The sequence below is a fragment of the Pelodiscus sinensis genome, chromosome 1, assembly GCF_052426305.1.
Source record: "Pelodiscus sinensis isolate ZL-2025 chromosome 1, ASM5242630v1, whole genome shotgun sequence".
Lineage (NCBI taxonomy): Eukaryota > Metazoa > Chordata > Testudines > Trionychidae > Pelodiscus > Pelodiscus sinensis.
In genome coordinates this window covers 95,163,313-95,285,208 of record NC_143052.1, presented here as the reverse complement: position 1 = coordinate 95,285,208, position 121,896 = coordinate 95,163,313, and the positions used below count along the sequence as shown (strand labels likewise).

Genomic DNA, 121,896 nt, shown 5'->3' with positions numbered 1-121,896 from the left:
CAATGGGAATGTCGCTTTCACTGAAGTCTAACCTAGTCAATAAACTGCAAAACCTTCCCTGTAAACGCTCTGAAGCACATTCTACCATCATTCTGAACTTGCTCAGCCTGTAGTTGAATGGTGACTTACTTTGCGGTCCAGGCTGCCTGTGTATGGCTTCATGAGCCATGGAGCAATGAGTAAGCTGGCTCTCCAAGGATCTCTATTGACATTTCAATGCCTGCAATGTTAATTTTCCAGTCTGGGAAGAAAGATCCATCTTGCAGCTTTTTGAAGAGATCAGAGTCCTTTTCCTGACCATCCCATGTTGATGTTAGTGAAATGGCCCATGTGATCAACCAGCACCTGGAACACCATTGGGAAGTACTCCTTGCGGTTTATATACTCTTTGGCAAGGAGGTTGGGTGCCAGGATAGGGACGTGCATACCATCTATTGCCACATCACAATTAGGGAACCCCATTGTGGCAAAGTCTTCCACTGTGTCCTACACATTTCCCAGAGCCACTCTTCGTAGCCTTGGCTACTTGGATCACAGCAGTCCCACTGTAGATTTTCCTACTCTGAATTGATTCCCATCTGACTGGAAGCTGTCTGGTGTTGCTAGTTTCCACAGGGCTATTGCCACTTGCTTCTCCACTGTCCGAGCTTATTCTGGTATTGCTGCACTTCAGGGCCAAGGAAAGCCATTTGCAAACTTCCATGAAAGTGGCTTTATGCATGTGAAGTTTCACTGCTGATCATTCCATGGCTGCATAACTATGCAATCCCACCTGTCTGTGCTTTTCTCTCACAGAACCAGAATCGGTGTTCCACTGTCAAGAGGATTGACTGTTGTCAGCATCTGCCAATTGCTCAACTCAAGTGCTTCACACAAGGGTCTGTTCATGACCTCTTCATAATCTTCCTTGCTCTGGTGGGCCCTGGAGATGCTCTGGACATACCACAGCATAAGTCATGGGAGATGTTTGCTATGATTGCCATAACATTTTGCAGCTGAACGGGGTCCATGCTTGCCCTGTTATGGCATCTGTATAGATAACCAGGAAAAAAAGGGTGCAGAAAGATTGCTTGCCATTGCTTTCAAGCAGAGGGAAGGGAGCAGATTAGTGCATTATGGAATGCTGATGACATGTACCCAGAACTATCCACTGCACTGTTTTGGTCCTGTCAGGCACTGGGAGCTTAACCCAGGATGCAAAGGAGTGGCAGGAATTGTGGGATAGCTACCCACAGTGCATTGCTGCCAAAGTCGGCAGTAGCCACCCCACTGTGGGTATGTTCTATGTCAACACAGTGCACGCAGTGGGGACATGCATCTTTGAAAATTGGGTGCTAAAAATCGACCTTAATAGATTCAGCCTTATCTGATAGTGTAGACAAGGCCTGTGTTTCCTCCTCACACTTCTCATCACTGTTTCATTTCTCTGGCTAGACTCTGCTGCCCCCTGCCCTTTACTGGGTTTCCATTCCAGCCCTGGTATAATCAGGAGCTATATCCCCACTACCTTTTGCTTCCATTCAGCTGTTCTCTAATTGCTTATTGCAGAGATTTCTCCTTCCTGTTCATCTGTGTGCCACCTCATTCCCCTCCAGCCCCTACTCAGTGTCAGGCAAAGCTCCAGAAGGCTTGACGGGTCAGTCACTCAAAGCAGCTCCTACTTTCCTGGTTGTGTCTATGCCAGAGCCCTCTTGTCAGGCCATTTCCCCTCGTCAGAATTTCCTGGGTCCAGCCAGTCCCACATTCTACAGACAACAACCTTTCCTTGCAGGCTTTTAGCACTATTGCTTTTGGCTGGAATCAGGAAGCAATTGCCTGCACTGAGTGAAACTGAAAATAGAATGACAACTAACTAACCCCATTCACACTTTGTGTGTTGGTGAGGGCAGGGAGAGGGAGATGCTGATGATATTGAGGATGCCTTTGAATTTCAGACAAAAGTTGGAGGATCTGGTTTGAGTTCTGGCTGCACATCGGGAAATGGGGATGGCAAGTTTGAGTTTTGGGCAAAGACTTGGTAACTCAGTTCCATTTCTGGTGAGCCACTTTACCCTATCCTTGTTCCTCTGCCTCACTTCCCTCCAATGAGGAGTTTCCTCTATATAGACCGTGACTGCCAAGGGCAGCTGATTCCATCCACACAGGCACATCCCCTCCTTATAAATTGCTTTGGACATGCCAGGATGTAATAGGCCCAGACAATTAATACAAAGTGTCTATGTCTGAGAAGGCTCCTCTTTTGGTCTGGTCCCAGCCCCACTTCCGAATTCTTTGAGCCTGCTTGCAGAAACTTTAACACTGTTGCCTCTCTAATATCATGAATTTTAAGCATTCAAAGATTGAGTCAAGCATCTCAAAACAATGAGTGACTTAAATACATGAGTTTTAATTTAAAAAAAATTGCCTTCTGGATTTGTGGCTGCATTAGATTAATATATGCAGGCTTCCCTCCATTGCTAGAAGGGCTAAACACTTTTTATTTTGAAATGAAAGCTGAGACCTTCAGGTAATCACTGGATTCCTGGAGCTTGGGCTTTAAAATAAATAACAAGCATTGCAAGAGTTAACAACACTGCCAGACAACTGGCATGTCAGCAGGAAAAGCCCATAATGCATCTGGCCTCATGTTTGTTATTCTAGAACACAAACATGCCAACAACCCCAGTTTAATTGCATTTACTTTAAACATAAGGAGGCAAAAAACATTTCTCTTCAGGCCCCCATGTTGTCCTTTCCTCCTGGCTCTCAGACATGTGGGAAGAACAGATGAAGCAGCAACATCAGCCAGAGCTCCTACAATGCTTCCCTTTCAACTACTCTGTGTCACTCTTCCCCTGAGGGACTCCTCTGGCAGGCCAAGAATTCTTTTCTTCAAGACTTCACAATAAATCCACATAAACAAGGACCAAGTTATAAAAAAAACAACCTTTATTTCATGTACCAGGATTTTTTTTTTGTAATTTTCTGTTTTTAAAATTTTTTTAACAGTCTGAAAAAAATTCACAAATTAAAGAAAATGGAGGTTGGTTTCTTGAACTGGTTTGAGCTGGACATGAGCAACATCCTCAGGAAAAGCTTCCCTGCCAGTCCTAGTCCTCCCCCTTCTCTCTCCCTCTCTGGCACATTCATTCTCACACCCAGGCGCTCATTCATTTTCTCCGATACTTCTGGGAATGCTTAAGAACTCTGTGGGCACCAAGTTCTTAAAAGCAGCTTTGGATTTAAACCAAAATACTGTACTCTGTCTACGCCAGAGTTTGAGAAACCAATTTTAACTCAGTGTTTGGAGGGGAAGGGGGAAATTATTTTTCATCTGTTCTTTTACATGTTAAAAGTCCTGGGGACCAGGTGGGGATAGAAAGCTGGGAAGGGCATGGAATTCAGCAGGAATCTCAGACACCCAGTGCAAACTAAGGCATGCACCTAGATGATCAGTTTCATCTAAGCTTTCTCTGTGCTTCTCCATCAGCACTAGACCTTCCCTTTGAGCCCTAGAGAAAATTCGTTTAACCTTGGCCTTAAATTTCCCACATGCTGCTCCCCAACCCTGCCCTGAAAGGGATCCCACTTTCCTGTGCTGAGAGGAAAAGAAGGATAAAGCAGCAATATCTGAGGGCAGGAATTGTTTTCAGAACAGTGTCTACTCTCCAGTGGGAGCTGAACCATGGGACTTAAAGATCCTTAAAACTGGAGCAGCAGGAATGGGAACAGAGTCAAGAGTGGGGATGAGCAGCTGAAAGGGTCACATGACCCACTCAATAAACCCTCAGCCTTGGATCTGCCCCGGGATGCAACAGAAGGGATTCTGTTGTTTGTATGTCCATGGAGAATTCTCTCAATCTGTGCTGGCCCTGGGCTGGTCTGCTACTGAGTGACGCACAGAGGCATACTGATAACACTCTCCCCGTTTGCTTTGCCCACTCTCCTCACTGTCCTTTCCTCACGGAGTCCTGGTAGCAGCATTATAAAGGGAGCTGACTTACAAGTGGATTCTGGGCCCTCTGGCATGTTGATTCTCCCCTTGGTACTAAATGTCAGGCCAAGTCCCCAGTGCATGTGATAGTCCCTGGGATGGGGCAGGCATGGTGAGGAGGTTTGCAGGATTTATGTTCTCGAAGGAAGCAGGGAGGAGTGGGCAGACGTCGGCAAAGGTGTGGTGGGGAGGGTGTGTGCATGAGTGGAAGGGTGTAGGCCCGATTTTTGACTCAAGCTCACCTGTGAATCTCGGGAATGACTGCACTGTGGGCAGTGGGGTCTCTGGGATGCCTCCGGCAGGAGAGGAGAATCAGGCACAATGTGCGTATGAGCAGGAAGAGCAGAGCATGTGTATAGGAGCTCAAGGGCCTCACTGCCTTGCGCCTCTTTTAATCATTGCCCCCCGGGCGGAACAAGTGTAGAACACTACACCTGGGGGCCTGTGCTCTGATGGCCCTTTGCACCTACCCTGCTGGGTGTAAATGACTATGCCAGGGCAAGGCAGTGGGGAATCAGGCCTTGTACAGACAAGGTCTGGCTAAGGTGTGGGGCTTAATCCAATGTCCACTGCTGTCAATGGACACTCTGATTGGTTTCAACGGGGGTGGGGGGTCAGGCTCTTGGTGACTAGGCAAAACTGACATTTGAAGGTATATACAGCAGTAGGCATCCCATGTCTGCCTACCCTGGCGAGCAACCACTGCATGCATGATGGGAGTGCGTGTGTGAGTGCTAGTCTCCTGATTAGCATATAGTCCTTATGCTGTCTGTCACCCGTCCCCACAATAGCAGCATCTTCCTCTCCTCAGGGAGAGATGTGTGTCTAGCACAAAGCTCCTGTGACCAGCGGGAAGCTTCTCCCCTCCTGCCAGCCGAGTGAGCTCCGGCCTCTCAGTGATTTTTGTTTTGCTAAGAGATTCAATTTCTGTTTTCTTTTTACAAGACCCCCCTCCCTTGCTAATGTGTTTTTCCCTCCCTCCCCACTTCTAACGCCCATGTTTTCACAGTTTAAAGCTGGAGAAAACAAAAATAAAAAGAAAAATACTATCCGGTTTTCTTGCAAGTAAATCCACGTATTGTATTTACAGTTATTTATAGTTGGTTTTGTTTTATTAAAAATTGCCACTTGTTTTTTATAAACTTTTTTTTTTTGCAATGTTGCTGTTAAACACAGGATCCCCAGGGACTAGTGAGTCCAGACTGGTCACCATTTAACACCCTGGGAACTCTGGGGACCAAGGACTCAGCATTAACCCCTGGGATTCCCAAGGACAGGAAAGTCAATGTTAACCCTTCAGGGACCCACAAGAGACACGAATCACCTTTGATCCCAGGGTTGTGGCAGGTCTGAGTAGATCACAAGTAACCCCAAGATCTCCAGAGTCATCGTGGACCCCTAGAACTCCCACAGATGCACACATCACTGCTAATCCACCCACCATGCTTCCTGGAGACCCCCCACTCCCGGAGCCTGTGAGTCCACACTGGGTTAAAATTGAACAGAAAACAAACCAAAGAATTAAAGAATGAAACCTGAAAAAATCCAAAGAGCTGCCTCCTCCTCCTCCCACTTAAATTTGTCGTTGTTGTTGTTGTTTTTGTTTCTTGGTTCCCTTTTTAAATTTGTTTTTATTAAATGTTAAAATAATGGTACATGGGAAATCATGCATTTTCTTTTAAATTTATTTTCTATTTTTTTTAAATCTCTCTTGGTTTTTAAAGTTTTTTCTTTTTTTTCCTTTTTCTTATTTTTTTATGCTTTTTTGTTATTGTTGTTTCTTTTGTTTCTTTTCTTGTTGTTCTGTTTTTTGTTGTTTTTTGCTTTTGGAAGGTTTCCCCCATGGTTGCTTTCTCTCCCTCCCCTGCCCTCCCCATTGCCCCTGCTCCTCTTCTTCCGTTTCCTCCCCACCTCCCGCCTGCTCCTTCCCCAATTTCAGCTCCTGGCGGCGGCTTCATACCGGGGTGGTCCGGCGGTTGGCTGTGTTAGTGTGGATAGAGTCCTTGTTCTCTTTCTGGATACAGTTGTGAACTTGGAGGAAACTGTTATCCCTGTCAGAATTGTAGGTGGCGGTGGGGGTGGTGGCAGCCTTCAGGGGGTCCCTGGTCAGGGTATACATCGAGATCTCCGTTGATGGGAGGGTATTGAACCCTTTGATCCCGACGGGCGAGGCATCCCTGGAGTGTGAAGGCTCAGTGGAACGGGAGCTGGAGCGACTGCGTCTCTGATAGCGGTAGCGGTAGCTGGGGATGCGGGTGATGGCGGAGGACTGGAGGTAGTCCGTGGCACGAGCGTTGGCACGCAGCTGTTTGTGACGGTCAATAAACATGTGGACGGCCAGCACTCCCACCATCTCAGCTATAATGAAGGACAGGGCCCCAAAGTAGAAGGACCAACCATAGGAATAACTGTTCTTCTTGGAGTCGCTCTTTGAGGGGTCTCCAGCATTGGCTGATATGTACACAATGATGCCAATTATATTACTCAGACCTGTGGGTGAGGGTAAGAGAGAGAGGAAAACATTGGAGTATCCTAGAAGGAAAGGACAGCAGGAGGTTAAAGCCTAAGATCCCACTGGTCCTCCCAAGAACAGTCCAGTGCTGGTGAAAGCCTGTTTGCTCACAGCTCCCCAAATGAGCCTCTAGCCTTGCCCTGTTTGGAACCCTCTCTAGGGAGTCCCAGGTTAGACAGCAATTCCTCCACATGTTCATTGAACCCAGACCTTCATCCTGCTGCTGGCACCTGAGTCAGCCCCGCTTGTCTCCATGAGACACACGCCCCTAGCTGATGTAGAGAGGAGCTTAGTCTCCATGTACACAGAGCCGGCCCACAACATTTTGTCACCTGAGGCGGGGAGCTCAAATGACGCCCCCATATCCTTTCGCTTGGGCCAAAACTTTGAAAGGTCTCAATTCTGCCTTCTTCCTGTTCTACTCCTCTCATGGTACTGCTCTGCTACCTACATATGCACCAGCAGCAGACACAATTTTCTACACTCTGGCACCTGAGGCGGCCGCCTCAGTTCACCTCATAGTAAGGCCAGCCCTGCATGTACATCCAGTTCTGAGTTCCTGCCTTTCCTTGCCTACGCAATCTAACCCTGCCCTGGGGAAATTTATTTCCCATATTTCTAACACCCTAGGTGGACACACCCTGTTGACATGATTCATGGTTTCATCTGTCTCACGTCAGATTCTGTCCAGTGGTGGAGGTAGCCATGTAACTGAAGGGAGATGGGGCCATTTTGTTTTTTGCCTACTGTCTTAGTACCTGTAGAGGACTCGCTCTCTCTGCAAGGACTAGCTGCCATTTTGTGTTTCAGTTCAGATGCAGAATGTCACAGTGAGTCACTGTGTGCTCTCTCTCTCTCTCTCTCTCTCTCTCCCTCTCTCTCACTCACAGAGACTTTACATTTGCTCTTTCTTGTTGAATGTTATCGTTTATCTGAAATAAAGCTCGCCTGGACTGAAAAATGCATGTTGCCCTTTTTGCCTGTGCAAACATACCACCTCCTTTCCCTTCTGCCCCTACTGCTCCATCACCTGGACAGCCTGCTACTGTCTTTTCCTGATGGTATCTTCCGTGCTATTACTCTTAGTCTTCAATCCCTGCAGCCCATTCGTCCCTTGTCTCTTTACCTGCAGACACGAAAAAGATGCCGGCACTAAGGATGATGTTGTGCCGGGTTTTGTAGAACTCGCTGGCTGCAATGCAGAGTCCTCCCATGAAAAGCAGAATCACACTCAGGATCGGGAAAATACTAGAGGCCCTCACAGCCCCTGTGAAAAAGAGAGGGAGAGGGGGAGAAATAAGAGCATAGGTAGGAGCCAGAAGAAAGGGGGAAGAGAAAACAATATAGGAGACAAAGAGATGGAGCGGAGGTGGGGGAGGGGAGGAGGAGACAAATACAGAGGGAAAACAATAGCATGTATTGTATGGGGGAGAAAGAGGGGAAACAGAAGGAAAAGAAATATGGAGAGGAGTGATTCAGGGAGGAATAAAGACAAGGGGATGGAGAGAGGGAGACAAAAGCAGAGAAGTGGTCACAAATGGATCATCCACGTGTTGGATGGTCATTAAGACTATCAGAAGCCAGTGACAGTCAGGGGGCCTGGTGGCAGAAGTTTACCTGGGACTCTTTCATACCCTGAATCCCTCACAGGCATCTCACTCCTGCACTTGTTCCCACTCAGTGAGGGACTAAGTAGGACCCTTCATCTATTATTCTCACCTATAATGCAGTGCAGTTGGGCTTTTAATGAGCAGTGCCAACACCACAAATGCTTCATCCAAAGAGTCAATCAATGGTTGTTTGGAAAGTGAACTTGCCTCCTAAGGAGAGATTTGCAGCGAGCTGGAAAGCTGCTACGGGTGCAGGGTGACAATCTGTGGCTGTAGGCAGAGGCTGCAGCCATCCCTGGCACTGGGAAATAAAACTCGTAGCCTAGTCCTCCAGAAGCATGGCACTCCCAATGGTGAGCTAATTGCACATCCTCATGCATATTCCATCCAGCAGAGGACAACAGTGCAAACACATGCACCCTCCCCGGAGCAACTCACACTTATTCAGTCATTCTGCCCAGCAGAGAGCACTGGTGTGGACCGACATATGCTGCACAATACATTACAGCAGGTATAGTCGGTATTTTTATGAGAGGCCTCTCCGCTCTCTCCAGTAGAAAGATGAAGACATTACAGCGTGAAATACACACGTGGCTGGAAAAGAACGTGCCTCAATGCAAGAACAGCGCAATGCAAATCTTCTTTCAGTGCCAGAGTGGGAGAACCAACCTGTATAAAGCAAACAAAGGGGGTTTCCCTAGACAGCAGGAACAGCCAGTTCACAGGCCCTGTGGGAGAATCTATCCCTTCTAACAGGTACAGGCACTGAATTCTGGTTGATGCTGAAGCACAACTCCTGCATGGCTATAAATCCAGAGGGTATGAGGAAGCTCTCTCCTGTTCCCCGGTCCTGCCTAGTTCCACCTCAGGGAACAGGATGTTAATAACCATGCTAACGGCTTTGGGGAAGTGGGGGAAGATTTAACAGTGGGGAGCCAGGTGACTGTAAGCAAATGCCAAGGAGATGCCTGCTGTGCGGAGGGGCCTTGTGGAGATTTTTAGCATTCCCAGCTGGGGAGAACACAAGGTCACAGTGTGAAATTGAGAGCAGAGGACACTGCAAGGCGTGAAACTCTGCCCTTATCTAACCCGTTCAGTTGCCTTATTCATTTCCACAGGGTCAAATTACCATGGAAGAAGGGGGTGCTCACCGAACCCACCATCCCATTCCAGAGTCCAGGGCAGACCCTGCAGTCCGAAGGAGAGGGGAGCTGTTCATGTGTTCGGAATGGCTTCTACCCAGCCTCAGTGTCTTAAGGGAAAGAAAGACGCTGCAGCTTCCTCCTGACACAGGCCATTTGATGTCAAGGTACCAGAGCCATCTTATCTGCATGGTCAGCAAAACCAAACTGAGTCCGAATCAGGCGATCTGTCGTCCCAATCTCCTGGCCACTCTGATCCAGGCAACAACCTAATCTAAAGGTCAGAAACAACCTCTAGACCAGTGTTCCCTGTAAGCTTAGCGCTTGGGCGGCCACACACAGGGCCGCCCGGGGGGCCGCAAGTGGGGCAATTTGCCCCAGGTCCTGGGCCCCAGAGGGGCCTCCACGAATATGTCTGAAGTCTGAGGTCTATAGTATTTTTTTTATGGAAGGAGCCCCCGAAATTTGCTTTGCCTCAGGCCCCCTGAATCCTCTGGGAGGCCCTGGCCGCCCAGGAGAGGTTCAGGTGTCACCCACCTAATCAGCAGAGTGCCCACAGCGGGCTGCATGTGTTTCTACTGGTGGTGCACAGCCACACGTGCGTTGGTGCACACAACACAATTTATTCTCCACGTGAATGGGAAGCAATTAGAGGGAACATTGCTCTAGAGACACTCATGCCAACACTACGAAGCCCAGCCCAGGTGAGGCCTCAACATGAACAAGCTCCAATTTGGCAAATGTCCTGGGAAGAACCTGGAAGTCAGGTCCTCTCCAGTCAGGCCTAGCTCAGCATGAGGCTCCTTCTACCAGACATGACACAACAAAGACTTCACGATTAGTCTGACCAAATGCCAAAATCCCTCTTCAGTGAGCTCTTTCCTATGGGATTCTGTCTTGGGGATTTGCTTTAAAGGGGACATTGTCATGGATAACAGGCCTAGCATTTGACCTACACTTGTCTCCTCTTGGAGGAGACAGTGATCTGTGTAGTCTTCTGTGGGCTGTTCCCCCAGAACAAAATGTTCCAAAGCTCTAGTTAGTAAAAAGAGATCAATGCCAGAATGCAATTCGTCACTAGCAAACCTGTCAGAGGTAATCCTACAGCCACAAACCAGCGTGCCCGTGCCCATGCCCCTGCTGAGGCGTATCACCCACTTTTGCAGCCCTGACACTCAAGCCATCTGGCAATCAATGCACCAGAAACACATTTTAAGGAAACAGTCTCCCTGGCATTATTGAAAACCACAACAGGTGGGCAAATATTTTAGAACTGATGAGAAAGTCGTAGCATAGTCTGTCTATTTCATCCACATACATGATCTTGAAAGAATCCCAAATCTTTCAAATGCCATGGTGCTACTGGGCTTCCAGCATGCTCCAAACACACACATATATGTCACAATTGGAGACATCGAGAGATTCCCTGCCCTACCAGATCCCTGGTGCTTAGCCCACACAATTAAAAGCTGCTTCTTTTGGATGCCTTTAGAACAAAACTCTCCTCTTGGGACGTCATCAGGAACTGTGCTCATGGAGGAACAGTTGGACACAGAGGTGGAGATTAGCTCAGGGAACCCGAGACAAGAATATCCCTCTGAAGATGCCTCTGTTGTAAGGGGATGACTGAGCCTCTGCTTTTGCACAAAGCAGAAGTGATCTCTTTTCCTCAGTGATGGTTTTATGGACCACAGAGAACTATACAGCTTTCCAGGCCAGCTCCATCTGCCCATTCATGGGAGTTGTGAACTCTGCCCTCATGTCCCAGGTTGAACTCTGATCTCTGCTGTCTCTGCTTCCCATTTGTGTGATCTTCCAGAGATGCGCCACGCTCTAAGGCTACGTCTATACTACAGGCTTCTTGCACAAGAACTGTTTTGTGCAAGAGTTCTTATGCAAAAGATCTTGTGCAAGAGCGCATCCTCACTGCCATGTGCTTTTGCGCAAGAGTGTCCATGGCAATGTGGACACTCTCTTGCTCAAGAAAGCTCAGATGGCCATTTTAGCCATAGGGGTTTCTTGCACAAGAAACCCCTGTTACCCATCCACACTGCCTTCTTCCGCAAGAGCTTTTGTGCAAGAGGGCTTATTCCTCATGGGGAGAGGAACAACTCTTGTGCAAGAAGCCTTCTGTTCCGATGCATTACTGTAAATTTACTTGTACGAGAACACACGTGCAGTGTAGACGCTCTGCAAATTTTTCCGCAAGAACGGCCATTGTTGCGCAAAAAGCCTTCAGTGTAGACGTAGCCTAAGTGAAGTGTTTCTTGCTGTGGCCCTGGTGCATACTCCTCAGTCTGTTCTGTACGCCAAAGAGCAGTGTTCGCTCCAACAGGCTCTTTGCTTGCCATGCAGTTCCCTGTGTCCCCCACTCTACGGCTCTTATCCACAGCCCACTTATGCAAATGGTCTGTCCGTGAAAGGTGACTGATCAACAGTTCTGGTGACAGAAGAAGGTGCTCCTCAGACCTTTCCCATCTAAGCACTGCCCAGCACAAGCCTACTTTGTTTTAAAATCGGATATGGTCACAGTATAAGAATTCAGTATATGAATCCCTACCAACAAGGACAGCAGCAGAAGAAGTGGTGTTAGCTTTCATGCTCCTCTTCCCCAAGAGCATGCACACACACACACACACACACACTCCTAACCTCCCCACAAGTGTGCCTCCCTCCCTCCATGGAGGGGTTATTACAGCAATGGGCAACCTAGGCTAGTGAGTGGGCCACATGAGTGACCCTCCTTCATCTCAGTGGGCCGCAAGATTGTTGTAACCAAAACATTCTCCCAGGAGAGGGTAGCTTTGCTAACTGCACTCATGCACCTAGAATTTGCGGGGTGTGCTGCTTGAACCGAAGCAGCGATTGGACTGGGTGCAGAGGGAGCACGTGGCTCTCCCAGTCAATGCTGTGTGCAAGCAGCACGCACCTCATGTCACGTGCTCTTGCTTTACATGGGTGTCACGTTAATAATATTGGTAGAAAGAAACAATGCACATTGAAACCAGTGGAATCTGGCAACCCTGCCTATGGGAATGGTAAAGAAAGTGTCTCATGGGCTCCACGCAGAACCCCCACGGGCTGCATGCAGTGCTGGACTGAGCCATACTTGTGTCCCAGGCAGCAGGCGTGCAGCGCATGCGCAGCCCTGCCCCTGGGCACGTGGCGCCTGATTGACATGGTAAGGGGCACCGTGCCCCCACCGTACCCCAACCTGTGGGGGGTGCCTGATTGAACTGGTAAGGAGAGCCGCACACCTGGGCACTTGGCATATGTGTTGCCGCGCCCCTTACCACTTAAATCAGGTGCCCCCCATAGGTTGGCGCCCCGGGCAGCTGCCCGGCTAGCCCCCCCCTTAATCTGGCCCTGGCTGCATGTGGCCCTCGGGCTGCAGGTTGCCCATCACTGTGCTACTACATCGAAGGGAGTTTAGTCTTTATGCCCCCATTCAATTCTCAGTTGCTTTCCTGCGACTGCTGCCGAGGCTGCTAATTAGTGTCTGTCATGGTGATCGTTTCCACGAGGTGACTACTTGCTCCAGAAATAGATAAGACCACTGACTCATTTTATATGCATCAACAATTGGCAGAGGGTAAACAACTCCTGGTCACAAATGACCTGGATGCATTAAATTCAGTGATGCAGAAGAGAAAGGCTTGTGACCCTATACCTAAAGCTTCTAATCTCCTTGCCTGGGGACCGGATGGAAGAAGTGACCTACAGTTTATGTGTAAGGCTCTGTAACCTATCCTCATTGTGCAGGGGTACTCAGTCCCTTCCACCTGAGAAATGACTGCAACGGGGGACAGTCAGTGCTTCTGTCGCTTTCCCTTCTCCTTAGAGCCATTTGCACTGGAAGCCCATTATCTGTGTTGCTTTTCCGACTTAGTGGGATATTTGCTTGCATCTTGGAGGTGCTTCCTTCTCCTTGTCAATGTTTTCCCACGGTATTTAAGCAAGAGGGGAAGTTGAGGGGCTACAGATTCTTATAATAATTGAATACCTTTAATTAAAAAGCCCTTTAATTGCCAGTGCAAGTTTGAATCTGGCAGCATCCAGTAGATTTGGTCTTGTGGAGGTGGGAGTGGGTTCATTAGTGAGAGGCAGGGAACCCTGGGAGACAGATATTCAGAAGGTCTTAAAGACGCCCCTCGTCAATTCTTCCAGATTTTGCCTCATCTGGCATGTTAATCCTCAAGGGAACCAGACTTTGGACAGTGTCAGCTACAGGAAGCAGAGGGCACCAGGCGCTAGCACCTACAATCAGTTCCAAGGAAAAGAGCCTGCAGACTTACGGAGGAAATATTCTGCTGTGTCGGCTTCATAATCTGTATCCTCAGGGAAGTGATCGATTTGCTTACACAGACCTTTAAAATTCCCTGCAAAACAAGAGAAGAAAGAACAAATGAGAACATCAAAAACCAGCCCAGGCAAACAGCTCCCCTTTGGACCATTTTTTTTTGCCCTCTCTGCCTCCTTCCTTATATGCCTGCACATTAAGCTGTCAACCAGTCTCTCCTATACTCCCCCTTCACATTTTCATATGCATATGGAAACATAGGAATTGCCACGCTCCGTCAGACCTAAGATCCAACTAGCCCAGTATCCTGTTGGTGACAGTGGCCAGCACCAGCGACCTCAGAGGAATGGGTCAGAACTCCAAAGTAGGCAGGTGTGAGATAATCTCCCCTCCCCCACCTCCGCACATAAGGTCTCTTCCTAATGCCTAAGCTGAAATCCTGAAGCATGAGGGATTTTTTGTGAGCATTAACTATGATAACGCTAAATATTCTTGATATCATATAGATGTCCACCCCTTTCTAAATCTTGCTAAATCCTTAGCCTCAGTGACTTCCTGTGGCAATGAGTTCCACAGTCTGTTTCCACTGTCTTTTAAATCTCTTTTCATAGGAGATTTTTTTCAGGCCTTTAGTTATTCTTGTCAATCTTGTCTGACCCCTTCTAATTCTTCAATTGCACCCTGATTACACATATATGGTAAGGAATCTGTCAGTGAACTGTCAGTAATAGTAGGGCTCTTACCCTCACCAGACCAGCCACTTGCAGCACAAGTAAGCACTGGCCAAGATACTACAACATGCACACACAGCTATCGACAGACTTCCAACCCGACACTCTATATTTTGGTGGGAAGGGCATAGCAGTTTATGTCCCTGACCCTTGCTGACACCTTTTGGGCTAGACTCGCAGACCTGTGGTTACACAGCTCTGGCATCACTCCGCCCCTACCTTGTGGTATCAGGATACTCACTCTATTGCAAAATGAGACCATGAAGACAATCTTGTTATTTATTTCTGTGGGTTCCCCCTTCCCCCGCATGCAGGGTCCCTCTCTTTTCCTGAGTTTTCTCTTGGCCTTTACAGTGGTATCATCCATATAACACTGAATGCTCTTGATGAGGACAGTGACTGAGGCAATTGGGTTTGCAGGCACCGGTCCCTTAGGCTTCACAGCAGGGGTTCAGCCGGTGCAGAGGTATTTGTGCAGAAGACCTGGGCCCAGATGCCTTAATGTTATGGAGTAGCTGCTCTTGGCATTGGCAGCAGCCTCACCTGGGATGGGTTGAGGGGAAGGGAGCTCTTAGATTGATTGTGGAGCGTGAGGAAACGTTAGGGAACTGCACTGCCTTACAAGGAACCATGCTAACAATGCCCAGGACAGTGACTGGAGGAGTCAGGAACGGAGGAGGTAGGGTCCCAATAGCCACTGTAGTCTAAGCTGTTGCACAGACGGAATAGTATTGGTTGTGAGGTGCACACTCAGGTTACTCCAGTCCCAGTCCTTCCCAGCAGGAGGCCATGGAAGGAACAATACAGGTGTCCTGGTTAGGGGAATGTCCTGGGAAGATTATTTGTGGACAGGACTTTGGGACATTTGAAAAATGTGATCAAGCACAAAGAATTCATCCCAGGGTTTACTCGGAGCCCAGACTCTGCTGCAGCAGGACTTTGGGAGTTTAATGCAAGTCATGACTGTGTCGCTGTCCATGCAGTACTGATAGTTATGCTCCTCAATATCAAATCTCCGTGCTTGGCTCCTGTCTGATCCATTTATCTTTACTGTTTTAAAGGCACTATATGGTATCTAACAACCAAGTCAAGGAGCTCCCATTAAGGAGCTGGGACACAGCAGAGGTGAATCTAAGATACAAGTGTATTAGAAGGTAGGAACAAAATATCTTTGGGAGCCTCAGAAGTTTTTCCTCCTCGTTCCCCATATTCAGAGCAGTTGATTGCATGCCGCCCCACCTCTTCCTGTGGACTGCAGAGGGGAACCACTGTGCCCTTCTCACCGCACCAAGCCCCGCATTCAAGAAGTACCTGCAGTGCAGCCATGGTTCTCCTAGAAAGATTGCCTCACAGCCAAGGAAACCACTGTGTCTCCCTCCCGCGCCATGACCAGCACGCACAACAGCTGCATGCCATGCAGGCAAAGCACAAGGCACTTGAGCTGCCTATGCCCACGTGTGGCACAAACCCTTCCCTCTTGTTTTTATGGTTGTCTGGATGTATTCCGTGAATGGCTGGGTTCCGCTGACTCACCCGTTACCTCTCACCGTATGGTGTGCTCCTGTTTGCCATGGGAGGAGCGTCCTTTCCTTCTCTTGCTCCTGACTGCTTGTGACAGCCAGCAGTCTGGGAAAGAAGAGCCCCTCTGACCTAGAAGCTATCTTCTGCTGGGCCCCTGGCCAGGCCTGACTGCTCTGCAGGCCCCATCTTCTTTGTTTTCCCAAACGCCAAAAAAAGTAACTCTCATCCACCGCATGTGCCATCATTCTGCCCAGAGTTGCAGGGAACAAAGATTACGTTGTCCCCTCTCTATAGTTATGTCTCTACCCCTTTCCCGTGCTTAAATTGCCCACCTTCCACCTCTCATTAGCTTGCCGCTCTAAACCCTTTAATATCGTCATGGTCAGCGGCACCTCAGCTGACTGTCCCCTTTCACTGGTGGCATCAGAAAAGCCTCCAGCCATAGATTTGACTTTTCCAATTGGCAGATAGGAATCATCCTACTTGCATCTGACGAAGTGGGTCTTTGCCCACGAAAGCTTATGGTCCAACACTTCAGTTAGTCTATAAGGTGCCACAGGACTCCTCGCCGCTTTTGCAGATTCAGACTAACACGGCTACCCCTCTGATACTGGGGGGAAGCAGACAGAGTCAGGTGAATAAGGAATAACAGAGGAACACAGCTTTTTGGGAGGAGCCTGAGACTCTGTGTGTGAGAGAGAGTGAGAGTGAGAGCAAGAGAGAAACACTCCTCCCTTGCAGGATCCTAGAGCCTGAGGCCAAACATGTACACCCCAATTAAAGCCCCTTAGCCCAAGCCCCACAAGCAGAATCAGCTGGCTTGGGCCCGCCATACACTTTTAATTGCAGTGTAGATATACCCTCAGACAATGGGGCAAACTTCACAGCTCTGGATGGGGCACAGCTTACTCTTTGAAAATCCACTACCAGTAATAGGTGCCCAGGGCAAGCAGGTGCCCAGCCACTGGGATTTTCACACCGGCCCTGCTGGATGACACTGTGCTACCTCCAAGCACTGCTGTTTGCTTTGTGTCTACACCAGGCTTTAGTCTGAAAAATGCTCTTGACTGCAGCTATCGGTTTAGCTCCACCAGTGGCAGCAAAGCTGGGAGGGCTTGTGCACACAGGGTGTCTGCTGTCACTTTAACCACCGTGTTGTTGTCTCAGAGCATATCTATGTGCCAAGGCGGTGAGAACGCCATTGGCCACCCAAACTTTGCCTCCGCTAGCACCTCAGCTGCTAACACATCCAGAGCCCAGCCAGATGAGAGGAAGGATATTGCAGTAGTCAGGGAACAAACTGGAAATCAAGAGACCTAGGTTCAACGTCCTGCTCCACTACAGACTTCCTGTGTAACTAATACTTAGGGTTTGTCTGTACTCAACATCCCACCTGGAGCTGGCTCAGGCTGAGGTGCTATAAGGGTAGACATTCAGGCCTGCGCTGGAGTCTGGGCCCCTTCTGAAGGACCATATCCCTAAGTACGTCTACAATGCAGTATAAATCCAGGATTCAAACTCGGGCTCAAGCCTTACCCCATTTCTAGCTGCACGCAAATGGTTACTTCTGGGGACTTCTGCATCAAAAAGTTCTGTGCACAATTCTAAAATTCTGCAAAATTTATTTGTCAAAATACCACAACGTGATCACACCAGTTTCAATTATTTTGGTAATTTATTACAAAATTCCTGTCAGCAAGTATGTCTAATAATACAGACACAAGCAATTTCCCATTGGAGTAGAGAGTTAAAGAAACTTCTATGATAACTCAGATTCCTGTTTCTCTAACATCTTCCCCATCAAGAAGCCAGCTGGGAACCCAGAAACCTACAACCTCTCCCCCAAGGACCCAGCCACAGCCCCACAGCCAATACACCTGTACCCCATTTCCCTCCACCCGGGAGACCAGCCATGAGAAAACAGCTGTTTTGTGACATTCCAGCTCTGGGAGGGAGGGGAGGAGCGGGGAGAGAGACCAAAAGTGCTGGGAGGGAAAGGAAAGAGCAGGTAAGTGCGGGGCTTCGGCGCCTCAGTGCACCAGAGGTGCATGGGGGAGAGGAGCACTAGGGGGTCCCCAGGCTGCAGGTGGAGCCCTCCCCATCCCACAGTAATGTCTTCTATGTGTGATCTGTGCTTTGCCAGGTCCAACAGCCCTTAGTGGTGGTCAGCAGCTCTGCAGCCCATTTCTATGGGTAGGAAATTCTGCACACACAATGTTAATTTCTGTAAAATTCTGTATTATGCAGAGGCGCAGAATCTCACCAGGAGTGAAACTGCAAACCTAGAACTTGAACCTGGGTTTCAGGACCCCATAAGGGTGGAGGGGCCAAGCCTAAGTCAACAAACTGGAATCCAGGGTTCAAACTGTATTGCTTTGCAGTGTAGATGCAGCCTCTGTGGCCTTGTGCTCCAGGAGTCTACAAAAATATTCCTCCAATCCCATGGGCTGACTTTCTTAGTTCTGTGGACTGGCATGTTTGGTGGACAGTCAAGTTGTTCCACATTGCACCCCAAACAAAGGGCTGATGCAGTTACATTTTGGGAGGGCACTAGGAAGTGTAGGCTATGGGTGTCTGGACTCAGGCCTGCATAATGCAGTGTGGATGCTAGAGCCCCAGGCTGAGACACAGAGTTCAGTAATGCCTATCATGTGGTTACAAACGAGTTTAGATATTCAAGCCCTAGATAACAAACCTAGGGTTTGCTAACTCGTATTCTACTAACCCTGTGCTCACAATGCAATTCAATGGGCATGCCCTATGGGTATGCCTACACGGCCCTCCAAGCCCAGTTCTGACTCAGATGTGAGCCCACGATCCCCGTCTGTCCCCACACAAATCAGTCTGATGTGGGTCAACAAGCACTCAGGCCTGAATCCTAGGACCCTGCTGTGATTCAGGTCAAAGCCATGCCATTTTACAATATGGACACAGCTCGAGCCAGGGACTTGAGTCAGAGGGTCTGTGTAGCACCATATGGATGTGTTAGCCCAGCAGTGGGAGCTGGGTTGAGCAACTGTAAGCCCAGGTTAGCACTGCAGTGTGGATGCTCAAGCTTGAAAACAGCCATGACACAAGCCCGTGCCCTACAGAGCTGGGCTGACACCACAGTGGGATTCACAAAGACACGTAGGTGCCTAACTCTCATTGGTTTCGCTAGGTGTGAGGTAAAATGGGGCTCAGGGTGCCTCCCTCTCTGACTGGGGCATTGCAAGGATCAACGCATTGCAGACTGTGAGGTGCTCAGGCTCTGGGAATGGGTGCCTAAGATAGGCCAGTAGTGGGAATCCTTTCAGACCTTTCAGAAAAAAAGCCTGGTGCTGAGAAGGCCTACATGTCCCCTCAATGCTGCAAGGTCACTCAGTGATTCTCTAATGGGGCACCTGTGGCCTGCTGAGACAGGAGAATGGTCTCCCCTGCACCTGCATTGATAGCAAAGCCTCCAGTACACGTGGGGTGGGGGAGGGAACTGGTCACCAGTCTTCCTGAGTGTCATGCAAATCGCCTTCCCCATTCTGCACTCAGGTACGTGGGACGCGGAAGGGCCATTTCTCTCCCCTGTGGCCAACACTCTCAGAAGTTGCAAATAGACATTTGGGTGCCCGTCTTGGGGCCCAAGACCCTGTGAGAAGGACAAGGGAAGCTTCTCTGAGCCTGGCATTCCCTTGTCTCCCATCCCTGAGTTGCCATATGAGAAGCAACCCTAAAGTGGCCCTATTCTGTACTGCCTTCTGTCTTCAGAGCTGTCTCCTCCCCCCTGCCCTGCCCCCATGGCCTACCCCTTTGGGAGCTCTGCTGTGTGAACCCCCAACACTTTCCATGACACCCCCACACCTTCGCTATTGGCCTCATCCCAATCCTGCCTCTCCTCTTCCTTTCTAATGTTAACCCTATACACAGTCAATATCCTATATGCTTGTCGGTCTCTCTTCTCCAGCCAGGGACTTGTATCTATGATCGGGCCCCAGGAAATTCATGGTACATTATGGCTAATTTCATGGACATAAGATTTGAAAATTTCTACATTTCACTTTTTCAGCAGTTCAAACCTGGAATTTCATGGTGTTATAACCGTGGGGTCCTATTAATCTAGGGGCAGTCACAAACCTGTTGAAGAGGGATCATTAGATCGAGACCCTCCCTTCTGGACCCTGGACTCTGAAGTCAGCAACCACAGAGCTTCTTGCAGCCCCAGGAAGTTGAAAGAGGTAAAGGGGGGTGTCTGGTCTGGTCCCCCCTCCCACCATCTGCATCTTGGGGTCTTCAAACTATTTGAAGGCTTTAATATCTGAGGGTATGTCTACACTACCCCGCTAGTTCGAACTAGGAGGGTAATGTAGGCATACCGCACTTGCAAATGAAGCGCGGGATTTGAATTTCCCGGGCTTCATTTGCATAAGCGGGGAGCCGCCATTTTTAAATCCCCGCTGCTTCGAACCCCGTGCAGCGCGGCTACACGGGGCTTGAACTAGGTAGTTCGGACTAGGTTCCTATTCCGAACTACCGTTACTCCTCGTGAAATGAGGTGTACCGGTAGTTCGGAATAGGCACCCTAGTCCGAACTACCTAGTTCGAGCCCCGTGTAGCCGCGCTGCACGGGGTTCGAAGCAGCGGGGATTTAAAAATGGCGGCTCCCCGCCTATGCAAATGAAGCCCGGGAAATTCAAATCCCGGGCTTCATTTGCAAGTGCGGTATGCCTACATTACCCTCCTAGTTCAAACTAGCGGGGTAGTGTAGACATACCCACAGATATAGGTAAGAGGATTATTTTAGGAGGGGGTGGGTGAGATTCTGTGGCCTGCATGTGCAGGGGGTCAGACTAGATGATCATAATGGTCCCTTCTGACCTTAAAGTCCATGAGTCTATGAGTTTGCAGAGAAGGGACAGATCCTGTTCTTCCACTGCCCAGTAAGAGGTTGGAAGCCCCCTTTGATGGGGGCACTCTTGGGAACAAGGAGGCATCAGATTTCACAGAGAATGGCTTATTTCATGGTTTCTGATACATTTTTCACAGCCGTGAAATTGGTAAGGCCCTGTCTATGATGTAAGTGTGGGGATTTTATTTTTCTGGTGCCCTTGCGGCAGCCCAGCCAACCAGGGGCTCCTTCAGCACCTAAAGCCACCCATCCTGGGCTAGCCACACTTCTGATTTGACTTACTCTGAAGCCGGCCTTGGTTGTACCTGGGCCCTTTTGGACATGCTCCTTGGTCTAGAGCCCTAGACCATGCCCCCATTCCTGTCCCCACTCTGCCCCCTTAGGGGCTTCAAGCAACTGGGCTCTCAGACAGTTGGGCACCCCCTGGGTTCCCATGCAAAGGCTGCTTTGCATCTGCTCAGGCTTCTGAACATGGTGGTCTGAATGACTAAGACCAGCACCCCAGTGTGCCTACACAGTACACAGACCAATGGCATAGAGTTTGCCAGTTGGGACAGGTAGATTGGAAATAGTAGGTTGGGCTGAAGTTTGCAATAGGTGTTGGATGGCCAATTCATATTAAAATTAGTGGGAACCGGGCAGTGAAACTTCACTCCCCCACCATGGTTTTACATATCCCACCCTTACTACGTGGTTAGCATTCAGTTTGGGCACATATAAGGATCAACCGGTGTAAATCAGCATAGAGCCATTGAAATCAATGGAGCTACACTGGCTTACACAACTGAGAAACTGGCCCTATGTTGTTAGTAACATAATTTACTTCTGAACCATTCCGTCAGGCACTGAGTGTTTAAAAATCCTCCATGCCTACAGGGTGAAATCCATTGAATAACAATGAGTTCCTGAGCAGGAGACACCCCCGTCCTGCAGGAGAAGGAATTTTGAGTGGCTAGGACTGTACATCTGGGCTATGTCTAGACTACATGGCTCCGTTGATGGAGCCATGTAAAATAGTTTATTCGGCATAGGCAAAGAAGCGGGGATTTAAATAACCCCCACTTCATTACAATTAACATGGCTGCCACGCTGTGCTGTTTCACGAGGCATACTGGAGCGGTCGACAAAGGCTTCCCTTGTCAACCGCGCCGCATCTAGACTGCCCCACTGTGCTGGATCAGCTGATTGTCAGCACAGCGTGGTGGCCATGTTTATTTTAATTAAGCGGGGATTATTTAAATCCCTGCTTCTTTGCCTATGCCAAATAAACTATTTTACATGGCTCTGTCGATGGAGCCATGTAGTCTAGACATAGCCCTGGAGACTGAGCCTGAGGTAGAGAGAAAGACTGTGGAGAGCAACAGGCAGATGTGGTGCAAAGGACAAAAAGCCACCTTTCCCAGCATGCTTTTTGATATTTCCTCCTCAGGAGATGTTTTGGGGAAGAGGCTGTGGGGAGATGTACAAGGGGAGCTGAATGAGACTCTGCTTCCTTCATGAGAGAAGAAAGTTGGATCCAGTTGTTAGGATGCCAGCCTGGGACAGGGAAAAACCATAACTCAAGTCCCTGTTCTGCTACAGATGCTCAGTATGATGTTGGGCAAGTAATTTTGCTGTGAGTGGGCTATAACCCACCCACTTTGCATCCAGGCCCATCCATGCAGGCCCCCATGGCTCTCTGTCTGCCCCAGCACTAGCCCTGCTCTGCCAGCCTGCTCTGCGCTCCAGCCAAGGGATGGAATGGGGCATGGAGGCTAACCCTGTTCCACCTGACACTGCAGCTGGGGAGCAAGGTCAGGGTGCCAGGCCTTACCCGCTCTGGCCAAGAAGCAGGGCCAGGGTGCGGGGGCTTAACCCCCACACCCATCATTGCCCACCCATGTTTAGTTGGGGCACACACACGTGGACCCTTCTGGCTATGCCACTGAGCCTCAGTTACTCATCTGTACAATGGAAATTAGAGCACTGTGGTATCTCACAGGAGTGCGGTGAGAACAAACAGCAGAGGACCTAAAAGCAAAATGAATAAACCCCGCCAGGTTTAGACTTCCTGTTTTTATTAGTAATCCCAATCTCGGATGAGACTGGTATTTAATATTTACCCACGCAAAAGCTGCCAGAAACAAAGTGTGAAAGGGGTAGGTAAATCATGTTGTGAGAGAGAGAGACGTACACATTTCTGTCTGTTCCAAGTCCCCATCTCGGAGCTGAGTCTGTGTGGGACCAGCTGGCAAAGCGAGGCTCCGAGCCAAAGTCTGTGCACAGATGAAAAATAGCAGAGAGCACCATGGGAAACTAAGTGGAGTTCACATTTATATGTTGCAGTTGAGACCTTCAAAAATCAGAGGCTTCCGTTAGCCATCATTGTCAGACGGGACGGGTGGCTTCAGGTGTCCCCTTTTTGACTGCCCAGCCTGAGATCCGGGATTGTCAGGAAGTGCTGTGCATCCAGCTTTCTGAAAATCAGAGCCCTTTTAGGCATCTCATATTGGACAGCCCAGAATGAGGCACCCAAAGTCGCTTTTGAAAATGTTGGCTTCTGTTCCTCAATTAATATTCAGTCACCTAAATGAGTGGCTAGATTTTCAAGTGCTGACCTTCTATTAGCTCTCCTTGACCTTTATGGGATCTGTAGGGGTGCTCGGCACTTTTAGAATTAGGCCACTGATTTAGGTGATTTAATATGGATTTAAAAGCCTGTTTTTTAAGGCCTTGGCTATGGTGCTAAAGGGGGCGTTGCTATAAGACATAACCTTGGGGCTTCTGCAGTTGCAGCTCAAACATCTGAGTGGGAACCAATGTCCTGACACGGTGCAAAGGGTTGCTATGCTAGCAGAGGTACCACCTTTTAGATGAAAGATAAGTGAGGTGCTACCCATGTACTCTCCAGCTTTGCTCCTCAGGCACAGTGGAACTTTCTATCTTAAACAGTGGAGTCGACAGCCACAACAGGCCCCGGGGCAAGGTCGGGGGGGGGGGGGGGGAGGGATGACAGGGCCTCAGGTGGAAGGGGCAGGATCTCAGATAGAAGGGGGAGGGCTAGGGCAGCCAGCTCTCAGTGCTGCCTGGGCTGTGACGCTGGGCCCTCCCCAGCCCTCAGAGCCCTGGGGAGCGCCTGGTGGGGTGCTGTGGCACCAATTGAAAGGGACTCAGGGCTCTAGCTGCTGTTGCTGCTACTATGGTAGTGGAGGTGGCTGGAGTCCCAGGCCTCTTTGAATCACAGAGCCCCAGGGCAACTGCCCCCTTTGCCCCTCCCTGTCCGTGGTCATGATCATAAAGGTAAAGCTCATCTGGACAGGAGACAGAGTTTCTGAGGGGGGGGTGTACTCCAAGATTGAGAAACAAGCTCTGACAGGAACCAAGGCCTACCACAAATCTCACCCCCTTCGACTTAAAGTGCAAGGTATACTCCTTCACCCCTTGCGTTCTCTTATATAAACACACAGCAGTATTTACATTAAAACAAACTAAAACTACCAAACCAGGCAATACACTGCACACATAATTCTCCCTCCAGGGAGAGCATGAAAGGACTGAACCAAATGCGACAGATGTTAATCACATCAATAAATGCCATACTGGAAGGGGCTCAGAAACAACAATGGTGAGGATGATATAAAAAACCTATATAGAACAGAAATATTGTGATTATTAATTACCACCTCTCCCCAGTAGGACCATTAGCCTGATTCTCCTTGCCACATTACAGCTGGACTACAATTCATTCATTCGTTGGATATTGTATTCTTCTTTACTTCCTATTCTAAACTCTAGAGTAATGTGACTGTGAGTTGTTAAATAGGCAATTTGTTCTACTTCAGAATTGGCTACAGTATTTCTGTATGTACTAGTACCTGTGAGAGAAAAGCCTATCATTAACATATAATTGGAAATTTACCTATAAAACAACCTCGTTCATAGCATCATAATTTTCTAACCCAAAATTTGGTTGATTGAAATTTCCCATCATTTGTCTCAGACAACAGATGAATTTGTCTAGAAAACTTGAAACAAAATCTGTAGTACATACCTATTTTAACTATAAAACTAATTTAACTTAAAATGTTTCAACTTTGCAATTGCTAGTCTTCAGTGTGATTTAAAACGTTAACAAGTAGCATGACAATAGGACAGAAAAATCCACATTACACATGCATAGGACAAACTTTTTGCTCAATTCAGGGTTGTGACACTATTTTCTGAACTAGAGCATGATACACCAAGGCTGGAGATGAATCTCGTTTGAAAAAGCAGTACAGAACAAAAAGGAGTTCACCAAAAGAAATGTTGGTCTATTGCCCTTCATTCTGTACATGGTGTATTGAAACAACTGTGATGGGCATACTGGAATTAGAAATACATTTCAAAGAAGGAAAGAAGAGATATTAATTAGGTAGGGCTAGTTTTCTGTTGCTATTTCACTATGGAATCCCAAAGTTGTGACTATGCAAATTGTGGAGGTACACAGAGAAAAATCAGCAGAGAACTTTGTTATTATTTCTACAGCATTATAATAGTCTCGACTTTTATAGACATAAAGGGCAGATCCTAGAGTGTTTTGTAAGAAGATGAGAGAAACAGAACATCAAGGAGGTGTGTTTCTAAAATATAGGGTACATAGGAGAAAATATGGGCAACTAGAGAGGAGATATAAACAAGGGCAAAGCTATGCAAGACCTTGAAGATAAGACTGGAACCAAGCCAAATTATTCAAGAAATGGAATGGCATAGCTGGACAGAGTATAACTTAAGGAGAACAATTTTAGCTGTGGTATGTTGAATAGACTTCAGGGACACAATATGAGAGTTGGGGAGACCAGTGAACAAACTACAGTAGTTAAGGCAAAAAACAACCAGGGGCATGGAGAAAAGTTACAGCAGGATCAAGAGTAAATGAAGAATTTCAGAGATATTACAGAGGAAGTACATGCAAGATTTAGCAACAGCCTTCATATGTGTGGGAGGGGAATTAAATGTGACACCAAAACTGTGAGGCTAGTAACTGGAAGGGTGGTGTAATTATCTGTAGTGAGAGAAATGAAGTGGGTAGGGTGTAGGGAGGAGATAAGCAATGCTATTTCCACCATGTGGAATCTGAGCTGGTGGCTGGACTTCCAGGAGGAGATGTCGGGGGAGAGATGCAGATCTCAGATGGGAGGGCAAGAGTTAGTATTTCAAAGTTTTTCCTTCTCTTATTTTTTAATTACAAATAATAATACTATCAAAGAAACCGTATTCAAAACCTGACATGGACATAATAAAGCTACAATATTAAACTCTCAAAAATTAGGAAATGCAAAAATTCTCAGATGATTATTATTCATCCATACTGTGGTAGTTCTCAAAAACCTCAATGAAGAGAGCTGTGCTAGGCTTTGGGCAAATGCTGGTTAGAGACAATCCTTACTCCAAAGAGTTTATATCTTAACTTACGATATTGGACTACATTCTCTCCTCAGATCTATCTGTGCAACTCACCTGGGGTTGTAGATGTATAGTTTGAGAGCAGAATCAGGCCCACTCTATATAACAGGGAGTATTTTGGAGGACTTCATGTTACTAAGAACTTAGGCTTTTGTATTTCCCAACTTTTTAGGGTTAACTTCCTACCTGGTCATTATGTTCTTGTCACTTTACACACAAAACCTCCTTGATTGTTTTTTAAAAATTAGACAGGGAAAAGGAGATCAAAATGCTCATCCCTTCCAACCAGTCCCACATCTCTCTCTCTCTTTTTCTGACGTATCCTTTTGGGTGTAGAGAGCGATTCTAGCCGCAGGCTACGTTTACACTGCAGGGGTTTTGCACAAAGACCCACGGTGCGTCCACACCTCAAGCACGTTTTTGCACAAGAAAATTTACAGTGAATCGACAGAAGAAAGGGGTTTTTGTGGTATAGGTATTTCTCTTTCTATGAGGAATAACTCCTTTTTGCGCAAGAGCTTGTGCACAAAAAGGTGTGTATTGATGGGAAACAGGGTTTTTTTGCACAAAAACAGCCTATCGAAAGAAGCACAGGTGCCCTGGTAGTCATTCTGTTAATGGCAATCAGAGCTTTCTTGCGAGAGAGTGTCCATGCAGGCTGGATGCCCTCTTGCGCAAAAGCACATCGCTTTTCCAATGTGCTTTTGCAGTGTGGAGACTCTCTTACGCAAAAAGTTTTTGCAGAAGATTTCTTCCATAAAAAACTTCTTGCACAAGAAGCCTGCAGTCTAGACGTAGCCTCAGTTATTTCTCTCTCTCTGACATATCCTTTTGGGTGTAGAGAGAGATTCTAGCCGCTGTTATTTTGGCATCATTCTGGCATGACTTCAGTGACTTCTGTGATGTTCCTTAGATTTACATCGGGGTAACCCAAAGCAGAATCGAGTCCATAGTAATTAGTGTATAAATTATGTAAAGTGCTTTGGGGTCCTTTAGGATGGAAGGTGCTATATTAAAGTTATTTTTTATTAATAATTAAAAATATACCCCCGAACCCATGGGAAATAATCCAGAGAACAGAACGGGACAATTATACAAGCATTGTTCAATTCAGTCCTCACATCCTCTTCTGAGTCACCTTACCATTCCTCTATAGCAGCAAGAGATCCTGTGTCTACTGATCTTGGGCACATAATCTGTGATTCTCCTGGGTTTCAGGGAACACAGTACTGTTGGCACAGTGCTGGGGTAGTCACAATTTGGGAGCATTTGAATTCTCTAATTTCCACCCTTGCACACAAAACAATCCTTCCCACTGCAGATGCTGGCCCCTTTCACCTCATTGCCCTCATGTCCCAGGGAGAAGGAGGACAAAGCAGCTAGGGACTTCCTGAATGTTTTGTAGATGGGTGTCGCAGCAGCGGATGCAGGTAAAGAGCAGTATGAGATGAGGTGGCTCTCCTCACAGAAACTCTGAAGCTGGTCTTGCTATTCCATCTAGCACATTTGAGTCGGGATTTTATTTTGGGATGAATAAGTGTTGGGACTTTCATATCTCAGGGAACTCAAAGTCCTTCATGCTACACTAAGAAAGGTCCCCTGGTGCAGCAGCTCCACATATGAACGTAGCAGCCATGATGTGCTCAATGATCACTCATGCACGTACCCTCTGAGAACAGACCCAGGTTTACTGAGACAGGGAATATTGGTTATCCCTCACTCTGTTCAAAAAGCGCTCTGGGAGCTTTAACACCCCCCTTGGCAGCCCATCAGAGATGGCCAGAAGGGAACTCGGTTTAGCACTTCTTTGACAGGATGTTCCGCCAACTGTGCAGCATTGTGAATGAGCACAACTCCTCAGGTTGAAATTGCACTGGCCCAGAGACAAGAGTGTTGTTTGCTAAACCACTCTTTCTTAGTGCCCACTTCACAGCTGAGTTGGACCACATGGAATGGAATACACACAACAGCATTGCTTAAAAAGCAGTGATGCACATTTATGTCTTTAATTTTTAGTTACATCTAGCAGCTCCTGACAATCTGTGTCATGGCCAGTACACAGCAAGAACTCCACACCAAACCACCATTCAAGAGCTCGATTACATTAACGTGCCAAACAAGTCCAGGATGCCAGAAGGTCCCTACAATAATGTGAGCATGCAACACTGGTCCTGAGGAGAGACCCTAAAATAACAAACTGCAGGTACAGACCCACTGTTCAGCAAATGTATGTGTGTAGCCATAGTTTGACTGCAATAAGCTTTTGCTCATGGACCAGGACCAAAGGCCTGAATGCTCCCTGGATGGAACAGTATTGCTAAGGTTACAACTGTTTCAGCTGGGAGCACTGTGATTTGTGGGCAGAGCCTATGAGAAAAACCAGGTCGGGATTAGTGATGGAAGGCTGTTTGAAAGAAATGAGATTTGGAGGAGGGAGTTGAAGATGACATCTGAGGTTTCTTGATGCACAGGACAAGTAAGGATATTACTTGGAATAGAGTGGAGACCGATTATTGCTAGTGGGTAATAATAACCCCTTGGAATTTTGAGTCTAAAATATTTTACCTTTCCAGTATTTTTTCCCATCCGCTGAGCACACTGGTTTGATATTATAGAGTTGGTTCAGAGCCTTGGATTATACATAAAAGGTAATCACAGCCAGGTTATTTGCTGCTCTATGTACTGGTTTGCTCATGGGGCTGAGGCTGCACATATTGGGATGAATTTTACATGAGACACTAGACTAGAGCATAGTTTTCCTCACATGGTTTGATCCATCCTCTTCTAGGCTTGTCAGCACAGCTGTGGCTGCTAAGCACACAGCTGGCCAGCAGCTCCTCAGGGACTTCTTCCCTCAGCTCTCTCAGCTGTTGCTGCTCCTCTGTCTACCTGTCTGTTTCTTTAAAATGGAGCCTATGGAATCACTAAGTCCTTACATCTGGGCCTCAGAGGCCTCTTGGTTAACACAGCCTTGACCACTGCTGGGTTTGATTTTGGAAAGCTAAAACTAGACAGTTTCCAACCGAACCTCCAGGTTCAAACAGCCCTGTCTTTGGGGAGCTTTGAACCCAGCACTAAACTTTTCATCTTGGGTCATTCTCTAGTTAAAACCCCATGTAAATGTTGGCAAAACTAGAACCAAAACCACCCTTGGCTTTGTTCACCACTCCTCCTACTTGCCATAACAGCTACATACATGATGCAAATGACTCTTCGGGGCTGGCTCTTGTCCCTACCAAAGTGCTCCTGTTTCACTGAAAGGCCAACCTAGTCTGTGGCAGCACAGAAGCAGTTAAGCACCCCAGCAAAACAATGAGGCCTGGTCTGTACTAGACCAGGCAGATTGGTTTAAAGTATACAACTCCAGCTACACAATATGGGCACTGGATTCAACTTACCTTAAGTCAAGCCATGGCGGCGTGTGCACACAGGGGGAGGCCAACGGAAGCAAATGCTCCCAGCAGCTTCCCTTACTCCCTGCAGAAGGAGGAGTACTGGACACTGGCAGGGGCTGCCCTCAGCATTCAATTTATGGGTCTACATTAGACCTGCTAAGTCAAATGCTAGAATGGATGATCAACATCGCTAGTGTAGACGTGCCCTGAGAGACTTAGCTTAAACCACAAGGATTCTGTAACAAACCCAGTACTGGAAGATCTCCTGCAGGGGGCAGAAAAGGGAGCATTAGTTGCTGTGCAGGAAGTGCTGTGTGTAGAATATCTGCTGAGACAGGCAGAGAGGGATAGAGAGCAGAGACTGGGTACATTCCAGAGTGTGGAAGGAAAACTGAGCCGCACTGTGGAGGATGCTAAATTTTGACAATGGGAGAGAGGCAGCTACACAAAGGGAGAGTGGGAGGGGAGAGTGGGAGACACTTTCTCAGCTAATGCTCTTTCATCAGAAAGTTAAGCATTATTATGCCTTTCCACAATGGCAGGTGTGCGCATGACACTTTAAAGGCAGCTACAAAGACAGGAGTTTGCTAGAGGGATCTTACAGTATTACGACCCTGAATGTGAGCTGCCCAGTACCTGAAACTCAGTAAGAATTGAGGGTGTTTTGCATTTCACATGAGGCACCCAGCTTTTTGCAGAATCAGGCCCTTAAGTTAGGCATAGAACAGAAAATAATGAGAAACAGAAGTTTGGATCTTGCTATTAAAGTCAGTGGGAAAACACCAATTAACTTTAAAAGAAGAAGAGGGCCTAGGTAAAGAAAAAATAGAGGTTGTGATGGAAAAACATCTTAAGATGAACTATTGTATGTTCACGTCTTGTTTGTTCCTGGTTTGAGTTGTGTATCTTTTCTGGAAAGGTTTCTCATTCTAAAAATATAATATATGACATTCACTGAAGGAGCAAAGTCTGTCAAGAGCAGAGGAGTGGCGGAGGAGCATTAGTAGAGGAAAACTAAGTGAAATACGTGAGTCCTGAAAAGGGGGAGGTGGGTCTGAAAGAAGAGAAGGAATTGCAGGGTGCTCAAGGAGGGCATTCCAGAGACAGAGGGCAGCACAGGAGGTGGTGCAGAGTCCTGGCTGGAGGGAGGAGGAGCTTGGGGAAGTGCAGAGGCATGCTGAGTTAGCCCAGTAAAGGACAGGAGCGGGGAGAGGAGCTAGAGCAGTGCAGGGCCTTGAAGATGAAAATGAGGAGTGGGTCTTTGATGTGGAAGGAGACTGGAAGCCAATTCAGGAATTCAAGAAGAGATGATGACAGAAGTGGAGCAGCAGGCAAGGAAGATAATTTAGCTGCAGCATGTGGGATATATTCACACAAGCATTAAGCACACCCCAGAGTCCTGCTGGGCTTCTCTATTCCTGAGCATTGCTTGTGTGAGCCTGTCTATAAATCAGCAGCACATGAGGTGACTTAGGTGTATACAATATGGCCCTGCCCTAGGGAGCAGCACACCCTGCCAGTCAGTGACAGTCGTACAAGTTCCACTGTCACCCTGAGAGTGTGATGCCTTCTCGCTGTCCCAGGCACAGCTGCCCTGTCACAGATCCTCTCTATAGGAGCGGAAAAAGGGGATGGAACCCCTATGTCCCAGCGCTTCCCCACAAAAGCAGCAAGGAAGGGTTCTCAGTGTCACAGACACAGGCTCGCTCTCACACTCTACAGATTCTTGAGCAGATTATGCTATTTTCTGTAACGCTATTACAGCCATGTCCTTCCAAAGGAATCCTCTGTCATAGTGCTGGCTGCCAAACTGAGAAAGAAACCTAGCTAATTTGGTGATCCTCTTTCCAAAAGGAGCCCCTTCATCCTTCCTCTCCCTCTGCCACTGGGAGAAAACTCTAGACCTTCTGTGTGGATAGGCAGCACTGAACAACTCACAGCTGTTTTCAGCCATGGAAAGAGACAAAATTACAGATCTAATGCCTGAACCAAGAGACAGTCTCTCCCCAGTGCAGAGAAGGTGACAGCCAGCTGCAGGAGTGGCTGCAGGGGGGGCAGGAATGGAGATTATAGTCACATGAGAGCAATGCAGGGGAAGAGCCTGACTTGGACATGTATGCTTGAAATTTATTTCTATGCACAATTATCTCACAGTGCAAGGGAGGCTATTTTCTCAAGATGGCATCAAAACCCTTAGGATATGAAACAAGATGGATCCAAATCCTGGAACTGTGACTCAATCCTCCTTTCAAATTCTCTTTTCTCTCCAATGAGCACATCTGAATCCCTCTTTCTTCACCTCCCCTATTCTGTCCGTCTTTTCCGTTCTGTATTTTCCTGCTTCTCCACTTCAAGTGTGACTCTCCTCTGATTAATTTCTACTCTCTAACTTCATTGTGCACCTTGATGTCCTCTTAACTTTGTCTCCTTTAACTTCCTTGACTCCTCTAATGATGTCTAATGTTCCCCCTTTCTCTTCTATACCCATGGCATAACCACTTGATTCTATAATCCCCTTTCCCTGCTTCCCACTCTTCTCGTGATCTTACCTCCACACCCACCGGGTCTTTGGTTGTCTGAACATTCTCTCCATTGCACCATCTATTACGCTTCTTAGCACTTGAATTCAGCTTGATTTGCTCTCTCAGTCTCTCCTTACTAACCCATACTCTCCCAGCTTGTTGTGAAGATACACCGTGTTCTCCACTCTTAGCCAACTTCCTATATTCTCCCAAATTAAAATTTACACTATTTCAATAATTTCCAGATTTTCTTACATACAGACTAGCTACAGATCCTCAATCACCCAGGTCAGTATTTCAACAGCACTTCAAAAAACAGTGGTGCATGTCCCTTCTCCACGTCCACTGTGAGATCTGGAAAGCTATTCAGACACCCCTACCAGAGATATTCTTATTTTTGATTCCTCCCTCATTTCCAAAGGCCCTAGTAATCTTTGCTCCCTCTTTCCATACTATTAAGACTCTTCCAGCACACCTAGATTGTCTTTGCCTTCTGGACTTTCTCCAGACTCCATTATAGGAGTCAAAGAGAAGCATGAGAAATTTGCTTCCTTTCTTCAGTGTAAAATTAACCCAATATTTGAGGATTGTTTGTGCAAACTCAACACCTCCCGCCACTGTTCCTTTTTCCTATCTCTCCTCCCACTCACTTGAAGACCCTTGAAAGCTTCTGACATAAGTCAGGAAAAATACCTCCTCTCACAACTTACCTCTCTCACACAGGGTAGATTGCTTCAATTTAAATCTATCTAAATAACTAATTTTAATCATAATTTAAATAAACAAACCCAGAAACCTTTGATTTAAATAATTGATCAAGTTTTGGAGGTATAATTTTTATTTATTTTTCTAAAAAGAAGTTGATTATCATTGGTTGGTAATCATTAAAACACATTGATTTGCCACTAAAAGTCTTTACACTTAATGAAATGCTTCTTTGTGCTAACCGAGAAGATACACACTGTCTATAACTAAGGTTAATATATTTTCCTATGCTGAATATGGGACACATGGTAAAATTACTCGTATTCAAGCAAGTTCAATGGCAATCAATCGGAATATGCAGTACAAACATTCAAATTAACATCAAGTTGACTGATCCACTGTTAAAAAGAAATATTCTGTAGTTGGATTCTTTTTATTTGCCCTCTTCTCTTTAAGACTTCAGAGTTCACATGGGAAGAGGTGACACACACACATTCCTATACACCACTCTCACATGGGATGGGGTAACTGACCAACACAAACCTCCCAGCCAGGAGCTCTTCACCCTCAATACCTAGCTGGGTCCCTGGGTCAGACCTGAATCTAGCACTGTGCCTTCCTGAGGCCATACATGGGTGGGGGCATGAAGGGTCATATGTCCCCTCCCTGGATTTCTGCCAGGGTTCACACCAGAATGTGACCAGCAGCAGCCTTTTGGCACGGTGCAGAAGGGAAGGGATGGGCCTGCTTCCAATCACAGGGGAAGATTGGGGAGGGGAAGGGATGACCTGGCCCATGTTTTTCCAGAGCTCTTCCCTCCCCCACTCCAGTGGCTGGACGCAGCTTGTCCCTTCCTGCCCACACAGTGTTGAAAGGCAGCCGCATCTCCAGGCTGCTGCTGGTCACCAGCATAACCCGGCCACCTCCTGTCCCCCAACTATAGCATGGGCAGGAAGGGGTAAGCCCTGAGGATGCATTGTGCACCAGGGCCCAGGGAACCTGACTGCAGGGGTTTCAGAGATGGCTCAGCCGGGGAGGATGCCTAGGGGTGAGAGCAGCCCCATGTTTTCTGGGGGCAAGACATGGAGAGTGTGTGAAGAGAGCAGCTATGGAGCTTGCAGGAGCAGGGCACTTACAGGCTGGAAATCACTTCCTCCCTGCACTCAGAGCTTAGCTGAGAAGTGGAGAGGCTTTCCTGTGCCAATACCATGGAGGATTTTGGCACACATGGGGCTTAGCTCCTCCTTGCCAGTGCATTCAGCCAGAGGATCTTGGTCTTTCCTGGGGTGCCACCCAGCCAGAGTAGTGGAGAAAGGCTGCTATCTGGGCTGCTGGTGAGCTCAGCTCTCTGACCAGGGGCTGGTTCTCTGCACAGTGCTGGGAGCAGGATGTGTCCCAGCAGGGAGTGAGATATGGAGGAGCAGTAGGGCTGGAGGCTGGTGAAAGGACAAAGCAGGAGATGAAAGTGAGAAAGAGAGCACATAAAGGGCTGATGGGTAGACAGCAAAAGCAACACATAACTGACTGATCCCTGGCACCTGCCTGCACTCACCAGCTACTGCAGAGTTCAACCAGTGCCAACCAGAAATGGCACTGGGGTAATGTTCTCTCTAATTTTTTTCCATCCATGTGCAGAATAATGTTATGTGCACCAAGGCATGTATGAATGTGCACCACAAGTTGAAACAAAACCTAGCTGTGGGTGCTCTGCTAATCAGCTGTGTAGCATTTGAATCTCTCCTGAGCAGCCACATAAGCACCCTCCTTACAGTGAACACTGGATAGATGGCCAGGACCAGCTGGCTGAGGGCCAGAATGCAGTAGAGGCTGCGCTGATGAACCCAGCAGGAGTAACAGCTGAGCCTGCATGCTGCAGCTTTGCCCACTGCCAGCATTGCACACCCACTCCCATTTTCAGCCACTGGTCCCTCCCACTCATGGCTGACAGGTGGGCAGTTGGCATGCAGGGACCCGGTCAGTAGTAGGTCCCACCGTTATGGGTGTGGGGGAGACAGAAAATATAGGACAATTTGCCCATTTTTAAGAAAGAGTCATGGCACTTGCAGGAAGGCTTAAATATAGGACTGTCCCTTAAGAAAACCAGAGACATCTGGTCACCCTATCTATACCCAATTATTTAATTATATAGCTTAACTAAAATTTGTTTAGCTTCTTAGTTTTTACATTCTTAAAATATTTTAGAAAATGGTGACTGATACATTTTATTTACTAAATATTTAATTTTTCCCTTGTAATTTCTGTCAAATTCCATTTGAATAGAAAATCAAATTCAATTTAACATGCACAAACCCATCATCTTTTAAATTAAGTAAAATTACCTTAAACGTGTTGGAAAGGGTAAGGGAAAAAAAGTGTATCAAAACATGTTTTGAATCTGAAACTGATTAATTGAACAAAGGAAGTATGATCTGTAGTGAGCGAAATGAGCTGATTGTTCCTGGTCACCATATCCTTCAAGATGAAACTAGTAGATCTCATCCTTTCACACTTGTTTTTCCCTTCCAATCTCTAAATAAAACTAAGCATTCCTGCTTTTTCCATTTCCGGTTGTTTTTTTAAACTTTGAATGAGGTATTGCTTGAACTAGTTGAAAAAACTGAATTGAAAAAAAAAGTTTTTCTCTGCCTGTAGAAGAGGTTGCTGCTATTGAAAGCTGATTTAGCACATCAACCAATTGTGGTTCCAGGTGCTTAGCTCATAACATCCTCTAGTTCCGTTGTCTGACTTGCTTCAAAATCTGGTAGCAAATATGTACTACTAAATTTTTTATTTAAGTGAAATGACGTTAATAGCTTATAAGTCATTTAGACTTTAACATAGGTTGCCAACTTAAAATTTAATTTAAAATGGATTTATATTTTACAATGAACTACAATTTCAATAAAATAATTAAAAAAAAAAGTCATCAATTTTTATCCAGCCCCCTCACAATTGTTATCATTGCCCCTTCTGAGTCTGATTTCACCCTGACCATACCACTGAAATCTCAATCTTCTGTGAAGCCTTTCTAGATTATCCTTGGCTTCATGGCACAGTGGATGTGGACTAGTCCAGCCTTCTGGAATGTATTAATAGTTTTGCAGGTTTCTTAACAACCTTTCACCTATCTAAGAGTTCTTATAGAGGAGATTCCTCCTCTGTAACAAGAGCTAATCTCTGTGGAATAAAGGTCTTTTTGATTTTTTTCTAATAAAAAAATAATCATGCTTAGCACTTAACATGGTACTTGTTGTCCACAGAGCTTAGCACATCTGACAGGAATGGAGAAATATTATTATCCCCATTCTATGGAGGGGGAAACTGAGTCACGGGGACAGTAAGGTCAACATTTTCAAAATGTTCACTAATTTTGTGGGTCTCCTTATTTGGGTGCCGAACTTTAGGGGCTCAGTTTTCAATGTGACTTCAGGAGTCAGTATCCTTGCAAATCAGATGCCAGATGTTTCATGTTGGGTACCCAGCAATGAAGCCACAAACAGCTAAAGTCTGTGTCTACATTACATGCTTCTTGCACAAGAACAACCATTCTTGTGCAAAAACTTGCCAGCTGTCTACACTGCACACGTGTTCTTGTGCAAGTAAATTTACAGTATAGCGTTGTAAAACAGGGCTTCTTCTGGAAGAGTTATTCCTCTCCCCACAAGGAATAAGCCCTCTTGCTCAAGAGCTCTTCCACAAAAGGGCAGTGTAGACAGGCAACATGAATTTCTTGCACAAGAAGCCCCTATGGTTAAAATGGCCATCAGAGCTTTCTTGTGCAAGAGAGCATCCACACTGCCATAGATGCTCTTGCACAAAAGCACATGGCAGTGTGGACACTCTCTTGTGGAAGATTTTTTGCACAAGAACTCTTCCGCAAAAGAGTTCTTGCACAAGAAGCCTGCAGTGTAGATGTAGCCCTCGTGAGCACTTTTGAAAATTTGGCTAAATGTGACTTGTCCAAGGCTGGATACAGTGAGTCAGTATCATAGCTGGGAACAGAATCAAGGCTCTCTCATTCTTACTCCACTAAATCACACGCATCCCCTATTCCACATCTTGCTATCTTAAGCTTTTATGTTGATAATCCCCCTGTGTAAATATTTTGACACTTTTATTAGTTTTCCCATGCACACCTTCTGCCTTGCCCATGTAAATGTGTGGCTTTGTCTCAACTTTACTTGGATGTGTCATGGGGCAGGTACTCATCCCTCCTCCCCCAGGGCAGCTCCAGGTGGGCATTCTGGAAATGAGCTCTTCAGCCCTTTTCAGCTGGTGTCACACCTGCTGGTACCTTCCAAGTTCAGTGTTCCTGCACTCCAGGGTCCACCCCTCCCAGGGAGCCCCCTATCTCCCTATACTTGCCTTGCTTCAGTGACCCACTGCCAGTCTTCATCTAACCCCTTACCTCAGGGGCAAACTGCAGTCTGAAATGGCCACTCAGCATCGGCAAGGGGGTGTGGACCTGCTGCCTTTGCCTATCCTGGCTGTTTCCCTGCAGCCTTAGTACACTCAGGCCTTGCCTCAGGCCCTGCAGCCTGGGAGCGAGGTCAAGCCAGAGCACCCCAGCACTACTCTGTTTCAGGACACCACTAGCTTCCCCCTGGCAACAAGACCCCTCCTGTCCCTATAGAGAGCTAGAATGTGTCTGTTTTCTCCTCCCTCCAGGAGCCTTTATACAGCTCCAGCTGGGCCCTAATTAGCTAGTACCTGCCTCAGCTGTCGGGCATTGCTCTCCACCCTCTCCCAGGCCCAGGGAGCGGGGGTGTTGGAGGCTGTGACCAGCCTGTGGAAGACCAGCCCCATCTCCCCAAACCAGCTGCAGGGTGGGAGGGAAAGCCAGCCCCCAGAACTCCATAATCCTGGACAAGCTGCAGGTTGGGGGGACTGCTGGAGATTGGGGCTGGCCCCTGGAGCCCCAGTCCCATGGATCTGTGGAACACTCCCCCCCCCCCCCCGACCAGCTGCAGCTTGTGTGTGTGTGTGGGGGGGGGGAGCAAGGAAAATGTAGAGAAAAAACTTCAGCTCTAAGGGAGGTTGTGAAATCCCCAGCATGGAAGGTTTTAAAGGACAGGCTGGACAAACACCTACCAGCGATGGCCTAGCTTCACTTGATCCGGCCCACCATAAGGGGCTGAACTCTCAAGGTCTCTTCCAGTGGAAGTTTGATTCCCCGATGCCATTTCTATGCTGCTATGATGAAAGCAGCACTCTTCAAAACTACTCCAGAATTCAACCCTGACGCATTTCACTCCAGAAAAGGTGCAGAAATTCTGCCCTACTTTGATCACAGCCATAGAATGTTCCCCCACTGAAGCAAATCTTTCAGACAAGAAAGTAAGTGTCTGGAGCAGTGTTTCCCAAATGGTGTTCCACGGAACCCCAGGGTTCCACGAAGTGAAAATAGGGGTTCCTCGAGAAAATTCCATTACCACCTGAATTATTGTAATGGAATGGAATTTTCATTCATTTATGAATTTTATTGAAAACAATTTTCATTTGTGTTTGCCACGATAAGTGTCCCCGTGTAATGCCAGCTTAGCCAGAGAGTGGGGACGATGATGTCACTACTCAGTGCTGCGCAAGCAGTCAGTCAGAGGTTCTGTGCAGTCAGTCAAGGGTTCTGCAAAATTCTTTCGAGTTCAAAAGGGTTCCGCGGCCAAATAAAATTGGGAAACACTGGTCTGGAGAATCACTACGTCAGGATAACAGGGTAGAGGAGGGAGGGACACTATCAGGTTTGGCTCTGTCCTTCCTTCAGTTTGTGTGTATGCATTTCCTCTCCTTGCTGATGTAGGCATGCTACACTTTGAGGTATGGGACAGTCTTGTGTGGGGGGGAGCATATCTGAGCATGTTCACCACTATCCTCTATAGAGTAGCATGGACCAAATTCAGATGGCAGTTTAAGTGCATCTCTGATGTGAATTACATGCTGTCAGAGTAGAAAAAGGTGCAAATTACACCTGCTCAGATTGCCTTTGGTTCACTTACACTTACCTCCTAAGGCAGCCTGAAATGTAAGACCCATTGGTATTAACATCAAATATAAAGTTCCCTCTCCCTTGTCAGAACCAATGAAGCTGATCTTTTATCTCCTCAGCTAAAAGCCTGGGTTTCGAAAGGAGAAAATGCTGAAGTTTGATTCCCCGATGACATGTGTGTGATGAACATGTCCCTGTGTAGAGACATGGCCGGGGATTATTGCAATGGTAATGAGGCCTCTCTTGCAGACTTCCGGGCGAACCCTTTAACAGAAAGAGAAATCACAGTCTTTGCCACTAGCTACAGATCAATCAAACTACTGTATGCAATGAAATAATTAGTACACAGATCGGAAACCAGCCATGAAATGGGGAAAACCCTAGGACCAATAATGGGCCCGAAGGATCCTATGCATTTAAAAGCATATTAAAACCATAAATGTTACATAATCTCCCAGATGTAAAAAAGCAACTATGTTCTGCCAGTGGGTATAATAGAAAATATGAGCGCACTGCTTAGCCTGCCTAGCGTGCATTGCACTGAGGCTGATTCAGGCAACTTTGGGGCCATCTGCAAAGCCATTTGACTGGGCTCCAGACTGCAAAGCTGAAGCTTTGGGGTACAGTATTTCCCTCCTTCAGCATGCCAGAAATTCCTATGCCAATCCAGCTGGACTGGATACTCAACTCCATCAGAGTGGAACAAGTTAATAGAGAACCGAGTACGTTTGTTAAAGATGTATAGGGAACAGTGATGTGCCAGGGCAGGGCTACAATAAAGGAGGAGACATTTTGAGTCTACAGAGAGCTCGGTTAGCATGAAGACACTTAGGGTGACCTCATAGCAAGTGTCAAAAATCAGGGTTGGAGGGTAGTAAGCACCTATACAAGACAAAGCCCCAGGTATCAGGCCTGTCCCTATAAAATCAGGACATCTGGCCATCCTAAAGCCATCTGTATTCCACAACACATAGCTCTGAAGCAACAGCTGCAAAGCTCACACCAGAAGCTCAGACTGTCCCTGGAGGAAGGGAGGGAGACCAATGAGCAAGAGACCTCCTGCTTTATGAAATATTGATTGCATATAATTACACTCTTATACTACCCAACACACTGTAATTGGTTGGTATGGGGTCATGTGACCTCAAATCATTCGGCGCTATTGATATGGTCCTCATAGGAGGCCAACAGACTATTGAACCATTGACCCGCATTGGCTGAGACCCTCACAAGTCGCTGTGACTTACAACAAGATACAGGGTAACTCAGATGCCATAGTACACATAGGAATAAAAGACCTTTGTATATGAGATAGCTAAGCATATTGTTAAGCCTTTCTAACTCAGCAACAGTTAGCATCTAAATAGATACCTTTCTATTACTCTCCCCAGCCCTCCCCCTTCCCACACAACCTGAGTATGGGTACTGTTGGGCCTGCACTCTCTTGGTTTGGAAACTGGGTACAGATATGCATTGCATGATGGGACTAACAAATTCCAATTCCCATTGTCCAAAGGAAGAGCCAATCAGATCTGACAACTGAAATCTCTTCCTCTTTCTGAAATCTCCAAGGACCTACATTCTGATGCAGGAATTCCAAGCCGATATCGTCTGAGCTGACTTGAGACCTTGACAGCAGATTCTAACACCCAGAAGGACATTTCCTTTTCCCCTTCAACCGTTCCTAGTTCTTAGCGTATGGGGATCCCTGCAACCTAACCACAAAGAACGTGCCCTACTTGGGGTGTGGGTTTCCTGCATGCTCGCAAGAGGTTACTCACATACTCACCCTCTGTGGAAGCAAGAGACCCCATGTTTGCTAGGCAGCAGGAACCAGAGGCAGGCTGGTTGGAGCGGTCACACCAGTAGCTGAGAGCAGTATGTGAGGGTGGCTCTCACAGGAAAGAGCTTTTGTAAGTACATTGCAGCCTCAAACATCCTGCTGCTTCAACTCCCTCTCCCTTCCCATTTTCCCATCTTCCAATCCCACTGGCTGCTCTCCACCACATGTAATAAGGCTGCTGAGCTGCCTCCCTGACCCCTAATCCTAAAGCCCAAAATGGAGAGGTCACCTCTCCAGTACTGTACACACAACAGGGCTCTTTCTGGACTCAACACCTTCAACTTTCTCTTTGCTTGCTTGTTACATATACAGGTGACCTCCGACTTACGGCCGCCCAACTTACAACCCCCCCGCATTTATGACCATTTTTTTCTTGCAAGATAGCTCCTAACTCCCCCCCCAAGTTATGCCTGCAGCTTGCATTTACAACGGCGTACGACTCAGATGCCACACACCATCCCAAAACAGGAAACGCACAAGGTCAGTCAGACTTGCCAGTCTGTAGCTGCTGCTTGATCTGCATGCATCTCCGCCACATTGGTCTTCACTTTTCAGTTAATTTTGTGCATTATTTGAACTAGTTAGTTTAGTTTTCCTCCATTTCTGTTGTCAATTTTGCTATTTTTAGGGTATGAAATGGGTTTCCAGGAATGGAGCCATCATTTATAACATTGCGCAAATGGGAAATAAGGGTTCGACTTACGATGGCTCGACTTTTGATGGTTCTCCAGGAACCAATTAGGTCATAAATGCAGGGGTCGCCTGTATACAGTCTGGAAGTGTTTGAAAATTGTACTCATCTGAGATTTAGGACTTGTTAGCTTCAGTCTTGGAGCAGTACCTGCAAACACTGCTAATGTGAAGAACCAGAGTAAGTGTTAAAGGTCTGATGCTCAAACCACCAAAACTAAAAAATGAATTTTGGGTAAGCCGTCACTTTTGTAATGTCAGTAGGAAAAAAAACTATCTGGACAAATCCCAGCAAAATCTGGCAACCCTGTGCATGGGCAACAGTAAACACAACATCTCATGGGCCACACATAGGATCTTTGGACCACAGATCGCCCACCACTGGGACAGAACCTTGCATAGAGCAGCTGAGGTTTTCCTGCCGTGCTGGGGCAGCAGTAGTGCTTTATAATGGAGGGGAAGTGGTTTTCTGGAGAGCCAAGCTGGGTGCTCCTGAAGGGAAACCCAAGGGACAGCCAAGCTTGGACTGAGGTTTATGAAGTGTTACAATTTATGAGTAACCGATAGAGCCATATCACAGGAAGGGGGTGAATCTGAGCCCTAACGCAGCATCTGTGTGCTCTGTGGAAGATGGGGCGGGGACTCCTGCTGGCATCAGAAGCCAGATTTTTCCATAACCCTCTGACAACGGAGGAAGATGTAATTCCTGAAACAGCTGGTGGAACTAGCAGAGCAAACTGCCATTCTCCAGCAGCAGCAAGAAGGCAAGGATATAGCCTGCTAGACCTTGCGGCAGTGTGTAAAGAAGACTCAACCCCAGCGTGTAGGTCAACAGGTTTGGCAGCAACCATTCAAAAATCAGCTGATTCAGAAATGTATTCATCTGGGAGCTTTTCCTACGCTGCCAGTAATTCCCAGCCCTTCCCTGTCCAAGCTGAGATCAGAAGCTGTCCCACAGACTTACTCAGTCTTTTTTGAGCAGGTAGCTCCTGCAGCTCAGTGAACCTGGATTATCAATTTAGTACCTTTTCTGATGGCAGAGACCCAAGCTGCATTCCAGTGAGGATACTGCTACAGACCATGAGGCCATGTAAGTAGCTACCCTGGGCCAGATGAGGGTGTTCCAATGGGAGATATTCCAATGGTCTGGAGGTCAGGCCATGTCTCTCAGGAAAGTGGCTGCACGCTTCACCTTGATTTGCAGGTAACTTGTCTCAAATCCAAGACCTTCACAAGAGGGGAACTAGTGGCCTTCATAATATTGGAGCCATACACAGAAAGTCTCCCTGGGAGGGTGCAGACTTGGGTGACCTGACATTGTCCTTCCACCCTGGTGGAGACTGTGCAGCAAAGGGAGGGCTTTCAGAGGATGGAGCCACTGAAGATGTCACCGTTGCCGAAGCTGCATTCTAAATCAGAGGGACACTGTGCTGGACAGGCAGAGCAGTTATCAAAAAATTAACGGACAAGAGAAGAAGTAAAAAAAGACCTTGGTACCAAAATCATAGGGAAATCACCAGTTCCTCCTTTTGTGTGTATCTTGTGTAGGGACACTGAAGGGCAAGAAGAAGTTTTGCCCCAATAATAATTGTGACTAAGGAGAGATATGGATCTAGTTGAAGATTTAAGAGTCCAGGATGACACAAGATGTGTACTGTGCCCAGGCAGCTAGACAGGGGTGGCTGTGTCCGGCTCAGTACCCTTGGAACATAGTCACGTCAGTATAGGGATGTTAAGTTAGAGGTGAGCTGTTACAGATGCCAAAACTTACTCTGCTAACCTGTGTGTGTGAGGATTCCTAGATGTATCCCTGGGCTGCACTCTTCCAATGAGTATGGGGAAATGTACACCAATTCCAATAGTGGTGTCAGGTTCAGTACCTTGTGTGGGAAAAGGCTAAGAGCACTTCCCACCACCCTAGATTCCAGAGGTTCCTCAGGGGATTCATGGACCTACTCCTGTGCTGCAGCCTTGGAAAAAGCTGTAGGCAGCAAGTAGAGCAGGTCTTCTAGGAATTTCCTGATACTTTAGGAGCCGAGGCCCAGACCCACTGAGTCTCAAGTGGGTTATACAGGGACCAATACAGGCAGGTGTTGATTTGTGGGGAAGAAAAGAGATGTAACAGGCTCTCTAGTTGACAGTCTCCCCTGCCCCTGCGAGGGCATGTGAGAATCCTGTCTAAAGCTGTGCAAACACCAATGACGTGTTGTGGCAGGGGCAGCTTGCTAACTGAACCGGATGTATAAGGGAGATGGGAGTGCCCCTCTTGGAAAGGGGCACTAGAGAAGAGACATACAGCAGGTGCTGGAGGGAAGCCCTAGGAAGAGCTAAGATTCTGGAGCAGGCTTAGGCTGAGATTTACACTGGGTGATAGTAAAGCCAACCCCCAGGAACGGGTGGGTCTGAGCACTAGAGAAAGGCCTGTGTGTTCTAGTGAGAATGCAGCAGGGACTCCGCTAATTTACATCACTGCATAGGCTAAATGAAATAAAATGGACTCACTTGGTCCTCCCTGTTTCGGGTCTCTAAAATCATCCACCCTGGAAGCCAGCCTCCCTCATCCATGCAGCCTGTGATGTGTAGAAGCTGTTGCCCTACATAATCATCAGGAAATGTCACAAATGGAGCTGGCAGGGAGAGCACAAAGGAACTGTGGCAGCCTTTCATCCAAGGCAGAGCGGTGAAGAAAGCTAATCCCCATTCAGGACGCAGCGACAGCTTCAGAATGAGGAAGACAGAAGACGACGGGATGGATGGAGTTCCTAGGGCTTCAGTTGCCCACTGCAACTGAAAGGGACTGAGCTTGGGGAATACACCCTCCTGAAACACAATTACAGTCCTTCCTCAGTGCCTGACAGGAAGGGAAAGACCCCCAACGTCCTTGTCAAAATGCCTCAGGATGAATAGATTCCTTCCCAAACTTAAACCTGATGTCAGTTCCACTCCACGCCTGGGATCAAGAACCAACCTGATGCAGTAAAACTGTCGTCAGAAGGTGTGAGAAAAGGCTCAGGCTTTCTCATCAGATCTCTTAGGGAGAAGATCTCAGGGTAAGCCAACTGTATTAATAAAAGGAAAGTAGCTCAGCTCTCTTCAACAGGGAATTATGGAAATACTCTGTCTGCATAAGCTTGGCTAGGGGCATGGGGCTCTCTCCTGTGAGCTGTGACATGCACACATCTTTTGAGTGTTCATGTGTCTCTCAAGACTCAGCTTGCACTTGGCTTCTCAGGTTGCTGAAGGCCATTCTTTGAAGACCAGCAAGCTCCTGTTACTGGAATCTGCTATGTACTAGACAAGAACAAAAGAGCAGTGACACAGATCTTGTCCTCAGGCAGTAAGGGAGCCAGAGAAGTGGAAGGGAAATTCAGGTCACTAGCCCTAATCACATGCACCTATTCCAACCAAGTCACCAGCGAGTTACAGAGAGTGGGGGAGACAGGGGTGGACATGGAAATTCTCACAATGGCATAAAGTGCCTATCCCAGGGGACAGCATTACAAAAGTCCTGGGGAAAAGCCTTCCCAAATCATTAAAACAAGTTGCACTAAATAAACAGCTCCCCAGAGTATAATAATCTCCATTACACACTGCCTACTCCTCTTCCCTGGGGCACAGAAGCTTAACACTTTTATTAATTATACACCGTGTGCCCCTTATTCCATGACAGAGCAGAAAAGAGATGTCTTGTCAGAGCTGTGTAGACATTCTGGAACTGGGATGGGGGCTCTGTCTATCCAACAATTTTTTATCTGAAACTTTTTTTGTCAAAAAATGTAGATTTGGATTGACTGCAGCATTTTATGAATTTTGTGACTATTTGGGCCAATTGTGCTAGTCTAGAAAAATGAAAAAGTGGAAAAAATGTAAACAAGGTTGGTTTTTCTTTACATTTCCAAAATGTCTCCTTTTGCTTTCTTGGGATACAGTCACACTCCAAGGCAAGTAGTAGTAGTAGGAGCTAGCTGTACCCACTCATAACGTTCACCACCATGGTTAGGGTACTCACAAGGGGTGTGGGAGACTCAAGTTTGAATCCCTGCCCACCAAGGATTATTCAGGTATTTCACACAAAGTGGAACCATTTCAATGGAAGAGACACCCCCACCCCCGGAATATTTAATAGCCTGTGGGATAGGGGTACTTATCTTAAAGGGGAAGGAGGGACCTGCATTCAAGGGCCTGCTCTAGTCAGTGGTATGAACTGCTAGGCTCCCCCTCATCAGAGTAGGATGCCCCAACCAAAGGGCAAAAAGACAGATTCTCTTCCTCCTTCATTTTGTGACTCTAGCCCTTCACTCCATTTGCTTTTAATTAAAATGAACTGAAACAAAATGTTTCCAATTTTTCCAGTTGAATGAAAATTCTGAAAAATGCGGGTTTGGGTATTTTAAAAACAAAAAGAGGGCAAAGCTCAGCAGTGGGGGAGGATATCGGAATCAGAAACGAAGCAAATGAGGAAACAGCTGAGGAAAGAGCAGCTATAGCGTGTGGGTGTCCATCTGTTCCTCATTAGCCAGATGTCTCCCACCCACCGCAGGAAGTTCCATTGACTGGGCACTGTCCTGACGAGAAAGAGGGAAAAAATGCCATCACGAAGGAGACATACATCTAGGCACAGAAGTCCTGGCACACAGCCTTCCCTCCATTTTCCTTCCAAACTGAACCATGCCCGCTTCTCCCAAGCAGATTTTAAAAAGTTACAAACTTCATAGAGCCTCTACCTTTATAATCACCATATGCTTAACTTAGCTCTATAAATGACATGTCATTACAGCCTTATATACCACAGGCCAGTGCTTACTTCCTGTTACTGTGCTGTAACTTCCTGCAACAACGACACATTTAACTAGGGGAGCTTCAATTTTTGATTCAGTTATAGTTCACTTGCTAAACTTCATCCCATTCAGACCCAGAGCATTCCTGGATTTACACTGCCAGCCCAAGAGCACAGGGGAGGACTTTACAGAGGATTCACCTCACTCAAAGTTATTCAGAATGATAGGAAAAGTCACACATTCTTTGATCAACCTTGTGAGCCACAAGTTGTTTAAAATAAAACTACACCTGAACTGTCCACCTTCCAAGAGTATATTTCATGTATGTCTTAGTGAGGTGGGGTTTTGTCTGGTAGCTTAAGCTTGACACCAGAACCTCTCCTGTCTCTAGTAGACCCCCAGCACTCTATCACGGCCGGATTAAGGGGTGAGCTAGCCGGGCAGCTGCCCGGGGTGCCAACCTATGGGGGGCATCTGACTGAAGTGTAAGGGGCGCCGTGTGCCCTGGGGCGTGGTAGCGCATGTGCTGCTCGCTCGGGGGCGTGGCGCCCCTTACCATGTCAATCAGGCGATGCTCGCCCGGGGTGCAAAAATGGCTCAGTCCAGCACTGCCCTCTGTTCTCCAGCATTTGAATCAAGCTTTCATAGTGCCTCAGAAGCTGGAGTGAGCAAATGAAACATTGACTATGTGACAATATCTGCTGCCAGTATATTCTTCATATTTCCTGTCTTTAAATTTGTGTGTTACACTGTCCTTCCGGATCCTATACCACACTTGTTCCCTTGCCTCTTTGCCAGAATAGAATCCCATCTGTGTATCCTCCCACCCTCCATCCCTCTCCAGTCCCAACACTATTCTGAAAGAGTTGGAGTTGGTAGAAGAATTCCAGGCTGACCTCTAAAAGTAGCGTAAGTTCCAATCAGCAGTGCCAGCCAAGTAGCCAAGAGCATTGATCAGTGGCAGTAGTGTAGTAGTGGGGCTACAGGTCACTTCCCTGGGTATTATAGCTGTTATACCTACACTTCGATTAGAATAGCGTTGGTATTGGCCTAGTGCCATAGGCCAGTCCTATCTGGTTCATTTCTAGGGCTACATCTACATCGTATCCCTCTTGCACAAAAGCCTATACAAATGAAGCACAGATTAGCATATTGCAGCATTTCATTTGCATAATGAATTAGGGGGCATTTTTGCGTAAGAGGCTTTTGAGCAAAAAGGAGCTATCCATACAGCTCCGTTTTGTGCAAAACCCCCCTCTTGCGCAAGAGCCGTTCTTCCTAATTTTTTCAGGAAGAACAGCTCTTGCACAAGAGGGGGGTTTTGTGCAAAAAGGAGCTGTGTAGATGGCTCCTTTTTGCACAAAAGTTTCTTGTGCAAAAATGCCCCCTAATTAATTATGCAAATGAAGCGTGGCAATATGCTAATCCACACTTCATTTGCATAGGCTTTTCCGCAAGAGGGATGCAATGTAGACGTAGCCTAGGTGTGTAGCTTTTGATCACTTGGCTCTGACCCTGCTCAGTCATAGTCTGCTCAATTATATTCGGTAGGTGCCTTTTGGCTCTACAGCTGACAATGGATAAGGTCTGGGGCATGCTTGGGAACTAAGGGCACCCATGGTGCATGAATGAGTAGACAGAGAAGATGTGTACAAGCAGAGAGAAATTACATAGACAAGGGATCAGGTGGGTTGTTGGCTCAGTGTGTGGAAGAAAATGAACGGAGATCAGGGATGCCAAGTCCTGTATTCACCTAAGCTGCACAAAGCACCTAAAGCCAGACCTTTGTGGCAGGATAATCTGGATGCACTTTTGTGTCTTGCCAGTGCAGCAGAAGATCACAAGTGGCAGCTTCTCTGTGAAATTCACTATTCGTGTGGGAAGAGCGAGGTGGAAAATTGGTTGTAACATTTCATGCAAAGAAATAACTCTGGAAACGGTTCTTACCAGACTCTGCATACTCAAATCAAAGTTAAGCCAAATCCTACAAGCGTACCCTGGTTGGCAGCCTGGCACTGATCCTCATCCACCCTGGAGATACTTGCAAGCCAAATCCTGCTCACCTCACAGAGGCCAAACGAGAGCAACTGGATCAGCTCCTCATCTGGTGTAAACAGGAGTAGCTCCAGCTGAGTCCCCTAGCGTTACACTCATTTATGCCAGTTAAGGATTTGCCCAATTTGGTCAATCGCAGGCCTAACTTTTCTGATAGTGCTAGAAAACCATACTGCCCAAGACTTCAAGAGATTTTCTCTCTCTCTCTCTCTTTTTTTGTGTGTGGCTTCTTCTAATGTGAAGTGTTTGGTGTTTTTATTGCAAGACATAAAATCTTTTTTTATAGCCCCAAATATGTCTGAATTTGCAGCAAAAACAATACCCCAGTGTCCTCTCTTCCCCCTTTGGTTATAGCAACCTCTGAGTATCAAACAGTCTTTCCTTTGGAGAGTGAAAAAGATAATGAATGACTTAAAATAGCTCTGCTGAAGAAAATGTGGGCTTGATTTGAATTGCAGAGGGAATAACTTCTTTCTGGCTGTTTCCTAGAGAAGGCCAGTGCTTTGTGGTGCAGCGCCTACAGAATCCTTCCATGTTCAAAGGATCTAGGCACTTGCAAGAAGTACTGTAAAACCCAAATTAGATCTAATACGCAGATGATTTATAAAGCATCTATATACTGTTCCTATATTGTGTTGATCGTCAGGCAATATACTGCAGTCACGTGATAAACTGCAGAACCAGGTGATATAATGTGGCATAGCATGTAAGGAAGGCTGGAGTGCTGGTCAGAGAAGTGATGTGAGGGTAAATAACGAAAAATGGGGAGGTGCATACTGATACCATGGTAAGGAGGGCCATGTAAAAAGATGGCTTTATGGACATAAGGTGAAGACAGTCGCAGTAGTCACACAGCTAATTAACTAAAACATTGTAAATTGATTTTGTTTATGACAAATGAGCCATTTATTTCAGAAAATTGTATTTCTATCTTTGTTTTTCCTTTTCCTAACCAGGTGTATTAGATGGATCATCCTGCTTAGTGACAGCTTTATATTACCCCTTTGCCATTCTCTATTCTGTAGATGCCACATGTATTCTATAGATGCCTACTCCCGCATTATCAGAATTTTTAAAATGTTATTGAAACTCTTTTTGTATCCCACCAGTGGTAAAACTAGGCATCTTGGTTCCTATGAATCCAACTGTGCAGGCCTCAGAGGAAACCATAAAAACCTCTAAAAGTGATGTAGCCTAGCTTTTATATACATAAACATGTCACAATTTTAAAGTCCATCATCTTAAGTGGGTGCTGGGTCCTATGCGGAAGACGGGGACCTCTAGTCTCCCAGTTCTATCAAGCACCTGGCCCTTACTGTCAGGTCTGGCTGAGCTGTAATCAGAACAGGACTGACGGTGTGGTGTCTTAAAGGTAGCTTTACGCTGTTATTGTGTTTTTCTGAACACTAGGAAACTGGGCTGGTTTAGTCTGTGGTGCAACTTAGGGTAAGTCTACACAGCAACATTATTTTGAACTAACTAGTGTTATTTCACAATAACTTAGTCCGTGTCTACACAGCAGGCAGTTATTTTAAAATACTGTCAAAATACTGTCAAGCTGGAGGACTTCTTACTCCGACTCCAGTAACCCTCATTGTAGGAGGAGTAAGGGAAGTCGGAGGAAGAGTGCTCTATTTCAAAATAAGTGCTGTGTAGACGCTCCCAATTTTGAAATAAGCTATTTTGGAATAAGCTACGCAATTGACGTAGCTCAGTGTGCATAGCTTATTTTAAGTTAAGCCCTGCTTTGTAGACGCACCCTTAGAGTAACCACAGGGCTGCTCTAAATTATGCCAGGTTACTCATGGCCCAAACAAGCTGATGCAGCATCTGGGGACTGCTGTAGAACCAATGAACTCTGACAACATTCTTCTCTTGCCCATTGTCTCCTAATCAAGTGGAAGCCAGGTGGGTGTGATTATGTAGCTCTGTGCCATCCAGGAACTCCCCTAGGTCCTGGTCTACACTGGGGAGTTATTTTGAAAGAATTCTCCTTATTTCTAAATAACAAGTGGAACGCCCACACTACCAAGCCTGTTATTTCGAAATCAGGAGCGGGTTATTTTAAAATATTTACTCCTACTTTCCACAAGGAATAAGGCTTATTTTGAAATAGTTATTTCGAAATAGTGGTACTGTGGACATTCCACTGCTGCTATTTTGAAATAACCACTCCCCAGAGACATTCAAGGTAATTACTCCCCAGTGCTTTCTGGGGATGTAAGTCGAGGTACCATGTCTACATTAAGGGAGCCTGCCTCGCAATAATTTTGAGGCTTCCCTGTAGCATGAACACGCTATTTCAAAATAGTTATTTCAGGAGTTATTATTTCAAAATAAGTTATTTTGAAATAATTTCCTAGTGTGGACATGCCCCTACACCAGGGCAATCTCCAGGTAGCGAGTTAAACCAGCAACATGGAGTAGTCTTAGGAGGGAACTGAAGAAGAATAGGGGGGAGGGATATCTCAGTGGTTTGAGCATTGGCCTGCTTAAACCCAGGGTTGTAAGTTCAATCCTTGCAGAGGCCATTTAGGGATTTGGGGCAAAAATTCATCAGGGTGGTACTTGGTCCTGCTGAGAAGGCAGGGGACTGGACTCAATGACCTTTCAAGGTCCCTTCCAATTCTAGGAGATAGGCAATCTCCATAATTTTTTTTTTTAAAAAAAGGTCACTAGCTCAGGATTGTATCTTACTCATAATGGGCTTTGGATAAATTTAATTGTTTTGAAGGGGAGAGGGGACAAATTTACTCTTTGAAGAGGAAGGAGAAACTATTTTGTTGGCCGGGTGATGTGGTGGCTATTTGAAGTTCCCCAGTGGTTTAAAGTTTTAGAATGAGAGATGTAATGAGCCAGCAAGCAGAGGCCAGATGAAACAGCCAAAGGTGCATGATAATGTCATTTGCCACATTGCGGTTCAGTCAGCACACTGCTACTTAATTTATCACACAGATATTGTCTTCCTACGTGTGATGCACCCACGGTAGATGCCCAAAGAACCACGTTGTTTCCTGTATTTACCATTGTTGATAGCATTGATAGGATTTGCTATATGCACAATGGAGAACTATCACAAAAACTGGAGCAGCTGTTTAAATGATTACATGAGGCAAATGCACATTTTTAAGGGTACACCATAGACACAGAACCATACATCCCTGAAAAGCTACCTCCTATGCGATAGGATGCAGCAACCAGCTTGCGAGAGATGCTATACAGCATGCCATTATCATTTCTCCCTTGAGATAGTCCAACAAAATTCCTGACATTTTCTGTTCAGCCCTGAAAAAGTAGTATCTCAGGAGAAAATGAATAGACAATCTAGGTAACCTAACATGACCAAATGACCTAGCATAAACCATGACATGATACAACAGTACCTGATAGAATCAGTACAAAATTATCAGTATAACCAAGCGTGGCCTATTAGAACGATCCTGTGACAACGATTATTGCCTATGATATAGAGTTAACCATTCTCACCGATGGATGCTGAATGATGCAGCAGTGTTGCTCACTATAACTTTATTGACCTGCAATACTGTGATTGGCTTCTAGAAGACACCCATTAAGTGATTCAGACAATTAGAGAGCAGATAATCCACCAAAGTATAATTGGATAATCTCTATTTTATTATAGTATTTTCTATCAATCCATTTGAATTTTTCCGCTGCACTCATCACCCCGGTGTATGAACACATCATTCTTGGTAGACTGGTTTCTCTTTGATTGGCTGCAACTTTATTAGAAAATAGCTTTTCTCCTAATTCCTTCATTTAAAAAAATCAGAATATACCTTTTCTATCATCTAGTAACTGGACTGGCAGGAGACACTTTTAAGAGAGCTGACTGATGAGACAAAGAGTGTAGCAGCACAGTGTGAGGTGATAGACACCTTCTTTTTAATGTTCTATGGAACATAGGCCATGCACACCTCACTCAAAATATTGTCATGAAACTATTTGGCAACCTCCCCATTAGACTCCCCATTAGAATCCCATAGATATTAATGTAAACCAATTTAGGGCCAAATCCTCGGGTTCACTCCAGCTGCTCTGGGCTACTTAGTGGCACAAAGAATCCATAAAACTAGTTTAACTGGCCACCTGAGGATTCCTTCAGTATGGGCTAATCCCTAAATGGTACAAACCATTGTAGTAGCTCCTGTACCATGCCTCTCATCCCCCTTCTGCCCCCCTCTTCCCCCCCCCCGTGCAGAGGAGGTGGCCCAGGAAAAGGGAAAACAATGATCCCCTGCTGACCAGAATGGCTCGTTGGGCCACGTCTACACTGAAATGCTATTTCGAGGTTCCAGAGTATCCCAAAATAGCTATCCTGCATCTTCACAGGATTTTGGACTCGCTATTCTGACGTCCCTGTAAACCTCATTCTGCAAGAAGTAAGGTACGCTTTGAAATAGCGCTTTTATTTCGAAATTTGGTGCTGTGCAGATAACGCCAAATGACGAAATAAGCTATTTCAAAATAGCATCAAAATAAGATACACAATTTGTGTAGCTCCAGTTGCATGTCTTATTTTGAGTTACGGTGCAGTGTAGTCCATAGGTCAAGTTCAGAATCAGGGGAATGTAAAGCCATGTCTGCTCACCTTCTTGGGTCCTGGATCAAGTGCTACTCTGCTAGACCAGAGTCCATGTGGTGAAGAGAATCAGCAAACTAATGGGATCTGTTATGAACAAACGTATCTCAATAGCCCAATTTCAACCCATACATCTGATTTAATTATTCCTCCTCCAGCCACTCTCGACACAACCTTTCCAAATGTCTCTACATTCCTTTTCACGCCCCATGACCAAATACCCAGTTCCCTGCTCATCCTTCCTCATGCATATTTCCCTTTATCCCCATGGACCTGTCCATTTTCTCTCCTTTCTTCAACCTAGTTCTAATCCCCTATCATTCTTGCTCTTAGGTGCTCTGATCCTAGTTTACCCATTATCCTGTCCTTGCCACACACCTGAACTAATTTCTGCTTCATTCTCATATCCCCACCTTCCCATCTGAGCCAATGCTCTTTTTTATCTCATCCTCTTCCTCTATAGATGCTACCCAGCTCTTAAGACTTTATTTGGCATGGCCTTAGCCACTAGGGGTATGTCTACACTACAGCGCTAATTCGAACTAACTTAGTTCGAATTAGTTAATTCGAACTAAGCTAATTCGAACTAACGCATCCAGACTAAAAAACTAGTTCGAATTAGCGTTTTGCTAATTCGAACTAGCATGTCCACATTAAGTGGACCCTTAGCTGGGGTTAAGGATGGCTGGAAGCAGTGCCAGCAGGGCATCAGATGAGGATTTAGAGAGTGGAGCTGCTGTCTCAGGCTAGCCGAGGGCTGTGCTTAAAGGGACCCGACCCCCACCCCGGACAGACAGTTCTCAGGGGTGCCCCACTTGCAAAGCAGTCCTGGCTTGGATTGCCCGGAGTACCCACACTGGGCACATCACAGCACTCAGCCATCAGACCGGCTGCACTTGCCGCAGGCTGCCATCTGGGGAGAGGGGGCAATTGGGGGCTGCAGGAGAGCTTCCATCCCGAGGAGCCCACAGAGCTACCCCAGTCCTCCCCATCGGGGGCTCGTGCCCCATTCCTCCCTCACCTCCTTCCACTTACCCCTCCCTAGCCCCCCTTCCTGATGTACAAAATAAAGGCCAATTGTGTTCAAAAATAGAATCTCTCTTTATTGAACAAAACTGGGGGAGAGAGGGAAAAGGAGGTGGGAGAGGCGAAGAGAGAGGCTGGGAGAGGGGAGGGCAACTACAATGATCAGAGGTTTGGAACAGGTCCCATATGAAGAGAGGCTAAAGAGACTGGAACTTTTCAGTTTAGAAAAGAGGAGACTGAGGGGGGATAGGATAGAGGTCTATAAAAGCATGAGTGGGGTGGACAGGGTGCATAAAGAAAAGTTCTTCATTAGTTCCCATAATAGAAGGACTAGAGGACACCTAAGGAAAGGAATGGGTAGCAGGCTTCAAACTAGTAACAGAAAGTTGTTCTTCACAGAGCAAAGAGTCAACCTGTGGAACTCCTTGCTGCAGGAGGCTGTGAAGGCTAGAACTAGAACAGAGTTTAAAGAGAAGTGAGATAAAGTGATGGAGGTTGGGTCCATGGAGTGGTATTAGCCAGGGGGTAGGAGTGGTGTCCCTGCCCAAAGTTTGTGGCAGGCTGGAGATGGATGGCACGAGACAAATGGCTTGGTCACTGTCTTTGGTCCATCCCCTCCAGGGTCCCTAGGGTTGGCCGCTGTCGGCAGACAGGCTACTGGGCTAGATGGACCTTTGGTCTGACCCAGGACGGCCATTGTAAGCTCAGGGCTCAGGGTCGGGGGTCTCAGTGGACCACCTTGATTTTCATGCACACCTGCTTCTGGGTGGCCAGGCTGGCAGGTATCCTGCCCTAGACAGCCACTTTCCTGTGCCTAGTGCGGAGGTCGTGGACAAGGTCCACGATGTCCGCACTAGACCAGGCGGGTGTCTGCCTCTTGCGGTCCCGGGCAAGCTCCCGGGAGCCGCCAGCCTGGTCCTGGGAAGAAGGGGACGGCTGGGGGGCATCGGGTGGCTGGCTCGAGCCGTGCCAGGTGCAGGGTCTGCTGGGTGGGTGCTGGCAGGCTTGCACCTGGCACGGGCACCATAGCCAGCCCGTGCCCCTTTAAGGGCTCCGGGGCCAGGAGGGGGGCATATGAGTTTCCCTGGTGTTGGCCAGAGTGGCCACCAGGGAAAGCTGGGGAGGGCTAGCCTCCCACTAGTTCGAATTAAGGGGCTACACACCCCTTAATTCGAACTAGTAAGTTCGAACTAGGCTTAGTCCTCGTAGAATGAGGTTTACCTAGTTCGAACTAAGCGCTCCGCTAGTTCGAATTAAGTTCGAACTAGCGGAGCGCTTGTGTAGCGCCTATCAAAGTTAATTCGAACTAACATCCGTTAGTTCAAATTAACTTTGTAGTGTAGACATACCCTAACTCATTCAAAGTTGATGACTGATCCAGGAACTGGAAATCCGTACTCTGGGAGAAGGAGGTATCACAATATTCTTAAAGTAGGTCCTGAAAAGAACAGGAGGTCCCATCCTGTTAACAAGTGGAAGATCAAGGGTCGTTCCGGGGAGTGCTGGCAAACAGAAAAAGTCACAGCCTTGAAAGCAAAGATCACAGCATTAATCGCCTATCAAGAGTTTCTCATTATCTCAGTGATTACAAACCAAGACATTGCTGCTTTACATTTAGTTCATAAAACACAATCAGCACCGTTCATTCCAAATGGCTGACCTGATGCTCCATTGCAGCCTCTTTTTAATGTTTCTAATGAGTACATTATTTGGGGAAAGCGGCTGCTGGGGACGCCCACTTCCCCACACTGAACCCAGGGGGAGAGTGGGGCTCGGGACTGGAATGCACGGCCTAGTCTCTATGGGTGTGTTGCACTCTCCCTGCTGGAACAATGTGGAGAAAGTTCTGTGAGGGGTTTGCCACGGAGATTTCCTTTTTGAGCCCCTGCCCGTGGATTTATCAGTGCAGTAGGACCAGCTGGCTCTTGAGTCTAATTCCAGCCTTTCCTCAAGGAATCAGTGCTGTCAGTGTGGGGTCATAGAGAGCCACAAAAGAGCAGAATAGGCCCAGACCAGATTTGTGTTTATTTTCATGGAGAAGCACATCTTTACCAGTAAATTCTGCACAGCAAAGTTTCCATAAACTGAATGGCTACGTCTAGACTGGCATGATTTTCCAGAAATGCTTTTAACGGAAAAGTTTTCTGTTAAAAGCATTTTCGGAAAAGAGCGTCTAGATTGGCACGGACGCTTTTCCGCAAAAGCACTTTTTGTGGAAAAGTGTCCGTGCCAATCTAGACGCGCTTTTCCGCAAAAAAGCCCCGATCGCCATTTTCGTGATTGGGGCTTTTTTGTGCAAAAGAAATCTCACCTGTCTACACTGGCCCTTTTGCCCGAACAGGAGCAGAATAGTATTTCCACAAGAAGCACTGATTTCTTACAGTAGGAAGTCAGTGCTTTTGCGGAAATTCAAGTGGCCAGTGTAGACAGCTGGCAAGTTTTTCCAGAAAAGCGGCTGATTTTCCGGAAAAACTGGCCAGTCTAGACACAGCCAATGAGTTTACCTGGGTAAATCATGCTGCACTGACAACCCGAGACTGAACTTCCCTATTTATCCCCAGAGCAGCACCCATCCAGGCAGCAGCACTGCCTCCCAATGAACCTCAGCTCTGACCTGGAGGGCCACTGTCTGGTGGTGGTGTGGGAGCCTGATCTCTATGGCTTGTTCAGCCCTTGGCCTCGCTCAGCTGAGACTGCAAATGAGAGATCCAATTGCAACAGAGATTTAACATCTCAGGGGGCCCACTTTCCCCAGTGCTCAGCATTCACGAGTGGGGGCAGATTTTCAAAAGTGCTCAGCTCCCTTTTAGGCTCCTCACTAAGAGACTGGTCCATTAGGGACTAAAATGAGATCAGCCAATTCATTTCACACAGGGCACCAAACAGCTGGCAAATGGGAACAACTTGAAACACAATCAGTCTTGGGAAAGGGATCAGAGAGTAAGTAGTGACCTGTTATGATTTTCTCGGACTGAAAGTAGGAAAAGACCCTCTGTTCCATTCTCTACAGTCCCACAGGAGGAGTAGGGTAGTCAGTTGTAGTTGAAATACTCTTTTTATTTATGCAGAAAACAGTATATATAAATACGTCTATAGTGTCCATAAGAGCTATAGACACATTGGTTGTATCCTGCTGTGATGCCCTTGGTACTGTGCTTGTCAGCTTAGATTGTAACCTCTCTGGACCAGGTCCATGTCTCCCTGCAAGTTCATACAACACCTAATACAAAGGGCTTCTGACCACGACTGGGGCATAATGGCACTACTGCCATGGAAATAAAAGTAGCAATAAGAATGGTACTATAATCATACTAAGGAGCCCTCTGGTCCTTAGGCAGCAACTCATGATGGGGAGCATCAAACGTTGCTTCCCTTGTTTAACTGACACTGCATGATCAAAGTCCTAAGCAGCTGTCACTGAAGTTACATCCCAGTTTCCCAGCATTAAAAAGTACAGACTCATACTTCAGGGTCAGCCGTGAGGCCAGAATGAGTCAGGAGAGAGCCCAGGCAAGAGGTGGCTATGTTTGCATGAAGTTTGCGTACATGGACACATATGCAGAAGGAATTATTTGGGGGCAGATTTTTGGCCTGTGTTACGTAGGAAGCCAGAATGATCAAAGGGTTCCCTTTTGGCCTTGGAATCTATGAATGCTGCAAATATCCCTGTTCCCTGTTTCCCTTTCTGCACCACGCCTATCTCCTCTCTTTCCTCTCTCTTCATACTCTGCCTCCCCACTTAGCAATTTCTCCTATACAAAAGGGATGAGAAATAAGGAGTTTGCCCCTTTATACTCCAGGACTATGTCTACACTAGCATGATTTTCCGCAAATGCTTTCAACGGAAAAGTTTTCCGTTAAAAACATTTGCGGAAAAGAACGTCTAGATTGGCACGGACGCTTTTCCGCAAAAGCACTTTTTGCAGAAAAGTGTCCGTGGCAATCTAGACGTGCTTTTCTGCAAAAAAGCCCCGATCGCCATTTTTGCGATGGGGCTTTTTTGCGCAAAACAAATCTGAGCTGTCTACACCGGCCCTTTTGCACAAAAGTTTTGCGCAAAAGGACTTTTTCCCGCACGGGAGCAGCATAGTATTTCCGCAAGAAGCACTGATTTCACACAATAGTAAGTCAGTGTTCTTGCGGAAATTCAAGCGGCCAGTGCAGACAGCTGGCAAGTTTTTCCGCAAAAGCAGCTGCTTTTGTGGAAAAACTTGCCAGTCTAGACACAGCCCAGGTTCTGAGGCTGAGGATATGTCTGATAAACATCTTCTAGGGATAAGCTAGGACTTCAGATTTTACCTTCAACTTCTTTGACTTTACTTTTTCTCTCCCCCCACTCTCTCTTCCTTCCTGTTCTTGTATCAGGCACATAGAAATCAATGACACTCCCTCCTCCCGCCCAGCATATGCTCTCCAAGAAAAACCCCTTGCCCACAGCAGACTCCAGGAAAAGGGTAGATCCTGCTTCCTTTGTCATGTTTTGTGAGTCTAAAAGAGGTGCCTCTCCTCCCTCCCACAGTGAGCTGGACCTGTGGCATAGCCCCCCTTTCCTTTGTTTCTCTCTGATCTTGATTTCTTCCAGTCCCATCATGTCATCTGCCTCCCAAAGGGGCCATCACCCTGCCAAGGTTTCCCTCCTGCTGTTTCAGTCAAGCTAGCTCTAGAAAACTCTGCTCTTCTCAGTGTGTGTGTGTGTGGCAAAATCTCTCCATCTCTGGAATTGCTCCTCCATGCACACAGTATTCTCTGAATTTTGGGGTCTCTCCTAACTTTCTCCCTTGTCATGCGCACCTACTTATAATCACACTGCTCAAAGAAACACACCTGTCCTATGATCTCATCCCACCCCCTGAGATTAACTCCTGAAAAACCAGAGCTGTCCTTCCATGATCACATGTTCCTGTTGCTAAAGGAACAAACTGGAAGTTCATACTATAGACCAGAGAGGGTACAATGGTCAGTGCATGAGGCTATGACTTAGAAGCCCTGAGTTTAAGTCCCTACTCCACCACAGACTTCCTGGGTGACCATGCACAAGTTCCTGTGCCTCAGTTCTCAATCTATAAAATGGGGCTAATAGCACTGCCCTATGTCACAGGGGTGTTGTGAGGAGAAATCCATGAAAGACTATGAGGTGGACAAATACTACAGTGGTGGAGGCCACAATACCTCAGGCAGACAGAACAAATGGCCGTTCTTTTGGATTCTCTAATCTCCAAATCCCACATCAGTATATTACATGACCCCTAGCCCTTGCTGTCTCACACATACAGTTGGTGTCTTTGCCTTTCCTCAGTTTAATCAGTCTTTACTCTGAACTCTCATGGATGTGGCTTGTGAGCATGAGGAGGACTTGGGGGACCTGTAAAACCCTTTCAGGTCTGGCAGACATGTGGGCGGCTGGCTCTAGTAGGTTCTTGGGGGGAGAGGTACATCTCTCCATCTCTGACAGTTAGGGACCAACTCTGCAATTGTCCTACGACTGACTCCCTTGTGCTAATTGTGCAGATGCAGAAGGGCCACTGGACAGGCACAGCCCTGGTGCAGGGGGTTCAAAGCCAATCTGTGCTATCTCCCCAGAAGCACTAGGGTCTTCTGCAGCTGACTGGGGTGCACCGAAGATTGGAATAGTCTGGGGTGCATCAAAGACAGGAAGAGACAAGGCTGGGAGGCCCCATGACCAGGGCCCCTTGGTCTCGCCTGAATTTCCCCTTTTCTTAAGGTGTTTCCAGAACAGGTTGGCTTTTTCGGGGGAGGGGAGTTTTTCCCTCAGTCAGCTGCCTCCTGTGTACCTAACCTTGGGTACAGTCCTTGCTCCACTTCCCCTACAGGCACCAAAGACCCTTCCCAAAGGCAAGAGAACTTTCCAGTTCCACCAGTGCATCTGCCTCTTAAGGGAGATGTCACCTAATGGGGCTTTGCCCGGCTGTTTTAGCCAGTTCCCATTACAATACATCCTCTCGCTAAACCACTCTCCTCTCCCCAGCTTCTTCCAATTCTGTCTCCCCTTCTTTCCCCTTTTTCTCTTGCTCTTTTGCTTAGGTGCCCAGACCTCCAGAATCCCCATTCCAACACCTTTGATTGTGCTGTGTTGGCGACACCTTAAGGGACAGAAGCAGCAGCCCACAGAAGACCTCTGCCTCTGTTTTCTCTGCCATCTTTCCATGCAGCTCTGGAGATCTACAGAACCCTGCTGAACATTTATTATGGTTCATTCACTCTCGCACTCAGAAATTGACCTTCACAGAGCCATGCTGATACTTATGCCCAAACTATTTCCCCTTGGACTAAGGGAAAAGGTAATGCTAAGGATCTAAACGAAGCAGCAGTAACTATTTCTGACTGGCTTTGTAGAATCACCCATTCTGGGTGCTGTTCTTGGGGGGTAGCACTAGTAAATGAGTGCAACATTCAGCCTTCAAGCCCCTCCACCTTAATAGCAGGACAGTCAACTCATTTGGAAGAAGACACCCTCAAATTCATGTTGTCACCCACTTGTTCTCATCAGCTGCATTTGGAGGGTGACCCAGGTCCTAGCTCAGTCCCTCACAATAGGATCAAAAGGTTAGAAATGTTGTGTCAAGAGGACCAAAGTGTGTGTGTGTGTGTGTGTGTGTGTGTGTGTGTGTTTGAGAGAGAGCAAAGGAGAGGGAGAGAGAGAGTGGCGCAGAGAGAACAAACAGGTAATTGAAATTCGATGTGGACTGGTGATTGAGATGGTGGGAGTAGAGAAAAATTGATTCAGAAAAAAGTCTTAAGTCTGTCTTCAGTCAGAAATAGCCCTGTTTCAGAACTGCTTCTCAGCGATTGGTTTAGCTGCACTGGGTCTAGCCACAATTTAGCTGTGAGGGTAGGCAACCTATGATCAACAGTGACTCAGCTAGCTGGGTTTTAACCCTGATTTAACCATGGTTAGCTGAAATGATGCTGCCCAGAATGTGTGCTTCTCTCCACTCAGCTAAATGGTGAGCAATCCCAATGTGGCTAAACTGATAGGCTACGTCTATATTGCAGGCTTTTTGCACAAGAACAGCTGTTCTTGCGCAAAAACTTGCAGAGTGTCTACACTGCATGTGCATTCTTGCACAAGTAAATTTACAGTAAAGTGTCGGCACAGAGAGCTTTTTGTGCAAGAGTTATTCCTCTCCTCACAAGGAATAAACCCTCTTGCACAAGTGTTCTTGTGCAAAAAGGCCAATGTAGACAGGAACAGGGGTTTCTTGCACAAGAAATCCCTATGGCTAAAAAGGACATCAGAGCTTTCTTGTGCAATAGAGCATCCACACTGCCATGGACACTCTTGCGCAAAAGTACATCTCTTGCACAAAAGCACATGGCAGTGTGGATGCGCTCTTGTGCAAGACCTTTTGCACAAGAACTCTTGCGCAAAACAGTTCTTGCACAAAAAGCCTGAAGTGTAGACGTAGCCATAGTGTAAACAAGATCTTTGACAGAGAGAAGGACTCAGAGAAAGAACAAGTTTAAGAAGAATGTCAAAGTAGGAAAGAAATAGAAAGAAAATACAGACATTGAAAAACAGACATGTGTATAGAGAAGAAAAAATGAGTAATGGGAAGAGAAAAACGAAAGGGTAAAAAACATCCAGGGGAAGTGTCTGGCTAGTGTTGCTTTTAATTTGACAAAGTGTTTGCTTTATTCAATGTTTTGACTGTTTGATTTATTGGCAGTTTGGCTGCTTCTAGAAAAAAACAGACAGCTAAAAAAATTCCTAGCTTTGGACAGGAGGGGGGTGTCACTGTGGGCCCAAATCTGACCCCTTTTGGGATATTATAGATCACCCTCATTTTGTGTTTTGAAAAGCTGGCTGGTGTCAGTATGCAGTCTCTGGGGCATGAGGCTCACAATAAAGTCCACAAGAGTTCTGCAGGTATTTGCTTACAGATTTGGTGGGGGCCAGGTATGAGCTTCAGACGGTATATTCTACTGACATGGATTCTGCCTCCTGCCTCTCCTATGCTGTGTCCTGAAAATCCAACGTGTGAGATCTGTGTTTGCCTGGGATAGTAAAGGCAGGGACATTGTGCCCTTAAGCCGGGGCTGCACAAGACAGCCTCCATGGGCTGAATCCAGCCCACCAAGCACTTTGATCCAGCCCATAGCTGCTCTGCCACTCCCATGCCCCCAGGCCAGTTGAGACCTGGGGACGGGGAAGCTTTCAAAGTCTCCTACCCCGCACCAGGGACACATGGCACCAGAGGGACCACCAGCTGTTCAAAACAGTTGGCAGTTCTCCCTAGGTGCTGCACTGCCCTGGCAAGGTGGGGGCAGGCTCAAAGACTTCACGCGCTCCTCACCCCAGGCTAATCAGGGTCTGTAGGCGGGGAACATGTGAAGTATCCTGGCCCCGCCCCTTCCACCTGAGGCCCCGCCCCTTCCAGGGCAGCCTGCGACCACTTCCGAAATTGGTGAAGTGGCTCCCTTCAAAAATTATTGCCCACTTCTGCCTTAAGCAAAAGAGCATAACAGGAGATCGGGGCGGGGGAGGGGGGTATATCAGCAAAGACGGGAGAATGGAAGACAGAAGACTCAGGAGGAAGGAAGGAGACAGAGAGAATGGTGGCGTGTTCGTGATCTGAGACTAAAAGCCAGACTGTCCCAGCTGCCATTTTGCATATTTTCAAAATCAAGCTGCTGATGGAGTAAAGGAATCTGTGCCTGGGAAAAGCCAGTTTGTTCTAGTCTTCTTCAGAATTCTATAGACGGGGTGATGCGCATGAAAATAGAAGTCGCTCCCAAAAAGTGGTTCTGGGAGTGCAATTTACTACTGGTGTAAAGGAATGTGTAGCTCAGTTGAATTCATTGGTATGGCAGACACTTATGTCAGCACTGAATTTTGCCCTGGTGGACTGGAAAGGGAAAGGCACAGAACGACAGTGGTGGAGATCCCTGTTTCACTCACTAATCGCACTGTATGGGCTTGATTCTCCTGTCACTTGCATCTGGTGTAAAAAGCAAAACATCTCCACTAACTTCCGCAGAGTTATTCCAAAGTTCCATTTAGGTGCGTGAGAGGAAAATCAGGACCTTTGCAGTTGCGTATGAAAGCAGTACGCTATTGCATGGCATTGAATGCCAGTTCTGTAATCGTTCCCACAGAGGCAAGAGAAAGGAGACAACTTCATTTCTAATTCAGTTATGATGGCATCAAAGAGGACCAAAGCCTTTTGCTTTCCCTTGCAGCCAGGAGTCTGACAGTAATAATTCTTTGCACATATCTAGCATCTTCGCTGCTGACTACTCATTTTATTCAACAGAGCGAAAGAAAAGACTCATTAATTCCATATACTCCCAATTTCCCTCTCCCCCACGACCCTTCCCAGGGAAGAATGATAAAAACGACCTAGTCTCACTGTCAGTTTGTGAAATTAGGGCAATCATTTACACCAGTAGAAACACAGGCTACTTAAAAGCCTACGGGTGCAACTGAGCAGGGCTTGCATTTGGAAATACAGGGTTTTCCAGACTGGAACAGACCTGGGGTCCACCTAGTCTAGTATCCTGTCTCTGACAGTGATTATCACCAATGCTTCAGAGGAGAGTGTAAGAACACTACGTCAGGAACATGTGGCGTATTCTCCCCCTAAAGATCTCATTTCATTTCTAACAGTGAGAGGTTGTCTTAAGACTAGAGAAGCAAGAAGATTTAGATCCTTGTAAAATGTTTATCAACATGAATTCTAACAACTCCAACTATTCCTGCCATCCACATAAATGTCCCTCCATTCATTGAATGTTACTAGGTTCTTGGCCTCAACATCTGTCTGTGGCAGTGAGTTCCGCAGTCTAATTACATGTTGAATAAAAAAGTATTTCCTTTTGCTGCTTTTCAGTTTCATCGCATGGCCCCTTGTTATATCACAAAACATGGAGAAAAGATGCTCCCAACTGATCTTCTCTAGACATATCATTATTTCATGTATTTTAACCACATCCCCTCTCCTTCATCTCATTTCTAAGGCGAGCAATCTCAATCTCAGTCTTCACATGGGAGATTTTTTCATGCCCCTAATCATTTTTGTCGCTATTCTCTCCATCCCTTCTAGTTCTGCAATAACCTTTGTGAGATGAGGTGACCAGCACTGCACAGTGTGCCAGAGAAGGCTGCACCGCTGATTTATAAAAAATCATTATCATTTCCATACTATTCTCCATCCTATACTTTATGCATCATTAACATCTTGTTTGCTTTTTCGCCTGCAACTGTGCATTGAGCCGAGGTTTTCACTGAGCTGCCTACCTTGATTTCCCAGTCCCTTTCCTGAGCTGATGCTGTAAATGTGGAACCCGGTCAGGGTGTACGAGTGGTTTAGTTTTTTCCCTCTGCCCCCAAAACATGTATCACTTTGTCACATAGAACTTCATCTGTCATCATGTTGTCCTTCCATCTAGCTATTCATTTGGGACTCAAGCAGCAGTCTGCAGACTTTTCCCCGGTCCCCAAACCCTTTAAATGTCAGTGCTAAACTCAGCTTTCCTTTCCTCTCTTGCAAAGAAAACCTCCCCAGTAGAAGTAGATTTTTGGGAATTAATGCTTGCCATGGCACTTCTCCCTGAAGGTTGGAGATTATTCACAGCACAACACTCACCTAGGGCTGTGGCCAGGGCACCCCTTATTTTTGGTAGGACCTAATTCATATCTGAGGGCTGCTGTGAACCACTTATAGCCCACTGTCTGGCAGCCTGCAGCTGAGCCTGATCCTCTGCCAAACTGCCAATGAATCACAAAGGGCAGGAGGAAGCATAAGTAGAAAAATTGGCTCAATTGTGGGCAACTACCATGAGGGCATGGAAGAAGAGGGGAACCAGGTCTCCCACTCTCAGAAGTGGCAGCCTTCCCTCTGAAGAAAGAAAAGGAGGCAATGGGGAAAGGAGGGCAGGCAAGTGTTGAATTTGGCTTCTCCTTCACAACAGCAACAGCTGTCAAATTCCTTGTTGGAGGAAGAAAGGAGAGGAGCAGCTGATGATGATGAAAGGAAGAGGGAAGGGCAGGGGAGGGGGGGAAAGAGGCATTTAAAAAAGGGGGGAGTGGGAAAAACTCAGAAGTGGAAAAGGAAGAGCAGATTTCAAAGGGTCAGGCTCCTTCAGTGAGGGAAGATAAAGAAGTGACTGAGATGGGGAAGGACCAGGAATAGATAATGAAATAGAGGAGAGAGGACAGAAAAAGGAGAATGCAGGAGCAAAGGGAGCTCGAAGCCAGGAAAGCAAGAGGACGGGATCATGTAATAAGATAGGGACATGGGGGGGATGAACAACAGAGAACAGGGAGTGAACATGAGAGAAGCATCGAAGGGAAGGGAGAGCTGTTTTTGAATGAAAGAACAGAAAGGAGATACAGATGAAAAAGAAAATAAAAAGGGGAAAACAACGGAGAGAAATGAGAACAAAATAAAATGGAGATGGCTAGAATGAATCAAAGATGGAGGGGAAGGAAACAGCTGGGAATAGAGATGCAGAAGTAAGGTCACACACGCAAGGAAAAACCCTTGACTTTGAGGTGAATTTTATTTCACATCAGTTCTGCATTTCCCCTGAAATGCACCCTAATCGCTGAACATCTGGGGGAAAAGAAACGGGTGGGCTGCAGCTGAATTATCTCGCAAAGCATATTTTCTTGTGTGACCCCTTCGGAGTGGGCAGGACCTTGTGTGATGTGCAGGAGCACAGTCCCTGTCGCCTTGCTCAGTCTAGAGGGCAGAAACAACACAGAATGGAGGATGGTAGCTTCCCCCCAGAGACAATAGGGAATGTTCAGCTGGCAATCTGTTCTTCACACAGGGGCAGTGATAGACGAGTCTGAAAAGATCCCAGGGTTACCATTGCTTTGGGATTTTGCTTTTAAATAGGGTGGTACTCCTGCAAAACCTCATCAACCCTCCTGCCTGCTGTTCCCCCTCCCGTGAAGAACTGTGGATTAGATAATACTAAGATGGAATGGATGAAGGGGAGCACAGAGAAAGGCATGGGTTAAAATGGAAACATCAAACAGGAATAGTTCTCAGTATCTCTGGAAAAGAGAACATTTATCTTATCCCCCATGTAATTTCTTTATGCGTTACTGCTGCCACACTATATCTTTGTGTCCCTCCCACTCCATTTCCCACCCACTCCCTTCAACAAGGCAATTCCTGGTGCATTTCAGGACAATATTAACTCCATGCTCGCTCACTCTCTCTCCATAAGAGGATTCATATTTACTCTTTTAGAGCTATTTAGAAGTCCGTTCCTAGCCCTTCACCATTGTAGATGAGCACTAGCTAGTGAGAACTCACAAATGAACAGGGCCACCGGAACAATTAGTGTAGTGGGGGTGCCGAGAGCCCTGGAACTAAACGGTAAACGGATATGATGGAAGCTGCCTCAAGCCAGGGGGTGCAGCAGCACTCCTAGTTCCAGCCCCTATACAAATGCAATGAGTTTTCTGGTCTCAGCCTGTTGGATATTCACCCACCTCATAAAAGCTCTGCACAACTTGCCATGATCTACAGCCAGCTCTGAATTAAGCCTAGAGGGGAACCAAAACAATCAAAGCTTCAGGGCACCAAAATCAAACTTCTTGCCTGTTGTCCCTTAACCCTAATGAAATGTGATCGTGCTTCCCCCACTTCTAAGGCCTTGATCTTCTTCACAGTGAAGAAGCAGCTGGCTAGTCCAGATCATCCCTCCCCTTAGCAGGTGGAAAGCCAGCAGCAATCAGCTATGCGCTGGGCCATCGCCCGCTGCTCTGACTCACTCAGCACTGTTCTAGGCCTCCTGTGATCCTGAACCTTGAAGGTACAAGAAGCCTGACTTAAGTTGTTGCTGTTTACAGCATATGCTCAGAGGAGGTCCAGGAGTAGAACAGCAAGGGGTACTACTAGTCAGGACTGAGGGGCACTGTCAACGCTGTGTGAGCTAAGGGCTAGAATAACAGGCTGAACTAAGCTGCATTGGCAGAGTGGGGTGTGTGTATGAGGGGGAGGGGAGTGGTATCAGAACCAGGACCAGAGTCTGAGGAGCAGATTAAAGTACAATGACAATGCTACGAGGAGGTCCAGACCTGAAATAATGGGGGCCTATGCAGATTAAGGATGAAGTCTGCTGCCAGAACTGGATGGAGAAAGCTCACCCAATGCCTGTCTGCACTCTGCTTTATGTTGCTGTCAACCTTTCCTTTTCACAAACGCTGAAATGGCACTAAACTCCTATGCACTATTCAGATATATCAAGCTGGAAAGAGAAACAGATCAGCTCATTAATTTTCCTCGGGAAGGGTCTCTAGGCAGGAATTATTTTCTGCACCAACATCTATTCAATTACCTGTCTTCACACTAGTGAGATCTACAGGGATGTCTAACCCTGCGCACATCACTCATGCCTTCTCTCCTTGGACTATTTTCTCCTTCCTCCCCAGTGTAAAAAAGCCTCCAAGAGCTGTCCCTTTTCTAATAATAAAGACATGACAGAGCCAATAACAATAGAGAAATACAAAATACAGCTCATTTCTATTTAAGAACATAAGAGCTGTCATACCGGGTCAGACCATGGTCCATCTTACCCAGCATCTGTATCAGAGCTTCAGGGGGATTGTACAGAACAGGGCAATTATGATCCACCCATCTTCCACTTCTGCTAGTCAGAGGTTTAAAGTCAGTCTGAGCATGGGATTATATTACTGGCCATCTTGGGTAATAGCCATTGATAGACCTATTCTCCCGGCATTTATTCAGTTCTTTTGTAAACCTGGTTATACTGTCAGCTATGACAACACCCCAGCACAATGAGTTCCACAGGTGAGTTGTATATTGTGTGGAAAAGTATTTCCTCGTGTTTGTATTAAACCTGCTACCTTTAATTTTATCAGGTGACCCCTGTTTTTTGTACTGTGTGAAAGGGTAAATAACACTTCTTAATTCACTTTCTCAGGATTGTATAGGCCTGTATCATATCCTCCCAGCCCTTTACTTTTCTTTTCTAAGCTGAACAACACTAATGTTTTACATCTCCCCTGAGATGGAAGCTGTTCTACTCACTATATCATGTTTACAGCCCTTCTGTCAAACTTTTCTTGTTCCACTATATTCTTTTTGAGACGGGGCACCCAGAACTTCAAGGTGTGGGCACAGTCTGGTTTTATACAGTGGCACTGTGATATTTTTGTCTTATTTTCTAGTACTTTCCTAATAGTTCTTAACATACAGTTAGCCTTCATAAGGCCCCAATAAGCTACTGTCTTTCAGTTTGTAAGATTCTATAAAGGGAGGATTAAATTCGTCCTTAGTAAAGGAAATCTACAGTTAGAACAGAAGTATTACTCAGAATAATACAAATACGAAGGGTGTATGCAAAGAGGAAAATGGTTTGGAGGATCAGCAACTTTCTTAAAGGCAGAAAAGGTGTTGAGTAGTGGCAGATACATAGGTGCAGGGAGTTTGCAGATCTCAGCTGTTTGGTAGGTGAGTGAGCAATTTAAAAAGTGTGCGGGGTTTTTATATTGGAAGAGTTGGTCTCTGACCTGTTAAGAAAACCAGCACAAAGATTCTTGAGTGACATGGGAAATTGCTTTGACAGAGAAGCTCTACGAGAAAGAGAGAGAGGTACCTGGAGGAAGATCAAAAAGCATCACTAGTCTGGCACTTTACACACAGGAGCTTATTGGTGGGCTGGCAGAAAAGGGGCAAGGACCCTCTGCCATGAAAGAAGATTGCGAGTGGAATCACTCCAGCATAGAAGGACCTCCAGTATAAGGTTGAAAGTCCATTGCAGGAAACCAAACTACTGTCTTAAAGAAGTGGAACAAAGGGACAAGATTTCCAAAAGGTACTAGTGGTTTTGAGCGCTTGAATATTTTCGTGCCTAACTTCAGACAGCTTAAAGAGACTCGATTTTCCAAAAGTGCCTCTGAAAAGCACGCTCCCGCTTCCCCCAAATAACTAACCACTTTTGGAAATCTTGGCCAGAGATACTAAATTTCCCTCTTACCGCAGGATGAGGATGGGGGAGGTGGATCACTGCAGGGAGCAGAATGAGTGGAGAGAGCCAAAAGCAGAATGAACATGGAGGCTGATACAACAGTCACTGGGCCGTATAAGTACTGGAGAGGTAGATAGGGGCAAGAAAGAGGAGGGAGCTCTAGGTGGTAACTGATTGATGAAACAGAAGGAACCCAGAAGAGATGCATCCATTGGGGTACAAGAAAAAAAACAACCGTAAGATATTACTACATCACTTCTCCACCACTCTCTAGCTCCCACCCAGATTTCACTGAATCCTTGGAAGCCCCAGGCAACTCCCTCCTGCTTGTGGCCTGGCCAGCATCTGTCTGTCAGTAAGCAGAGCACAAACACCGATTGCTTCCTCACGTCTCCAGCCATGTAGCTGCTCACATACCACTGGTCTCTCCTCATCTCACAGGAGGGACCCAAGCCCACTGAAGTTGCTAGAAAAACTCCTACCCTCTGGTGAGTGTGTCTCACTACAGTGTACCAGCACCCTGTAGATGTGGGGGGTTTCCAGGCATGGGGCCATTTTTGCCCTTTCCACTCATCCTGCAGTTCACAGAATGGTGAGGTCAGAAGGGACTGTCAGGATCCTCTATTCTAGGTCCCAGGTGAGATCTTAGCCTTTCCTCTTCCTGGGTGCCATGCTCCCAGTGAACTCTGTGGGGAAGGAGGGGACAGGCCTTCTCCCCCAAACAGCGAGCTCTCAAATATTCTGAGTGAGGGAAGCATTTCTGATTCTCTCTCCAGGAAGGGGAGGGAATCCAACCTCACTAATAAAACCCCCAGAGAGATGAGAAGCAAACACAAAGTTGCTTTTCATTTGCGGCCATTAGGCAGCCGCTTGACAAGGAGATTTCAAAACCTCTTCAGCTAGGGAGGGGGAAGGAAAAGAAATCCAACCCCACACAAAGCCCTGCGGGAAGGCCAGTCCTAGGGAAGCATGAGGCACTGCTGAGTTGTCCCAGCACAGGCCAATTCCTCCTAGTGTTGGGATTGTAAAATACCCCCTTTGCCCATCACAGTGCTGCCAGGATTGGTGGCAGAGCAATACAACAGGGGAGGGGGGGCTGATTCTTGCTAAGGAGCAGGGCTCTCAGCCCTACCAGCACAGGCTGAGGCTGGGGGTCCTGCAGGGGGCCAAGTCATCTGTCTGTCTGTCTGTGTCTCACGCCCCAGGTGCAGGGCTGCACTTTCCAACCCTTGCAGCCCATGCCCAGAGCGAGGGAGGGAGACGGAGAGCATATTAGTGAGGGCGTGCAAGGGGCTGATGGCACCTTTGGGGATGGGGGGAGGGGCGGAGGTGACAGGAGAACAAGTGCGAAAAATGTGAATACTTATTTTTTCCAAGGGGCAGGGTTTAACTGCCAAATAAGACAAAGTCCCTAATATCTGGAGGTCTGGTCACCACAGGAGGGGGGGGGGGGGACAATTACGATCTTTTAACGGCAAATAGCCCACTGCGTGTAATCTACCGGTGGTCCCAGCTCGGGACATGTGGCCCCCGTGCCTTTCGAGGTCCTGTCAAAAGTGGGGGACAAATACAACCTCCTGCTCCCCACCCCATTGTAGCCATAGATACGTGCCTGCGGACACACACACACACACAACTGGAGTGCACAATATTTCCTCCACCCGTGCCCTGCTTTCCCTGTCTCTCGCCTCTATCTCCCTCTTCGCCCGGGCACCTCAGCGGCTCCTTGCCCCTAGAGCTGCCTTCCTGGCTCCGCTTTGCTTAGCTTTCCCCGCGAAGGGCTCTGCTCAGCGCTTCACGGAGCAGCCGTCTCTTGCTCCGGTGGGTATGAAAGCTGCCGGGGAGGCTCTTCATTACGGCGGGGGTTTAGAGTGGGGGAAGGGAGGGGTGTTTCAACCCTCCCCGATTAATTTGCCGCGATTGATTTCCTGGCTGGGAGCTGGCATATAGTATTCAGCATAGAGCTCCTCTGCAGAGTGTGTGAGAAGGCAGCGCTTTGGATTGAGAAAGGGCACCAAATGCAGTATGCGTCAAACAGAGCATCGCTCAATGAAGTCACTTAGCTATTCAAAACATGTCCAGCCATCACTCAACCGTTTGCACCAAGAACTGGGAGGGAGGGGGCGTTCGCGCTTCTTCCCGGACCACAACCCTTTCCAAACAGCCGCGTTAGCCTGGCTTGGTGGGAGACATTAGGACATACACAGTGTATTGCCTCCCCACCCCCAAGCCTCCAGGGCTGGTTTTAGAAAACCAATTCTGCGGAATCCACTGCCCGTTCCTCCTCATCGGAGCGATCCAGGCTAATTCGGTGGACCCGTGGAGACATGTTCATACATGCACATTCGCTGTGTAGGTCCCCACCCCCAATCGACCCCTCCTGCTTAAAGTCTAGCCTTTTTAAACACGGTTTTACGGTCCGCTGAAATGCTGTGTGTCTCCCTCCCTCCACCACACAGTCGCATTAGTGGCCCTCTCCTGCCAGGAGGTAATTTTCAGACCATCCCTCCCCCAATGCACACAGACACCAAGAGCAACCCTAAACAACACAGATTCCAAAGCAAATCGCTGCCTCTTCCTCTCCCCCCTCCTCCGCCCCCCACGTCTGAGTCCAGGAACTGGCTGCAGTGCCGGTTCTCTCGTTGCCATCAGACATGCCCCTGTCTGTGAGCGCCGAGTTACTGTTTAGTTTCCCCACGTTATGCTCAGACTGGTTTTCTGTTCAAAAGACTTATTTATTTTTAGCCTTTGCAGCAACCTTTTCAAGAGAACAAACACACAGGCGGGGGAGAAAAATCCCCGCAAAAACAAAACCCACCCCAGCAGCGTGTGGCTGTTCAGAGACATTACGAAATGCTCTTGAACTCTGCTTGAGCCGAGCGCAATCATTAGGGTTTTCCAAATCAGGCTGCTTAGACATAACAAGATTGGGGGTTAGGTGTGTCCCCCCCTCCAGCAAGGGAACTTGATATTTACCTATGAGGTGTTTTGCATGTTTCTCACTTCCCAGACTTATGATCATCAAAGCAATTTGCAAAGGAGAGCAATTATTTGACTCTGCTATTATAGCCAACAGTGCACCAGTTATGTAGCATTTCGCTTGCTTTCCCAGGCAATAATGATCCGGAAAGAGGCGGATCACACAGTTGATTTTAACAGGATTTCTTGATGTGTGCACATTGCATAGATTACTCCAATTAGGAGAGATTTTTTTTGAAGGGTGGGGGAGAAGGAAAGGATAAAGGAAGAGAGTAGACAGCATGTTTTCCCCCTCGAATAGCCTTTTCTTTCCTCGGCAACTAACCCAACCACCCTGGTTCCACGGTGGAAAGCATGAAGTGAGAAAATGGTGGAACGTGGAGAGATTTATTTGGGGAGGGAGGGGGTCCGGAATCAAATACCTTCCAGGCAGCAGGTTCTCCATAATCCAGAATGGGTCATGACTTCCTCGTTCTTTTTGCTGGTTTCGTTCTCACTGACACTTTTAGTCTTGCAAACCCCTCTGGAGTAAAGCCAGTAGTCGGTCCCCACAGCTATGGTCATCAGGCTGAAGGCAGCGAAAGCACCAACGGTGGTTAAAAGCATCTGAACACCTCTGTCAAAGAGCCCCATAATTCTTCATTATACAAATACCCAACCGCCTTCTGATTCTTGGGGTGTGTGTGTTAATAAAATAATAATTCCACTACTAATATAATGGGTATATATAGAGAGATATCAAAAAGGGAGGTAAGAAAGCCCACGGAAAACAGTGTAAATTATAAAGACCACACGGGAAGAGGCTTGCCTTTTAAATCAGAAACGTTCCGGTTGTCATATAAAAATAAAGGAAAAAAGAAAAAGGAAAAAAAGAAAAGAACAAAAAATAATAAAGAGAGAACCCCCCCAAAATTAGATGCCTTAATCCCTTTTTCTAAAATTCTGGTCTCCAGTTTCCATATGTAATGGCTAATTTGGAGATGGCTTCCACAGTGAACAGGGGAGCAGCAGTAGCAGCAGCAGCATCCTCAACACAATCTCTCATTATCTGGACCTAGACAGTTAGAGATTGTAAGAGCAGAGATGCAACCTTCAGGCTTCTTGCTTAGCTCTGCAGCCTGCGCCATGAAAATCCTTTTTCTTCTCAGTTATCTTCCTTGGATTTTGGTGGCTGGTTCTTTTTTTGGGTTCAGATTCCTTAGTTTTCGTCCTTTCTTTTTTCCTACCACCAAACCAGACTTCTCAGTATACTGTGATCCCTTGATTTCAGCTGTACAGGTGCTAAGGTCTTGCCTTCCATGGCTTTCCCCCACAGCAGCAGCGGTTGTTGTTGGTAAAGTGGGCAAGGGAGGGGGTTTCTCCCAGAGAATCGAGACGGATTTCCCTCCTCCTCTTGGCAAAGCTTCTGAAAATAAGGGAACCAGTGCCTTGCTGCAGGATTTGCTGCCTCTGTCTCTCCTCCCTTGTTAGTTCCTCTCCCACCTACTGCATTAACGTGGTGGTGCTGAACCGGACAGCTCCCCCGCACCGATTTCTCCGCGGTGCTGAAGAACAGCTCCTGTACCTCTTGACCGGGATGATGATGGGAAACTGAGGGGTGGGGGGTGGGCAAGCGCTTCCACTTCCTATATCCTTCCCCCCCCCCCGTGTCTACAAATGTGAGTGGCCCTGCTCTGCTCAGAGGAGCAGGAAGGGAAGAGGCGGGGGTGTTTAGCCTTCCCACTTGTCCTTTCCTGGTTTTACCCCTCTTCTTCCGAACCCTGAAATGGTAACTCCCCTAGGCTTTAGGAGCCGAGAGAAAGGCGTAGCTGGATCTCGCTCGCTCGCTCTCAGCCCAGCCTCCTTCGCATTCCAGCTATACGTGCCCAGCGCTCCAAAGACAACCCTCACATCACAGTTAGACCAGCACCAAACTTCAATCAGCCGTTTCTCTTCCCAGGAGACGGGGGAAATGTAACGTGGAAGGGTAATTAAAATTTATTTTTTAAAACGCGCTTGGTCTCCATTATTCTCGGGCTGGCTACGAGTTACATAGTGGGCTTTCCACACTCCCTCCCTCCTTCTCATTTCTTTGTCTTTACCTAACCAATCGTGTCTGAATCTCTGGGTGTCTTTCTCTCTCTTTGTAGCTTTCCGTGGAATACCAAATGCTGCTCCAACAAACAGACATTTTGAAAAAGATTAGCAATGAAAAGGGCTTTTGGAAAAAGTTGCTGCACATTGAACTCCCTGATCTCAAAACACAATGCCCCTTTCATGTCGACATCTGACAGAAAGGTGCATTGGTTGAAGTCAGAGTAGTTCATTGTACCTACGTTTCCTGGGTCAGACCTAACTCGTTAGTACCGAATTGGAAAACATGTCAGTATTGCACAATGTAACATACATGAAAGCATGCCATCATCCTCTCCCGCCTCCTGAGCAGTATCATTACAAACAGCAGGTTAATTACATTAGTCACCTTCTCATTCTATACCTGTAACTGTTCTTTAGTCTAAGAGTAGTAAAGAGAAAAAAAACACTTCATCTAATTTCCCATGCTTCCGATTTAATTTCTCTCTGACCAGGCTCATAGTTCAGAGAACAAGCGGCCAGGAGGACTGCTTTAAGTTCACTGTTTTTCGGCCATGGGTGCGTGTGCGCAGGGAAGCTGAATCAGTTGGAGGGTTTGAGACACGTTGCAATTTCATAACTCACCCTCTCTCCTCCCGCCCCTCCCCCGCTGAGCTCATGCTTGTAAGACAATCTCTCAGAAGTCTGCTGAACGCTAAAGAGTTTGTTTAAAACAGTGAATTACAAACCAGTTTGCACCAGGTATAAATTAACCTCTAAACGTCACCTCCTGTCATCGAGTTGACTGACCTACAATAAAACACATTTATTTGCGTATCAGCTTTGCAAATAAATGACCGAACTGCTTGGTATTAGCCTAATTTTCTAGACTAACCATTTTTGCCCACACATGCACTGACAGGTTTGCTCTTGTGTGACAATTACACGTTTGCTCTTCCTTTGTATTCGCCCCCCTCCCCCAACAGCGTGGCTCCTTTGACAACGACATCCGATTGTCTCCTTGGTCCCAGTAAACACATTTAAACCAGGAAAGTCTGCAAACGACGTCCAGAGCATCCGAGCAAGGGAAACAAAGTTTATTGACGGGGGCAACCACGTGGCTCCATTGGGGTATGGGTGGGAGAAGGAGACGCTCCCTTTCCCTCCCAAAACTAGTGTCTCACCGCCTAACAAATTCTGGGCAGGGCAAGCTTCCTCGGCGAGGCAGGAGTGCCCAAACCCCAGCTCTTCCCAGCCCTACTCCGAATCTTTCTGATCACTCCCCGCCCCCTCCAGCCTATTTATTCCTTTAAATTGCTAACCCAGCCACATCAGAGCAGCCCCCCCCCGAATTCCCACCTGCCCCCCCCCAGCACAGACATGTAAGTCTAGAAGCAATCAAAGGGCAACCCCCCTTAGGGGGTGTTGTTTGTCAACATATGAATGTTGATGTCTGGCACTGTCGGGAACAGGAGCCAAAGCAGCGGCTGCTCCGTTCCACACCAGCCGCAGTTCCCCCGGGAGAACTAACCCTGGTTTCATGGCTGCGATTTGAACCTTTTCGCCTGACCCAGCGAGACCTCCCCCCGGCCCCTGCAGCGCCCGCCGGGATCTGTCCCGTGCCTGGCACGCGGCATGCTCTGCAGCGCTGACACGCACAGCTGGGGCGCAGCGGGCAGCTGCACCACTGGGCCTGTCGGGAACACACGTGCTTCATTTGGGATGCGTGAACCAGGCCGGGTTGTGAGGCCTTAAAGGGAGCCAGGGTCTGTTCTCTGCTCCTTCCCAGCCACTGTCCTTCGTCTCAGCGCCGAGCTGGGGTGACCCTGGTCTCTTCCTACTGGGGGAGGGGAATCGAGGGGTTCTTTCTGAATAAAAGGGAGTTTCACTCAGCAAGGCGGTTTTGCTGGCTACAGGTAGTTCCACATGGCACCACCCCTCTCTGGCTGCTTTTACCGCTCTGTCTTAAGCAGGGGATGGATGGGACTATTTCTCCCTCCTCCCCACTGTTGGGCTATGTCTACACTGCAGGTTTCTTGCGCAAGAACTGTTTTGTGCAAGAGTTCTTGTGCAAAAGGTCTTCCACAAGAGCATGTCCACACTGCCATGTGCTTTTGCGCAAGAGCATCCATGGCAGTGTGGATGCTCTCTTGTGCAAGAAAGCTCGCATGGCCATTTTAGCCATAGGGCTTTCTTGCGCAAGAAAATCATGTTGCCTGTCTACACTGCCTTCTTGTGGAAAAGCTCTTGCACAAGAGGGCTTATTCCTCATGGGGAGAGGAATAACTCCTCTGGAAGAAACCCTGTTTTCTGACGCTGTACTGTAAGTTTACTTGCGCAAGAACACGTGTGCACCCAGCAAGCTTTTGTGCAAGAACAAAAAAGCCTGCAGTGTAGGCATAGCCTTGGTGTTCTCCTTGTTCTGTTATAAATGGATACTGGAAAGGCCATTACCCTCAGAGATCATAGAATCATAGAATAATAGGACTGGAAGGGACCTCGAGAGGTCATCGAGTCCAGCCCCCCGCCCTCAAGGCAGGATCAAGCTCCGTCTACACCATCCCTGACAGATGTCTATCTAACCTGTTCTTAAATATCTCCAGAGAGGGAGATTCCACCACCTCCCTTGGCAATTTATTCCAATATTTGACCACCCTGACAGTTAGGAATTTTTTCCTAATGTCCAATCTAAACCTCCCCTGCTGCACTTTAAGCCCATTACTCCTTGTCCTGTCCTCAGAAACCAAGAGGAACAAATTTTCTCCTTCCTCCTTGCGACACCCTTTTAGATATTTGAAAACCGCTATCATGTCCCCCCTTAATCTTCTTTTTTCCAAACTAAACAAGCCCAGTTCATGAAGCCTGGCTTCATAGGTCATGTTCTCTAAACCTTTAATCATTCTTGTCGCTCTTCTCTGTACCCTTTCCATTTTCTCCACATCTTTCTTGAAATGTGGCACCCAGAACTGGACACAGTACTCCAGCTGAGGCCTAACTAGTGCAGAGTAGAGCGGCAGAATGACTTCACGAGTTTTGCTTACAACACACCTGTTGATACAACCTAGAATCATATTTGCTTTTTTTGCAACAGCATCACACTGTTGGCTCATATTCAACTTGTGGTCCACTATGACCCCTAGATCCCTTTCCGCCATGCTCCTTCCTAGACAGTCGCTTCCCATCTTGTATGTATGGAACTGATTGTTCCTTCCTAAGTGGAGCACTTTGCATTTCTCTTTATTAAACCTCATCCTGTTTACCTCTGACCATTTCTCTAACTTGCTAAGGTCATTTTGAATTATGTCCCTATCCTCCAAAGAAGTTGCAACCCCACCCAGTTTGGTATCATCTGCAAACTTAATAAGCGTACTCTCTATCCCAATATCTACATCATTGATGAAGATATTGAACAGTACGGGTCCCAAAACAGACCCTTGAGGAACTCCACTTGTTATCCCTTTCCAGCAGGATTTAGAACCATTAACAACAACTCTCTGACTACGGTTATCCAGCCAATTATGCACCCACCTTATCGTGGCCCTATCTAAGTTATATTTGCCTAGTTTATCAATAAGAATATCATGCGAGACCGTATCAAATGCCTTACTAAAGTCTAGGTATATGACATCCACCGCTTCTCCCTTATCCACAAGGTTCGTTATCTTATCAAAGAAAGCTATCAGATTAGTTTGGCATGACTTGTTCTTCACAAACCCATGCTGGCTATTCCCTATCACTTTATCACACCTTCCAAGTGTTTGCATATGATTTCCTTAATTACCTGCTCCATTATCTTCCCTGATCTCTGCCCCCTTAAACCCTGAGGCAAGATAAATGACTAAATTCATATGGGATCCCTCCAGAAAGAGGCGCTGTCTGCCAGAAAGGGATCTATGAAGAGGGGTTGGTCCTGCTTTGTGCAGGGAGCTGGACTCATAACCTCCTGAGGTCTCTTCCAGCCCTGTGATCTATGAGTCTATGATTCTATAAATTGAGGGAATTCATGGGGTCTTGAACTTCGGAGACTAAGGTTATTTAGGAGCTGGCGGGATTATCAAATAGATCCCCCAACCCTCCAAGATGGTTCTATAACTGACAAGGAGGCTATGTCTACACTACAGAGTGTTTGCGGAAAAACTCATGGCGCGTCCACACCTCAAGCACGTTTTTGCGCAAAAAAATCAAAAGAAGAGAGAGGGTTTTGCGCAATAGTTATTCCTCTTTCAACGAGTGTGCGTGGACAGGGAACTGCCTCTTTTTGCACAAAAAAACCCTATAGAAAAAAGCACAGGTGCTCTAGTGGCCATTCTGTGGATAGCTATCAGTGCTTTCTTTCGAGAGAGTGTCCATGCAGTCTGGACGCTCTCTTGAGCAAAAGTGCATCACTTTTTCAATGCGCTTTTGCAGTGTGGACATGCTCTTGCGCAAGATATTTTTGCAGAAGTTCTCTTCCACAAAAAGCTTCTTGTGCAAGAAGCCTGCAATGTAGACATAGCCAGAGAGATTCTAGGAAAGAGGGACCATGGTGGTGATTCTGATCCATTCCCTCTCTGCCTGTGCATTAATTTTTTATTCCTTTCTCCTGGGGGGGGATCTTAGCCCATCATGGAAATGTTCTGTTGCTCCCAGAATCCACAAGGGCTTGATGCAGGAAGTAGGAGAGAACAGAGCAGCTTGCTGTATAAAGGGCGCTGAGCCAGGAGATCTGGTGAAGAAAGATAACTAGAATTAAATGTGTAGCATAACATAGAATCATAGAGCTGGAAAAGACCTCAGAAGGTCATCAAGTCCAGCCCTCTGCTCTAGGCAGGACCAATCCCAACTAAATCAACCCAGCCAGGGCTTTGTAAAGCTGAGACTTAAACACCTCTAGGGATGGAGACTCCACTACTTCCCTAGGTAACCCATTCCAGTGCTTCACCACTCTCCTATAGAAATAGTTTTTTCTAATATCCAACCTGGACCTCTCCCACTGCAACTTGAGACCATTGCTCCTTGTTCTGCCATCTGTCATCACTGAGAACAGCCTTTCTCCATCCTCTTTGGAAGCTCCCTTCAGGAAGTTGAAGGCTGCTATCAAATCCCCCCTCACTCTTCGCTTCTTCAGACTAAACAGACCGAACTCCCTCAGTCTCTCCTCATAGGTCATATGCTCCAGTCCCCTAATCATTTTGGTTGCCCTCCGCTAGACCCTCTCCAATGCGTCCACATCCTTTTTGTAGTGGGGGGCCCAGAACTGGACACAATACTCCAGATGTGGCCTCACCAGAGTCGAATAAAGGGGAATAATGACATCTCTGGATCTGCTGGCAATGCTCCTCTTAATGCAATCTAATATGCCATTAGCCTTCTTGCCTACAAGAGCACACTGTCGGCTCATATCCAGCTTCTCATCCACTGTAACCCCCAGGTCCTTTTCTGCAGAACTAGTACTTAGCTGGTTGGTCCCCAGCCAGTAACAATGCTTGGGATTCTTCCGTCCCAAGTGCAGGACTCTGCACTTGCCCTTGTTGAACCTCATCAGATTTCTTGTGGCCCAATCCTCCAATTTGTCTAAGTCACTCTGGACCCTGTCTCTTCCCTCAAGCGTATCTACCTCTCCTCCTAGCTTAGTGTCATCTGCAAACTTGCTGAGGGTGCAATCTGTCCCCTCATCCAGTTCATTAATAAAGATATTGAACAAAACCAGTCCTAGAACCAAGCCTTGGGGCACTCCGCTAGAAACCGACCACCATCCTGACATTGAGCTGTTGATCACTACCCGCTGGGCCCAGCCTTCTAGCCAGCTTTCTATCCATCTTACCGTCCATTTATCCAATCCATATTCCCTTAACTTGCCGGCAAGAATATTGTGGGAGACAGTATCAAAAGCCTTGCTAAAGTTAAGGTATATCACATCCACTGACTTTCCCATGTCCACAGAGCCAGTTACCTCATCATAGAAGCTAATCAGATTGGTCAGGCACGACTTGCCCTTTATGAATCCATGCTGACTATTCCATGCTAAACATATCCATGGGGCACTCAGATACCACAGAACGTGGTGGAAGGAGAAAGTTCTACACACATAAATCTGCCTTTTCCAAACAAGGACATTCCATCAGAGTCGCCTGCAAAATGGATGATTTGGGAGAACCTGCTTCAATACAAGGAGAAAACCGCCACTGATCTCACCCCAAGGTGTCATCTACCTCTCCACACTGGAACCTACACAGGGTATCATCAAACATTAAAAACCTATCCTTGATTCTCAAAGTAATCTTTCTGGAACCCCCACTTCTGACCTTCAAATACCCCTCCCAGTCTCTCTATGATCATCATCAGAAGAAACCTCTGCACAGATCAGGACACACTCACCCAAAGCAGCACCAGACTCTCTCAGAACAATGGATGCAAACCTTCAGACATATCTCTACTACTACAAACATCAATACCCCCCCACTCCGCACACACGTTTCAAGATCTGTGGATCCTAGACATGCTTATCACAACATGTGGTGTACTTCATCTTATACATCAAATGCCCCAACAACAGTTATGTGGGTGAAATCAGCGACTCAGTATGCTCTCAAATGAAGTAACACAGAACAATGATAAAAGACAAAAACACTCTACCACATGTGAGAGAACAGTTTTCACAGAGCAATCACTCTACATCCTCATCCTCAAAGGAAACCCACATGCCTTCAAAAGATGAGCTGGGAACTTACATTTATAACTCTGCTAGACACTAAAAAATCATGGTTGCAACACAGACACTGGTTTTATGGCTCTTTACAACAATTTGTAACCTACTAAACCTTCTTTGATCCATAACTGCAGAAGTGTCAATTGTCCGCTTCACTGTGGGTTTTTTTGCAACCCTTTATGCTTTACAACCTGTCCCATTTGTATTTAGCTGTGACAATCTAGCTACCGTTTCCAGATCGGAAGAAGGGTTCTGTGAAGCTTGAAAGTGTGTCCCTATCACTAAGAGAAGCTAGTCCAATAAGAGACATTACCTCACCTACATTGTCTCTCTCTTATCCTGGGACCAACAACACTGCAAAGCCATAGGGATGTGATTTTGAAATATTAGCAACTTGGGCTAAAATTTCAAAAGCATCTAAAGTGACTTTGTATCCTAAGTCATAATTTCAAAAATGAGTCGCTTAGGAGCCTTAAATGCCTTTCACTCTCAATGGGTCTTAAGTGCCTATGTCACTTGGTGCTTTTGAAAAAAATATCCCTGCTCTTTAGAAATGTTGAGCATTGGAGGCTCCAGCTGAAGTCTATGGGAACTGCAGATGTCAGCACTTCTGCGAATGAGACTCTCCTTATAGAACAGAGTGATTTAATGAGGGGAGGGAGAGAGAGTCTAGTGCCATGATTGCTCTTCTAGGGCCCAGTTGTAAACTCTTAATTATTTCTATGACTAGCATTAGCAGCCCTACTCATGGAATAGGACCCCATCATGCTGGGCACATTATATAGAACAAAAAGACAGGAGGTTAGGCTTAGATCCTCCAAGATATCTAGGTAACTAACTTATACCGATTTCAATGGGATCTAGGCCCTGTATATACAAGCAAGCATTTGACTCCAATGTGATGATTGGGTAAGTACTAACCATTGTATAAGTTGCACAATTGGGACCACAGTCATAACTAGAGGACCAGAAAAACAACAACACAAAACAAAACAGATCCCTGCAAAACAAATGAATCCAAAACACAGATTTAAACTGAAACTAGAACAATGCAGTTGAAAGAACAGAATTATGTTTCCAATTGTATTGATATTAGTAGAATCACAGAAGTCAGAAACGGAAGAGGCCTACTGGGTCATCTAGGTGATCTCCTACATCAGCAAAGGATTGTTCCTTTCATTGCATTTTCTAGTGCTTTGACCAATGTAGTTTCAAATGACGCAAGCTATTAATAGGAGCTCTTTCCCTTGTTGGGAGCCTATTCCACAGTCTACTAGAACCCAATCCTGCAGGATGAAAAACATCCTAAATTCCCATGGACTAGAATAGGAATTAAGGGTACTTATGACCTAATATAGTTTATCAATTTTTTCCTGATATTCAGACATAATTTTCCTTTCCTGCTATCCTAGTTATGTGCCTTTGAACCATTCTGAATAATTAATTCCCCTACCATCCTCCGTGATATGATAGAAGAAGAGAACCAACTACAGCAAAGAGGCAAAGAAACAAAATCACTATAATCACTCAAAATCTTCAATGTGCACACAGCTGCAGCTGCTGCTCATACTTTGGCAAGATACAGTTCATCTCTCATACCAAGAATCATTTTTATACAAAAATGCATTACAGAATAACAACATAGTGAGAGATTTTTATAACAGAGCTACAATAAGAGATTGCTATATGCTTTAAACAAAACTGTCCAATGCAACTACCGAGTAATGAGAGAGAGAGTAATAGGCTCTCGGAGAAAAAGGAGATTTCAATACTATTTGAAATGAAATGCAGAGTGATAAAATGGAGAGATACTGGAAATCTGTTTCAGATGGCAGAAGCAGAAAAGGGAAAGGTTCTTACACCAAAAGTGATGTGATTTGGGGGAGGAGAGAGACAGGGACCATACTTTATCTGTGAAGGATGTGGAGAAGGTGTAAAAGAAAGAGCAAAGTGCATGCAATGGGATGAAGCAAGGTCACAGGTGAACATTAAAAGCAGAGAGGGCAACTCTGAATTATATTATGAAGGGAATGAGGTGGTGTTTCAGGACTGGGTGATGCAGTGGTGCTTTTTGGTGGGTGTGAGGAGGCAGGCAATGACATTCTGCACATTCTGGGAATCTAAGGAGCTGGGGAGGCCACATGAGGAATTGCCGCAGTCAATTTGAGAGGAAACGTAAACGTGGAGTAGTGATTGTGCTAAGGCAGTTGTATTAATAAGCAACGTGAAAATGGTAGCAGGCTGAAGTATAGATATAGAAGATGTGGGAAAAGGGTACTTTAGAATTATGGATGATGTCAAGGTTATGAACAGTGCAGACGAGAGGGAGATCTGAGTTGCAGAAGGGGATGAGTTCTTAAAAAGGCTCCTTTTATCCAAAAGATGCACTTCAGTCTGAGACATTTAGCTGGAGGTTAGGGAAAAAGTCATAAAAGGATATGGGTGAGACAAGCAGAGAGGGTGAATAGAGCAAAATCATTACTAGTATCAAAAGCTATCTACAGTGCATTAACAACAAGACTTCATTACTGTTTTTCATCTGAAGCTCTCTCAGTGTTTTGCAACCATCAGTCTCAACGCAGCTAAATGAGGTTGGGACTGTTATACACATTTTAAAAATGAGTGAACTGAGGAAAGAAAAGTGAAGTGTGCTTTTGCCACATGGTGAATCATTGATACCACTGGGAGAACACCCAGTGTGCTGACTCCCAGCTTCCTCCTTTAATCATAAGAGTGACAGAAGTGATTTAAGATTTAACATACATATAATAGGCCAAAATTGTTTGCAGTGTAACTCGATGGGCCAATACGATTTAGAGGAAGAAGGTGGATAGGAAAGAGATCAAATATGGAAATGCACGAGACTCCCTAGAGCAGGGGTAGGGAAACTCATGCCCAAGGCCCAGATGTGGCCCCCAGTTTGCCTGGATCCAGGCCCCTGAGACTCATGGCTCCCCTCCTAGCATTGGGGATCCTGCGCCTACTTAGGGACTGGAGCACACAAAAGCTACTATACTAGCCTGGACCCCCTTAGGCTCTGGTGTGTGAGGGGAATTCAGGGAGTGTCTGTCTCTTTCTCAGTCAGGGGCCATGTTAGAAAGAGTTGGGGGGGGGGAGGGGGCTTGGCTTCTCACTTGTGTGCATCTGCCAATTGATTTTTCTGTGGGTCAGCAGCCCCTGACACAAAAAAGGTTCCCATCCTTGCCCTAGAGGAATGATATTGTGCAGAAAAAGAGCCATCTCCAGAAGGGAGAGGAAAAAGTAATTTGTTAGGAGGTAGAGAAAAATAGGTATCAGAGCAAAGGAAAGATGGAGTATATAACACACCCTCTAATTAGGTTTTCATATGGCCTCCATAACCATAGTATTTAAGTATTCTACAAACATTAATGCATTTATACTCATACAACTCTTGTAAAGTATTAGTATCCACCATATGCATAGAGGGGACTGAGGTACAGAAAGATTAGGGGCCTGATGTAAATCTCATTGAAGTCAGTGGGAGTCTTTCCATTGATTTCAGTGGGATTTGGATGAGGTTTTAAATGACTAGCTCAAGGTCATACAGGAAGACTGTGGCAGAGCTAGAATTGAATTAGGAGCATGTCTATACAGGAAATGCCACAGTAGCACAGCTGCTGTGCTGTAGCTGCTCTGTAGAGTAAACACTACAGAGAAATAATTCTTCTGTTGCTAGAGTAAATCTATTTGAATTATTCTGTTGACCTCACAGTGTCTATGCTGGGGCTTAGGTCAACTTAATTACATTGCACACGACGTGACATTTTTCACAGCCCTGAGCAATGTAGGTAAGTTGTCCCAGTTTTGTAGGATAGCCCAACCATCAGCCTCCCGAATCCCAAATTCCATGCTTTAACTACAGGACCATCCTGGCTCGTCAATGTTTAAATGGTGCCTTTTGAAATCCTCACTGATCTGTGATTTTAGGATCTATTCTCTGTTTGTTCTACTAGATCACAGAACAAAATACATGTCCAAGGAAAAGATGAGTACTATGGACTCTCAAAAACCAGCACAAACAGCACCTAGAATGGGATAAGGGCTGTACTGTCTTCCATCCTTTATCTAATCACCTCCTCCCTGTCATCCTTGCTTCATTTCACCTCTCTAGTCTGCTCCTAGTCATTGTCCCTCTTCTCCATGACCATTAAAGCTTGACTTTTTTGCCACCACCTCTTTCCAGTCAACCCCCAACCTGCCCTTTCTTCTCCCAGAGTGAGAGAGGAATTCAGTCTTCAAGTTAAATGAATCCTGATCTCCCCTTCCCCCCACCCACACATACACACATTCATGGAATCTCCACTTTTCCTGGGGTGGCATTTTTTAAATTGGTTTAAATGGTCCCTCGGTCCTAGTATTTCCCATGCTGCTTCCCCAATAGACCTTTCTGTGTTGTATTGATTCTAGTCCCTTTTTAATCCTATGCTGCTCAATGTCATCTCTTGGGCCTTGTGGGTAGATTGCTTCCCACAGGGAAATACTGTTCCTCCTTAGGGTGAGACCGGCAGCAGAGAGGGATGGGGCTTCCATAGAAAATTCTACCCCACACTGGGTTTCTGGGATATGAACTGTTTTACCTCTTTCTCTCTTTCCATGCTATGCTGCGTGTTGTATGTTCAGCAACTGCCTGATCAATAGGAATAGGAAAGAAATCAATGCATGTAACCCATTAGCTCTAACAGAGGGCAGGCTGCTGCTATGTCACTCCAGCCTGAGTTACAGTATTTGGTAAAGTATCCTTAGTGGGGTACACACACAGATGTATTGGGTGGGACTCACCAACAAAACCAGGGAGAACAGTTTCCTCATTCCCACCAGCACATACAACCCTTCCCCCACTGCTATACAAACAGAGCATACACCATCAACGCCGCATCTATTTAATGTTCCTTATAATTCCACCCCAGGGTACCCAGCTTTGCACACCTCCCAGAACAACCCCCATCTATCCACACTGCCTACTCTCTCACATCTGTATAGGTACCTAATCTGTCCACTCACATACAGAACAATACCCCATAGAAATCCACCTGCCATAGCCACTCCCAGCCTCTAGTCCTCTGAGCAAATCCTCCATAAACACCTGCCCTTCCCCACACATCCACCCACAAACACAAAGACACATGCAACCCTGGAAGCATAGTCCAGATCAAGGTGTCACGCAGAAAAGCTTGGGGAGGCTGCAAACAAGGAAGAGCTAATGTCTGAATTGCAGCGCTAGAAACAGTGAAGAAGGAAAACCATATCCACTGTTGGAGCGGGTTTTGAGAATGGGATGTGGAATTATCTAGTGACCAGGAGTTGCTTTGAGTAGAAGACACGAGGATGGGGCTCACAGGGGAAGCAGCATATGTACATGTAAGACTAGAACTGAACATACTTCAGATACAGAAGGCTTAACCTCATATCCATAGAAGCCAGTGCCCAAACTCCCATTGAATACAGTGAGAACATTCCCTAGTCCTGGATGCTTTTCACACTTCTGGAGAAGGGGTTGGTCTCTTCAGATCAGGTTGGGATTCACTGGTGAGCCAATAATTTTACAGGAAAAAGTCTGTGAAACTCCAGTTGGGAAATGCACGCAGGAGTGAACTGACTGTTAAGGAAACATGGTCCCTGTTTACATGCAAATATACCAATAATCAACAGAAAAAGAGAAAAACAGAGAACATGAGGGAGGAGAGGGGAGAGAAATCTAATTGTACCTAAATGGCAGGATTTTGAAAGGCTTTCCAGAAGCATAAGCAAGGAAAAATGAGGCCTACAATGGGGACTATTCACTCTGACGTTGATCAATATTTATTGGCAGCAAACTTTCTTCCTGTGTGAAATGCAGCGAACAGATTAAAGAATATTTAGCTAATTTATATCTATTTAAGATAGAAGGACCTTCTGAAATTCATACTAGGGTACTTAAGGAACAAGTCATGTCCGTTTAAGGTAAGACAAGGAGTAATGGGTTTAATCTGCAGCATGGGAGATTTAGATTTGATACTATGAAAATGTTTCTAGCTATAAGGGTTGCTAAGCCCAGGAACAGGCTTTCAAGGGAGAATGTGGCATCTGCATCATTGGAAATTTTTCAAAACAAGCTGGATAAACTCCTGTCAGAGATGATCTAGGTTTACTTGGTCCTACCACAGGGTGCTGGGCCAGATGCTTTCTCAAGGTCTTTCCAGTCCCACACTTCTATGATTCTATTTTAGTAGTGCAGAAAAAGCCCTCATGCTGCACCTTTTCCCCTTCCATCCACCAAAGCCACTGTCCACTGTTAACGCAAGTACCTTCTATTTGATCCTCTACAGAAGCAACATAGAAACTTCTTCAGCGGAACCTCCTATGGAATGGAACAGATTTACTTTCCCCGGGCAGCCACTGGGAGTCATACAGGTGTCTCTGCCTCAGGTCACCCACATGCTCCTCTGTCCCTGTTAGGCCATTCCCAGCCCTCTTGCCATAAAAGACTGGCTAGTTTAGGGGATTGGCAGTGAGATACAGATCCTCTCACTTCTCTAATGTCCAGCTGTGCAAGCGAGAGCTAATGATGGAGGCAGGGACTTTTCTAAGAAATGTTATGTGCATATCAGAAGTGCAGTCACAGAGCAAGCAACTGACCTTCTGGAATTCATTAGTAAGTGAGCGTCTGACTCTGCAGCGGAGCGCATCTAGAGAAATATATGAGCCGAAAATTATTTAAGAATTTTGAGAGTACAGGAGCTAAGAGGGGTCAAACACATAGGCTATGTCTACACTGGCATGATTTTCTGGAAATGCTTTTAACGGAAAAGTTTTCTGTTAAAAGCATTTTCGGAAAAGAGTGTCTAGATTGGCACAGACGCTTTTCTGCAAAAGCACTTTTTGCGGAAAAGCGTCCGTGGCCAATCTAGACGCGCTTTTCTGCAAAAAAAGCCCCGATCGCCATTTTCGCAATCGGGGCTTTTTTGTGGAAAACAAATCTCTGCTGTCTACACTGGCCCTTTTGTGCAAAAGTTTTTCGGAAAAAGACTTTTGCCCGAACGGGAGCAGCATAGTATTTCCACAAAAGCACTGACAATCTTACATGAGATCATCAGTGCTTTTGCGGAAATTCAAGCGGCCAGTGTAGACAGCTGGCAAGTTTTTCCCGCAAAAGCAGATGATTTTGCGGAAAAACTTGCCAGTCTAGACACAGCCATAGATGCTCAAATCAGAATGGGTCTCCTTTGAAATCAGTGGGAGTTTTGCCATGTGTAGATACAGAGCTGCTGAAAATATGTCATATGACACAATCCTGTATTAAAAATTTTAGGAACCACAAAGTGAACCCATATAGAAGAATTATGTTAAACATGTCAGACTAAGCATGTCAAACACTATCAAGGTGCTCAGACACCATTGTGATAGGCATAGGATAAGAACCTGTCACAGGCAAAAGTGAAAGATAGGTTAGGACTATTATTCTGTTCTTTAGGAATAAAAACCAAGACTTTTTTTAAAAATGTGTGTTAATGTGGCCCTGTGCATTGTCTGGAGGCTATCTGGTGGGAGAGAGGCATTTGTTCATACATATTGGCTATGTCTAGACTGGCATGATTTTCTGCAAATGCTTTTAACGGAAAAGTTTTCCATTAAAAGCATTTGCGGAAAAGAGCGTCTAGATTGGCATGGACGCTTTTCCGCAAAAGCACTTTTTGCGGAAATGCGTTTGTGCCAATCTAGACGCAGTTTTGCGCAAGAAAGCCCCGATCGCCATTTTCGCAATCGGGGATTTTTTGCGCAAAACAATACCGCGTTTCTACACTGGCCCTCTTGCGCAAAAGCATTTGCGCAAGAGGGCTTTTGCCTGAACGGGAGCAGCATAGCATTTCTGCAAGAACACTGACAATCTTACATCAGATCGTCAGTGTTTTTGCGGAAATTCAAGAGGCTAGTGTAGACAGCTGGCAAGTTTTTCCGCAAAAGCAGCTGCTTTTACAGAAAAACTTGCCAGTCTAGACGCAGCCATTGTGAAAAACTTGTGGCCAGTGAGGTCACTTCAAAATTTTCACTGTTACACACAACGGCAGCTTAGTATATCATGGCATCATCAAGGACAGAATTTGGTCCTTCTGCTCCAAAATTCCAGGCCCTTGCCACAAGAGCTAACAGAAAATCTCCACTAGCCGTTACGGCCTGACACACAATTGGACAATTCTGATTCCATCCAGCAAAGGGCAGCTGGAACACACGTCCAGACACTTCATTGCAAGACCAAACACGGGGAGGGCGGGTTTTTCTTCTCTGCGTGTCACTGACTAGTTTACTCGGCTTGTTGACTATTTCCAGCCATTTCCTTTGAGTCAACTGGCAGGCAGGCAGAGGACATAAGGGCAGGGTCTGCCAGCAATGCCTCTGACCTCCATATTCTGAGCACAGGACAAAGAGCTGAACAGAAGAAGCAGAATTAGAACCAGCTGCCTGGGATCATAGTAGATCCCCATAAACTCTCTGAGCTGGCGAGATGCCTGGGAGAGGAGCGGCCAAATGTGCAGTGTCAGTTGCATCCCGCTCACTACTGGTTGCATTTGTGGACGATACGGTTCCTGATTGTGTGCCCGTGTGTGTCTGATCCATCTGTCATTTGGGTAAAACTCTTCAGGTGCCATCATTCCAGGATCTAGCCCAAAGCGACAAGCCACTCCTCTTTTACACAGGCTGTTCGGACTCCTGTCTACAACTGACCTATATTAATCTTAAGCTCCATTTGCTCTGGCCTGCACTCCTCTCTCCTCCCCCACCCAGTACACGTTACCCCTCCCCCTCAAACACCTTTATACATCCAAGGACATTTCTAAAATAAAATGATCACAACCTGGCCCTCCGGGAACTTCAGTTTTACAGTTTGCCCTGCTCTGATGCTGATAGAATTCACAACCCAGTTCAAGAGAGACAGCCAGAGAGTGAGAGAAAGTAGACAGCCAGCCAGAGACAGAAAGGGATAGAAGGGCTAAGGAGCGAAAATGTGACTTGAAACAGCATAACCAGAAGAAAAACTGGAGCAAAAGAGAAAAACATATAAACTGGGAGAGAAAGAGTCTGGAACAAAGAGGAGAGGGAGGTGCAGGGATGATGAGTGACTGAGAGAAATCTAAGATGTAAGAAAGTCACAGAGAAAGAAAGAGACTAACAAAGAGAGGAAAAAAGACCAGAAAAGAGAAAATGTAGCCAACAGAACAAAAGGTCAGTGAGAGTCAGATGGGGAAAGAGAGGAAAGATGGTGGCTAAAGAACTGGAAAAAAATAGGAAGGAGCCATAAGAGGATGGCCATGGGCTCAGACATGGCTGGGAGAAGAGAGGGTGCTTGTCTTGATGGAGAATCCACACTGGAGGAACAGAGTGAGAAAAAACCAACAAAACCAAACCTGTTCTGTCATTTTAAAGTCATCCAAATGATCCAGCAGAAATACCAGAAACAATAGTCAGCAGTTGCAGTGTGATGCTCTAGCGTACCCTGAACCCGAATAAAGGCTAAAGTGTTCTGTGCTAGCACCCTGGGATGTTTACCTTCCTTGTATTCTCAAACCTGGGAACTCCTTTCTCTGTGTTGTTCACCCTAACCTGTGCTGCTTGCTACTATCAGTCGGAAACATTGCCTGTCTCCAACTCCTGCCCCTCAGTCTTCTCTCCCAGTGCATGGTAAGGGAATCTCAAACATCCACACATAGAAGGGCTCTCACACTTTTAGTCCCTCTTGTTCTTATACATGCTCAGGACCTGTAACCTCTCCCCCTCTACCCCCCGCATTGAAGATACCATTTTTCTCCCAATTGACGGATGTCTCCTCTTTCCACACCCCTCTTTCCTCGCTCACCTGCTCCTTCACAGCCCCTCTCCCCTTCCACTCACACAAACTCTGTCACAATGTGTATCTATCTCCAGCCATCCGTTCATCTATGGCATTTCCAACGCACCCATTACCGGAGTCTCTTTCCCCACATTCTCTCCTTCGTGCAGTCCATCTCTCTCACTGCTCATAACTGGCAAATTTGCCTCTCTCTGCCTCTTTCACAATCTTACTTCTCTTCTCCTTCCATACAATACCTCTCTTTCCCACACACAGTCCATCTGTCTGTCTCTCCCTCTGTTAATTTCTCTTCCTCTCTCCCACACACTGCCCATCTGTCTGCCCCCCCTTCACACAGTTCATCTCTCTCTCTCTCTCTCTCTCTCTCTCTCTCTCTCTCACACACACACACTCTATCTCTCCCCCCCATCTCTGTCTCTCTCTCCCACCTCCACACAGTCCATCTCCCTGTCTCTTCTACATACCCAGGCCTACGCTCTCTCTCTCCCATACTGAGAGAAGGCAGCGGCAAAGAATTTGCTGCTGACCGCTGCATTGCTAGGAGGCAAACACATGGCCGGCCTTGTGCAGGCCAGTTTCCGCCTGAGTGCCCCAAGTCACATATCCCCAGCATCATCTCCAGCACTGAGAAAACAGATGGTATAATAAAAGAGTGCAGTCTGATGGTGGGGGTTAAGGGGTGCCTGTCTGGGACACCCCACTCAGATGGATACACACCAAGTTCAGGCACTGTCCTGGGGCCCTGAAACCAGCCCATTCTCCTGCCAAAGCAGAGAGCCAACCAACCTCTGAGCTCTGCGCTGGGCACCAGGTGGACAGTGGCAGCCATGTCAAGTACTGCTTCTTCTGGGCTGTGGCATTAGACTCCAGAAAGATGAGTGTTACGTCGGACACAGGCAGCACCAAGGGATTACACGCTGGAGGTACAGCATGAGGTTGCAGCAGCATAAAAGTGGGTGGGAGGCATGGACAGAATGCTACAGAAGACATTGGGAAACAGCTAGATAGCGTAGGCTGAGGCATATATTGTGGCCTGACATCCAGCAGACTCCTTTTCAGCCACGTGCTCTGTCCAGTCTCTCCTGTAAGTCCCTGTCACTTTTACTTAGCAGCATCTCCTGTCTCAAGGAATAGCAGAAGCCATACCACTAGGTAGACTGAGGTGACAGGGTCATCATGAGCAGTAACGACTCAATCCTTGCCCAAGAGAAATATCCTGGGGCTTTCAGTGGGTGGGCAAACCACTGTGGATGGAAAACAATTATTTATTCCTCTGAGTTTAGCGGCTCTTCTGTGAGTCGTAATGCTATCCTTTCATCCCCAGCTGTTCACCCCACTCAGCTCCATACCCATTCCCAGACACAGCACTCCCCTCCACCCCAACTATCTCCACACAGATCTGAATCCAACCCACCATGCTCGCCACAGTCCCCACATGTTCTCAAGCCCCAAGATCCCTATGCTGACCTATGACCACCCACACTGCTCCTGTCCCAAACACTAGCATATTTACACTGATCCCAGTTGTAGTATCTCTAGGTGGACACCAGTTGTGAAACCCACCATCCCAACACCACAAGGCTATCTCCTCCAGACCCCATGCTTTGACATCATCTGGCTTTTAGTCGAACGCCCTCCAAATAGCCCTGAGTTCTATTATACCCAGCTACAGAATGCTCAGGCTGAAACCAACCAACCCCCCACAAAAACAAGTTCTAGTAACAGTGCACCATGTCCACATGAAACTGGTGAAATACAAAAAGAGCAGCCAGGGACGGTTTGCTTAGACTTAAAAGACCAAGCAACTGAAGCACATACAATAAGATAGGTCTTTCACATGCAGAGCATGAAAGAAAGGCTGAATTATTTATGGCACGTAATTTGCTCATTTAATTTAGCCATTTTTTTCTGTTTGCAGAATATCCACGTGGCGATTGCGATTTTCTTGAATTTGCCAATATTTGTTCCTGAGTTCTTTTGCTGCATGACTTGATTATGAAATCTTTGCTGTGAGTATGCAACACCCAAAATTCAGGATGTATGGGTTAGTGGTAATTGGGCACAAATCATGTGGCTTTTATTGTGCTCTCTGAATGGGTGAACATAACTTCTATATTCAGGTTGCTGGGGCAAATAATTCACACATGAATTTACAATTTGTTCCCTGCGTTTGGCATGATTGGATCACTGAAATGTTCAGGGAAAACAAAATGCAATAGGACTGCAGAGACAGCCAGAGATAACTGATATTTTAATGCACATAAGTGTTTGTGGAAAATATATTTAGGTATCTGCCCTGCTCTATTCAGAGGTCTTGTACACTGACAGATTTCAATCCACCTCTCCAGCACAACTACACTGACTTTCACCATTATGTACTTAGCACATATAGCTGTACACTTTCCTGCTCCAGGTATCCAGCTATTCATCCTATATTGGTCCTATCCTCTACGCTTTGCTCCCTGATCCTGGTACCACTACCTGCAGCTCCAATTTTCCAATGCTGACCCCACGCATGCATCTCAAACCCCCCTTATTGTGCCAGATATGACTCAGTTCCACACCCTTGAGGTTACGTGTCATGTCAGCCCCACATCACCCTCACAGTATCAACACCCCCACATTGACCCCTGCATGGCTAACCCTTGTTCTTATCCTGAACTGACACCCAACCCATCACTGCCACATCCTTTGTAGCTGTGATGTCTCTACACAGATCCTGTTCCAGACATCCCAATCTTGAGCTTGCCTCTAACGTCAAAACCCCCAAGCAGATGTGTGGATTCCCCCCCATCCTATTTCCCGAAGCTCTCCTTTTTGCCAGGAGAGAAGCTGGTCATTCCTTCTTCCATTCTGTTCTCCATGGTAAACACCATGAACTGGGACAAATAACGCTCTTTCCCTATGCATCTTCTGGTTTCCACTCAATTCCCCAGATGCCCTCAGTGAGGTGGGACAGAGATTTACTCCTTCTTGCATACTCTCCTTTCCCTTTGAAATTCTCCTGATTGTCTGAGACACAGAAGTTGATCTCTCCTCTGCATATTCTTCTCTGCTCACTATCCCTTGCTCCTTCAGTACCCCTTGCTGGCTGGGACAGGGATTGGGTATTTTTCTAGTACTTATGCAAGCTCCACATTTCTCCAGTTGATGCAAGTCTGGCTGGAGGGAACCTCATCAAATTGACCCTTTCTCTGACCCCAGCCTGATATGCAAGGTCTGTCACATTTCCCCTATAAACATAGCCGGATTTGGATTTGATCTCAGAGACCAGGGAAAAGAGCAAATCCAGGCTTTGCTGACAAACTGCTCCAGGGGAGAAGATATGTGAGGCTGTGATAGAAGAATGAGAGAAACTCCCCAAGGGGAAAAAATAAGTCCAAGTCAGAATGCAAACAGCTAGTGTCTGTGAATGTTACATTGAAGCCACTTCAGCAGAGCCAGAACCAAGCTGCCAGTGCTTAGCCAGGGGTCCTCCTGCCAGGGGAATAAACCTTGGCTGGAGTGACATTTTGGGCTGTCAGGGCAGCCTAGTTGGGACTCAGGACTTGGTGACCCCCTCTCGAGCATTTCTTGGAAGAGTCTGGGAAACTTTAACTGCAACTGAGCAGCCCATCCCCTCCACTGTTTTTCTGGGTCAAGAACCATGGGCCAGTGGCCAAGAGGACAGGAGTCTCCAGGCAAGATGACAACAGGAGAAAATGGCATTGTGACTGTGGAGAGATGCTGGGTCCTCAGAGTAAAGGGGAGGACGGGCCCATGAACACAGTTAACTCCTCTTCAGCCCTCCACTTCACTTCTGAAAGTTCTGGCCCTCCCTTAGGACAAAGCTGCACAGCCCCAGGGTCCTGTGCCTGGTGAGCTTGGAGCATAGTCTACCTAATGGAAAAATACTTGATAAGAACAGGCATCGTTGACAGCTGTCCATTGAGAGGACAAGGAATAAGACATCTGCTCAGTTTGTGGGAGAGGGGCCTGACAGAGCAGAGGGAGAGGAGTCTCCAGGACCAACAGTGGGAAGACTGAAAATGTCTCTCCGCTACTATGAGGGGACTCATCATAGTCCAAGCATAGAAGGACAAGATGGCGGGATGGCAACAGGAAGCAGTTCCCACTTGAATGTTTTAGGTGCAGTGCCAAAAGCAGAGCCCTCAGCTTGGAGTAAAAGACAAAGTAGAAGCTGTGTAGATTAGAAATGCAGTGCATTTCCCTGTTGTCAGCACCTGCAGCAGTCTCTGGGTTTCTCTGGAGAGGCATTTCCTAATTGGGATGGATTATTTCCTGCTGGAGCCTGCCCAGTGTCCCGTTGAATTGATATTTTAAAGCTTAACCCTTTTTTTACTTCCCAAACCCAGTACCCTCTTCCTTTCAAACTAAACAGCACGGTGTCTTTTGCCATTCTTGTCTATATGGTTGGTTCTGCTCAAGATAATACAAATTATATAAAGGAACCTTACCCAAGGGAGTCAATGGACATTACATACCAAATCCATCCCGCAAAATCAGTGAAGTTATACTAGGATGAATTTGAGCCAAAGAGTATAATTAATTTGATATAATTTATCTACAAGATGGCCTTTCCAAACATTTGAGACTCAAAAATGAACTTAAAAAACAACAGATAGTCTGGTAGCACTTTAAAGACTAACAAAACATGTAGATGGTTGTTCTTTAAAGTGCTACCAGACTATTTGTTGTTTTTAAAGTTTATCCAGTACAGACTAATTCGGCTACCCCCTGAAATTAATTAATGTCTTGAAGAATCTGCTCTAATCTCCCTATTTCAGGATGTTCAACCATTTATTACGGAACAACAGCAACTGTTCCATTGTTGCATTTGAAGGTAAACTTCTCATTGTAAGCTCCATTTTACAACTCCTACTAGCTTCTGCTAGAGAAACTGATCTTCCTGAAATTTTACATGCTGCAGCTTATTCCAGGGTAGAATGTTTCTGGGAAGTTTGGAGAAAAAAATTGGGAGTTTTAACATTACAATTTAAAAGCTACTGGACACTCACTTTTGAAAATGTGTGTAACAATTTTTGGTTCATCTCTCCAAAATGGTTTGGTCTAAAAACCTCCAGATTTGTTTTTCCTTCATTAACCTTACTGAGAAGAAATGCTACTTGGTATTCTGGGACAGTTTTTGGAGAAATGACAAAGACAGATAACAAAAGCAACTTGTGATATTTCATACTAAGGTGAGCAGCGAAAGAACTAACGAGGGGCTTAGTGAAACAGGGTTATAAAACTGAGCTTCTGGAAAGCTGAGAGGGGAACTCAGAGAAGAAAAAGGAGACTTTGTTCATCCACGCAAGCAAACAGGAAAAAAGGAAAGTGAAAGATTGTGTCTTGTTAAAGAGGAACTTGGTAAGTTCAAGACTATTTGATTTTTATCCCAAGCAACTTCTAACTGTCCTGGTTTGCCTGGGTTGGTTTTAGGTTTTAAAAGCACATCCTGGGAATTTAAGGCATGTCTACACTGCAGGGCAAAAGTCAAACTAAGATACGTAACTTCAGCTATGTCAATTGCATAAGTGAAGTCGAAATAGCTTAATTTGGCTTTTGGCGCTGTCTACGCAGCAGGAAGTCAAAGGAAGAGCACTTCCTTTGACTTCTCTTACTCCTCGTGAAATGAAGTTTACAGGAGTTGGAGTAAGAAGTCCTCCAGCTCAACATTATTTCAGAATAACAGCTTGCTGTGTAGACGTGCACTGTTATTTCAAAACAATGTCAGTTATTCCAAAATAACGCTGCTGTGTAGATGTACCCTCTCTGCTGCTAGGCTCACTGCTCTCTCCCTGGATGCAACAGCACAGAATAAAACCCATGAGGAAGAGATGATGACAGGTCAATCCTCCAAAGGGAGGAATGTAGGTTTGAACATGATCACAAAAAGGTATGGGAAACCCAATATGGGTCCCAGACACTTCCCTCACTTATGCCATGCCCCCAGCTGCTTCAGACTCCTTTTGCCCCTTGAGCTATTCCAAGCCCCCTTATGTAGAAATACTGAGCATCCATAGCCTCCCTGCCACAACAAACCCTCAAACTACCTAGCTTTCAGGCAACCCTTCTACACACCACTCCCACCCTTGCCAACTGCGCCATATCAACAGTAGGAAAACAGGTATCATTTCAAAATATGTCAGGTGACATGTTTTAAAATAATATATGGAGATATACCTATCTCATAGAGCTGGAAGGGATGGTCACCAAGTCCAGTTCCATGACCTCACAGCAGGACCAAGTACCATCCCTGACAGATTTACCCCAGATCCCTAAATGGCCCCCTCAAAGATTGAACTCACAACCCTGGGTTTAGCAGGCTAATGCTCAAACCACTGAGCTAGCCCTCCCCCCTAAAAAACAGGCTGAACCTCACTTGTCTGGTACCCTTAGGCCTGGAATGGGTCCCAAACAAGGGAATTTGCCAGACCAGGGAAGGTTAGGCATCTGGGGTCTCCCAGGGCTCCCCTCTTGGCTGCTGTTCCAGGAGCACCCAGAGGCCTGGCCTCCTCTGGTTCACCTGCCTGACTCTGCTCTCATGGTTCCCTGGCCCCAGCCCTGTGTGCGCGTGGAGCAGCTATTTCTGGAGTTCCCTGTCCTTGCACGTGTGGTGGCAGCTGCTCCCACGGTTCCCTGTCCCCATCCCCTGCACGGCGGCAGCTGCTCCCGGGGTTCCCTGTTCCTGTGGGCACAGTGGCAGCTGCTCTTGGGGCTATCTACCCTGGGTCACTGACCCTGCAGACAGCCACTGACCAGACCGGCTCAGCTCCCAGCCACTCTCAACTTCTGGGGCTCTCTGGTCCAGCAACATCTGTGGTCCTGCTGGACTAGGGATGTAGCCAGACCAGAGAGTCCAGGACGAGAGAGGTTCAACCTGTAGTAACACAGATGGCATATCATGCCTTTGAAATGCATTAGCTGAACATAGTCAAACTGAAGTGCCTCCCTTTGGAAGATCATGACCAACTAACATTTTAAAAGACATTAAATCATGTCTACATTTGTGCTCAAAATGTGTATTGAAACAGGTTAACCAACATGTTTTAAACACAATCTGTTTTCTTACATGGCCCACACAAAGAGGTAAAGGGGCAGCAGATGAATCCCTACAGCTAGCTAGTTAGATTACACATTTTTACTCCCAGGCAATACATCTTTCCCTGAATGGGATGCATTTTTCTTCACTAACCCATAAGAAGCAGCTACCTTATAAATCACCAATTGGCACTCTAAGCATTCTTCTAATTAGATTCTCTAGTTTTTGCTTTCATTCAGTGAAAAGCAGTCACCCATCTCCATTTTACTGACTGTTTATTAAGAGCTATTGGCAGTGTTGTTGTAGCTATGTTGGTCCCAGGATAGAAAGACAAGGTGGGTGAGGTAATATCTTTTATTGGACCAACTGCTGTTGGGAAGAGAGAAACTTCTGAGCTTACATACAGTTATTCTTCAGTCATGAAGAGCCATGGCTGTTTTTTTCTGGGGCAGATAGACTTTCCTCAATAAAAATCATGAGTTTCCCCTTATCTCTCACGCCCATGATATTAATCCTCCATAGATCATGGCACACGTGGCAAAGACACACGTGGCAAGATATTTCAAATATGAAAAGATCCATCATGTAACATAAGCACATTTCTAGTAAAACTGTAGGAGGCGGCCATCAAATCAAATCAAGTTCTAAAGTTCTTTGATTAACTCTGCACAGTATTAAAAATAATTATATCTTATTCATAGCAGCTGGAGGCGGCTGGCTCCTGCCTTCACATCTCCTACTTAGATGCATTACATCCAACCCACTAAGATTCCTGGAAAGCTTATCTCAGAGAAATGACTGTGCAAAACCCCAGATAAATCAGCCCTTCCTCTTAGTCAAGGGAAGATGTTGTGACCTTGGAAACAGATGAGAGTTTCTGCATTTGACCCTCTTCTGGAATAAAAGTGCTACATCCTAACTTGAATTGCACAGACATTTTTCCTAACTGCAATGCATCTCCTTGCACTGGAGATTTGAAAGGGTTCTCACCCATGCTACACCAGTATTATATTATAGACAAGAATTCTATGAAGAGATGTTATCCCTCCCTACACCAAATCTCAAATCTGAGCAAGTCCCTCTGCAGATTCACAATAGTTTAAAGCCAGCCGGCCTTTTTTTCCCCTTGTGTCCTGTTTGCATAACTGAAACCAGAACGAAGTGATGCTAGGAAATGTGAGAATGTATGGTGTAAACAGAACAAAACAAGGTTCTTATTTGACCAAGAAACTGGATAATTGGACCTAGAAAGGTGGTAATGCTACTGACTTTCATTAGGAATACTCCCTGTCCCCAAAACACACACACAACCAAACCAAGGCAAGCTGTGAGGGAGGGAAGGATAAGTGGAGGGAGAGAAGGAGCAATTATCTATTTGGAAGCCTAGGGAACGCTCTTTAAGATAAAGGCTGTGTATCTGGGAGGTGGAGAAAGGAAGAAGAAAAGAAAACAATTCTTGTTCACTGCAACACAGTGGCTCTTTTTGGGCAAATTTGTGGCCTGGGACCAGTAGAGGGCACTGCATTACCAAGTTATGAGAAATACAGACGAGAAGCTCCTTGCAGCCAGACACCTTCTAACATGAAGAGAAAATGAGACAAGTCACAGTAAGAACTATACTCTGAAAAGTCGGAAACACAGATTAGGGTCACAGACTACATCAGCAGTGCAGTGGGCTCCAAGCAGATGAACCTGGGAGCATCACACAAACTAGACCCTAATCTATAGACACATTTTAAACCGGGGTCACCAACCAGTATATCGGGAGCCTCTGACAGGTGATCTTGTCTGGTTTGGCCAAGAAATTGTCAAGCACAGCACTTCAGCTGCCTCTCCCTGCACTGCTGTACATCTCCTGCCCTTTGCCTTGGAGCTGCCTCCCTCTTCCCAACTGGGAGCCCCTGCTTGCTATGCAGAGAAGGGAAGGGAAAGGAGGGGGCACTGATGTCAGGGTGCCCCCTCCCACCCTTTATTCTGTCTCCACTCAATGGGATGGGGGCACAACAAGGTTTGGGATGCAGGGAGTTTGCAGTCTGATTTTGGGAGCAGTGCAGGGCCAGGGCAGAGGTGAACCTGCCTTAGCCCCACCACCACCCAGTAGCCACCTGAGGATAGCAGTGTCTAGCTGGAGCCAGCTCCAAACCCCTGCCCCAGTCATGAACCCCCCTGGACCCAAACTCCTTTACAGAAGCTGTACCCCCTCCTACATCCCAACCCCCTGCCCCAGGCTCAGCTCAGAGCCCCTCTCACACTACAAATCCCTTAGCCCAAGATCAGAGCCTGCACTCCAACCCTCTGCCTCTGCCTGGTAAAAGAGAGGGAGGATTGGGGAGGAAGGGAGGATGGAGTGAGCAGGACCTTGGAGAAGTGACACAAAGGAGGTAGGACAAGGATATTTGAGTCTGAGGTAGATCCTGGATTGCACTTACATTCAAAAAGTGATCTTGTGCTTAAAAAGGTTGGAGACTGCGGTCTTAAACCACACCTGAGTCAAGAGGAATCCCTGCATATGTCACAGCTCATGCCACAGATGATGGGCACATCTCAACAGACTTTGAGCCTAAAGTCTATTCCAGCCGTGCTAGTGAATGCACTTTCCAGGTGCAAGGCCGTCCTCAGGCCTGCCCTCTTTAGATATGGGCTCTCTGATGCGAGAAATGCCCCTTTAGCCTCCCTATTCTTAGCCATCTCAAAAACCCACCAAATCATCTAACTGTTGTCTCCAGCAGCAGGAAAGCCATTCTGACAAAAGACAGGGAAATCTCAAAGCAGAAGGCTGCCAATTTCCATTCTAAAGCACCCCACACCCACCCAACAAATTTCCATGGGACATGAAAAGAACACCAGCTCTCAACCTCAGAAAGGACACCTTTCCACATATTTATTTCTGGTTTAATCTCAATTGTCAGGAAATGGTCACAAGTATAAATGAAAAATCTCTTCTTTCACTCTCTCTCCATCTTCTACTCTGTGGGATACTGTCCGTCCGGGTGTTTCTGAACTCAAAGAAATCCCCCAGGTATTAAGCAAATTTCTATACCAAGGCCCTCATACTAGTGAGTGAAAGGTTTCCACCTTCTCTCTGTATAGTTGATGGAATGAGTTTGCCAGGATGTGGAAAGGAACTTCGACGTTCTCCATCTCCTTCTGTAAAGAGAGAAGAGAGGTTATGAAAGATGGATGGGAGGAAGCATTAAATTATTTCAGCTTCTAACTGCTCAATAAAAACACCCACATTTATACTGGGAGTCGATTAAATGATAAAGAAATGTAACAGAGCCCCCAAAAGAGAAGACACCCACTTCCACAGATGGAGAAAGACTCACCACTGATGTCTCACAGTATTGCAGGCCCTGGATCTCAGCCCACTCCTCTGCCCGTTTCTGCTCCACAGCTCGTCGACCAATCAAGTCTGTTTTATTCCCCACTAAAACACCTACAGAAAATGTGAAACAAAGGAAAAGAAAAAAGAAAAACTGAATTGATAGCACTGGTGGGTGAGTTAGAAAATGGGAGGAAAAAAACTGGATTGCTAGGCTACGGCTCATTAGATAAGGTACTAGTAAAGACAGTAAGGGAATCACCTAGAATATGCACTTCTCTGGTCTATCCTACTCTCAGACTGGTTGAATTGGAGGAAGCCATGCCTGGCTTGGATTTAAAATAATGCTTTACGCCACATCTCAACGAGACGAGATGCTGCCACAACATAAGAATCAATGCAAAGAATCTCACCATCTCCTACCTGGAAGGTGCATTCCAAGGGTCCGTGCCCTCAGCCTTTCCAGCCATTTGGCACAGTTGCTGAAAGACTGTTCATTGGTGACATCATATATAATACATAAGGCATTGGGCTGCTCCCACTGTACATCAAGAGAGAGATACTGTTAGCTAATGAAATTAATGTGGTCAATGGCCAATACATCCCCAGAAAAGTGTCTGTATGGGATATACATTCCAGGGCAGAAATAAAACGAGTCTGATATAATGGGACCTCACACTTAATTAATTGACCCCAGGCTTCAAAATTAGATCATACAATGGAAAGGCCCCTAATGTATAGGGACCGGGACACACTTGCTGGAGTGGGAGAAGTCAAGAATAACTCTATGTCTCATTTTAAGGTGGAGTCTCTGGGGAACAGAAAGATCAGTATGAAGGCAAAAATCTGTTACATTACAATTGGTGAAATGGAAGTTCTTCTAAAAGCTTGAATACCCCCTCCTCCCCCAAGACATCTGCATAGCTATCTCAGTTTAGTATTCCCATTTCTTTGTAAAAACCAAAGGAACTTCCTTTGGGATCCTACCTTCCTTCCCTAGAAAAGATTCCCTAGATTACTGTTCTAAGTTTCAGAACAGGGGTCAGAGGCAACTGAGACCTATTTCTCCTCCTCCCACTCAGACCAAGGCTTGCTGCATCTGCCAGACTGGGTAGTTCAGATCCTTTTTACAGCAAAGGCACTTTTAGGAACCAGAAGACTATTACATGATACTTGCCAGTTTCTCCATCATCTCAGAAAATAGTTCTTTGCCCGCTGAGTCAAAAATGAAGAGCTCCTGAAAGCAGAAAGGAGGTTTGTGTGGAAGACCATGCAAAGAGGATCTAGGACTTATAGTGGATCACAAACAGAATGAGCCAGTAGTGTGATTCATTTCCAAAAAATGCTAATACCACTCTAGGTTGCATTAACAGGAGTGCTGTCCCTAAGACACAGGCAATAGTTGTCGCACTTTACTTGGCACTGTGAGGCCTCAGCTGGAGTACTGCATCCAGAGAAGAGCAACAAAGATGATCACAGGTTTAAAAAACCTGATTACAAGGAAAGATTAAAAAAACTGGGCATGTTTAGTCTTGAGAAAAGAAGACTAAGGGGGGACCTAATAACTGTCTTCAAATATGTTAAAGACAGCTAGAAAGAGGATGGCAATCAATTGTTCTCCATGTTCATTGAACGTAGGATGAGAAGTAATGGCCTTAATTAGCTGTAAGGGAGATTTAGGTTAAATATTAGGAAAAACTTTCTAACTACAAGGGTTGTAAGATCCTCATCATTGGAGTTTTTAAGAATAGGTTGGACAAATGCCTGTCAAGAATAGTCTAGATTAATGTGGTCCTGCCACAGCACAGGGGACTGAACTTGATAACCTCCTAAGGTCCCTTCCAGCCCTGTATTTCTATGATTCTATGTGGCTTGAGAGGTGCACATTTGAAGCTGTCACACTTGCTTCTTGTTCAACCACATCAAAGTAGCCTCATGCTTTCTTGGCTGAGCTCACAGTCTCCAAAATGCACTTAGCCCAGAGGGCAAGTGCAAAGCAGTAGCTGGATTTCCTACAGAAACAGTGAAAAGATCTACCCCGCAGTGCACCAGGAACAATCTCTGCTCCAAGCACCAATTAGATTAGTGGAACAAGAGACTGGGATGCTAATCTGAGTATATTTATAGCTTAATGGTAGTGCAGAGCATTAACACATAGGATTCTGCACAGCACCCAATCTTCATTGTCCTAGGGAAGGATATCTGAGTATACTACAGGAGCCTATCTAGATTGGTAAGAGCTTCAGTTTAAGAGCTGGTGCAGCTGAATATGTAAACATGTATGTTTTTAAAATATGATCCTATATATGTCTGTTAGTCTCTAAAGTGCCACAGGAGTACTCGTTTTTAAAAACAAATTATCACTGGAAAATCAGCTATTGTACATAATTACTTTTATTATTTGTATTATCTTAGAGCAGTGGTCCCCAACCTTTTGGGGCTGCCGGGCGCAGCGCTGCACATGCGCTGCGCGCCCGGGGTGCAAGAATGGCTTGGGCCGGCCCTGGTCACTTGGTGGGTGCACATAAATGCCCCGGCAGGTGCCATGGTGTCTGCGGGCATCACGTTGGGGACCACTGTCATAGAGCATGAGCATGATCAGGTTTCCTGATGCAAGTTAATCAAGTAAACTTCTGGTGAATCCATCCAAGGCAATGAGACATATCAGACAGACACATAATGATTGGACTTTGTGCACTGAAGAGCTCCTTCTGCTTCTATTTGTGATATAGAAGGACTCACCACGCTATCACTTGTCTCTGGAACAGATACAGTCTTCACCAACAGTTCCACGCCTGTCGTCTGTCAAGCAGAATCAAGAAAACATTAATCAGCAGGGCTTGTTATTGTGTCCATTACACACAATATTCTGGAGTGAAGTAATCCTCTTAGATCACCAGAATCCTACCAATCTGAGATTGTGGAGAACCATCTTCAAAGTAACAATTTTTAAAGTCCTACTGACAAACTATTTTACATATTGTATGTGGTGGTACGGAAACCATGTTAGTCCTAGAATATTAAACACAGAGTGGGTGAGGAAATATCTTCTATGGGACCAATTGCTGTCGGTGAGAGAAAGCTTTCGAGCTTATACAGAGCTTTTCTTCAAGACCCTGTCTCTATACATTTTCTTAAGGTCAAAAATACTGACCTTGTCTCTCTAAATTTTCTTAAAGTAAAAAATACTCTCAACCCCTAGAGACTTGCTCATGTGGGGACAGGCAATGGAAAAGAACTAGTCTCTAGAGATTTGCTCACATACCAGGACATTAGTTGACAACTTTGGATCTAGAGCTGGGTCAAGACTCACTGCTTGGTTGCTCCAAAACGTCTCCCTGAATCTTCTGTACTGACCATGTGATCTTTCATAGGTGCTATGCTACAGCTGGCACATGGAATTCTAACGTCCTTTTTTGTGCCTCTTCCACGTTTTATTTTACTTTCTCTCCCCCACCCCCACCCAGCCCCTCTTGAGTGTCTATTTCTCTTCTTCAGTTTTCCTTTTGGTCTTTATTTGAATGTATAATACATATGACAGGACTTATTTTTCATCCTGCTTCTGTACATCCTTCATCATTAATGTTTTTCACATGGAAGGGATGCAGACTGCATCCTCTTCCACTTAGAATGTTTTTTTTAGATTTCAATAGCTTGGGGCCATAGAGCATATCTTCATGTTTGTACAGTGAAGAACATACATTCTACACTCAGATATTCTGTTTGGAGTAGGGATGTAATAGTATAGTTGATTAACCTATTAACTGATCAGCAAAAGCTTAAAGATTAATGCTATAGACTACCTGCATTTCCCCCCCACCTGTTGCCAATACATTTTTTAGCAGGTTAGTCAGCAGCCCATCTCAGTCCCAGCTTGCACTGGGTCCTGGACCTTCCCCCACTGTGGCTCTGCATTTAAAGTGTATTAGGAGCCAAGTGGGCAGGCAGCCAGGCTCAAGTACCAGATTGTGCCAGGTTCGGGAGCTCAGACCCCTCACCCCGGATAGGTGCTGCCCCGGGACTATAGAATAGTCGACTAACCAATAAGAATCCATGAGGTTAATCAACTATTCAATTAACCGATATTTAACATCCCTAGTTTGGAGTAAACAGTTTCCTCCTGTAGCAAACCCTTTTCACTTTGAGCTCCATGAAAATGGAAAATTGTCTAGGGCCACACAAGCTCGTGAAGATTCTGATATAGAAGGAAACGGTCACAATTAATTTACTCTGTTAAGCTTTGAAGTCAACTCCCTATATACATGGAAACCTACTGTGATGCTAGTCAGTTTATTTTTACTACCTGGTATATATAAGTATTTTGACAGAAAACCCTATAAAACTTTAATGCATCAATGTAAAGGCCAGTCTATAGCTAAAACCAACCTCAATAATTCAGCCGGTCCTAAAATTTCCTGTTCCTCACTCATGGATTTTTAGAGAGGTCACCCAATAGCAAAGCAAGCCTGCTGTCCTCCCTCAGTACATGTCCTCATCATACAAAGCTTACCAGTGTGTAGTTTTTCTGGAAATGAGCTCCATCACTGCAAAACATCTGGGTCAGGGCAGTCTTCCCCACTGCTGAGTCACCTGCATGACCAAAGGACATGACCAACCATGGCTTACAATCTGATTTCAGCTCCCCTCAATCCTGTTCCCACCAAATTCCAAAAAGAGCTTTTTGTTATCTGCATTTACAATTTTACCAGTATCAGTCACTACAGTCAAAACATCTAAGAAAAATCAATAAGACAATTGTCTAAGTGGTGAAATGAGTGTTGCTATTGCATGTGCAGTGCTGGCTTTAGGTGTCTGCAATGTCCATGGCCAAGAGGCACCCTAAACATCAAGACAGGGTTGCCATTTATTCTAAAATTCACAGGTCGGCTCTGTGTCCTTTCTAGCACGGAGAATTAAAGTTTCCCAAACTTATTTTGGTCCTCAGGCATATTTCAGTGTGAAGAATAAAACTGGAATAAAAGGGGAGAAAGGTCTGGATATGAAAACATCCTCTCTCAAGATTATAAATCTCCCAAAATCCAAGTGTGTTTTGTTTGGAGGAAGCAGGTTATTCATGCTGCAGGAGAATTGTAATAGGCTGGTAGTGTTCTCTTATAAACCCTTCCCCAATTAGCAGGTATTTTGCTTGGTAACAGACACTAAGCAACTCCGGCTGCAGATGACCTATTAGCTCCACCCTGAACATAATGGAAGTGTAAACTATGAGTGTCACTCTCTAGAAAAAAAGGAACTCCTGATTCATCACCATACAGGAGAAAAGCCTGGTACAGGGACAGTAGAGAGATGGCTTGTGTCTCCTCTATTCTGGAGCTGCCAGGGGCTTGTTTGGCTCTGATGAGCATGGCTTATCCCATAGGGCTGTCCTAATTTAGGCTCCTGCTGCAATAGTCCCTGTGGGCTATTGCAGTAGCACTGAATTGCTGGTCTTAAAAACGCACACACAGGCCACTCCCTGGAATATGCACTACATCGGGCCCTGTTGTGAAGCTGGTGTGCTTATGCATACTTTCCAGCTCTTTTGTGCTGGCCTGTCCAGAACAAAGGGTTTAGCGGTCAGAGAGTAATTCCTCACAAACTATCTAGGTTGAACAGTGCATATGCAAGGATCCTAGGAAGCAACCAAGCCTACAATTAACATTTTGTGTTATTATTTTGAACCCAGGAAGGGGGTACATTTTGATCCTATCATAGGATGGGTACATTGCATTTTGAGGTAGAGTGGGAATGCTATACAGAAGTCTGGAGCGGGACAGGTGTTCCAGATAACGACTCCCGCTCACAGAATCACAGGCCAAATTTAGGCCTGCTGTAACTATATTTAATACTAGTAGCTGAAAGTCTATATTATTGCATAGGTATAATTCGTAAAGTCAAGTGTGTAAAAAGCTGAAAATAGGGGCCCTTATTTCATAAGCTGTGCTGCAATGGTGCAGTTTGTACATGTTTGTACCCACAGCTGCTCCACCTTGTTATCCCAAGTAGCTGTTACTTCCACTTCTCTGATCAGCTGTCACATTTGGGCTGCCATGGAAACTTTTAATTCCAACATTCCTCCTGGTTCTCAGTGCTGGCTGAACCTGGTGACATTCTGAAGAAGAGCTCTCAACCATGCTTGTCGCTAGTTCCTTTGCTTCACACCGACTCAACAGACATTCTAGGCTTCAGAGTCACAATCCTGTTACAGAGATAGCATCTAGAGATAGAGATCCTATTTACACAGGGGCTGAATGGGGCCAAAATATTAAGGTGGAAATGCCCTGTTTGGTCATTTAGTTCACAACAACTTCTTAAGGAAGTACATGAACCAATAAAGTTTGGGAGCCACTGATCTAGTTCAGCCTTGACAGATTAGGGATTGTTTCCTACAATATGTTCTCTAGTGTTCCGTCCTCTAGTGCACTGTTTCCCTGGGGAGGCTATTGTACAATTTAATATACCATTACCTCCATGTTTCATGACACAATGCTTCTTCACATACTTCCTCAAATTAAAGGAAGTTTTTTGGTTCCAATTTTTGGTGCAAATTTTTGCTTTCTTCTTTCACACTGAATGCCCCATTAGTGAGACAAGGTAGGTGAGATAACATCTTTTATTGTATGAGATTCTGTTGGTGAGAGACAAGCTTTCAAGCTTATGCAGAGGAGCTCTCGGTATGCTCAAAAGCTTGTCTGTCTCACACGGGTCTTGGTTGACACAGTTCTTACGAAAAATTAAGCCTGAACTTACTGCAACTGGAAAAGTAAGCTATGTACATTGATTTGTTGCTCTGGCCTTTGAGTATTAATCCTATTTCATGTATTGAAACAGGATTATTGGATTGCTTAGCAGTAGTGTTGGGAAAATAAATTGTTTTGTAAGGGTATAAAAGGAACAGAAGTTGCCCCAATAAAAAATTACCTCACCCATCTTGTCTTGCTAATATTCTAGGACCAACACCGCTACAACAACACTGCATGCCCCATTAGTGATGCTCTTCTCTTCCCTTACTCCATTCTTTCCCCAATCCATCATTATAATTGTTATTACAGCATTATAATTTTTATTATTGCTAGTTTTTTTCTTTTAGTTTGGTCCTATTCTTCCACCATTGCTCCTCACACTATTCCTAATGTTAATAATTCCATTGCCCTCCTGCACCTTCTCCATTTCTCTAAAAACAAAATATTGTTTGCACCTTCTTTAAATACATTAATTTCAGCCTAACTAATGCCGTATCTTTAATCTTCCCTTTTTTCTTAACAACTAGCTCACACAACAATACTCTTGACTGTAAATCGTGCCTGGAGATAACAAAGGAATCATTGTCCACTGCATAGTTAACAGTTTTTCTGCTAACGGAAGATTTTTTTTTCTCTTTTTCATTCTTGACCTCAGTGCATCTCTCACCAGTGTGACCCACTCTCTCTCCTCCAGATGAGTAGGTACACGACTTTCTTCTTCCCACCTAATTGCATTCCCCCCTTTATTTTGTGGCTCTCTTCATTATGAAGACTCTTCCCCTTTGGTGCTTACTGAATCAAACAGGGAAGTAAGAATCTTTTCTAGTTTTATCTAGTGTCTTTCACAGTGTAATTTGGGGAAGCATAGGGGGTGTCACGTTCCAGACAGGTCACTGCTGCACCCAAGGGGGGTGTTTGCCCCAAAAGTTGGTACAAAGGGGCCATGTGAGATGTCAAATGAGAGCGTATGTTCTACTGATTCTGTATATGCTATCCGTGTACTTGTATTATATCTGTATATGGAGTTATAAACATGTACTCTGTAGGGATGCTGGAAAATTCTCTGCCTGTGGCTGAGCAATGGGGAAGGAATGCTTAGCCAATGGCTATGCTAACTAGCAAGGAGACAATGAAACTCTAGGTGCCAATACACACCTCAGGAATGTGACTGATATCTGTAAACCAGCCAGGGCAGAAGGGCTGCCAGCATGGGACACAGGGATAGGTCGTTGGACCATGTGACCTTCTCTGGCCAGGAAGATGCCGGGGCAGTATACAAATGCCTTGTGGCACCCTCCATCTGGTCTTGAGTTCAGCTCCTGATCCCAGATGCAGCCTTGCAGGGAACAACAAGCCAAGAAGAACTGTGGACCTGTCCTGACATAGGATGTACACCAGAGACTTTTAAGATAGCAGTTTATAACACCTCTGCTAGGAGCCTGTATTGAGAACTGGGTGATTCGATGCATGTAATGTATTTTCTTTAACAACCTTACTCTCATGCTTTTCTTTCTTTTTTAATAAACCTTTAGATTTTAGATTCTAAAGGATTGGCTCCGCGTAATCTTGTGGGTAAGACCCAGAGTGTAAATTGACCTGGGAACTGTGGCTGGTCTTGGGACCAGAAGAACCTGTTCAGGGTAGATAAGATTGGGTTCTAAAACCCCTCACCTGTGTGTTAGGCCTGGGGCTGATTAGGGCACTGGAAGAGCTGGGGTGTCAGAGGGGTTTTGCTAGTGAGGCTTCTGGCTGGCCAGATTGGCAGCTGAAGTGGTCGATGTAACTGGTTTGTGACCTGTTTGTAAGGTCTCCAATCTGGGGCTCTAAGGTGCTCCGAGTTTTGAGCACTTTGCCACACAGGGGAGGACTGGGTTGCGGGTTCAAGACCTGCCTTCACTGGGTCAAGATGGCCAAAACCTGTAAGCGCTTTTGCGGAAAAGTGTCCGTGCCAATCTAGACGCTCTTTTCCGAAAATGCTTTTAACGGAAAACTTTTCCGTTAAAAGCATTTCCGGAAAATCATGCCAGTCTAGACGTAGCCTTCCTGTTTACTGAATCAAATAGGGAAGTAAGAATATTTCATTTTACCTGCTGCCTTTCACAATGTAAACCTCAGATGGTACAGAATTTGCCCTCCATGCATGGTCCTGTTGCCCTGATTGGAGCTGTCTCCTTCCCAAAGACAGAAGTAGAACTATACCTATGCTTTTCAGTTATCTTTACATTTGATGTCTTGCTACTATTGTTTGATGGCATTCAAGTGTACATACTTCACAACTCCTTAACAGTGTCTTGGCCAAACCTGCAGTTTTATCTCTGGTTCTTTCAGGTAATCTTGTGCTTCTCTTGAGCAAGAAGAGCCTCTCCTCAGACACATCTGCCTTTCTCTTATTTTCACACTTGACTAACACCATACTTCCCCCCGCCTCGTTGATTGTAATCATCTTTATTTCACACATACTTTTTCTTTCAGCACAAAAGGGAATGTGCCAGTCTATTTCATGAAACTGGGCTTGGCTCTTCATTCTGTTTCTCTCACCCTTCCTGTCATATCATCTTTCCATTGTTGTGAAGAGAGTGGTCTTTGATCCTGTATCTTTTTCACTGGCTTGCATCATATTTCCTAGCTCATCTGGATACATATTTCCTCATCTGTACCTCTTAGTTTGTTACCCTTTGCTTTTTATACATCTGTATTCACTAGAATACTATTGCTGTGAGGCATGGGTGAGGACTCTATGGGTGTTCCAGGGCTGATAGACAGACCCCTGATCAGCTCCTTCCCCATCTCCCAGCTCCTTCTGCCCATCCTGATCAGCTATCGCATGGCATGCAAGAAGTACTGGAAGGGGGAGGCATGAGAGCCGTGTGTGCTCAGGGAAAGGGGGCAGAACAGGACCAGAAAAAGTGGGAAGGGCAAAGCAAGGGCAGAACCTTTGAGGATAAGGTGTGGGCAGGGTCTGGGGTGCAGCAAGGATCAAGCCCCCCCCTTAGCACATTAGAAAGTGGATTCCTCTGGAATGAAGGTCGCTCTACAAAATGAAGCAGCGTGGCGGGGGCAGGGCGCCGGGGGGATCAGGAAAGGGCAGCGGGCGGATGTTTGAAGCATTGGCCCCTTGGGGGCATTACTGAATCCCTCCGCTGGCCCATCCGTGGGGGTCAGGCCCCGCCCAGCGCGCCGGGGGCTCCAGCCCCGCGTAGTTTGCAGCGCCAGAGTCGCTGGGGCTCGCGCCGCTCTTCTTCCGCCCCAGCGAGCGAGCGAGCCCAGAGGCGCGCGGGGCGCAGCGCGGGCAGTCGAGGCGCGAGGACGAGCTCACCTGCCAGGATGCACTTGGCGGCGAGTTTCACCATGGTCCGGCTGCCGCGAGCCCTGCCCGAGGGGCGGGGTTAAGGCCTCAGTGGGGGAGGTGGGTTAGAGGGGGGGTGGCTATTCGAACTCGGACCACATCAGAGGCTCCACAGCCCTGGCCCCGCTCCTGGTGCTGCCCTAGCAACCCCCCGCCCCCTCAGCCAGTCACCGCCCTCCTTGGCGCCGCCCGCTTCTGCGACAGGCGATTGGCTGGCGGTGCTGCCCATCCCACCGGCCGCTCGGGTGGCTATTGAGTCCCCTTTCCATTTGGCTCCGCCTTGTGAGACGGATGCCTCCTCGAATACTCTGAGGCCATTGGTTCAGGGATGTACTGCTTATTGATACGCGTGTCTGCCAATCAAAGGCCCCGCCCAATGCGAGCGGTTAAGCGGCCTGAGCTGAAGCCGGGGATGAAGTCATCAACGCTGCAATTCTGGGTCAGTGCGCGTGCGCCTGATGCTGTTTCTACCCAGCAACTAATGACATTCCAAGGACCCTGTTTTTAATTGGACAGACCACGGTGGCCCGTACCATCTCTAGGCGGAATTATTCCATGGGGAGAGTTAGGGGAAAAAAAGATGGACCAGAAAGTTTTACCAATAGGTGGGGTCATGTCCTGGTAGAGTTCTGGGGGAAAGAGCGGGGGTGAGATAAAGAACTGTGACGGCTTGAGCCCTTCGGTACATAATGGGCTCTTCCACAAAGCGCGTTCGCTAAACGTTAGCGTAACTGGAGTTTTCTGCGCATGCGCACGATACTTTCCCACCGTCTCGCTCCCTCCCGGTTCTGTTTGCTCGTGGGCCTGCGCGTGCGTCCCTTGGCTTGTTCAGCTGGCTCTTGGGCTGCGCTGCGTGTGTGACTGTGTTGCAGCCCCGGTGCATTGTTGCCGCGACAGCCCCCTCCTCCTGCAAGCTGTTAGGTGGCGGGGGCACAGTAGAGCCCACATCATTAGGTAACCAGGGCCCGATTAAGGTTATGAGGGGCCTGAGTGTGAATTACATATTACAAGGAACTGTGAAGCAGTCAGACGTGTATGCACTTATTTGCATATTCATTATGTAAAATTAGCAAGTTTATAAACTCATATGACTAAATTCTTGAAACCAAATTTTTACCCTAGTTTTAACTGTGGCAAAGCCATGAACGATATCATCATAACTCAAAAGACTTGACGATTTCATTCTTGATGCTCAAGAGGGACAAAGCACTGAAATACTCATAGATCAGAAGACAATTTCAACCCCTGTTGAAAGAGAAAAGGAATGTTCTCAACTGCTGTTAGTAATCTTTAGTGACGAATAAAGCTATAATGCAGTTTCAACTTTTGGGAAACATTCTATCTCATTGAATTCTGTGATGGTACATCCAAATAGATTTGCTTTTGTCATCTTTATATTTGAGAGTGATGTGCATTCAACAAATTGAAGAAATTCTTTTAGTAAAATCTCCTGGGAGATCTTCTGGGAACCTCTGACAGATACTTCAGCTGATTTCAGAACTTGAAATATTAGGTGAAAAATGTGTCAGTACACTAAAGGTTTTGTCAATCTTTTTGCAAGCCTTGATCTGATGTTTTAATGAACTTTTGTGTGTGTCAGTAATTAACTCTGAAGGGATTAACTCTGAAGACCACCTTGTCACAGAATGAGTGGACATTTGGATCATCATGTTTTCTGACTTTTACTGTGGTTGGCTGACTTATATTCATGTTTTAGCAGTTCTTTCAGCCGCCGCCTGAATTTCATACTCATCAAAACTATCTTACATACGTTGAACAGCAGTTCCAAGACTCCTCATTAGATTTACAGCAGTGGAAAGGTCAATTCTAGCACTTTGCAAGCTCAGATTGCACCTGCTGAATGGATGAAGTGTATCATTCCAGACCTCACACAAAATACCAGTTTCCAAAGTGCATATTGCATCATTCAGAATCTTTGCTTCTTTTCTTCTTGCTGATTTTTTATTAGCTTGATCATCCTTGATGCTATCTAGTGTTTCAAGGATGTTGGGGTATCCCAGAACAACTGCATTCACAGCTTTAGCACTGGTGCTTCACTGTGCCCCTGAGAATGATTTGGGCACTGGATATCCCTTTGGTAGTGAATCTTTAAGAATCACCCCCACAACTGGTTGAAACAGAGAGAAATCTGTACAATTCTTGGAGAAAGAAAGAAAAACTGCTTTGACACAACGATTCATGGCAGCCAACAAGGTTGAGTGAGAAAACAGTACGTGGTATATAATCAATCAAAGCACTGCGCTTTTTTTAATCTTTGCCTGCATCCCTGAATATTTGCTACTTCTATTACTTGCATTGTCATAGGTTTGGCCATGACAAAGGCTGATATTAATGTCATTTTTGGTGAGGAAATCAAGTAGGTACAAGGCTAATTTCCCTCCTGCATAGTAGGTGATGTTTATGAAAGTCACTAAATGCTCAAGTGGTCTGCTGAGTATTAGAGAAAAGAAACTGCCCCCCCCCAGTAAAAAAGTTTGGCCAGGCCGCTCTTGTTCTGCAGTACTCCTTGAGAGAAACCGGCCACACCCTTCCTGCATACCATTGCCTTTAGAAAAAGGAAAGGTGTGAAAAGGGGAAAATAGCCTCAGACTCTCCCACCTGTCACCTTGGCGTGAGAACTGCGGGGCTTACCTGGTCACATGAAACCTGCACAGTTTCGGCCCAACCCCTGGGACACAGACCCCCCACTTGGTGACCATTGGGCCATATATGGTAATATGCAAGCACGGGAAAGCGATGTGCAGATTTGGGGATAAATACCCATGACACAGTTCGCTCTAGGAGGTCTTCGCAACACACGTACCACCGTGCGTGTGCCTTCTCGTATACTTCCAAGCGCTACCAGCCTGATCAACCGACCAGCCACCTCCCCCGACTCTCGGGCGTAACCAAGGCCTTCGCAACCGAACCAATATCTGGGAAATGTTCCGTGTGCTGTGTAAGTTGGTATGTATGATTTGATTTTTTCTTGTTGTATAAGCTTAGTGTTGTAGTTGTTTTTGGGTAGTACATAAGAGTTTGTAGTTATCACTGTTATTTTATTACTGTAGCTGGATATTTTAAGATTAGAGACTATTCCCCTTGCCATTCCCATCCCTATATCTCTGACACGTTTTACTAGAAACCATAGAATAAATATAATAAATACTGTAAATTCATTATTAACACGGTCTATTAAAAAATCTCAGAATAATACTATAAATTCATCACTGTCATAAAACTGTCCACCTGGTTCTGTCCTTCCCCCCTTGGGTATTCATTATCGGACCTGTGATTCTCGCGACACTGAGTGGCACATAATGCAAGATGATAGCTGATATAGATGTGACAGATCTGATGTTGACTTGACGGACATGGAAAAATATCCCATATCTTTGAGCTCATCTACAGTGACTGACAGTGTCTTCTTTGCCAACAGTCCAATGAATTCATCACAAATAGTCTTTGATAGGTATGATATATGGCCTTTTCTGTGGTTTGTGTGTTCATTAATATGCTGAGCTAAGAAAGGGTCAAATTTAGCCATTAGCTCTAGAATGCTGAGGTAATTACCATTGTGTTTTGATCCAACAATCTCATCTGAACCATGCAAAGGCAAAGAAAAAAATCTATGGTCTCAATTACACATCTGAGAACATTCTTCCAATAAGCACAAGCTTTCAAAAACTGGTTTTGCATTTGGGTTTCAATTCTGCCACTAACTTTCTTTTGGGTATGATAGCTGCTAACTGACAATGTATGCAGCTCACTCATTGCATGACTGGTAATGTGTTTGTGACATTTTTTCAATCATTGAAGCCTTCACTGAACATTCCTTACATTTTGGTATTTGAAAACAGGTGGCAATAAAAACAATACACTTAGAAGGTGCATAGATGAGCTATTCTCACTTGCCAATGTTGTGTTAGGCTTCACATCTTTAAACATTGATTTGGTCAGATAATCATTCTGATTGATGTACCCTCACTTTGTCAGTGAAAAAGCACGTAGACTCTGGCATTTCTGTGGACTCTTCTCAGTCTAATATGCAATGAGATCTTGACATGTCATGCCCCACTTGCCTAGATCATTGGAGAATGATAATTATATATTACTGTCACTGAAAAGTCTCAGAGGAGTGGAGGACTGCAGCTAGAGAACTCACAGAAAGCGGATTCTTTTTATCAGGTGCAGCAGGTTAACTTGGGCTGGTATTTGGACTTCCTCACCAGCCTTGGTCTGAAGAAAAAAAATGTTAGGAGAGGAGTACCTTTTCATCTTTCTTTAGCCTCCTTCAGTTTCTGCCATTCTCCTTTTTTTCAACGTGGTTTCTATTGTCCAGTCTAGGCCTACTGTATTCAAAGTTCAATATTGCTCAGGCCCATAAACACTTACATAACCCATGAAGACAAAATCACAACCACCATAAATTGAATTCACAATGTCAATGGATTAATTTGTACAAAGCAATATCTAACAAGACAAAAGATTTCTGATGTTCCTGCCACTGTTGCTCTGCTGTTGCCTTGATATGAAATAGAGAGTCTGTGGTAGGGCCTAAACATTAGGAAAGACTAAATATTAGGGCCTAAAAATAAGAGGGCCTAAGGCTATAGCCTACCCTGTTACCCACACAAATGTCTCTATCTCTTCCACACTGTAGGGACACACACCTTTACCCCATTCCTAGGGCTCAAGGTGCAACCCTGTTAATTTACAGACCCACCTGTACCCAATTTCTAGGGCACAGGGCATAACTTCCTGCAGGTTTTGCAGGTTCTTTAGCCACTGAAAGATCCTCACACAGTAATATTCTTATCCTCTATTTATTGACAATTCCCAAACAAGCAGAATACACATGCTACGCACACAGTGTCATGCTCACCAATCCTGATAAAGACAGACAGACTTCCCCTGTTGGCCAGGCAAAATCAGTCTCTCTGGATCTTAGCTGCTGAACGTCACGGTTGTGCAGGAGAATCCTGGCAGCTCTGGTCTTAGGCTGTGTCTTGGAGGTGAATAGTTCTTCCAGGTGTTCCTTGTTTTCCCTTTGGTCTTCTTCCAGCCTTTTGCTTCTATTACTTTTTGGACTCCAGTTTATATAGTGAAACCTGAGTCCTGCTTAGCTATACCTTAACTAATTATTTTAGTATAATTTTATTAACCAAGCATAACAAAATTATCTAACCAATCATACCCCACCACCTTAATTAAGTTACACCTAGCAAAATTAATTACACAGCAGACAGAAACAGTTACACACCAGACAGAGATCATACAGGCAAACAATATAAAAGTGAGGATACATAACCATAGAGTGTGGATTCCACAATCTCAACTATGGATAAGCAGTTTCTTGCCAGACAGAATGGTGTTACTTAAGTTTTCTTTACCCATCTTGAGATCTGTTTCTTTATCTGGTGACAGTGGGAGAGCTATGAGGACAAAATCCCCTTCTCACAACCTGGTGTAACACTATTTTAATACAATTTAGATGGAATGTGAGTATGTGACTCTAGGCCTTACAGCTAATGGCTGCTGCTCTTCAGTCTGGCTGCAGAGGAAAGCTTTGGTTCAGGCCTACCACAAGCCTTCCAACGTGGCTACAGAAAAACCATATTGTTACAACCCTCAGAGAGGAAAAGGAGAAGGTTGTGATTATATTGGTCATTAACTTGGTTGGCTCCCTGCATCCTCCAGTACCCAAAGAAGTGCTCCAGCCCCGCTCTCCCATTACATTCACTGCCTTCCTAGCCAATCTGTCTTAGTCCTTTGTCAGCTCCTCTGGCTGCTCTTAGCCTCTCATTAGCTTTGTGATGGTAAAAATTCAAAAGTCATGTGATGTAGCCATCTGATAACTCTCTTTCCATTCCACTAGTATTTTGTGGTAAACAGTAGCTTTGAAAGTTAGATATTTTAAAATCACCATATCTGGATAAGTTGCCATCAAGAGTTTTAAAAGCTGGCCAAGGAGCTCGCTCAACTGTTAATATTGATTTTCAATAAGTCTGGAAACACTGGGAAAGTTCCAGAAGACTTGAAGAAAGCTAATCTTGTGTCATTAGTGGCAATATTTAAGAAGGGTAAATGAGTTGTTCCAGGTTTTAGAGAACTCCTTTAATGAAGCCAGAGAGGCTCAGTAATGATGTCCATGAGATGTATTGATCTTGTCTGTAATGTAGTTAGAATCCACCCAGCATTCATCAAAGTCCCAAAGATTTATACCACCCTGTGTTGTTTTCTGGTGGTTCCAACGTCCTAGTCAGGAATCTAGAAGGGACAGTCCATCCTTACACTATCCATCCTTTGTCATCTTTGCAAGTTTTCTATCCACCACATGATCCTCTGTCCCATTCATTAGTTTCCTGTTTATGTTGCCTGAAAGTTAGAACTCTTCTTGGACTTACTGCCCTCTGTCTCTCTCTTCCCTCCCTTTGCCCAGTCACTCTGTTCCTCCAGTTTTACCTCTTTTCATCTCTTTGACTCCTCACAGGTGGAAGCTGTTCTTTCACTTATGTTGTCAGTGGTAGATTAAGGGTGCGGTTGCCTGTGTGGGCCCTATGATCCAAGCAGAAGCTCATGCCCCAGACCTTGCCCCTACTCCGCTTTTTCCTTTCCTTTCCCTGCCTCTCTGCCCCCATTCCATCCTTCCCCAAGCCCTGCACCCACTCTGCCTCTTCCCACCCCTGCTCCACTTCTACCCTCCCATTTCCCACTCCCCCACAAGCCCTGTCCTCTGAGCAATGTGGCCCAGGGTATTAGCAGGGGACTTGGGTGCAGGCAGCAGCGGTTGAGTCCCTCCCTGCACTCTCTGGTGGTGGGGAGAAGTGGAGCAACCTGGCCCCAGCCTCTTCCATTCCCCTGGCTCCCAGATGTGTTACTCTGCTTCTTGCTGTTGGTGAGGGTGGGGAGGGGGCGCAGTGCCTCCCCTACTCCCACCCTCCTCCCCTGAGCATTGCAACTGGAACCTGGGGGATTAGCGTGAACTGGGGCTGGGTTGATTTGCTTCCTGCTGCTAATGAGTATGGGGTAGGCATGACCCCTACTGCTGGTGCCAGGTCTGCTGCTAGTGTTCTGGGCTGCTCTGGGCCCCAGGGGCCTCCCCAAAACACGGGGCTGCGGGAAGTTGGATGAACTGTCCAGTGGATGGGATGGCTCTGATTGCCAGGCTCTGGGGCAGTCGCCTCTTTTGCTCCCTATTGTTGGTAGCTCTGATGGTAGGGTACAGTGCTGCCACGACAGTGCTTTAACCTCTCTGCCTCTTTTACCACCAGGCAAAAGGGCAGTGAAGCCCTGCTGAGACAAAACTGCTGAAGCCTCCTGGAAGGGCTACCTATGGAGGGGAGCAAAAAGTCAGCCTTGTGCGTGCTGGGCCAGCGACTGGTTCTTTGCGCTAGCACGCACCATGCCACTTTCACCTCTGTTAGTAATCGTGTTTGTTTTGAACTGTATGTAATGATCAGCGGGTCCAGGAAGGATTCAGTATGGAGAGAGCACTACAGGGAGTGGAAACTCCCTAGTTCCTGTCCTAAGTGAACATGGCGAAGTTGGGTGTCGAGCCCTCTCCCTCCCCCTCCCAGGAAACTTGGAACCAGTCTTGTTGGAATTATGAGGATTCTGCCACACAGGAGATTGGAGGGGGGCCCTCGAAGTCAGGTAGGCCTCCGGACAAAGGAAGTGGGAGTGAGGATTCAGATCCTTTCATTAGCCTATTTTCCTGAGGTAATTTATAAGTCAGAAAAGTTCTCCACAATAGCAAGACTGTTCCCCCGGTTACAGAAAGAGCAAAGGTGCCCAAGGGAAAAAAGTGAAAAAAGAAGGGATTCCCTCATTCTCCCATCAGGCAACAAGCTAGTTGAATGCAGGGGTGGTCCGAGGCGGGCTGCGGCAGCTGGCGCCCCAGGCGGAATGTGCAATTGGCACCCCCGCCTGCACAGCCATCAATGGCTGTGACATCATCATTGGGCAACCAGGTGCCCCGTTGAAGACGGTGCCCTAGGCGACTGCCGAGTCGTCCTATGCCAGGGGTGCCCAAACTTTTTTCAAAGAGGGCCAGATTTGATGAAGTGAACAAGCGTGAGGGCCGACCATTTTGCCTGACATTCTTTGAACCATTAAAATTAAATGCAAATTAACTATTTTATGCAAAGTTTATTGCAAACGGCATACTTTTCATTTCGTCACATGGATGACAAATCTAAACAGGTGTTAAATCACTCTGCCTTTCATATCTGAAGGCCAGATGAAAAAAAAATCCAGGAAGCTGAAATATATGTCAGGAACATTGTAAAGTACATTACATATTATTGGTAATAAAGGTTGTCTGTCAACTTTTAAGTTCAAAAAATATGAACAGGAACATGACACCAAGTATACATGTTGTGTCCAAACATATTTATAACTGATTTAGACCAACTGACATTGAGATTTTACAATGTATTCATCTCAATACATATGGATTTGTTGGGGGCCATAAAAGATAGATATTGCCAAATTACCTGGGGGGCCGTATTAAACCGGAACACGGGCCGCAATTGCCCCCCGGGCCGGACTTTGGACATGCCTGTCCTATGCTCACGGGCCGCCCCTGGTTGAATGAAGTCCCCATTCAGCAGCTGGGGAGAAGTAGAGCGTCTATTTGTCCCCATATCCTTCTCTCTCTCTCTTTCTGTCTTTCCCACCACCTTACTTGTTAGGTGGGATTGGTAAGTGGCAGGCCCTGTCTAGCGAAATGAAGAAGGAAAGCACACTGCACCCAGCAGCTGTAAGAAGCCTTGTTACTTGTAGTCATACAACTCTTACAGGCAGGAAGACATTGTGAGTTGTGAGTAATGAAGGGAATTGGGATCGGCAGTTGTCATATCAACACATAGACCGTGCTCTGCCTGTGGCTCAGTAGGTGGGTCACGCTTCGTCAGGCTGCAGAAAACATGAATGATACTGATGGTGCGTGGGAGCAGTGGTAGGTAGCAAAGTAAGGTTTTAAATTCTGAAACCTGAATATCATCCTAGATAAACTGGTATCATCCTGTGTAATCTTGATGAAGGAGAGATCAAAGTGTGGTTGCAAGGAGTCTAATGTGGGAGACAAAACTAAAGTAGGTTTCTAGGGACATTACTGAATAGGAGCTGGAAGACTTAAGCAAACTAATTCTAGAGTGGATGGGAAAGATACAAGAGCCTAGTTGTTCCTATGCAGAGGGAAAGTGGGAGACACTTGATTTAAAACAAAACTGTTGTATTATTTTTTATTTATTTTACAACAGTATCCAATGACCATTACTAGATCAGGGCCCCAAAGTGTTGGGCATAGTACAAACATATACTAAGAGTCCTAAAGAGTTTAAGTTAAGCATGCACATAAATGTCCAAAACAACTTCAGCAATGTTTGGATCATTTGCACCTTTTTTATTTCAGTCAGGGCCTGGGTGAAATTTAGAAACCGTGTGGGTGGTATTGGCCAATGATTTCTCTTTGGTGAATGAGGAAAATCAAGTGTCCCTTCTGTTTCTTTTAGATCTGTAGCTACCTTTGATAACATTAACCATGAGTATTTCCCAGTGTTCAGAAACTGATAGAGGGTTTATTACATGAATAAATTATCTTTCTTTAGGGTGGCACTTTCCCTTTATTTGATTACAGAGGTTGTATTAGACTGCCATTTATTTGCTCAGAGGGCTGTCTAGTGGACTTCTACAAGATTCCATTTTGTCATTCCTCTTGTCCAAAGTTCAGGTGAGGTTGTTAGTAAGGAAATACACGTTATGATGCCTCAATATACTGATGATATCCAGCCACATATTTCTCTCTCTTCAAGTTCTAATCCTGCCTGTGCAGTAGGATAACTTACTCAGCACCTCAGAGAGACTGAGGCATGGATGAAAGCTATTTGGCTGAGACTTGAGCCAGTGAAAATTGAGATGATTCTAGGGTGAGGGAAGCAGCCAGAGAAATTAGAGGCTGTGATCTCAGCACTTTTGATTGCCTTGCTACGTCTGCCATTTTTTCTAAGGGAGAACAGTTGGGTGGGTGAGAGCTACAAAGTGAGTTAGGTGTTGCAACACTGATGTCGTGGCACCTAACTTGGAGGTGTTTAGAAAATCCCAAGAACAAAACTGTGATCTACAAGGTCTAACTTAGGCATTTGAGCTCCCTCTGCAACGAATGGGGAGAGACGGGTGCCTACAATGGGATTCACAAAAGCCAGCATGCTGGATGGCATAGGTGGTGTGTATCAAGGCCGGGAGAGGCTGTGCCTCCTCAAACTGCTCTGTGTGGTCCTGCCCATTCCTTCTTCCTGCTTCCTTCTGTCACCCTGCAGCTCTTGTGGATAGAGTCTAGGGCTGTCTGGGCGGCTCATGCTGCCTGTCCGGGTGTGTTTATGGGCCGAGGGGAACCATGCCTCTCACTCTCCCTCCTGACACTCTAGGGCTGGGGGTCATGCTGCCTGCCTGACTCTCTGGGCCAGGGGAGACTGCATTGTGTGGTGCTGTGGGATGGAGAGGGGTGCTCGGGCATGGTGGAGAAAGGACGCAGCAGGGACACACAGCAATGCTGCATGAAAATAAAGGAGCTCAAGCAAGTGTACCAGAAGACAAAGTAGGCAAATGGTTGCTCTGGGTCAGAACCTCAGACATGCTGCTTCCATGAGCAGCTGCATGGGATTCAACCCAACTACTGTCCCAAAACTGTCTGTGGATACCTCACAAGTAACTCTTCAGGCAGCCTCGGGCAGCAATGAGGAGGACATTGGAGATGAGGAAGAGGAGAGGAGGAGAAAGCTCAGCAGGCAAGCGGAGGATCCGATCTCACTGACAGCCAGGGCTGTTTTCTAACTTTCCCTCCCAGGACTTATTGGTGCTGAACCCAGATGGTGCGGAGGGCACTTGTGGTGAGTTGAAATCTGTAATAATGCTCCAGTGGTTAAATGTAATTGAGTTGAATCTTTTTGTTCTGCAGGGGATACAGTGGCAGCCAGTCCACTACACAGTGGGAACTTCCCCCAAAAGTTTGTTAATGTGTCTGGAAATGGAGCGGCAACCCTCCCTGAACAGCTCTACAAAGCTCTCATTGAGGTACTCTTCAATCCTTCTGAGAAGGTTTCTGGGGAGGGCTGTCTTATTCCATCTTCCACGGTAAAACACCTTACCATGCCAAGCAAGCAGTAATCATAGCAGCACAAAGAATTGCAGCATAAGGTCCAGGTTTCTGGGCACA

The 121,896-nt window shown here is 46.2% G+C and overlaps 2 protein-coding genes across 2 annotated transcripts; both read right to left on the bottom strand.

Moving 5' to 3' along the window:
- Positions 1-2,946: 2,946 nt before the first annotated feature.
- Positions 2,947-73,439, bottom strand: CACNG2 (calcium voltage-gated channel auxiliary subunit gamma 2). Its single transcript, XM_006133803.5, has 4 exons — positions 72,064-73,439; positions 13,533-13,616; positions 7,612-7,752; positions 2,947-6,463 (listed from the first exon to the last, which is right to left on the bottom strand). The coding sequence occupies exons 1-4, from the start codon at positions 72,272-72,274 to the stop codon at positions 5,928-5,930; spliced, it is 972 nt and encodes a 323-aa protein (XP_006133865.1). The 5' UTR covers positions 72,275-73,439; the 3' UTR covers positions 2,947-5,927.
- Positions 73,440-100,134: 26,695 nt separating this feature from the next.
- On the bottom strand, positions 100,135-110,803 carry IFT27 (intraflagellar transport 27). Its single transcript, XM_075937736.2, has 7 exons — positions 110,649-110,803; positions 105,103-105,182; positions 103,335-103,394; positions 101,770-101,829; positions 101,016-101,133; positions 100,597-100,706; positions 100,135-100,417 (listed from the first exon to the last, which is right to left on the bottom strand). Exons 1-7 carry the CDS (start codon positions 110,680-110,682, stop codon positions 100,319-100,321), a joined length of 561 nt encoding a protein of 186 aa, XP_075793851.1. The 5' UTR covers positions 110,683-110,803; the 3' UTR covers positions 100,135-100,318.
- Positions 110,804-121,896: the final 11,093 nt, after the last annotated feature.

Coding starts and splice junctions, on each gene's coding strand:
- CACNG2 (XM_006133803.5), bottom strand. CDS start 72,274: ATGGGGCTCTTTGACAGAGGTGTTCAGATGCTTTTAACCACCGTTGGT. Junction 13,617..72,063: donor GAGAACCTGCTGCCTGGAAG/GTATTTGATTCC, acceptor CTTGTTTTGCAG/GGAATTTTAAAGGTCTGTGT. Junction 7,753..13,532: donor CACAGCAGAATATTTCCTCC/GTAAGTCTGCAG, acceptor TCTTTTTCACAG/GGGCTGTGAGGGCCTCTAGT.
- IFT27 (XM_075937736.2), bottom strand. CDS start 110,682: ATGGTGAAACTCGCCGCCAAGTGCATCCTGGCAG. Junction 103,395..105,102: donor TCCAGAAAAACTACACACTG/GTAAGCTTTGTA, acceptor TCTGCTTGACAG/ACGACAGGCGTGGAACTGTT. Junction 101,134..101,769: donor CTGAGATGATGGAGAAACTG/GCAAGTATCATG, acceptor CTTGATGTACAG/TGGGAGCAGCCCAATGCCTT.